We start from the raw sequence: 119434 nt of genomic DNA on the forward strand, positions 1-119434 counted from the left end.
TCACCTGCAGGCACCATCCCCCGCAGCTCCCATTGGCCGGGAATGAGGAACCGCAGCCAATGGGAACTTCGGGGGAGGTACCCACAGGCAAGGGCAGCACGTGGAGCCCTCTGTCCCCCCCAGGGGCCGCAGGGATGTGGTGCCGGCTGCTTCCAGGAGCGGCACGGGGCCAGGGAGCCTGCCTTAGCCTCGCTGTGCGTCGCTGCCGCCCTGGAGCCACTCAGGGTAAGCGGTGCTGGGCCAGAGCCTGCACCCACAACCCCTCCTGCACCCCACACCCCAACCTCCTGCCCTGAGCCCCCTACTGCACCCTGTGCCCCTCCTGCACCCCAACCCTGCACCCCCCCAGAACCCTGCACCTCTCCTGCACCCCAACCCCCTGCCCTGAGCCCCCTACTGCACCCCAACCCTGCACCCCCCCAGAACCCTGCACCTCTCCTGCACCCCAATTCCCTGCCCTGAGCCCCCTCCTGCACCCCGCACCCCTCCTGCTCCCTGCCCCCCTGCCCTGAGCCCCCTCCAGCACCCCGCACCTCTCCAGCACCCCAACCCCTTGCCCTGAGCCCCCTCCTGCACACCGCACCCCCTCCCACACCCCACACTCCTCCCGCACCCCAAAACCCCTGCCACACCCCTCTTGCACCTCAACCCCCTGTTCTGAGCCCCCTGATGCACCCCATACCCCTCCCTGCACCCCAACCCCCTGCCCCAGCCCTACATTCATGGCCCTGCATGCAATTTCCCCACCCAGATGTGGCCCTCGGGCCAAAAAGTTTGCCCACCCCTGCCCTAGCCTCTGTTTGCCAGAAGCTGGGAATGGGCGACAGGGGATGGATCACTTGATGATTACCTGTTCTGTGCATTCCCTCTGGGGCACCTGGCATTGGCCACTGTCAGAAGACAGGATACTGGGCTAGATGGACCTTTGGTCTGACCCAGAACGGCCGTTCTTATGAAAAGGTTCTTTTAACAAATGACCTGCAAACACTTATGTACGTAATTAACTTTATTATCATGAGTAGTTTTCTCACAAGTATAGAAATTTCCAGAGTCCCTTCATGCCTCAAATTTCTTTCCACTCCTTGTGAGGGATTTGACCAGCTTTCTTCCCATAAAATGAAGTGGAAGGCGAGGACTCATACTATAATTCTTAACAGTTCAACAAGATGCTATCTGCAATTGCAATCTGATAGGCATCCGGCCACACTTCCTCTTCCATTTGAATTCTAAGCATGTTTGGTGATTGTAAGCTTTTTGAATATTATTATTATTGGGTCTACACTATTCATCGGGACTAAGCATGTTAGTTTCCTGTTCTTCAAAATCACAATAGGATTCTGAAGACATTTCCTGTATCAGGAGTTCAGATATCTGCAGAGCTTTTCAAACTTCTCCTTTAATAGAGACTCTCTTCCCCAGGTGTGGCCTAACACTAATCATAGTGGAGTCTGAGTAACTCCCTTTGCTAACACTCCATGCTGCATCAATGCTATTGTAAATATTACAACAGATAAAATACTTTAAAGATTGTGAGGTGTTCAGTTAGTACTATACTGGTTAGGTTATAGAACCACCTAAGTTTGATGGACTATTCAGGAGACAGTCTGACAGTGAGGGACTGAGAGTCAGGACTCTTTGGTAAGTCACATAACCACACCTCTGTACTTTAGCTTACCCATCTATACAATGGTTCTAATAATATATATCCACCTCACAGTGGTGTTTGGCAGGCTTAATTAGTTAATGTTGGTAACCTTCTTTGAGAGCTTTGGATGGGCAATCGATTTATTATTAATTGTTGGGTCTGTGTTGGCTTTGCTTATTTTTTATTATTGAAAAATCCAGTGATGAATTAAAAATAATGATGAATGATCAGACTGTGGGAAGACCTTGAGCAGGTGGAAAGCCCTGACTGGTAAACGCTGATGGGGAAGGAGAAGTGCTCTGCACGTGTAGCAACATGCATTGTGATGGGACCAAAAAAAAAAAAAAATTGGCAGGCTGAATAGAAATCAAAACTAGACATTTTTGCTCCCAGCCTGAAGAAGTGATTCTGTGGCCACTGTCTGTATGTACAGTCGTTTCTCAACACACCTTGTTACTATTCATTAGGTTGGAAGGCACTGTCTTTTCACAGTGGACTCTTGCATGAATGCCTTGGAATTTCCTGTCAGACAGCGATACTCTTCGGTCCATCAGCGATGGCTGGCAGGCTCCGATGGGAGCTGCAACAGACAGGCACCATCAAAGATTTTACTGATGAGGGAGAGGTGGTGTCATCAGCTCCCAAGGGCACAGGGAGCCTGGGTATTGTTCTGCTCCAGGATGACAACCAGCTGGTCATTCAGAACTGAAGGGAGCTCAAGGACATTAATGTGGATGAGGACAATGGGCAGGAAAGTGACAGTCGTAAATGGGGCAGAGGGAGGGGGAAGCCTTCATGAAGCAGATATAACCAGTGCTCCTGCTTCTAAGACCCCAGATTTCATGAACCTACCACATTGTCCCAGCCTAGTTGGGAGTTGTACAAAAAGGCCTCCCCATATCTCCTTCCATCATGTCCCCTCCCCAACCACAGATCTTTACCCTCATGAATAGAGCTGGTCAGGCATTTTTCAGTGAGACACTTTTCCGCTGGAAAATTCTATTTGTCAAAATCAAAACTTGGTTTTCCAAAAATGTCTCAGTTTCAACGAAAATCTCGTCAGGAAGGTTTCTCGGGACCAGGTCAGAACTTCTGGTCAAACCGAGACAGAGACAGAATTGCCAATAGTCCAGTGATTGGGGTGTTCGCTTGAGATTTCAACATTGGTTTTCTTTCCACATAGGAACAAAAACGAAACCTTTTGATTTTTTTGGGTGGGGGAGGGGAAAGGGTGAGTAAGACCCCAGAATATCCCAGTGCTTGGGGCACTCACCTGGCATGTGAGAGACCCAGCTTCAAGCCCTTGTTCTGCCTGATTCAAAGTAGGGACTCAAAGCTGTATCTCCCAGGTGCCCTACTTATTCAGCTACAGAGTCAGGGTATGTCTACGCTGCAGTAAAACACCTGTGGCTGGCCCAGCTAAGCTGACTCAGACTGAGTCAATAAAACCAGTAAAACTGCAGTGCAGACATTTGGGCCCAGGCTTTGAGACCCCACAAAGGGGGGGGGGGTCCCGGAGCAATTGTATAGCCCCGTGAGCCCAAATCAGTTGACCCAGGTCAGTCCCAGGTGTTTTATTGCAGTGTAGACATACCCATAGTCTCTCTCTCTCTGGCATAGTGATTATTTAATTATTTGCACAAAGTGGAACAGCTCCAAGAGGAGAGGTTGACTCTATGGCCCGATGAGAAAGAGCCTTCCCGAATCATGGCTGAATCATCCTGAATCATCAAGTGAACATGCACAATAGTTAAAAAAAAAAAAAAAAAAAAGAGGAAATTGCATGCCTTTTCCTCCATATTAGGGCAATTGGGGTTTAGTTTTAATTATTACTATTAATACTTTTTAGACGACTGATAAATGCGCTGCAACTTATTTTGTAAAAGTGATTAAATCTTGACTGAAATGTGGGCCGCGACTGTCAGGTTTGGGATAAGGAAATCATTGGATGTTTACATTGCTAAGACAGCATTAAGGAGGTTCTATTACAGCAAGCATTGGCATTAAAAGCTACCTCATCTTATGGCCTTTACATTCCAACTCTCGGTTCCTTTGAAGCCTTCTACAGCTCCCTCCTTTTTAACAGGCCTGATCATTAAAACCAAGGCCTAAACATCAGGAGACCTGGGCCTGCGCTTGACTCTGCCCAAACTGCTGCATGAGCTTGGGTTAAGTTACTTAACTTTACTGTTCTGCAACTTCCCCATCTGCAAAATAGAGATAATAATACTTACCAACTCTCCCCAGGCACTTTAAGATCCTTGACTGAAAGATGCTTCATAAAAGCAAACCATTATTCATCGCTATTATTATTTATTAACAGGCACCTTGCTATAACTCACCAATAACTCACCAAAATATCCCTTGTAATTGGGAATTTGTCCGAGTGGCTTTTGCAGGTGTCTTAGATTTTTAATGTATGTTCTGCAAAATCCATATATACTTGTAAGGGATAGGACCAGAGGAACAGAAGCTAATGGGCAATTGTGTATGTACTCAGGAAGGATTTTTTAAAAAAACCCACATCCATCCACAACAGCATTCTCAGAACAATATTGTAAATAAGCACTGCCCTCTACTGTTTGTAGCATGTCTTAGGTTTCACCTTCAAGATTTTAATTAAAACACATTTAAAAAAAATAAGACAAAGTTACCATCTCAGATGGTTATGCTGACATTTTAATTTTAAAAACACACAATTGTTTTATAGTCTTGTTTGGAGAAGGGGATTTTGGTTAATTAGGGGCAGTGCATGATCCAACAGGTTTCTTCTTTAAGATGAGTGGTAGCACATTCTGCTTTCTCAAATGGAAAATGTGGCAGGGGAGATACAAGTTTTCAAATCTCTGTTCCATTCAAGACCCACCTTAAAATCATTCCATGACCACAGGACAAAGAAAGATAGAGGGAGTGTTCAAACTTCAGGGATGCTGTGGAAGCTAAAGATCATAGCTGAAGCAAACAATTCAAACCTCTTTGAGCAAGTCCTCCTCCCTTTATGGCTCCCATCATGTGTTTATTTTCCAATACATTTTGTTGAAAATGAGAAGAGGGCACAAAACAGATGAGGATGCTACAGAAAAGTGCAAAATATGAGCTGATACCAACAGATATTAAAAGAAAGAGAAACTCTTAATTTCAGAATCATGGCAATCCAAAGAAGGAGTAGCACTACAAAGTGAACTGCACATACACAATGTATGAAGCTACGCAGTTACACTGCCACCAAGGTTTGGCATTCCAAAATCTCTCACACTGACCCAGCAGGTAGCAGTCCAGAATCTCCTGACAAAATGGTTTTGAAATACAAGTTCTACCCCAATCGGTGAAGCATGTGAGCTACTCCCAGATATTAATGGGCCGGTCTCTTTGGCAGCGTGAAGTGGCCTTAAAATGAATGTAAATGTAATTTGCACCCACTTTAGGTCCCCAGAGCAGTCCACAGGGGACTTAGTGTGAATGATAATTATGTCCCAATGAATTTATCCTCACAACACCTCCTATGATGAAGGAAAATGTTATTATTCCCATTTTACAGAAGGAGGCACAGAGTAGTTATGGCCTGCGTCTTGCAAACCTTACCTAACTTTACATACACAAGTAGTCCCATCGAAGCAGGTGCTTTAGTGTTTGCAGGATCAGGGCCATAATCAAGCTGTAGGTACAGCTCCCAGCACAACATGGCCCAAGTCAGGCTGGGGACCCTGGGGTACTACCACAATATAAATATTTGCTGCTGCTAATCAATTTGTATAATGATTTGGGTAATTATTTGTGCTTTTCTGAATTTTTCAGTGGCTTTTTGAATTTTTATACAGAAATATATGGTACTGGGATCTAGAGCTGCAGCAGATCTGCTAGCCCTTAATGGGTCTCCAGGGTGCCACAGGGGCTAAGAGTGAATCTCCAAGAAATCCTCCAGCACACAAAGTTAAGCATCTCTCACTACATCCTTCTCCAAGACAATCTCTCAGCCTGCTGTTCAGCTACCACTTTTAGTGGGGGATTTCGGGAGGGAGGGGAAGGGAAGGAGGGATGACAACTGGGGGTATGTATAGGGAGTATCCCAAACAGCAATATAGGGGGTGAGGTCTGCTCTGGCTACCTGAACAGTTACTTACTGAAAGACTAGTAGGAGAGATGGTTGAATGTTCACATGGGCCCTTTCCCTCACAGGCAGAGTGAATGGAGATGAAAGGTAGACCAGCCAATCAGAGGAAAGCAGCAATAGGCACTTCCCCAGCAGGTGAAATCACTCAGGTCTTGCGAGGTGTACCACACCCTCCAGACGGGCAGCTACAATGAGCTAGAGAAAAGAGAAACAAAGCTAACCTGTCTCAGTCACAACACAAGACAATGGGCCCTGGAAGCTTTAAATAGGGTTGGGAAGACAAACTAGCTTTTCTAGGAGGGTCTTGGATGTTAGAAGTGCTCCATAGGATGTGGATTAGTAGCTGGTTAGTTATGGTTTTGTTTGGTCAATATTCTGCTGAGTAGAATTGGAGGGAAGCATTTGGATTCTGGCTAGATCCCCCTTTGAAATGGGAGTGCTAATGAATGGGTGTCTAGTGTTAGCTTTTAATGGCCCAGAGTTGAGTAAGTACTCTGAGGAAGATGATGCGGGGGGCTTAATCTAGGTTTCTGATGCCCCAGGAAAGTGTGCATGGGGTGGTGGAAATATTGGCTTTCCCTTCTGTGACTTGCCATCTCAGTCTGGTCTTGGGGAATTCAGCTGCTATGAAAGCTCCTGTCTAAAGGGGTCCCTGGCAGGATCAATAGATTATTTCAACATAAGCGAATAAATGGGGGCTTCCTTTGGGGGAGGGAAGGAGGAAGGGGTGAGTGGCTGTGATTTATGACTGGGGGGCATAAACTGGATGGTATCTCCTACTTGTCCTAGTTTAAAACCAACTCAACCCCACCTCCCCCAAGAAAACCACTCCAGCATACTAACTGCCTGGTGCTCCCCCCTCACTGACGAAGTCTAGCTCTGCTATTGAGTGTTGGATGAGGTAATCCTCCTCTTTCTCCCCGCACCCCTGCCCCAACTGGGGAAACGTGTTCCAATATATGGTTCAGTAAGTGACAATCCCTGGTGATGGCTCCCTGCAGAGAACAATGCCTGCTATAGTTTGATATTAACTCTGACTTTTGCTTTGGCAGAGCCCAGGACTGAAATAGTGCTGGAGTTGCAGAACTGCCCCAACAAGCAAGTAGCTCTGACGTGCTTCTGAGATCTGAGAGCCAAATCGGGTATGTAGGTTAAAGCAGCCTCCAAGTACCTTTACCTTCACTGCTCTGCAAATCCCCTAAGTCTCACTGACTCTAGCAATTTTATATGGCTTTCTTTTACACCAGTTCTTAAACAATTACTTCAGTGCATTAAGCACAAACACCCTTTCTTTTTAGCATGGGCATTGAGGGCCTTTCTCTCCTCCACTTAGGTTTGTCCAGCTATGGAAGGAAATTCCAGCTGTCCTGCTAATAATGTTTTTTTTTTTTTTTTTCTGCCTTGCTTTCTGTGGGGGAGAGGTGCGGGTGAGCAGGCTCCACTGAGCAGCTGGGGCTGTCTGTCAGTGAATGGTGAGTGCCCATGAAATACTGGACTCCTACTAATGGTGATTTCAGTCTGTCACTCGTGGGACATGTATCTCATAGGCAATGCCAGAGTATTCTTCTCCACACACACCCACCAATGTACTGCAACCCTCTTCTGGAGGGACTTTTACTAGGGTAGCTAGGACTCCATATCACCTCTGTCATTGGCCTCTCTGTGAACAAGGTACTAATAGTAAAGAATGGGCCTACAATGTGCTAGGTCAGGGGTTCTCAAACTGGGGGTTGGGACCTCTCAGGGGGTCACGAGGTTATTACATGGGGGCGTTGTGAGCTGTCAGCCTCCACCCCAAACCCTGCTTTGCCTCCAGCATTTATAATGGTGTTAAATATTTAAAAAGTGTTTTTAATTTATAAGGGGGGGGGGGTCGCACTCAGAGACTTGCTATGTGAACGGAGTCACCAGTACAAAAGTTTGAGAACCACTGTGTTAGGGGCTATACGATTCCCCTCAGGCTACCAAAAGCTCCCAAAGGGTAAAGGAAAGGGGTGCACCGTGCAGTAAAGTGGGCAAGGTGATAGTTGACCACATCTTGATAGTAAATGTCTTTAGAATGCTCTGACTCTTGTTAAATAATAGCTCCTGTGTGAGCGAGAGAAGATTTTAGGCCCAGAGCCTTTTTGCGTCTACTTTTGCTGGCAATACAGAAGTGGTGGTAGCCCTGCAGAGCTGCTTACAGATATCTGGGGAATATTACTTCAGTTTGAGCAGGGGGGGAGGCTTGGATAAGCAAGTAATATATTTTCTTTAATTTCAGACTTCCTTTGATCTAGGACTAGTGCAGGCAGCAAACCACTACCACCATTAACTGTGACATCGGGAAACCAATATAGTAAAGTAGGCCTCAACATTTTAGGCTACTTCTGTAGTGGTTCTGCTGCAGTGGTGGGGTGTCCTGTGACATGGGATGGATAGGAATGATCAGTCACAAGCTGCTGATTCAGCTTCAGGCCACAGACTGCCATACTAACAAATACTAAATGTATGCACATCATGGGAAGAGAAGCCTGCTAATGGAATAGGCGACCTGTGTAACTGGAGGCTTGTTTGGTTATAAAAGGGATAATATGAGGAAACATTTGCTTGGATCTTAGCTATTCTGTGTAGGCTTCTGGCTTGTTGAACACGTCTCTCTAGAAAAGCAAACCGAGGAATTTAAATCCCTTTTATACTTCTGTTAAAGGCTAGAAAGGTGACTGAGTATTCACTGCTCAGACCAGAGCCTGAAAGCTGGTGTGACTTTGTCCAGTACATTAAATAGGCCTTGCCTTGTTTTTGCTTTTCTTGCAAACCACTTCAGCTTCCCTGTGACTTGAGAGATTGGAAGAGAAAAACTGCTGGTCTCTTCCCTCCAGGCACTAGTGGGGACAGATGTAAAGGGGTAGGAAAAAACAGCAGCAGGGCATAGACACTCTGGATCTCTGGTTTGGCTGCAATTCAGGAACATGCTTGGCTTTGTTGAGACCACGAGCTTTCTAGAACATGTAGCAGGATAAGCTGTGGGGATGTGAATGCAGACTGGCAGTCTGAGTGCTGCCTGACATGGGGAATACAGCTGGCCACTGAGGGATTGTCTTGTATATATTTTTTTCTCTCTCTCAGTGCTGGGACATGGAGGACAGCTTTCCCCCAGAGGAGATCAGGTCTGGGCAAAGGCATTTTCGGCTGTCTAAGACCAGCATGCGGAGCGAGGAGAAGAGACTGAGGACTTTCCGGCAGTGGCCAGAGAGCTCACCTGTCTCTGCCACAGACCTGGCTAAGGCTGGCTTTTTCTTCCTGGGTCCTGGCGACCGAGTGCAGTGCTTCTGCTGTGGCGGTATCTTGAGGAGCTGGGAGGCTGAGGATCAACCCATGCGAGAGCACCAAAAATTTTTTCCTACCTGTAAGTTTATCTGTGGTGAAGATGTTGGCAACCAGCAGATGCTCCCCTTTCTGGAGATCTTGGACTATGTGGATGGGCAGATCCTCAGCCTTCTGCAGAGGATGGATGTGGAAGAGGCAGCCCTACCCAGTCAACCAGAATACCCGGAGATGGAAACCGAGGCGATGCGACTAGCCACTTTCCAGAGCTGGCCACCGTACACCGAGCTGTATCCTGAGCAACTGGCCAGAGCAGGGTTCTTCTATACAGGTAGGCATGGCAGGACTAGAGCTTTATTGGTAAATGTCGATATACATCAGTTTGTGCACGTGCAGTGAAATTGACAAAAAATAGTTCCATTGATAATAACAATTTACAGAGAGGCAAATAGTTGCTTGAGACTTATTAGAGTTTGATTTTTAAGGATATTTTATTCTGTATTTTGACATGTGAAGTTGACAACTTGCCTTTTAATAGTTATAAAGCTTTAACGTTTTTGAATCTCAACATCTACTGTTTAAATAATTCTGACATCCTTCCCCCCCGCCCTCCCCCAAGATATCCCTTTCAGTGAAAAATTAAATCAGCAGTTTTAAAGTTTTTGAGCTGAGCCCCTCCTTTGAGTTACAATTTTTGGTCCCCCCCCCCCCCCTTCAGGTTTACAGGGTGGGGGAAGGTTTTGGGGGTGGAGCCAGCGCTAGGTGTGGAGGCTGCCGGGAGCAGAAATCAGCATGGGGCCATGGTGCATGTTGACACTGATCCACGGGCTAGGTGGCCTGCTGAGGTGAGTCAGGGGGTGGAGGCGGTGCGCCCTCCCTGACCCCTGCCATGTGGGGCTAGTGTCACCCAGGGCCGGCTCCAGGGTTTTGGCCGCCCCAAGCAGCCAAAAAAAAAAGCTGCGATCGCGGTCTGCGACGGCAATTCGGCGGGAGGTCCTTCGCTCTGAGCGGGAGTGAGGGACTGTCCGCTGAATTGCCGCCGAATAGCTGGACGTGTCGCCCCTCTCCGGAGCGGCCACCCCAAGCACCTGCTTGCCGGGCTGGTGCCTGGAGCCGGCCCTGGTGTCACCGTTTGTCTCCCCCGCTCCTGAATGTTCCTCTGCCCTCCTGGGGGGGCACACCCCACAGTTTGAAAACCTCGAATTTTAATTTAAAAAAATAAAGCTTATTAGCTATCAAAATTCTATAAAAACACTTAATTCTGCCAAGGCTATATACAGGTACCTAGGGTAGGGAAAGCCTCCCTCTGTGTGCAACCGTAGAGCTGCATGATGTGTCCTGTTAGACAAGCTCTATTTAGGGTTTTTTTATACTGCACCCATAAGCTGTGATACATAAGCAGGGGGGGGGGGGTTGGTGCCAGCCATACCATGAAGCCCTCTCCAGTAGAGCCACAACTTGACTCTCCTCTTCTAGGTGTGAGGGGCCACAGAGTTCTCCTTAACTGGAACCTCCTGAACAGCAGAGACATGAGATTCAGACACAGCTTATCCCCTGCACAACATTCTCACAGCACTGGGAAAGAGTTAAGGCCTAGACTGCAAATGCCACCACCGTGGGGAACCTAGTTAGAGCACACCCCTTTCTTATGACCGTGCCCTGTGAGGTCAAACTCCATTGTTTGGTAACTTGGCATTGGGGCTTTCCAATTGCATTTACACTTATTTTTAATGTAGTAGTCTCAGTTGGGATTGGGAGTCTCCTCTTCTTGGTAATGTGGTACTGCATAGGAGCGCTGGGCATGGACCTATGACCCCATTGTGCTGTGTAAACACAGATCAAAGACCTCTCACTTCCCCACTGTTGGGTCAGGTTTGGCACAAACCTATAGTGGAAAGTCTCTGCTCTGAGGAGCTTATTTTAAGTTTAAGGCTAAGCGCAACAAGGGGTGTGACAGACAAATGAGGATAATGGTAACAGCAATGAGGAGACATAACTGTTGACTTGCTATGTGCCTCATTTGTACCACACTCTTTCGTATCTGAGCGCTTGGCTAAATGTGAGGTCTAACGTGAGTTATGACCTTCAGACAGTTCAAGTAGAAGCGAAGTAGAATGTGTTATGGAGGGGACAGCATGGAGTTTTTATATTTATTCCTTAAAAAGGAAGACTCATCTGTCTGTAGGTGTCCCCTCTTCAGAAGTTGTTTTGGGCTCCATGGATCCCAGCTAGTTTCATGCTCTTGGATAGAGAAGTCTCTTAGGCTCTGTCTAGCTCTCTAACTACCTGTAATTCTGAGTCATGAATGGAAATTTGAGTTTGGGGCTTTTCATCTGAGGAATCACTTTGAAAACTGCTCAATTTTTAACTCTAACGCTAAAATTTTAAATCTTCATTCTTTGAATGCTATTCCTGTCTTGGTCTGAAAACTCCTACTCATGGGGCGTCACCAGTGTAAGGACTCGGGTTTTTCTGGCTGAAGTGTGTGAGCTCCCCCCCCCCCCATCTGTTCATAACCTCCATGAACTATAGCCCCACACGCTTACAGAGACGGTGTCTAAAATTCCTTGATTTGTTCTGTGACAGTTTATCTAATCTCTCTACACATGCAAGCACTGCATTTGTACCTCCATGCCTTCCACAATCTGTATTTCACCTATAGTTCTATAGGGGTTGACCCAGTGAGCTGCTGTTCTGGTTTATCGCATTGATAGAATCCCTCTGTGGAACTAAAATTCTTAATGTAGCACTAGACACGTTGTTCCCTTCTATAGTCTAACTACGTGCACATATTTGTTTACTATATATTAAATACACATGAATACTAATGTAGCCTAAATGACTCTCATTGAGTTCCTTGAGAAGGCTTTGCAGTGTACTTCACAAGAAATGGTGTGAGGAGGTACCTCTTATTACTAGTCCTGAACTGAGCAACCAGATGTGAAATCTCCACGGTGTACTAGCTCATAGCTTTTCTGGAATTCTAGTTCTGTATGCTCTAGAGCCAAACACTACTGACAAAAGAACAACCCGCTCAGGAAAACAGAATAAACCAGAAGGCAGAGGTTGTAGTTGGAACCCTTTGTCAGATTTGCTTTGGAATTTATTTTCTACCTGCAGACCAGCTTTGAAAACATAATACTGAGAATGGGGATCCATCGGGAAACAATCCAACAACATGGCAAACCCAGAGGTCACTTAGACTGGGCAATTCCAGAGCATTGTCAGTCATCTGATCCACATAGTTCCCTTGTTTTAGAGCATTCAAGGACTTCTGAATGCCCAGTGTTTTGGAACAGCTGTATTGAAACTCCTTAAGGGGTCCAGCTTATGACTGGAAGGCCTATCCACTCCCAGAAATTCTCTTTTTAGTGGGACCCAAGTATAACTCGCTGAGTGGGAACGTGTAACTTTATATATTGCATTATTCAAAATCATGCCCTGTAGCAGGCATGCTGATATTGTTAAAGCAACTGAATCTCTTGCCCAGTTTCCTCCCTGGGCTGGGATCTTTATAACGAGGACTCCTATTACTACGGGGAGTGGTGTAAACCAATTTCATGGACCCCTAGTTGGCAGCCTTCATGGGGGAGCAGTTTGCTGGATGAAGAAACAGGAGGGGATAGCTGTTTGCAGTGGGAGTGGACATGAGCCCATAAAGGGGATGTACAGAGAATCCATGAAGTTTCCACCTGAAATGTTCATTGACCCAACACTGGAATCCCAATAATTGAGTGGTGCAACTTAGGCAAGCCAGCTAGAACTCAAAATTTGAACCAGTGCTCTAACTTGACTCCCTGTCTCTGAACAGGGGCAAGTGGCAGAAGTCGTGAGCCACAGTCCTGGGACAGTTGTGATGTGTGCTCAACAGTTTGGTCTGGTAGCCTGTTATGGTAACAATTAAACATACTGTACCTCCTCCCAGCTCTCCTGGTAGCAACATCAAATTGCCTGTGGGTTAGTGTAACTAGCTGCTCATGTACCTGACATCTGATCTTCTCTTAATGCTCCTTTCAGGTCAAGGTGACACTGTGAGGTGTTTTTACTGTGATGGCAGCTTGAGGAACTGGGAGCTTGGAGATGACCCCTGGAGGGAACATGCCAAATGGTTTCCAAGGTAATTCATGGTACACTAATGCTTGTTGGGGCTGAACTACACATTAGTCAGTTTTATACTGAATGGACCTTGCTCCACAGTCAGACCTCATGCCCCAGGTGAGATTTAACTGGATTATTAGTAAGTAGAGCCGTCTATCTCTGTTATCAGTTCAAATCCAACCAGCTCAATAGTGAACAAATAGTGCTGCTAGCTGATAAGCCTACGTGAAATGAATCTGGTGGCTTATGTCCAATTTGTATCATAAAAACTATATCCTGGAACAGCTTGTGGTCAAAGCAGGCATTTTAGTGAGGTCAGTCTCTTGGTAGTTCCTGAGAACTACCCCGGAAGCTCCCATCCTAATAAGCTGCATTGTTACTGTTACAATCTTTTCTCTCCCTCATTCAGGTGGTGATAATCATTGTACACGTCTATCATTGTAGCCCCTCCAGGCCATAACCAAGTGGAGAGCTGTTGGGTTAGGCATCGTACAAATCTACACGACATGCGTCTACAAGTCTAATGCTTTTCAATCGAAATCACACACTAGAACTCTGCCTGAGCTGTGGAGTTCAGACTCCAATGTCTATAGAGTTTATGGACAGTGATCTGTGGGTCAATCTCTATTACCACTGCTTCATGGTAACTTTAACCCTGCCCTTGTCTCTTACTGGCATCAGAGCAGCCCTTGTATTCCACTTGTATTGGCCTTCATGTGTAAATGGCAGGATGTCATACACCTAGTCCTGGTGTGGTGGCTCTTACAGGTGAGGCCACAAACCCATTTTCCACGTGATCCAGTCTGTCTGAAAGGTTCAATTGCAAAAGCCAATCTCACAGGCCTAAAATGAAGTCTGGCCTGTTCTGGGGAGATCAGGAGCCTCAAACCACCAGTCTTTCTGCTTGACCAGGAAGATTTTTTTACAGCAGGGGAGGGCCTGTCCACTGTGGCAAGAATGACATTTGTGCTTTGTACACCCTGTTTCATTAGGGAGCTTAGTACCACCCTCATGGGGCTTGTATTTCAGACAAGGTCTGCTGTCCTTCACTGGGTATTTGCCTTTTTCTCCGCAGGTGTGAGTTTTTGCTGCAGTCCAGGGGCAGAGACTTTGTTAGCAGTGTTCAGGACTCTGACTTCAACGCTCCAGTGAGTTTGAAATGGGTTTTTTGTGCAGTGGAGGGGGGAAAGGTTTGAGGAGACACTTCCCTCCTGTGACTGTTTTGTGTCTTGTGATGTTTTCAGGGAGGCTCCTGGCAACGGGCTGAACAAGATCCCCCTGTACCCCAAGGTTTGTGTGGAAATGCATATTGTCTTGCCTTTTCGATGAAAGTGCTGCAGATCTATTGCTCTGGCTTCCACATATTCTAGAGTTTGCAGGCGGAATCCCTTTCTGAGAGGCTTGCATTTTGATGTGAAATAGCTTCCAGAATTATTACTAAGAAACTTCCTCTGGGACCTGAAACCCAGGTGAGCTCTGCTGTTGAAAGTGTCTGCTAAAGCTGGATATTACTTTTCAGCCAACGCTTTTTTTGCCCAAAAATGCAGATTCAGGTTGGTGAAAACATTTAGCAAACTTTATGTTGAATTTACCAAATTGTCTTGGTTGGGGGGTGGGAAGCCCTCAACTTTTGAAAAAATCAGAACACTTCATTTTGAGGCTATTAAATTGAGTTTCAATTTTTTTTATTCAAACAACTTTCCCACTATTTAAACTGATTAAATTTTATTTCCTACAAAATGTTTCATCTCATCCCAAATTATTTTTTTTAACTTCTCAGAATGGCCAGTGAACTAAAATCAGTTAAGTCTAGTTTCTTGAGCGACCAATTTTGTGGACAAGACACATGGTTAACATTCAGAATCTTGGGTGCTCATCTCGATTTCTGTAGGCTCCTCCATTGCTAGTGATAATATTGCCTGTGTCCTCAGAACCCACAATGAAGGTATTTTAAAAGTAAATCTGCCAGTAGAAGAGCTTGCGAGTGGTTCTTGGGTGCCTTTTTGGGGTTAATATGGAGGAGAGTTTAAAGCCAGCTGTTTCTGGAAATGGTGGTTGGGGGTGCTAGATCTTCAACACACAGAGACCTTTGGAAGTTGGGGATACAAAAGCCACTGCATTCTAAGTTTGAGGAGTAAGGGAAGAAAGCTACCCTTTACAGGCTTGGGGAGTGGTGGCAGCCTTGTGGAAGCAGCATGTAAACATGAGACTAGGCTAGGAAAACAGTTTCTTCTTGGCGCCCATCTTGTCTTTCTGACAGAATTTTCCACTGCTTGCCTCAGTCCTATGAACTTTGCCATGGGTGCACTAAGCAGACAGGATTTTCTGCAGGTCTGTCTTTATAATACTCCGAATCTCTGCAGAGAGGAAAATGGTGGCAGGTGGTGGCTAAGGCCAACCCAGAAGCATTTCAAAAGCTCACACTTAGGAAGGAAAAGTGAACCAATTCAGGCTGTTCCAAAGCCTCTGCTGGGCTTGTCTGAGGTGTCTGCCAAGGGACTGCTAAGTGATATAGAATAAGATCTTTCCAGTTTCGCTATGAATCTTCAAATGTTCTACATCTCCGAGCTAGAAGGGGGATTGCCCTGCTCATGTGCACATAGTTTCACTAGTTCAATGAGAACTAGTGTGAGCAAATAGTAGTATAGCCACTGTCATTAGGGCAGCAGAGGCATGGATGAGACACGCTGAGTACAATCCCACCTGAAACAGGTGGGTGCACACTTAGCACCGCTCCGCTGTTCCTCTGTTGCTGCTGCCCAGGCTCCTGCAGCTGTATTATCACTTACATTTGCACTAGCTTTCATTGAGCTATGGCGAGTATACGTACACGGGAAGGGGAATTGCAGTCCTGGCTTGTTGTGTAGACTTAGCTTCCTCCTCAACCTATCGCGGGCTATGGAATGACCACCACTGTGGTTCTGAGAAGTAACTGTCTGTTTTGTTTTAAACAAATGTTGAGATCCTTGCAGAAGAAATTCCAGGAGCATGCTAATGCAGCACTGGTGATTTTATTCTGTCCTACCCTTTTGTGTGTGCGCTTTCCAAGGACTGAAGACTTGGCATGAAACTGGAGGTTTTTGGCTAGGATAGATATGGAACAAGTGCCTTGAACTGTGCTCTGAAGGGAGCTGACTGCTCTATTGTGGTTCCTAGATCTCTTAAGTGCAAAATAAAGTGAACTCTTCATGACTAGGACAACACCAATTACTGCACGTTCAGCCCCTTTTCTTGGTAGAAGTATTATGTGCATGCTTGCTACTGGATTTGCTGGTGACCTTCATCTCGGAGTAAAATACTCCTTCAAATGCACATGCATTGAAGTGTTACAGTAGGTAGGTCATGGGGAACATGCCCTTGTGTATTTAGGAAGGAGGAGGGTCCAGAACTACACCTCTTCTGGGGAAGTTAGAATCCTCAACATTCAATGCCCTCCAGGCAGGTAAATGGCATATACAGGTATCGCCAAACTTCAGAAAGTAACTTCTTACAGATTCAGAAAACATTTGGGACTAAAGTAACTCCTAAGTGATTGGAACAATTTCAATAATCTCTTCTAACCATGCACAAAATTAACGTGAACCACTCTTTGTAACAGTGTGTGTCAATTTTACTCCTGAAGGCATTCGGTGCCAAAACATTCAGATTTTTAAAATATTGCATGCAGAATTTTGAAAGTTTTATGTGTTAATAAATGCAGAGGCTCCAGCATGGCAGTGGGGCGCACAGACCACTGGCTGCATGAAGGTGGGAGATCACCCAGCAGCCCCCTGCCCCCATCCCTAGGACACAAACTCAGCGGTGAGGCTGCACCTGTCCCTGACAAAGCACACCACCTGGGCCTGCCCCAGAAACACCCGGGGCCCTGTCCTTCTGTGCCAGGTGCACCAGGTGTGGGGCAGGCAAGCTCAACCAGGCAGGATCCAAGTGTGGAGGGGCTCAGTGTGGGGGGGATCCAGGTATGGGGTAAGAGGGTTCTGTGTGGGACAGTCTGGGTGCAGGCAGCTCAGTGGGGGTTCTAGTTGAGGGGGGTATCTGGATGCGCAAAGGCTCATTAGGGAGGGGGGATTCCAGGTGCAGGGGTAATGGGACTCTGCAGGGGCTTCCAGGTGAAGGTTGTTGGGGCTCAGCAGAGGGGTGTCATTGGGGAGTGCTGGGGGAGTGGGGCTGGTGGGGTGGGGATCTGGGTGGAGCTAGTTGGAGGTCCAGTGTCATGGGAATTTGGATGTGGGGGCTCAGGGTGGTGCAGGGGGTTGGGCATCAGGGTGGGGGGTTTGAGTGCAGGGAGCTCAGTGGGGAGTGGTCTGGGTGCAGGGGTGGGGGTCCAGAGGCATGGGGTCTGGGTGCAGGGGTGGGGGTCCGGAGGCAGGGGTTGAGGTTTGGTGGGGTTTGGGAATGGAGGGTGAGGGGGTTCGGTATGTACCAGGTGAGGCTAGGTAGCAGTGTCTGGGTATGGGAGGATACACGGGGGTTGGATGGAGGAGCAATAGGGACCGGAAGCAGGGGAGGCTGCTGAGCTTCCTGCAGTTGGGGGAGGTTTCTGGGGGTGGGTCTGACACAGCCCCAACAACTCCTAGCAGGGAAGAGGAAATCCTATCTTCTCCTGCCTCCAGCCCCGCTGGGACTAGCAGCTGATCCTGGCTCAGGAACAGGGCTACTAGTTGAGATGTCCCCAGCTCTGTGCTGATTTACCTCTCTGCTGGCTGCTCCAGGTGCCTGAAACTATGTACCTGCACTGCTAGGGAGTGGTGTGTGACTGCTCTTGCAGCTTTCCTTTGCTTCCCTGTGAGAGAGTCCTTTTCCTGCAGGGAAGCAAAGAAATCTGTGGAGGACATAAATGCTTCACATGTTCAGTGGCAAAGAATTCCCCCCAGGAGCAGTCAATGGGTTTGAAGTCCAAGGGAATGCTTTAGGGTTCAAATTAGTTAACTGAGAACAAAAGGAGCTTGGGGACATAACTTCATTCACAATTGTCTGCATGTATTTTGGGATAGAATATAGCTGAGAAACTGAAGCCAACTGTTAAGTAGCTGCGGTCTGGTTTTCATACATCTTAATAGAAGGTTCCCTCACTGAGTTGAAGTGTTCAGCTATCGAATCTGCTTGTCCTATAAGGAGGGCCTTTGAAGAGCCTACACTTTGGGATGGGATCACTTACTTAGGTATTTTATTTTAGATTCTCATGGAAAGGCCTTTCTTGAATGGGATGGATTGGATCAGAGGGGAGAGATTTACAGTTGCATTTCCCTTCCCCCACCCCCGGCCTTTTAGTTCCGAGTCCTCTGTTTTGGGATGTGAAAACTGATTAAAAGGGGCAATTTTTTTTTAAACGCCAGTGAAACCAGAGCTCTTATTTAATGGCATGAGGAGTGCCAAAAGAATAACTGTCTGAAACCTAGGGACTGTCTTGCCAGAGCTGGTGCCGCTAGTGCAGTTTTCTCTCTCTGACACTGAACTATACCCGCTGCTTTAGAAAAAGCTGTAAGAACCTACTTGAACTGGGCAATCCAGGGAGGGGAGGACTGCTTTTTGTTCCTTACCACTGCCCGTTGGTGCATGTTGTGAAGCATGCAGGTTGATATCCCTTCTATGCTTTTTCTTTAAATTCTGTTTAATGGAACTTTGGGTGAAAGTTCTGCCTCTGAGCACCTCAGATGCTTAGGGTCAAATCCTGACCTCACTGAAGTTAACTGCAATTCTCCCATTGACTTCAGCAGGGCCAGGATTTCACCCTTTATTCCAGGGTCGTTTGAGTCCCTGCAGTCCTGGATGGGAGAAGGAATGAGGTATTTGATATACAGATTGTAGCATTCTAATGGCCATAGACCAATATTTGTTTTAAATCTGTTACTATGATGGAATATGGCATGACCTATGGGATTAGTTTACATTTCATAAATGGCCTCATGAAATGTGGAACTCCATCTTGCCTATCTAACGCTATCATACAAAATTGGCCGTTGGATAGTTACAATATTCTACACTGAGAAAGAGAACGCCGTTAGATTAGAGTCCCTGGCCATATCCTGCCAGGTATGGAGTTGGCTACTTTGTAGCCTGTTAAGCTCCCCCTCTTGTTTTTAAAGTGCTTTACAGATTCCCTGTGCTTTACAGATTCTGTGGGGAATCGGGAATTGTCATCTCCTCTGGATCAGTCTTCCATAGTGCAGAATGTCCTGCAGATGGGCTTTGACCACAGCTTGGTGATGAGCTTGGTCCAGAATAGACACCTGCTGACTGGCACCTGCTACTTATCTGTGTCCGAACTGGTCTTGGATCTGCTTCAGGTAGATGGGGAAGAGAGCAGCAGTGCGGAAGAAAGAGGTACGGCCGTTTAGCCTCTGAAACCTCACTGATCAATCTAATCGCATCCCACCTCCTCCTCTGATGGTCGCTGAAGTTTTAGCACTTCAGTGACGCGATCTCTTGGGTCTACACTGGCTCTTCCTAGACTAGAATGAAATGTAATAATGCTTCCTTAGTTCATAGCCCTGTGATACTGAGGAAAGTGGTTCAGTTGTAGAAGGTCTGCAGAGTGCCTAGTTATTGGAACATTTGTTACATTAGCGGTCTCCCAGCAACCTGGAGTCTCGCTGCTTTTCAATATTTCTCTATTACGTCTTGCTTTAAAAGCTGCGGTACTACATTAAGACTTAGGCGTATACCCAGTGCTAACATTGCAGCAAATCCAGAAATGGATTCCTTTTGTGCCTGCTATTTAAACTGGATGATTCAAGAGGGCCATTCCATCTCTGTCTGATTTGAGGCGCAGTTGGGGGGCGGGGTAGAAATGTGCTAATAACATGATTTATAGCTTAAACGGTGAGGACACAGGCAATTGTTAAAGGAAGATTTCTAGGGTTAGTACCCCCCACCCTATAACTGCAGTTCTACATAGGAAAGAACAAATGCTGCTCTACATCACTCCTTTCGATCTCTAACGTGCTACAACGCTGGCTGCAATCTTTCTGACCAAAAATAGCCTTTTTATAAAATACAAATCTTTCTGTTTAGAAAACCCCGCAAATCAGAATTTTGTGTGCACTTGTTTGGGGGGATGGGACTCATCGGAGTTGGATTAACTGATTTATGGTTCCTCAACAAGTCTTGGTGTTGCTATGAGAATCCGAGAACCCAGCTTTGCTGTTTGATTCCAGGCTGAGCGTGCAGGGTTAGCCGCCTCCTAAAGAGAACCACTTTCATTTAGCAACACAGCACACTTGAACGGACATCACTGAAATCCCAGCAAAGGACCCCACTGTGTGTGTGTGTGTGTGTGTGTGTGTGTGTGTGTGTTTTTCTTGTTTTTTTTTTTTAATATTATTTTTTTAAGCATGGGAGCATTAATGCCATCTCCATTCCTTCTGATTTCTATAGAGCGTACGGAGAGGGAGACAGGTTTGCCAGGACAGAGACAAGACGCACAGGCTGAGTGCTCAAAAGAATCAGGTGAGGTAATAAAATCTGCCTGGGCTGAACCAAAACCGTCTCTACAGCAGGAAATGCTAAGGCTCATTACCTCCCATGTAACAGTTAAATTGCAAAATAATTTCCTCTTATTATTCCGAATGTGGTAGCACCTCCAGGCCCCATTCAGGGAATAGGGTCTATTGTGTTAGGCAAGATTAATACACCCAAAAGAGTTACCATGGATTCCCCATACATCACAGATCACTAACTGTATCCTCTCTTCCCCACTGTTCAAATCTCAAACCCACCACCTGTGGACAAACTCTGAGGGGCCCAGGACTGGAATAGCAGGGGTTTGTCCTGGCCATTGTCATGGTCACAATCTTGAACAAAACGAGAAGGGAAAACTATGGCCCTAAATCCAGCTCTTGAACTATGGAACAGAAAGATCCTTTCAAAAAAAGTTCAGATAACACTGCTCTGTAACAAAACTTCGGTATGTCTCTTTCAGCAGAGCCCCCACTGAGTACGGAGGAGCAGCTGCGACGGTTGCAGGAGGAGAGGATGTGCAAAGTGTGCATGGACAAAGATGTGTCCATTGTCTTCGTTCCTTGTGGCCACTTGGTGGTGTGTGCGGAATGTGCCCCCAGCCTGAGACGATGCCCCATCTGCAGAGCGGTCATCAGGGGAAGTGTGAGGACTTTCATGTCCTGAACTATGGGGTGAGTAAGGGGAAACATGGGTGGGGGGGTACTGGGTGGGTTTTATAGAAACATTTTGTTCAAATGCCTTGTGTATAGTTCAGATGGATTGGAAGGGTCTTGCTTGTGCTTTGTAAAAGCAGTGTAGTTATTTTTCTAGCAGGGTAGATGGTCTGAATTTAGACATCTACTTTGTGCACCAGCTAACAACCACTTCCTTCAAGACTTGCCACTGAGCTGTAGCCCTCTGATTTTGCAGGAGAACCTGAGCTCCAAAAGGGGGTGGACGAGAGTGTCCGTCTCCTCTAAACTTGGAAGGCTTTTGTCTTTTTTGGAAGGGGAAATTCTCCTGCTTCATCACTGTTAACAAGGATGGGAATCCCTGCTTTGTGAAAAGAGCACTGAATTTCCTCAACAATCTGAGGCCTTGCATGTTTTCACTGAGTAGCTGTGTTTGGGGATTGGAAAGCTGGCTAGAAATGGTGTTCTGGCACAAATCCTATATTGAAGGAAAAGCTACAAAGAATCTAATCTTTGTTCAGACCTTGATTTGTCATATAACTTGTCTTAGAGATGTATCTAGCAGCAGTGATGTCATAAATAAGCTCAGGACTCCACTGAAGAAGCAACGTTCTATTCTGAACAGGTCATTAACTGCACGGAGGAAGGGAAAGGACTAGAGAAGTTAAATTGTGTAAATGAGGCGTTCCTCACAGAACTTGAATACTGTGAAAACTCCTTCTGTCTTTGCAGAATCTCCGGTCTCTGACTTCCACTGATGGCAGCCCCTTTTCCAACACAGAAGGTGCTCCACGAGGATATCTCACTAGAAATGATGTTCCTAGTCTATTACTAGCAGTCTGGGTTACTGAACAACCTCCCAGAAGTGTCCTGTTAGGAACCACCCCTTGGCTGGAAGATGACCATGGAAAAGTTCAGTCCTAAATTTTTCCATTTACAGGATGAGTGGTAACTTCTTTTAGTTTAAATCTGATGATTCTTGTCTGGAATTGTGATTTTATTTTTAAGAAATTGTTAGATCTTGGAGCAGATAAAGGAAAGTTTGCAGAGTAACTTATTCATGGGCTTGAAAAAATGATTTGCTAAGTCTGTAGATTTATACTTCACATTTTGGAATAAAAGCATCTTGTGTTACCTTTTTAGACTGGTCTCTCATGTAGTGTGGCCTATAAAATGCTTTAGTACAACATTCCATCGAGGTTGGGATCCGAGGGCTTGCCTACTGCATCAGATTGTAGGGTTACTTAGTCTGCTAGCCCATATCCTCCAGTACCAGATTGTTGTGGGGGAATGGAATGGTGTCCCTAGCTACCTTTCAGGGTAAACAGAGCTCTTCCCCTGTCTGGGGCATGAACCAGACTCCAACAAAACATCCCGCCTCTTCTAAGGTGTAAGCAGAACCCACACTCCTTTGTATCCCTTGAGTCAAGCCTTTGTCTTTCTTTTAAGCATATCAGCTGAGACTGAGGATTGACTGGGGAGAAGATGCAGTTGCTTACAGCCTTTGTCTGGTTCCATGCGCCTACACACCTAACAGGACTGGCTATATCTAGGTGACCCCAGTTAAGCTGGCTAGAGTCTTCCCAGAGCCCAGATGGAGGACATGCTCCATCACACCACCTCCTGCAGAGGCAGGGGAGATTATTCCACATAATATGCAGAGGCAAGAGGAATTGATATTTGAACTACTAAAATCTTTCCGTGGAAGCTAATCAGTGGAGATGGGTGGGGTGTTCATAGATTTCAGCACTACCATAGAATAGAAGTGAATTTTTGTACTTACAAGGCTGTTTGCATCCATTACAAACCCACAATGGCTCTAATATGCATTGCTAACTAATCTGGGGGTTGTGCCTCGTTTAAATAGTTGTATTAATCTGAAAAGGAATATTTTAAATCTCGAAACTGACTTAAAAGGCTGTTCAAGAGTAAGAACCAGGTTCAATTCAGAACTTGGCTCACTTTATTGTATTATTAGCAGGAGGATCACAGTATTGATGATGGATATAATTAAGGTAGAAACTGAGATCCTGAAAGAAATCTTGTAAAGTTAATCCAGTGTAGGCCATTTCTTTCAGCTGTGAAAGGCTGCCTAGGTTCACGCATTGTTCACACCAGTATATGTCCCTTTACAATGCCATGCAAGAGACTAGTGTGGATTTTAGTCTGTTAAATTATGCTTTTAGCCAGCAGAGGGTACCATTAACCTAACTATAACAGGAGCCAGAGGCTTGAAACCGTCAATTGCTCTTCATTCCTATAACACAACAGACGTGAATGAAATGTAGTTTCCCATGTTAGCAAGATAGAGTATTGCACGGGCATACAATGAATGGAATTAGTGCACCAGAAACTGGGAGTGATTTTTGTGCCCTTGCTAATGATAGAAATCAACGGAGGGAAAAGGAGGTTATAAGTGGTAAAATAAAGTCCCTAGTAGCTTGTCCTGATCTATTTCAGGAGCATCTGCCCCATTTAGCGCGCTCGGCACAACACCTCCCTTTGTTGTAGAACCTGATCTTGCACGGAGTGGGATGAGGAAGGTCCTCCAGGCCATCCTTAATTCCAGGGACACTATTGCCATGGACTTAAAAGGTGGCACCTACTCAGTCTAGTCTTTAAATTCCAATGGATAGCTAAGGTTCGGTCTATACTGCAGCTGAGAGGGAGCTTCCTGGCCCAGGTAGAGAGACTCACCCCACTAGGGCTCAAGCGCTAGTGTGAAAAATAGCCGTGTGGGCATTGCAGCTGTCGGATACTCAGCCTAGCCCCTCGATCTCCAACGTAGGGCATTGGGTGGGCTGAAGAGCCTGAGCTGTCGCCTGAGCCACAACATCCACATTGCTACATTGAGTGTTGCAACCCAAGTCTGTCCACCTAGCATGGGAAGTTGGCTCCCAGCTGCAGTGTAGACACACCCTAGGTGGGGATTAGCAGAGACTCGCTGTACTTCCTCTTAGCATTCATCCTCCTATTCACACCACACTGGCAGCATACTTGCTTTGTGGAAGGGGAAGAAGGTCCACCCTAACTCTACATATCTTCTTCCTTGGACGTTAACCAGGAACGTTCTAATTCAGTGAAACAGAAACAAGGAACTCTCCCTCATGCCAAATGTGGCTTCAGGCTTCATGTGTTTAAAAGACTCTTAAAACTCATGTTTCCTTTTTGTACAAAAAAGCAGCTTGTCTTGCTGAACTGATCTAAAATAGTGAGCAATATAATTGCACTCAGGTCATTATAGTGAGACAAGTTGATGGCTCAGGGGGTGATCACGGTAGTAGATGACTACATTGCGCCACAGCAGGATTTCTTCTCAGGCCTTGATCCTTACATGGTTAGGAGGGGCAACTGCTTTAAAAAAACAAACAAACAAAAAACCTTTTCCAGTAGGTGGTTATTGTATTTTTTTTAATTACTGAGGCCAACAATGCAATTTAATTACAGTGATGTGTATCCCCTCTATTTCCCCCCCCCCTCCCATCCCCTTAAAATTCTTCTCCACAAATTCCCACATGGCTCAGGCCAGTCCTGGAGTAAATTTGACTGCTTTGTGGGTCTGTACAAGAGGTCTCTAATGCATCAAGAATTTGGCCTTAGCCTCTGTCTACAGCAGGAGCAGCAGTGTAAGTTTAGTGCACACAGACAAAGTTGCTGTAAGCTACAGTGTGCACTGGTGTGGCTCACCCAGCCTTGAAATTGGGCTAAGTTGTACCAGGAGCAAATCATGGCTTTGCCTGTCTACAATTAGGACTTTTTCACCAACATAGCTGCCCTGGTGGCTGAAATCAGGCCACACTTCCCACGTGGACAAATCCTTAGGTTATAAGGGAGTGGAGAATTCTCAGTAAATGCTAATAGCCTCCTCCCTGTCCCCCAGAGGTAGAGAGGGATGAGATTGGGTTGGGGGGCTTTTTGTCCATTTAAAAAAAAGTAAACTACAAAACTGTTGAAGCCAGAACCACTGGGATTGGCAGGACTTTATTCTTTATAGATCCATGGTGGAAGGAAGAAGTTCCCAGCTGTTCAACTCTGATGCTCAAGAGATCCTGAAGGGTTCCTGTTGGACTTGCTCATCTCAGCCAAGCTTGTCCCCTCCATGGGTCAGCAAGGCCAGGCCATGGACTAACGGTTCATCAGGACACTTACAAACTGAAAACAAACCTAGAGGCCATTCATCAATGTACATTCATTGTGTAAAAAAACTGAAGTGGAATGGATTTCATTATCCTAGCGTTTCCTCTGCTACAGATCCAGACCAAGGATGGCTTCATTTCTTGCAGCGCCTTTGATTGCTGGGTGCAAAAGGTTTATCAAGCTTGTAGATCTTCCTCACTTACGCAGGCCTGGGGGGAGGGGAGGGGGAAATCTATCAACTCAGAAGGCAAAGGTGAAATTTTCTGCATAAAACAGTTTAAACAGTATTGAATCAGTAAGAGCAAAATACCTTTTGTCCTCCAGTAGTGCACCCTATATACATGTGTTCTGCAGGACAGTTGAATGCACACTGGATGGTCCATCTATGAAACTTGCAAGCTTTAAAAATCAACTATGTATCTCCACCACTAGGGGCCAGATTTTAAGAGAGATTTAGACACGTAGCGACACCTAATGGGATTTTCAAAAGCACTTCGGCACCTAACTCCTAGTGTGGGGCATTAGGCTCCTAAGCACTTTTAAAAATCCCACTCCCTGGCTATGTGCATCTTTAGGTGCCTAAATACTTTTGAAAATCTGGCCCTAGGACTTGGCATGCTCTGCTAGCAAAGCTGGAGGAACATGAAAACTCTAGTATTACTCTTTCTGGAGCTAGGCTCTTACAAGCTCACCTGACAATTTAATGTCGTGAAATGCCCCACAGTTGTGAAATGTTAAGGTTACATTGGTACAGCAAGGGGGAAAAAAAACTGTGTGTGTGTGTGTGTGTGTATATATATATAATGTTAGAAAATGCAATAATTAAGCCAGATGAAACCTCTGCAATTCACTAAACTCACTGTAGAGGCAACAACCAGCACCTGTGGTACAATGACTTTTTAAAAAAATCAGTAGACAATTCCTAACTTGACTTTTTGAATGCTTCAGACCAGAGCTGAGGATGATTGCACTCCCCCTGGACCCCAGTATGGTAAAGGGCGCTAAGAGCTGCTCGCCTGATGTGTCCAGATCTACTTCCACAATGCACTTAAACTAAAGATAGGCCTGAACCAAAGTGGTGGATCCAAATACTCCTGGCAGCACTTATATATTTGGGGGTTTTTTAGAAGTTGGATCTGAGTTTGTACCTTGGGCCGATCTCTAATATAAAATGGCCTCTGAGGTTGTGATGACTGCCTTTTTTTATGTAGCTGTGATAAGGCAGAACTGCTCATGTGTCTATCAGGTACTAGGTGACCTAGTACAGTGCTGCCTTAACTCAGGGAGTACACCTGCATGTCATGGGTTCTATTCCCATTAGCCAGTCCTCAAATGCTGCACGTGGGTGTCAGTGTTCGTGTGGCCATGCTCAATATTCGAGAACTGTCTGAAGCACAGTGGGATTGGTTAGAAAGCATTAAGGAGAGTGGTGACCCAGAGATGGGTAGAGCACTCCTGTCCCTCTAGCTGTGAAAGGACAGGCTGCCTCACTCACAGGCAACCAGCTGCTGCCCAACTGCCATGCTTACATAGCAGGGACTGCTCCAGTGTTTGATATGAAGACAGTAACGTTTAGCAACAAAACAGCTGACAAATACAGAAACCTAATGTACTTTTTTTTTTTTATGCTGCAGTAACTGTCAGTAAAACTGGGCTAGATGCTCACACTTGAAACTCAAAAGCGGGTGGAAATGTGCAGTTGTAACAGAACCAGACCAGGTTTGTAGATAGGTTCTCCAGCACTTGTGAACCTCTTGTGGAAACCCAGGGCCAGTTCCAGGCCCCTGTGGGAGCAGTTTCTAGCATCAAAATGATGTGAAATAAGTTGGAGACAGTTTTGATGGAAAATGAGGTGCTCAAGCACAGTTCCACTTCGAGATCTTTTCACAAACTCAAAAGATAAGGATGGTCTCTCTCGAACAAACAAAAATGGACTGGCTCTGACACAACAGGCTTGAAGTGATGGCAATGGGTCATGATGGGTCTAAAGCTCCACGTGACTGAGAGGGCAGCATTGCTACTTGAGTTCTTAATGGTATTCAGTGTGCATTAGCATTAGTCATAGACGCTTGTTCAACATCATCACAAGAGCACTCTGCATGCTCCACAGGGCAAGAATTGTTTCAGGTTACAGACCTTGTTGAGTAGTAGTTTTAAGTACTGTAAAATGGCCCTGAGCTGACACCCAGTGTGGAGCAGCCTCTCCACACAAGCCCCAAAGAAGACAGTGTCGCAAAGAGACTTGGCCTGAATTTCAGCATAGCTAATGAAGGATAAAACTGTTGGGCCTTCTGTCCCTCATTCATGAAAACTTATTAGGCTGGGAATGCTCTCTGACTCAGCCTGGGGAGAGGGTTGCTTTTAGTTTTCAATAACTCCTTTGTTATCCTGCTCTTTAATATTTTGACCCAGATGCTCATGCACTGAACATCCTCCAGTCCTAACTTACTTTGTATCCACATTCCTTAAAATATTGGTATTAAAGTTAACCATTAGTGCAGTCCTTTGATGGGCAAGTAGCAATTAGATTGATTAAGGGCAACTAACTTTCACGGTAAACCTTCACAATTTTTTCCCCACACTCCGTTGCATTCAAAAGCAGTTTAATACAAAACACCCCCCAAAATAATCCTTACGGCCAGTACGGATTGAAAGAGAAATAATTGTAACCTGCATGTATTTATAAAGACTTGTTGCTGTGTATGTGCGGCAAAGGGGTGCTAACTAAACATATTTAAATATTGCAATTGTAAGCAACAATGCAGCATGCCAGTGGGGTTTTTAAGCAGAGAACTAACAAATAGCTAGTGGTTGTTTGTAAGAGTGTTCTCTGTTAATTGGAAGCCTACAATCACAATTCAAAGCAGCTCAATCTATTTATTTTATCCAAGAGAAGGTTAAAAGAGGACTTAATCAAGGTCTGTGGGTATCTACCTGGGGAAGAGATTGTATAGTAGGTAGCTCTTTAACATAGCGAAGACATAATGAAATCCAATGATTGGAAGTTGAAGCTAGACCAATTCAGACTAGAAATGAGGGACACATTTTTAACAAAGAGGGCAATTAATCATTGGAGCAAGTTACCTAGGGTCATGATGGATTCTCCATCGTTTGAAGTTTTTAAATCAAGGCTTGGGGTCCTTTTCTAAAAGACACGCTACAGCTTAAAAAAACACTACGGGCTTGATGCAGAATTCAGTGGGTGAGGTTCTCTGGCCTGTGTTGTGTAAGATGATCTAATGGTCCCTTCTGGCCTTAAGAGTCTGAGAATTCATTAGCATATTCAAGGAGGTGGGGAAGAGAGAGGAGACAACAGAAAACAGGCTCCGGGAAAGGGAGCATTGGGAGGATAGAATGGTATGTGAGCCCATCGGGAAAAGGACAGGTACATTACAGAACTATTCTAAAGATATGGCTCTCCCAGGAAAAGAACCCAATAACGAGGCCTGGGATCCTATTGCTCCCAGATTACAGGATGCTCTGGCATCAATATATAGAAATTGTTCCTTCTTTGTGTCCAGCTCCTTCTGCTCCTCCTCCTGCTAGGTGTGTGTGTAAGAGCCCAGACTGGTAGTAAGAAAAAGTCATTACGATCTGGTGGCTATTGTGAAATATATGGGTGCTGTCTATCCAGTGCTTGGTAGCTAACTGCACACCCCAAATTAAACAGTACAGTACCACCGGGTACAGTCTCAGCCGGAGGATCATGGATTGGAAATTGAATGAAGACTGTGTGGTTTTGTAAGGAAACTTACACTGACACTCTCCATGCTGCTCCAGCTTGTGAAAGAAGCAGACACTGATAAGTGAACACATAACATACAACTATTTTTAAGAGAAAAGCAACCTAATCTCTCTTTTTTTTTTTTTTGCAAAAGTGCAGTTTTTCTCCACTGCACCAGGTCAGTAAATCAAGGAGCTGCCCAGGAACCCTGCAGCTTCCACAGACGCAGGAAAATCCCATCCCACAATGACAAAGTGAGAGGGAAAAATCGATATTTAATCTCCAGCCCCGTCCCTCCTAATAAGGCCACTAAGCCCCTCAGTTAGGAGAAACTGAACTTCTTTTCAAAACTCACCTGTTCGCCTGCAGTGACATAGTGCGTTTGAGTGTGCCTGTGCATATGCATTTTGGGAGTATTTGCCCAGATCTATTTTAAGGTCAATTTCCTCCTTTCAGCCCCACCTCTCCCCGACCTTTTGCTTTTTGGGAGAATTCTGCTATCGCAGCAGACTTAAAATCATCCTCCCTTAAGAGATTCTGCACACCGAGGTGCTCTCCTGAAGAGTCCATGCCGAGAGTAACAGAAATTCAATGTCTATAGCTGCTAAGCACAGATAATACTAGCCTTTAAATGTAAGTATCTAATTAAGAAGCAGCTCTCAAGTGGACCACACAATAGCTCTTGTGCAATGAATAACAAAATGGGGATTAGCAGAGGGCAGGAGTTAGAATTCAGTGACGGATCTATCAGGGCCGGCTCTAGGCACCAGCGTTCCAAGCATGTGCTTGGGGTGGCACTTTTCAAGGGGCGGCATTTTGGCCCTTTCGGGGCGGCACTCCGGGTTTTTTTGTTTTTGTTTTTTTCGCTTCGGCAGCAGCACTCCAACTTTTTTTTGTTTGTTTAGGGCGGCAAAAAACCTGGAGCCGGCCCTGGGATCTATAGTAGGAGGGGGACAGTTGTGAAGTGACTGCCTTTCACCTGAGCTCTACTACAACGACTGTCTGTATAAGCCACTGTTTCCATGGGAAACAGAATTCCAGCAAAATGAACTCAAAGCCAAACCTGTATGATCCTGCATGTAAACCATAAAACACCCAAACATGGGGGAAATGCCCACTTTCCACTGCACAGGGTGGCTGAGAAGTGGAGAATCTATACAGGGAGACCATGCCAGCCTCTGCATGTCATGGAGCCAAGTCTTCAGGTGGTCACTCCATGGGAGAGCAGAGGGCTTGTGGGAGGGGCACTGGCAAAGGCCTCGACTGGAACTGCACAGATGTAATGGACTAAAACTCTGTGTTACGATTGGCTGGGAGCAGAGCTGCGATGTAGTTTTAATAGCTGGGAAAGGGAGGGGAGTATTCTCTGCCACCCTTCCCCAGCATGCACACAGTTACCTTGCACAAGGCTCTCTTACCGCTTCTTAGCACCAGGGACTAGAATTTACTCCATCGTGAGAGGCCGTAACGATGCCCTGTTTGAAACCAAGGATGGCCGCACTAGCATTCACAGCTTGAGCCCAACCACACCCTGAGGTTGAAAGGAATTGACTTCACCCCTCCCAGTGATCTGCCCCTGTCAAGTGTCAAACCCTGACAAGGGAACACCTGCTAGAGAAATCCGCCGATTAGAGAGTCAACGGAGCAACCTTGAGCCACTGAGCTGAGAGGCACCACATGCTTCTTAGCACGGTAGCCAATACTTACAGGTACGTCTGCTTGCACAAAAGGTTGGTGGGTTTTTCATTGACATGGTAGAGAGGAAATGGATCAAATCCACCAATGAAATCAACTGAAAGAAATCAAAACCCAAATAATAATAAATAAATAAATAAATGAAACATGGCAGGGATGGCGACAGGAAAGCTGGTGCATGGCATGACTTAACAGAAAACGGTGCAAAGAACAGAAAGATGATTACCAACAGCCCTTCGTTTGGCACTTATCTATGTACAGGGGACCTAATACAGACTGGCTATAAAGACCACTCAACCTAGACCTCTTGGGAAAGGAAACTGTTCCGTGTGTGAACTCCAGCTACTGCAGAATTTTCAAACATGGGGGTGGGGAACACCTGAGTCACCCCTCCCCACTTCAAATCATCATCACTTTGTGTCACAGCGCATCAGCCATAAGTGGACAAAGCAGACAGTGGCCTTTCAGAAATGTGCTAACAGAAAGACTCTGAGCGATGATAAGGGAGTGGATGTCTGCATGAAAGCAGGTAGCAAGCAATATCTCTGAAGGTTGTCTCCCCACGGGCGATTTGTTTGCTTGTAAGAAAACAAGACAGTGACAGCAGCAACTGGTTTATTATAAACCACCCTAGTGCCCACGAACTTGATGGTTTTCAGATTTCTTCAATTTGATTTCTTTTAAATCCATAAAAATATTTAAAATGCTTCCTTTTCCCAATGCTCAAATAATGACAATGGAACTGGTCAAAGGACTTTTTACGACACAATTTCCCCGCTGCCCATTATCAGAGTTTTCCAGATGGCCTGACTGGGAAAATTTCTCAGGGTTCTTCTAAAATTAATCATATTTTTAGACTCTGTGGCTCCAACAATATATTTAAAGATTAAGGTTGGGATTTTCAAAGGAAAATATGGGAGTTAAATTTCAGTGGGGCTTGGTTATCTAACTCTCTTGGGCTCCTTTGACAATTCTACCTAGAACATTTTGTAGATGTTCAACTTGAGGAAGATTCTCATAGAGAATGCCAGACTGGATCAGACATGCTCCACCCAGTCCAAGTATCTGATCTTCTACAGCGACTATAATACCAAGTAGTATAGGAAGTTATGGAATAGTCTCTCCATAGGGAAAGTTTCTTCTTAAATCCCATCAGTTAGAATGTGGTTTACGCCCTGAAATAAGAAAGTTTATATCCCTTCCAAACATTTTTTTTAAAAATATAACTCTGGATATTCTCATTAACCATATAACCATTCCATTTTTCTTTCCTGAAGGTGGCACTGTTCTTTTAAGCTTCAGTTACATATTTTTAAGGTTGTTGGTAATTTTATTAAATATTTTGTCAACACACAACCTAAAATAGAAAGAGAAGCATGAAAAACATTACAAAAATGTTTAAAAATATTTAGAAATTGAATTCCTCAGCAGCCACCCAAATCTTTTTTCTGACAGACAGCAGGACACTGCTGTTGTGACATTGGAATGACTAGAACATAGGTAACATTTTCAAAAACACATAAGCGACATAGGACCCTAATCCCAATGACTTTCAATGATACGTAGGTTCCTAGGGCCAGATTTTAAAGGAATTCAGATGCCTAACTCTCACTGATTTCAAAATACCTTTAAAAAACTGGCCTCTACCTGCCTAAGTCACTTTTGAAAAATAAGATGGAGGCACTCAAGTCAGTTAGGTGCTTTTCAAAATGTTCCCTGATAACTTCAAAAATAAAAATTGGCCAAGATTTTCAAAAGTGATTTTCTAAAGTTTTGGTTGCCTCTGTTTTTGTGTATCCAACACCAGAGATATTAAAGAGGCCTGTCTTTCTGAAAATGCCTATCACCTGCTCCCTGAATATAAGTTTTCTCAAGTTTGGCATCTAACAACTGAGGCACCCAAAATCCTAATCATTTTATAAAATCCTGATCATAATTCACTGGTGATACCATCCATAGATTGCACATCTAAAACACTCTTGCCCACAATCCAGGGTTAGTGGATCCCATTGTTGTTTTTTCTCATGAAAATCACGTTAGCACTGGTCTCCTGATTAATGTCTCAGCACTCATAATTACTTCAGGCTGCACATCAAAGGAACATTTAAAAGAAACCACAAATGGAAGAGAAAATTAAAACGCAGTTCAAATTTGTTCAGGTCACTGGAAGGATCTACTGCTGTGACTGTGAAATATTGATGGTGTGTCATTGTTAATTATTCAAGCTGGCATTTCAACTCTGAGCCTGAGAAACTGGGAGGGAGCAGAATTTTAAAAATTCTGAAATTAACAGCAGTATGTTTCTAAATAATTCATTCTACTTGTAATGGCTTCTGGTGATGAAACCATTGTATTTAAACCACGTTTTTAAAAATAGTATTTAAAGTAACATTGAATCTAAAGCCCTTTGGGTAAAACATACAGATGACATTCTTAGTGAGAGAGGGGAAAAGATGATGGAGCAAACCTTGTTTTTTCATTAGTTGTAATACAGGCCTTTGTTAAACAGCTAGCTAGCTCTAAGCAAGTAATCAGTAAAGCCACTGTGGTCGATGCAGCCACAGAGAGAAATAGAGAGGACAAGCCAGACTAGTAGTATATCTCATTAAACCCATTTGAAATAAACTTTCTCACTTACCTTCTAACATCTAATTCAAACCCATTATTTTTCAGCAAACATCCTCGGCAGATAAAGCTTCTCACATTAATGTGAAGGGCTAGAAGCCTCAAAGAAGTAACACTGGTATATAAAGCCTTTGGGTCAGATCCTCAGTTGAAGTAAATTGGTGTAAGTCCATTGATTTGAACAGAACTATGCTGACTCACACCAGCTGAGTCTCTAACCCAAAGAAACACACTTCTAAAGAGCAACAGAGGGTCCTGTGGCATCTGAAGAAGTGAGGTTCTTACCCACGAAAGCTTATGCTCCCAATACTTCTGTTAGTCTTAAAGGTGCCACAGGACCCTCTATTGCTTTTTACAGATTCAGACTAACCGGGCTACCCCTCTGATACTTGACTTCTAAAGAGAACATCCTATATTGCTATTTAGAATCAATGGACCCAATCTTTGTGCGCCTAAAATCATGTGGTTCAATGGGAGTTTTGGAAATGCAGGAAAAGGCTACATGTAGGTGGGTGAATCCAGCTGACCTGATAATCAAAGTGGCTTTCCTTTGGCTCTCTGCTTTCCTTTGGCACTGTAAAATTGAACCCTAAGTACCTAAGAGAATTGCAGATCAAGCATAAGGAGAATTAGTTCGTTCATCTTCTCTACAGTCCAGGTACAGGACCATCTCTGTTTTGCAAGTTAAATGCTCAGTTCAGTTATTTGGCAATATTCTTGCCCTCTATTTTATCCTGAGCTTATATCATGAAGTGCCTTCCTGCTCAGTTGAACATACTGGACCTGATTCTCCATTCACTTACAACCAAGTTTACACTGTTGATACTCCACTGATCTCAATGGCATTATTCCTAACCAACACCAGTGTAAAAGGAGAATCAGCTCCCCAGTTTCTGTCTCTAATACCCAGACACAATCAGTGGACAAAGCCAAACCTTTGTGCTAAAATAATCAGAGAAGACGATATGGGAGTTCAAGACAGAGGAGAGGATCTCACGGTAAATTTGTCCTTGTCAAGCAGATGTTGCAGTGATGCCATTTATGTGGTGAGATGGAAAGATTGATAAGAAAATGTCACCTCACTTCCCCTGACCTTCCTCCCCCTTCATTCACTGGCTGAAGGCCTATAGCACTAGCTCACGAGACAACATCCTTGAGAGAGAGAGAGAGAGAGAGAGAGAGAGAGAGAAAAAGAGAGAGAGTGCTTTTTTTACAAAAACGGTTGCCCAGGAATCTGTTGATGAATACTTACAGCTGTCTTCTTCTTCTGTAAAAACACTGACAACGTAACAGGCATAGACAAAGCCCACCAGCTGGAAAACAGAGAGAAGAAATCATTCAGCACTTTTACAGCCAGACTTCAGCAGCCACCACTGGAATGGTGAAACCAAGTAAAATTTGCAGTAAGGTATGCAGTGCAGGAGTCAGACTGTGGTGGCATATTTCTCCCTAAATTCTTTCCAAAAAAATCACAAGCATCACTCACAATCCCAGAGCAGCAGGATACTTCTGCTAACATAATCAGTACTGAAATTACAGTTTAAATGGCAACATTGAATCTGTGTTATCACTGAGCTTCAGAGTTAACACCTGACTGAGATGAGTCATTCACACCTTATGTTCACCCCACCCTGAGAGCTATTGTTTCAAGTTCTCTGTTTGCAGACAGCACTGCTTAGGTCACATTTAGGTTTTCTTCCCCATAAGGACTGGAAATATTTCTTTTTGATGCCGATGCCAGAGAAGTACTGGTACAATCAGGGCCGGCTCTGGCTTTTTTGCCACCCCAGGCAAAAAAAACCTCCCGCTGCCGCCCCCCCCCCGGCGGGGAGCGTGGCAGGGAGCGTGGCAGGGAGCGCGGCAGGGGAGGGCACTGAGCCTGGCCGCGGCCCCGCTCTCCCTGGCGGCCGGAGTGCCGGGGGGAGGGCAGCGAGCCCGGCTGGGGCCCCGCTCTCCCCGACCGGCTGGAGCGCTGGGAGGAGAGCCCAGCCAGGGTCCCGCTCTCCCCGGGTGAGCGCTGCCCCCTCCAGGTGCCACCCCAAGCACATGCTTGGAGGGTTGGTGCCTGGAGCCGGCCCTGGGTACAATGTGCCAGACAGTATCCACTTCATACAACCCCTTCTACAATAGCAGTCAAATAGACACATGGAAGAATATGGATTTCACTATTGAGCAGGATGCAAGGGGAGGAGAACTCATTGGCTAAATCATCCTATAGATATGGTCAAGCCTTTAGGGGGTAAGTTACGAGATAACTACTTGGTATTATCCATCAAGAGAATGGGACCAAGTTCGGTTTTGCTTTCATTGAAGATCAGGGTTGGAAGGGACCTCAGAAGGTCATCTAGTCCAACCCCCTGCTCAAAGCAGGACCAATCCCCAGACAGATTTTTTGCCCCAGATCCCTAAATGGCCCCCTCAAGGATTGAACTCATAACCCTGGGTTTAGCAGGCCAATGCTCAAACCACTGGGCTATCCCTCCCCCCTTTGTAGGTAGAGGAGATGGACAATTACTTTTGAAATGAACCATAAATGTGGGAATACTTTGGCTGTTTTCAGTGTCACTACATTACTCTCTTAGACTTGGAAATGGAGAAATGATCGGAAGGAACAGTGAGGAAACTTAGGGCAAGATGCAGAGTCAGACTCCATGTCCATACAAGGGAGTAAGAAGAAACCCCACACTTCTTAAAGCCCTGCTGGGGCTCCCAGACCTTGGGTCCAGGTGCATAGCAGAATCTGGGGTTGTTTACTCCCTCCCAGAAGCAGGTTGGGTGGGAAATGGGCAGGATCTTGACTCCACCTCCTCTACTCACTGGCCAGAGGAGCTGAACCAGTGGGTGGTGCTTCATAATTCATGGGGTAGTATAGGCCAGCTTTAAATTACTATCTCCTGTGAGGAAGCAGGGAAGGAAGAATGACTCAGTGGGGTGTCTCTGGAGTCACGATGCCTCCTGAAGCTGCTCCTGACTTGGTGCTGTTTACACATTGCTCATTGCCCAGAGTCAGGCCTAAAGTAAGAAAACAGACTTGACATTTCAAAACTAAAGTGGACCATCACCTCAGAACCTCAAAACAATTTTAAAAAACCCACACAGAGGCTCACCACTTTGGGGACAGTTCATAGACGCTCTAAAATGTGCCAGACCCTGTTGTCCTCATGTTCAGCAGCAAGGAAATACCCAGCTTGAGTATGCAAGGAAGAATCTGGCCCTAACAGAATGATCCTGGTTCAGCAGATTTGTATTTTGCTCTGTTTTCTGTTGATCAAATATCTCCTCCGCGCCGAGTATTGGGTCCTTACATAACACTCCAGTTAGCAAGATCTTGGTTGACACTAACCACAGTATTAAAGTTATTGTGAGCCACAATGATTTGTTTTCCACCGCGAACTCAATGCTCTTTAACAAGAGTTAGAATGTGGCAAACAATGGCTCACTCCAAGGGGAGACAGAATGATGCATGGAAGGACTCAGAAAGTGGAGTCCATTCATTTTTAATATGACAGAAAAATACATCACACCAGAAAACAAAGGCAGAATAATGAGATTTCTATTGAGGGATTATAAGACTTGCTTGTGGGCTGCAGCTCTCTGAAGACAAGAAACACCTTAGCTGGAGGAAACTAAGTAATTATTTTTACAGCCCCACCAAACCTTCTATTTCTTTTAAACTTCCTATTCAAAGTTAAAAGCAACAACAGAACCATCAGTTTGCTCTCTTGAGCCTTGTTTCATTCCATGGAGGTACAGTCCAGCACTGCCGTGATGGAGAGACCACTTTCATCACTCACTTATTTTCTTGCTGCATCGTTTCCAAGAGAGGGCTACTTTACCCCTTAGTCTCCATTAACTACAGTTTACTTAACTCAGAAAAGAAGCCAACCAGTTACACTGGCAATCATAAAACCACACGACATACAAAACTAATTATGCCCGGGGAGCTTTCAGAGAGTTACCTGTTTAAGTGGCGCCACTGCTCTCTACAGGCATATGAGAGAAGAAGAATGAATAAGAGTTTTCTTCTAATTGCTTTTCTTTGTTTGTATTATGTTAACAGGGAAAAAAGACGTATCTTTTTTTGGTTTTGGGGTGTTTGCTTTGTTTTGCTTGTTTAAATTTACGTTTGTTGAAGGAGAGAAATGTATCTGGAACTGACCATGGTGCTGAACAAAGGCAGCAAGCCATACTCTTTTATTAAATTAGGCAATATACATGGCTATTAAATAAGGGACAAATAAAAGCTATTTGTGCGACTACGCTCCAAATGGCTTATGAGCATTTCTCCATGCAAGACTCTCCCATTGGTCCCTCTAGTGTGTCACTGGTCCATGCTTTTCAATTTGGGGTGACTGCAGTCAGAGTGCTGGCACCATCTTATGGATAGGATCTGTTGATCAATCCCTAGAATGGAGAATTCAGGTGTGATTAAGGTGCAGATCCTCCTTTGTTACTTCTCCTCAAAGGTCCAAAGGTCCTTTGCCTCTTCTCGGGCTGAACTTCAGTGAATTATCCAGGAGCTAAGATTCTAAAGTGTCTAAGCAAAGCAAACAGTTATAAGTAAATTAAGAGATCATCAAATTAAAGATAAATACTTTGAAGAAACCTATTTAGATTCATTGAAATAGCTCCTTTTACAAAAAATATGCTCTTATCTTTAGCATGCTATGTCTGTTAATTTCTCATGTCTTCCCTCTTTCATTCCAGCATCTCTGACCTCCAGTCCTAGGCACTAGTGACCTACAATCTGTTGTCCACGGAGGAGCTAAAGAGAACTGGAATTATAGGAAGTAGGGCCAGTTAATGTCAGGATGACAAAATGTCCCACTGTTTTCTGGTTTGCACCAACATCCATTGTTCGCTTGATCCATGAGACTTAAAGTTGAACATCACAATACAATTGGGCAAGGACAGGTATTTAAAATTTAATCACCGTTACAAAGATAAGCATCTTCGATGCAAATTTTTATAACTTCCTGTGTCTTTGAAATGATGGTAATAACCTAGAGACTTCTATTTATTAATTTCTTAGTATGTTAGAGGTGAGTTTTGGCTTTTGGTTACAGCAGCGAGCCAGGACCCCTGGGTTTTATTCCTAGATGTGACATTGACTCACTGTGTGGCTGTGGACAATCACAGTTGGTGTAAGTTTATCAATCTGTAGAATGTAGATAATAAGTAAGTCACATATGTCACATGATTACCTGGAGTCAAATTAAAACCATCTATTTCACATGAGTGATGTGAGACTTGACTAATAGATGTATGATGCTCTTTGAAATCCCATAATAAGAGGTAATTATGAGGCATTATTATTTAGGACCTGATTTTTCAAAGCACAAAAAGTCTAGGACTGCATGCACAAGTGTGTGAGCATTTCTAATCTGCACATGCTATTACCATCTCTGTGGATATGTCTACACATGGAGCTAGGGGTACAATTCGTAGCTCGCACAGACATGTTCATGCTAGCTGGTATTGAGCTACTGTGCTAAAAATATGGTGTAGCCACAAGTGCACGGGCAGTGGCAAGCAGCAGCATGGGCTAGCTATGCTGAGTACATACCCATGGGGTTCAGGCACATTTGTACCTGGGGTCGCTAGCCCATATCATCGCTTGCTGTGTACCATGGCTACACGACTATTTTTAGTGTGTTAGCTCAGTGAGAGCTAGCATGAGTATATCTACGTGAACTGGGAATCCCACCCCCACTTCATATTGTATGCCTGTGTGTGCAAATTTGACTTTTGATAGAGGTCTCTCTGGCTGTTTGCACACACAGAACTCTGATGTGTGTGCATTCATGTAATTCCAGGTTCAGATTCAGAGTACAAATACACACACACACACACAAACCCCCATACAGGGCCCGACCTTAGTGGGCTTTGAAAATCCTGCCTTTAGTATTTTATAGGGATCAGTATAAAATAATAATGATAAAGCCAACTCATTGGACATTCACTAAAACATCCAGGAATGGGTATTGCATATCTACTGCTTATCCTGATTCACAGGAGATTCCAGCTAGGCCTTCTTGTATCCTCATACGTTGTCATCATAGAATCATAGGACTGGAAGGGACCTTGAGAGGTCATCTAGTCCAGTCTCCTGCACTCATGGCAGGACTAAGTATTATCTAGACCATCCCTGACAGGTGTTTGTCCAACCTGCTCTTAAAAATCTCCAATGATGGAGATTCCACAACTTCCCTAGGCAATTTATTCCAGTGCTTAACCACCTTGACAGGAAGTTTTTCCTACTGTTCAGCCTAAACCTCCCATGCTGCAATTTAAGCCCATTGCTTCTTGTCCTATCCTCAGAGGTTAAGAAGAACAAATTTTCTCCTGTCTCCTTGTAACCACCTTTTATGTTCTTGAAAACAGTTATCATGTCCCCCCTCAGTCTTCTCTTGTCATGGTCTTGTCCAACTGTGAATTTTGGATTAACAGTCATGCCAAACTTGGTTCCCAATGGTGTGTACTCCATATAATACACAGATAAACCTGATCTCAAGTTGTTACTTCTGTCATCTGTGTCAGAGAGGTCCAGGGCAGCATTAAGAATGAGAATGAATTATCTCACACCATAAAGGTAGAATTCACATAAATGCTTATATCAGTCATGCCACTAGGGTCAACCTGTTAAACCTCCTAAAAACTTGTTCCACAATTAAGAGGTATTGAGCTAGCAATAAAGGCTGCTAGGAAGTTTTCTTTGCAAAGAAATTTACCTCCCCCCTCCCACTAAAACACCCCTTCTCCACATAGCAGGAAAAAACAAACACACAAACAAATAAAACAGTGGACAAAATGAACTTTACCAGATCTCGTAATCCCAAATCCTTGGAAGCCTGAGTCGTCTTTCTATTTCTGTTTTCCCCTCGACATTGTTTCAACATAGCCTGCTTTATGTTTCAAATTTACTCTGTTTTGACCTTATAACCCATGACTTTGTGGCATGGATTTCATCAATTATAAATTACTGTTTATTCAATGACTTATTTCCGTTTTCTCTAAAAAGGTTACATTAGCCTCCCTGCTTAGCCGGAAGGGGGAAGTTTCTGGAGTGGAGGGAGGAGGGACATACAATATAAATGTGTACTGCATTTTCATGTTGCCTGAACTAAGCTATAATTAAACCTATCACTTCAGGGATAAAGTGAACCCCTGGGATCTACACTATGTCTTGCCTCATGCATGAATTATGAATGAAATAAAGCCAATAGAGATGAAATAAAAATTCCCATCACCAAGTCTGCTTTCAGCGAGAGTCTGCTTGACTGTGGGCTGAGTTAACTCCAAAAGGCTCAAAGCTTTTAAAGTGGATTCATTGCTAATTGTTTCTTCACCGAACTTGAGAATTAGGGGATGGGTTTATTCCATTTCATGTGTAATGAATATAAATCCTTTGAAAGAATTAAAATCGTAGTGTGACAAACAGCCCTGTTTTTAATAATGTGCTTAACTGGACTGCCAGGGGTTCATGTTCTTTTAAGATACCCAGGCTTTTGGCTGTTAGGAGGAACATCACTGGAATTCTGGGATTTCCAAATTAGGAGAAAGACGTGTGTGTGGCACTCTGAACAAAGCCTCAAAGATACCAGAGTTCACCTCATGGCTCTTTACAATGTTGGGTGGAATAAGTAGGATGGGAGGGAATTCAGCGGGCAAGCCACTGCATCAGGAGACCCACCATGGATAGCAGTTGTTCATTTACATCACAGAAGCCTCAGGAGAGAAGTCAAAGATCATGGCTGTATTTCACTCCTGTGTAGGATGCTAGCTCAAGGCTCACCTGCCACTTAGACTGGGCTGACGTGAGACCTATCGCAAGCCCTACAGTCACATTAGATGGTGACAGAGAAAGAGATGCAAGATTATACTCTCCCATTAGACACTGTTCCTTGCCCTTCAGGGTACACTCCTCAATCTGAAAACCAAGGAAAGCAGTGGATTAAACACCACTGAAGCCACCTCAAGACAAACAGGGGAGAAAGAAAGAAGGCCCACTGGATAGTAACAATAATGGAAAGGGACACTTTTGTGAGAACACATTCCATAGAGCAGCTTTGCACACAAAGCCCCACCACACATTTTTGATGTTAGAGAAATTCAAGGAGAATGGTGAATAGGCACCAGGACAAAAGGACGGGGGAAGGGTTTGTATGTTTCTTTGGTGCAGAATAGAAAAACTATTCAGTTGCTGTTAAACATGTAAAGGCTCTAACAAAAACATCCCCCAGCTACAACTGGAACAGATCTGATTTGCTGAAATTTAATTTTTGCCTCAGCAGGGAGGGGAGGGAGAGGCAGGAAGAGAATTTACACCATTTTGATCTATTAGCTTCTTTTATAGCATCATCCATCAAGGTGTTTGCCTACATGAGAAAATGTTCCAAGGTTGATGTATACAGGGAAATATCAAGAGCAGACTCAGGACAAAGGGAGGAAGAATATGAAAATAATCAAGAATCAATGGTGATTTTAGTGGCACATGAGAGACTGTGGCCTTTAATGGGGTTAGGTTAGACTCCCCACCAGTTGTGACACCTTTTGGGGTAAGTTAATTATTTATGCTAAAATTTAGTACCTCACTTGTTTCCAAATAGATTAAGCAATTGAGTTCCAGGAGATCTTGGATTTATTAATTATTAGCATAGCACCTACAAGTCCTAGTCATTGACCAGGACCCCACTGTGCTAGGCATCGTACACAAAGAGGTCTAGAGAGGATGCAATCACAGAATCTCATTCTCCACTTGCACCAGTTTTACAATGGCGTAACTGAAATGGAGCAATTCCTGATTTATACCAATGTAAGCGAGAAGAGCATCAGGCCCAAGGTCTCTGGAGGATGGTTCCTCTCACAATGCTCATTCAACAGTGCGGCCAGTAGAAGCAGCAGCAGCTGGGCATGTATCCCTCCTCCCCCACCTGATTGGCAGCTGCAGAAGTGTAAGAGAGGAGCAAGGCAAACGATTCATTATGGCCTCAGGAATGACAGAGTGATAGAAAGCTTACAGGCGCCACACTTCAAACTGGAACCAGTTGTGGCAGAAGAGCCCCATTTTCACCACCTATAAAACCAAAAGGAAGCGAACAGAAAAAGCATTGCAGATGGCCAAGAAGCAATGGATTGAAAGTAGTTTTCTCCATAAAATTCATAGGGGGTGATCTCCCTTTATTAACTTCCTCCCAGCACATGCTGTGTCACAGCCCCATTTACCTTTATTAATACAACATCACAGATGTGCATCTTTGACTGATAAATAAAAGACAATGGGTCAAATATTGCTCTTAATTTCTCTGGTATAATCGGGATTCACACTAGTGTAACTGAGAGCAGAACCTAGAACCCTGTTCCTTCCCCAGAATGGTTACAATGTGAGCATGTTGGGAATTTTCCTTCTGAATTATTTTGGATGAAAAATGCAGTTTCAGCAAAATCAATTTTTTTTTTTTGCAAAAATTAAGATTTTGCTAAATTTTTTCAAATGTCCTCCAGGAAAATCAAAACAAAATATTTTGTTTCAGGTCAGTTCCAAATACTTGGGTTTGCTGACACTGTCACACAACTTTTAGTTTTGAGTCAGTTCAACATTAAACTGCATTTTCCTATGGTAGTGCCTTGTCTCACAGGAATTGTAGTTTAGATGCCTGATGCCCCCATTCTCTCTAATGGGCCAGGCTCTCTAACTGGCCGGGCTACATGTTCTATGATGCTACAGAATCTCCCCTTTGACCAAGCAGTGTGGTGCATCATGGGAGTCACATGGCCGCAAATGTATCATAAGAGATATAGTCCAGCCATGGTAAAATAGTTTAATGTTGAAATGACTTGAAATGAAACATTTTGAGTCAGTTCAGCAAAGCGAAATGAAATGGTTCAGTTTGGGAATATTGAAATTTTTAATTTTGATCAAAAAAGCATGAACAAAACATTTTGCCCTTTACAAACCAAAGTTTTTCATTCTGTGAAAAATTTCAGTCTTTCAACTTTTTGTCCTAATTTGGAATGAAAACAAATGTTAGAACATCCAAATTCCCCAGGGGACAGAAATTCGCATTTTCACTCAACTCTAAATACAACCTAGGGGAAGACAAGATGTTAACATACCATGGATACGAACACAATAAAAGGAGAGGCTACAATGAGATCACATGGTTGCTTAGGCTGGTGATGCACACGGTCTTAAGAGATACAAAGGATTGTTTTGGTTTTAGATACTATTATTTGGAGGTTTGTAAGCCTCACGGTTGATGTGTATTAATTGAGGAGAAACTTGAAAGAGGAGAAGGTGGAAGCATGACAGGTGGGCTGAAACAGAAAGTGTTCCTGTCCATCCTAGTCAGCTGGGGAGCTTTTTAGGGCTAGCTTCAGAGGAGAAAGAGAGAAGCTGCAATTCAGCTAGAAAGCTCTGAAGACAGAAGTACGACTTCTGTTGCTTTGTGCTTTTAAACAATTCTGGTCTTTGGCATTAATGCTTTAAGTTGCATGAAGGGAACATGTCCAGAGAGCAAGAGCACTTTGGAGGTGCTTTTTGGTTGCACAAGAACCCTATAAAAATAAAATCCCAGAGTTTTTTTTGCAAAAAAAAAAAAAAAAAGGGTCAGGGATGTAAAATGACACTAAGCTATTGCTCATAGTCCTCCAAGAATGCTCTTGTGCTTTAGCTTCTGCTGCTGTTTCCCCAGATAACCTCAGCACCAGCTTCCTCCAAGGCATGCAAGTATCCAATTAAGCCTTTGATTAGGAACACATGTCATAGCCAGGTGGGTTCAATCAGCCAGTCAAACAGCCTGGGAAACAACAGGCTGCGGAACAGAAGAAATGATGCATCTCGGTTGTCCCACACATCAGCTTCTTTTATGATGAAAGTCTGTTATCACAGACCAATGGATGGAGGAGGATGCGGAGCTGGGACCCCAAACCTAATCCTGTGGCGGTGAGAAGACACGCTTATTTTATACACAGCGTGCAGTTTGCTTTGAGTGAGGCCAGTGTAGCCGAAACACAAGTAGGGGATCATTAAGGTAGGCTTGGCAATAGACCAAGGCCTAAACAAGGCTGTCACCAGTCTTGGGCTGCTGATGGGGGCCTCCTACTGTACAAGCACTGAAAAATCCACAGGCCATCCCCATCTGCCTAAGTACGGGTCTTTGTGATACCAATTGAGTTAAATAGCCCACCTGTGTTTGAAGGGGATGGGGCTCTTGGCTCCCATTCCCCTAGTCTCTTTTATATATGCTCAGATTCTGTATTCCCCAAAGGGGTTGAGGGTAGTGGCACCAACTGCCTGATGGCTCTCTTTGGGGCTTGCCAAACCTATTCGACCTGGCCAGCGTACCAGGCTTATTATCTCCTTGTAGGGATGGGGAGGAGAGGAGAGGGGGATGGTAAATGACCCTCCTGATTGTGGCTCCCCTGAAGGCTTCCAGGAGACTACCTTGGGAGCAGGACAGTCACCCTCTGTTCTCTTCCAAAGCTGCCCAGCAACTGCTAGCACAGGGATCGGCAACCTCTGGCACGCGGCTCATCAAGGTAAGCCCCCTGGCGGGCCGGGCCAGTTTGTTTACCTGCTGCGTCAGCAGGTTCGGCCAATCGCGGCTCCCACTGGCTGCCGTTCGCCGCTCCGGGCCAATGGGGGCGGCGGGAAGCGGTGCGGGCCGAGGGATGTGCTGGCCACGGCTTCTTGCAGCCCCCATTGGGCCAGAGCGGCAAACCGCGGCCAGTGGGAGCCGCGATCGGTTGAACCTGCCGACGCAGCAGGTAAACAAACTGGCCCGGCCCGCCAGGATGCTTACCCTGGCGAGCCGCGTGCCAGAGGTTGCCGACCCTTGTGCTAGGACCTTCCTGCTTTTCAGCCCTTATTCCACCCTGATACGATTGATAGGGCTGGAGGGATGGGGCCAGGGTTGCCAACAGCTGCTCTTTAACTCCTCCTTCGTGGGTGTGGGGTTGATACACCCTCTCACAGAAGCCTAGCAGTTAAGAGTTTGCTAGCATAAGACTTAGCACAAGTAAGTGACGTAGGGTTATAACCTTTGGCAATAAGAGCTTTTTCATAAACAATTGCAAGGAACAAAATAATGCAGGCTTAATGGAATTTTAGGGTTTTTTTGAGTAACATGTACCCTTGCAGCTATCCACACTGACACACTGGAAATACTGATCAAAATACTGATGCAAATAGCTATATCAACATTCAGAAACCCAGTTATGGTTACCTGGATAGCCACATATTGAGAGAGGACTGAGACCTAATTAAATATAGTAATAGATATGGTGATGTGTAAACAAAGGGTATAAAAACTGATGCATGGATGCTGACCAGTGGTTCATCAGAATGATGTAGTAAGCAACAGCCACCACTGTCATTACCACTTAGGGTGACATGCACTTACTGATCAATTCGGTCTTTGTTTTCATCAGTCCATAATGTTCTGAATACGTCACCTTTGTGGACTGCTCTCTTCTTTATATCCATTTATTTGCTCAGTATTTTTCACTTGTGGATGAGCATGGTTCTTGATTAAAATTTTTAGGTCTCCCTGTGTATCTAACCAATCTCAAAATTCAACTTGAATAAAATTTTCTTAAGTAGCCATTTGAGTGATGAACCTGTTATTTGTAAAAGTAGTAACTCAGATTTATCATTGACTACAAGGAGCAAGAGAAAAGGCAAGGGAGGGTAGAATGCCTAATGAAGCTGGAAAACTAGAGCAGGTCCCACATCACCCCCCTTTGCAAAGTTCTGCCCTGTGGGCATGAACTATTCAAAGCTACATTCAAACCCTCCCTTTCATTCTTGCTTGTGACAAGAGCAGCAGAACAGAGAGTCTCTGCCAAGACCCCATCTCTTTTCTCCATGAGACAAAAGTACTGTAGGTTTCATTTCTAGCTTGAGAGTCAGTTGATCATGTTTGCCCTCTCACAAACATGGGATGGGGGACGTAGAAGGGAAGAGGGGAAGACATTAATTTCTCGATCATTCTTGAGTTTCTGGAAAGCTCTTGCTGGCTGGAGAAAAAGGGATTGTGATCAGATCTCCAAAGCGACAACCCACAGCATTTGATTTCCTGACCTTTTTTGCTCTCAGGATGCAATTATTATCAGTGAAAATGTAACACACGCCATCAGCAAAACATGTCTTGACTTGCTTTCCACTGTAACATCTGCTGTCAACCTTTGCTTTGCCATTTTCTTGGGAACCTTCCAAGCTGTCATTTTGAATGAAAGCAGCAGACAGGCAGGCAGAAAATTCTCCCTGTTGGGGAGACATTTCCAACCTCCATCCCACGCCATGGACCTTTGGAAAAAGCCCATCCCTCCCCACTCCCAGAGCTGCCATATGGACAGACCAAAAGTAGGCCAGGTATTTAAAACAGAAAATGAACCTCCAACATCTGCCTGGCAAGTTGGGGAGTTGTACGGTGGACATTTGCTAAATTGGAAAACAAAGCAACTTTTTTTTTTGCAGATGACTAGGACAAATATTATTTCTGCTGCATTTTTATGGGGTTCGTATGGGCCGGCGGCACACTGACAGTAAATGAACTAACCTGCATATGCTAGTATAAAGTCACTGCTTAAGATGTATGTTTCCATTAAGCATCTCTCTCCACTATGTCCCTTCACAATGTCCTTTGTTCGGGTATATTTCAGTGGGTTGGTTGGGATTAGAGGTATAGCCCCACTTTTCTGTCACATAACCCAGTATTCATGCTGTCATGATAGTATCTATGCCCTTTTCACTTTCGAGACGTGGCGTCAAATCCTGACTGAATGACATTTGAAAAGGAGTCTGATGAATTCTTAAATTAGGCCCTAACCGATATTTGTGCAGATCAAGAAACAATCACATCTCATCACAACTGACAGTCTTTGGCCTGGATGCTGACCTCGTTCACTCCGGATAAAGTTGGAAGCAACTCCATTAACATCATGGAGTTTGCCCAATAGAATTTGCCACAAGTGAGATCAGAATCAGGTCTTTAGTGTCTGTTTTCTTCCAACAGAGGCCCAGGATTGGAAGAGCTGGGTGACATAGTCAGGAACATAGCGCATTAGCAGAGCTATACAGGAACGCTTCTATGGCACTCACTTACCCTGGGTGAAATTCATCCCGAGTAAAGATGGGGTTCATGCAGAGCAGCTACACAGGGGATTTGACCTTTTTATCCTGTGAACAAGGCTCGGGGCAGTTCCACAGCTGCTATTACAGCCCACTGGTTTGCATGGAACATTTTTTTTCCATAATAAGGTCAAATTTAATGAGGGGGGGGGGATGTTTTCTGGGACGAATCAACCTTCCCTCAGGGGGAGTACACAGCAATGTTACTGTGCCTCAGTGCTCCTGAGGAATAATTATCTCCTGAGGATTGGACACGTGGTCACGTCTTATTTGTTAATGAATATGAATTTCATATCACGGATATGATATTTCTAAAGCTGCTGAACAAACCTCACAAACACAGGAGAGGAGGCTTTGGGTCCCCCACCCCACCGCTGTGAGGTACTGAGCATTCAGTTCTCATAGATGCCTGACAGACAAGGAGGGAACAAGGTCAGAGCCTTTGCTGCATCTCCCCGTTCTTCAGTTCTTAGGGAGACATGATCAATAATACAAATATATATATATTTACTTTCTGTCTGCAGCACTGAGGCCTGCAAAGCATTCTGGGAGGGACAGCAGCCTGTAATAAAATCTGCCTGAAAATGAGATAAAGAGAATAGCAAAACTATGGGCCAAGTTCAAAGAGTTTGGTTCTCAGAGACTAAACAGGGAAAGGACTAGCAGTAGTCGGCTATTTTCAGGCAGTGCCTGACCGAAATAATGAAAAGCCCTTTAAGGTTTCCTTTCTGCTCTCTCTTCAAGGGAAAGCTGTCTAGTGTCCAGTAAGATTATATGAGAACGTCGGGGTCCCCAGGAGATACAGGCCTGGGGCTTTAACATTCCACCTTTACTACAGGAAAGGTATGTCCCTTTTACAGAAACTCACCATGTACGTCAGGAAATCCCTAGCAGGAGCTGTAGGGACTTCTGCACACAAAGGTGCTTGAGCTTGTATCCCAGTTTCGGGGCTCAGGATGCACAAAAGTAGGATAGGAATCCTCTAAGGTTTACGGAATGGGGGGAAACAACTTATAAATATTTGCCCCAAACCCATTAATTTCTTGCCCAACCTCACTCAATTTCCTCTCTCCATCTGGCAAGCTGAGAACACTCACTCTGAACTCATGCTCCCTTACGCATTTGCAAATCACTACATGAACTTACGGTGCTCTGTAAAAAAAAGTTAAGTAGTATCAGTATACCTAGCTCAGAGGCAGGGGCTGTAACCCTGCCTGCTGTGTTTTGTTGTGGCAATCTATCTTGGGGCCTCAGGCCTAAGTTATCAAGATCCTATAAAACCAGAGCCAATCCTAAGCATAACATAGGTCCTGCCTATGTTGACTGAGCCCTTCTCCTTAAGTCTGCCCCTGGGAGGACTTTGACGTTTCTTAAGTCAGCCAGAGGGAATGCTGTTAAGTGAGGTATGACACTTCTGCTCTCTCAAGAGTTCAACGTTCAGCCTCCAGAGCACACCTATCATTGGTTGGCCTGGGAAGCAATGAACTAAGAAACACAGCTTTGGTTTTCTTTATGGCAGTGCTGGGAACTACCAGGAGAACACTGGTCAGTAAAACATCCATGAGTAACATTCAGACTAACAGTCCTTCATAAAAAGGGCATATTCCCTTGAAATATGCACTGTGTTCCAGCACGTATGGGGTTACATTTCTCACATCCTCCTTTCTCGTGCATACAAGCCAATGTCAGGTGCAGCCAAACCTCTCATTTGAAGCACCCCAATGGGTTAAAAGCACAGTTCCCAGCTCTAGTAGAACGTGTATGTATTTAAAGCCGCTAGACTAACAAAGCAAAGCAGATTAAAAAGATGTGATTCAACTACAAAATGCATGAGCACCAGTGGAAATAAACAGGACAATGGACCTTTTGTTTCAATTAATTTCACATGCAAATGAGAAACAATTAATTAATGGGGAACATTAAGGACAACACATTACTGCAGTATATTTAAAAAATGCCAGTGAAAGACTCCAATGAGGCAATGTTTGATGGAAACTTAATACAAATCACTGGTGTCAGCAGGAATAAAACATGCCGCTTTCGGGATCTATCAAAAGTTGTTTTGTTTTCTGAAGGAGGATTTTATCTTCATGATCTCCCCTCCCCAAATCCTTTCTATCAGTTCACACTCACACATAACCTTCAAATATCACACAGCGACTATCAGAAATACAAAAAGCTAGGTCTCTTTCCTTACTGAAATGTGTTTCCCTTCCCCAGTCATTGATTTGTTATTGTAGAGGTACATGTGGCTTGTTATGGTAAGTGCTAGGCTGCTGGTGTCGATTTCTATTTAAAAAAAAATGGCTTGTAGATATTTAAGAAAGAACACAGAGTTAAAAAAACAACCACTCCCTTTATGCTACCCATTCACATTCTACTTGGATGGTTTTACTTTGTTGGAGACCAGACCCACTAGGAAGTACTCACCGCTACCAGAATCTGGACCGAGCTGTGCATGACCTCAATGTACCGATACTCTAGAGCACAGCCAATCACAGAGATGTAAGAATGGCTGTCCAATCCCTTTATGCCAGCCATGGAAGCCTCCTTCCTTACGCAGCCAGGGCCATTTTCACTCCACCATGACTGATGCTGGGAGATATTAAAGGTCAAAAGTTCACTGTCCTGGGGAGAAAAAAAAGATGCAAAAAAATCTTCATTTACAGAGGAATTAACTCACTAGTCCCATTTAGGGGGAAGAGTTGCAAAAATGCTTAGTGTTGCCTTAAAAATTGCCCATTAAAAAAAAAATTGACCACTAAAGTCAATGGGAGCCTTCCTAGGCTAGCGCTGACAGCTTCTGAAAAACCCACCCTCAGTTTTGAGCCTAAGAGGCTCAAAAGGTGTTTAGAAGCATTTTTCAAACAAGCTGATAAATCAGTAGGAACTGGACTAAGGCCTGCCAATGGGACACAGTGCTGCAACATTGTGTCAATCAGTCCCACCTTAACATGGTGATGTCTGGATGCAGTCATGAGCATGAGGTAGCTTCAATACACCATATTGCAAGGCCACAACAGAAAGACACTTTATAGGCACCCAGACTAGTTTGGGGACCCAAGAGCATGTGGCTAGTGGTGCCTGGAGGAGAAAAGAGCTGTCAAGAAATTTGGAATATCTGCAAATATCAGGATAGAGGCAACACCCTAGATCAGGGGTAGGCAACCTATGGCACGTGTGCCAAAGGCGGCATGCGAGCTGATTTTCAGTGGCACTCACACTGCCCGGGTCCTGGCCACCGGTCCAGGGGGCCTCTGCATTTTAATTTAATTTTAAATGAAGCTTCTTAAACATTTTAAAAACCTTATTTACTTTACATACAACAATAGTTTACAGGTTTCAGAGTAGCAGCCGTGTTAGTCTGTATCCGCAAAAAGAACAGGAGTACTTGTGGCACCTTAGAGACTAACAAATTTATTAGAGCATAAGCTTTCATGGACTACAGCCCACTTCTTCGGATGCATAACAATAGTTTAGTTATATATTATAGACTTATAGAAAGAGACCTTCTAAAAACTGGCACGCGAAACCTTAATGTATTACTGGCATGCGAAACCTTAAATCAGAGTGAATAAATGAAGACTCGGCCCACCACTTCTGAAAGGTTGCCAACCCCTGCCCTAGATTCACAAGTTATCTTAGATTCATACAAATATAATATGTCAAAACATGATGGGTTCTTGGAGTAGGTTATAAACTTTCAGAGCAAGGAGATTTTTTTTCATATTTGATATATCACTCTGTTTATTCTAATCTCTCTAATCATACTTTGTTATTGACTATTACAGATGTGGTTGCCTTAGGAACAAAACACATTCTCAACACAGAGCTAGTGCATCTTCATTGCACCTGGACCAGAACGAGCGCTCTTAAAGTTCCATCCACATTAGGAAATCGATCCATTGTTGAAAATTGTCAGCAACAAGTCCCAAGAACACTTTCTGGAATGCTGCTGGAAATGGTTCATCTTGTCTGCAGTGGTTTACATGAATACCAAATTATGATGACTTTGTCTGCTGCTACACAGGACCAGCGCTTCCATTTAGGGCCGGCGTTTCCATTTAGGTGACCTTGGCGGTTGCCTAGGGCGCCAGGATTTGGGGGGGCGGCATTTTGCCGCCCTCTGCGGCAATTCGGCGGCGGGGGGTCCTTCCACGCTCCAGGTCTTCAGTGGCAATTCTGCGGCGGGTCCTTCACTCACTCTGGGACCCGCCGCCGAAGTGCCCCGAAGACCAGGAGCGTGGAAGGACCCCCCCACCGCAGAATTGCCGACGATGACCGGGAGCGCGGAAGGACCCGCCTAGGGCACCAAAAACCCTGGCGCCGCTCCTGTGCATACAACATCTTTACTTTGCTAAGAACTATGACAGTAGTCAGAGACAGCAGCCATTTTGTTCCCAGAGCTGCTGCAGTTTGTCATGGACACACAAGGACACACTCACATACTACTCTCTTATGGAGACAGATTCCAGGTTTGTTCTTTCTTGCTGCTTTCCTTTAAACTACGATATGTTGGAGGTAAATGGTTGCTCAGGGAGATTAAGGAGGCTATAAAAATAAAAAAAAAAACCTCAATAATAATGGGGGATTTCAACCATCCCCATATTGACTGGGTACATGTCACCTCAGGATGGGATGCAGAGATAAAGTTTCCTGACACCTTAAATGACTGCTTCTTGGAGCAGCTAGTCCTGGGACCCACAAGAGGAGAGGCAATTCTTGATTTAGTCCTAAGTGGAGCACAGGATCTGGTCCAAGAGGTGAATATAGCTGGACCGCTTGGTAATAGTGACCATAATAAAATTAAATTTAACATCCCTGTGGTGAGGAAAACACCACAGCGGCTCAACACTAGCATTTAATTTCAGAAAGGGGGACTACACAAAAATGAGGAGGTTAGTGAAACAGAAATTAAAAGGTACAGCACCAAAAGAGAAATCCCTACAAGCTCCATGGAAACTTTTTAAAGACACCATAATAGAGGCTCAACTTAAATGCATACCCCAAATTAAAAAAATAATAAGAGAACAAAAAAGGTTCCACCGTGGCTAAACAAAGTAAAAGAAGCAGTGAGAGACAGAAAGGCATCCTTTAAAACGTGGAAGTTATATCCTAGTGAGGAAAATAGAAAGGAACATAACCTCTGGTAAATGAAGTCTAAAAATATAATTAGGAAGGCCAAAAAAATTTGAAGGACAGCTAGCAAAAGACTCAAAAAGTAATAGCAAAAACTGTTCTAAAGTACATCAGAAGCAGGAAGCCTGCGAAACAATCAGTGGGGCGACTGGACGATCGAGATGCTAAAGGAGCACTCAAGGATGATAAGGCCATTGCGGAGAAACTAAATCAGTGTTTCTCAAACTGGGGCCACCGCTTGTGTAGGGAAAGCCCCTGGTGCTCCAGGCCAATGGGGGCTGCGGGAAGGCGGCGGCCAGCAAATCCCTTGTCCCGCGTCGCTTCCCGCAGCCCCCTTTGGCCTGGAGTGGCGAACCGCGGCCAGTGGGAGCCGGGATCGGCTGAACCTGCAGACCCAGCAGGTAAACAAACCGGCCCGGCCCGCCAGGGGCTTTCCCTACACAAGCGGCGGCCCCAGTTTGAGAACCACTGCACTAAATGAATTCTTTGCATCAGTCTTCACGCTTCGGATGTGAGGGAGATTCCCAAACCTGAGCCATTCTTTTTAGGTGACAAATCTGAGGAACTGTCCCAGATTGAGGTGTCATCAAAGGAGGTTTTGGAACAAATTGATAAACTAAACAGTAATAAGTCACCAGGACCAGATGGTATCACCCACGAGTTCTGAAGGAACTCAAATGTGAAATTGCAGAACTACTAACTGTAGTTTGTAACCTATCATTTGAATCAGCTTCTGTACCAAAAGACTGGAGGATAGCCAATGTGATGCCAATTTTTAAAAAGGCCTCTGGAGTTGATCCCGGCAATTACAGGCTGGTAAGTCTGACTTCAGTACTGGGACAACTGGTTGAAATTATAGTAAAGAACAAAATTGTCAGACACATAGTGAAACATAATTTGTTGGTGGGAAGAGTCAACGTGGTTTTTGTAAAGGGAAATGCCTTACCAATCTACTAGAATTCTTTGAGGGGGTCAAGAAGGATATGGACAAGGGGGAACAGTGGATACAGTGTACTTAGATTTTCAGAAAGCCTTTGACAAGGTCCCTCACCAAAGGCTCTTAAGCAAAATAAGCTTTCATGGGATAAGAGGGAAGGTCCTCCCATGGATTGGTAAGTGGTTAAAAGATAGGAAACAAAGGATAGGAATAAATTGTCAGTTTTCAGAGTGGAAAGACGTAAATAGTGGTGTCCCTCAGGGGTCTGTACTGGGCCCAGTCCTATTCAACATATTCATATATAATCTGGGAAAAGGGGTAAACAGTGAGGTGGCAAAATTTGCAAATGATACAAAACTACTCAAGATAGTTAAATCCCAGGCAGACTGCGAAGAGCTAAAAAAGGATCTCTCAAAACTATGTGACTGGGCAACAAAATGGCAGATGAAATTCAATGTTGATAAATGCAAAGTAATGCACATTGGAATACATAATCCCAATTATGCATATAAATGCATATAAATGATGGGGTCTAAATTAGCTGTTACCACTCAAGAAAGAGATCTTGAAGTCAGTGTGGATATTTCTCTGAAAATATCCACTCAATTTGCAGCGGAGATCAAAAAAGCAAACAGAATGTTGGGAATCATTAAGAAAGGGATAGATAATAAGACAGAAAATATCATATTGCCCCTATATAAATCCATGGTACGCCCACATCTTGAATACTGCGTGCAGATGTGCTTGCCCCATCTCAAAAAAGATATACTAGAATTGGAAAAGTTTCAGAAGAGGGCAACAAAAGTGATTAGGGGTATGGAACGGCTTCCATATGAGGAGAGATTAATAAAACTGGGACTTTTCTGCTTGGAAAAGAGATGACTAAGGGGGGATATGATTGAGGTCTATAAAATCATGGCTGGTGTGGAGAAAATAAATAAGGAAGTGTTATTTGCTCCTTATATAACACAAGAACTAGGGATCACCAAATGAAATTAATAAGCAGCAGGTTTAAAACAGACAAAAGCAAGTATTTTTTCACACAATGCACAGTCCACCTGTGGAACTCCTTACCAGAGGATTTTGTGAAGATCAAGACTACAACAGAGTTCAAAAAAGAACTAGATAAGTTCATGGAGGATAGGTCCATCAATGGCTATTAGCCAGGATGGGCAAGGGTAGTGTCGCTAGCCTCTATTTGCCAGAAGCTGGGAATGGGCGACAGAGGATTGGTCACTTGGTGATTACCTGTTCTGTTCATTCCCTCTGGGGCACCTGGCATTGGCCACTGTCGGAAGACAGGATACTGGGCTAGATGGATCTTTGGTCTGACCCAGCATGGCCATTCTTTTGTTCTTTGTGTGTGAAAAAAATAGATCATCCACACTAACAATTAAACTATTTCCAAGGTTGGTTCAAGGGAAAAGTTCCTGACAATGGTTTACGCCAAGAGGTCATTTGCCATAGAAGCCACAGAAGGAGAATAAATATGGAGCACTGAGTCTACTCACAGAATCAGTACATATCCACCTGACAAGATTAGAATTAGGATCTACAGCTGGAGTAATAATGAAAAACATTTTTGAACTAACACTTTAATTTCCTCTTTGCCTCTAACTGTAAATGTATCTAATAAATTCCCCTCCCATCTCCATCTCAGTAGTCAGATTTATTGCATTTCTGGTTCTTCTATTGACCTTAGTCACTATCAACCTCTTGGGTCAAATTACTCTGACAAACTGACCTACTATCAACCTCTTGGGTCAAATTACTCTGACGAACTGACCTCCACTGTGATCGATAGCTTCGTAATTAACACTCGCCCAAGAACTCCACATCATCTCTGCCTCACAAGCTACCTTTCACTTTGCTTCCCACAGCTTTGTTGGTTCAGTGCACTAAAGCATGCAGTGCTGGGTGTCACACGGTGAAACACCGCATGGGTAGTCCAAGGGTTTGACAGGCAATGAGGAGGTAGCACTTCCAACAATAACAAATCCCCCTTCCTTTGGGAAAAATGATACCTGAGTAACTTGGAATCACAGCTGCAACCCCTGGGATGTTGCTTTGGGACTTCTAGCTTAAATTTCCCTGCAACTGATGAAAGACAAATTTAGCATTGTGGGGAGAGCAGGGGATGAAAAGATAATAGTAGCCATACTTAGCGGGGAAGTGCTAAGTGCCGACCCCAACAGACCTTGCATGTCACTTTGATGTAGACTCAACAATGCCGTTTGGCTCTAGCAGCAGATAGGAGAGGGGTGGAAGGATTTATATGCGCCTGTCCTAGAATCTAAAGACCTCTTCACTATAGGAATAAACACAGAATTTACAATGCAAGTCCAACAATAACTACAGGGCTTCTTGTACTTTCCTCTAATGCATCTGGTGCTGGCTGCTCTCATTTAAGATACTGGACTGGATGGGCCATTGTTCCTAGACCGAGACAGGGGATGGGGTGGGGGAAATAGCAAAAATCAGAGTCTGGATCCAGGCACATCCCAAGTAGCAAACTGGGCTTGCAAGTGGAGCTGATCTGAACTCAGCTAATTCTTAACCAAGACAGATTTTGAGAGGCTACCTGACATAGACTTTAATTTTCCTAAGCTGAAGCTCATGTATAGCAATAATTCCTACTTCCAAAGTCCCAAGAAGCCAAGCACCCTAGTGTGAATCCTATGTAGACTAGCCTGCAAGCCCACGACAAGCTAGCACTCAGTAACAAGTTTTGGAGCAGTTATGAAGTGTTCTGGGAAGCACATCTTGGGAAACATGAACAATGAAGTTAGAAAAATACAGCTGCCAAATTCCTGATGTGAGCACAGCAAAAGATGGGATGTGCTTTGCAGGGGACGGAGGAGGGTGCGAAGCTGTGGTGTGCTACCCATGCCGAAGCAGCCCCAATATTAAAGGAAAGACAACAGAGAAAACTCCATTAACAGTGTAGAGCTTACCCAGAATCCTCTGCATTTTGGAAGGGGGGGGAATAATCAGATTGCCAGCTATGGGGTAACAAAGCTAATGTAAGGTGCTGGGTGCCACAGGTTCTGTGCTGAGGGACACCTGGGGAGAAGCTTCTAGTGACCAATTTCCCTCCCCTGCAGCCTCTGGAAGCTGCCGGACTTTGGCGGGAAAGTCACTGGCCTGCTCTCTCCAACGCGAGTGTTGCTCCCTCACAGACTGTACACATACGTTCTCCCCCTCCTTAGAGTCATGCAGTTTTTCCTCAAGTTTGCTGCTCCCCTGCACTCGCCTCCTATCTTATACAGTCCCCGGGACACGTGATTATGCCCCATACAAGTTCCCCCTTCAGTGAGAGCCAGCCAGCCAGCCCGCCCAAGCCGCTGCTGTACAGTACAGTACTTCCCCTCAACCCTCTCTTCCCCGACCCCATGAGCCAGTGAGCAGCTCCACCAGCTGGAAAAGGCAAAACCACGCTCCAGACAAGGACTCAGCTCCAGCTCTGCTCAGGTCTTCCCTTTATTACCACAGATACAAAGCAATTCAAACAGCCTCACTGCCCCACAGGGTCTTGTCTCCAGGGCATCACTCTCCCTCCATTCCCCAGCTGAGTCTGCCCCCAGCTGGCACCTGCTCCTTGCAGGGGTCTCCATCAGCCTTTTGCCTGACTGATGTGAAGAGCCCCTTCCAGCTCCGTCCCCGGATTCCACGGAGGGTAGACTGCCTCTACAGAGAGCGGGCAAGAGGAAAAACAAGGGGACAGCTTTCCTTCCCTTTGGAAATCCTCACAGAGTCAGCTCTTGCTTCCCTCTGCTGCAGAAGATGGACTTTTAGTCACCAGACATCAGCATGCCTCATTGTGAGCTGAGCCTCGCTAAGCTGCAGAACAGATGTCAGATATGGCAAGGAATTAGGCAGGTAGAAGAATGCTAATTACAAAGTCAAAGTGCTCAGTGCTATGGCATACACATAGCCTCAGCTGCATGCACAAGCAGAGTTGATGCTAGCAGAAAGCAGAAACGACAGTGCCAAAGTTGAGCGGTTCCTAGAGAGACACCCCTCCCCCCCCCAGTTTTTAAGAGTTGCTTGGAAAAACGTGGGCACATTTGCACGTTCAAGTGGAGCAGGCAGTCACACACACACACAAATGATCAGTCTAACCGACCATTACGCTTGCACATACTGGGCTTGAGAGTGGCCTTGTGTAAGCAGATGCGAGTGACTTTTTGCACACATCATTCTGAAAAGGTGATGAGGCATTTTGCCAACAGTGTTTTGGGGTAAGGGACAGGAATGGAGGTGTTGCTTTCTCAGCGCACTGAGATCAATGCCATTTTTTACTATTGCCCCTGGCAGTCACTCTTTGGGGGACACTTGCTGTGACCAAGCATCGTAAAAGGGCATTCAAGGCAAACCTTTGATTGACCTCTGTTTGCTAAGCTTTAGTTGGGAGGCCAGGGGAAGTATCTCTGGACTCCTACTGCAGTCTGCTAACATTTTGTTTTCCTTATTGCAACAAAAAAACAAAGGGGCAGTTAATTAGGGTTATATGAAAATCACAGAAGCAGCTCATTAAAAACAGGGCAAAAGAATCAGGAATCAGGAAATGATTTCAGAAACAGAGACAAAAATATTCCGTGAAGCATTTGCAATGTTCCTTAAAATGCACAAGAAAAGGTAACTAGAAGTGTGAGATGCGTTGGGAAATACTTATCAGTTCCCAGTTATTTCAGTGAGGAACAGAGATCGGTATATCTCTACACTCCCTCCATTTCTTGACAGGTGACTATTTAAAGGGTTACTGCTACCTCCTTAGCCTTCAATCTGAAAAGAAATATGAGAGAAGCGGTGAAACAAGCTCCCTCTCAAGAGCACGCTGAAGGCCAGCCAAGCTCACATTTCAATTTAAACTGTCGCCGGATCTTGTTGATGCCTATTTGCAATTCTCCAGCACTGTGGTGGTGCTGTGGGGAGGAAAAACCCCTAAAATCTAGTACAGGATGAGAGTTTTTCCTGTTACATCTCCTACACCTTTATATTAGAGGCAATTCCCCACCCCTAGCACCCACAGAATCAGCTTAAAAAAGGCTGGTGCTATGAGGCTTAAAGATCATCAGAGACGGCTGTGTTTCTTCGTTCACCACCTGCCTTCTGAAGCCCGCTCCCCCTTTCATTCATTTTCAGGCAAGGCAGCAGTAAATGGCTCTCAAAACAAGTTCAGCCCAGCCACGCAAGCCCTCAGAGCTTGATGGCAGAATAATTTTGCCTCTTTTAAGTTGGAAAAATTTATTATCAAAAAGGGAAACAATAATTCTTATCTCGTAGCAGTGCATGCTAAGTGCCTGCATTTCACTGAGGCAGCAAGGGAATTACTTTTATCATTGCTTAGACTCACATTGTCTGTTCACAATGCTGTAGTACTTAAAGGCCAAGTAATGGATTTCTATTCTCTGAATTCAGGAAGAGGAGTGGGGGAGTAATTATTATCAACAGTGCGTTTCCTCTCACCTCCATCTGATAACATTGGCTCAGGTACCAGAGCTATCCCAGAAAAGCTCTACCTATTTTCTTCTTGAATGCAAATAACTCCCATGATGGCTAACAAAAATTATGCTCCTATAAGTGATCAGAACAGTGTTGGTAGAGAGTTAAGGCCGAGCATCAGGCCTGGGTGGGAAAATTTAAAAATCACCATTCCATGATGAACAGTTTCCAGATGAAAAGAATGAACAGAGGCAGGTTTAAAGGTGACGCCCAGACACAAACTGTCTCTCAAAAATGTTTCAGTGTCCTGAGCATATGATGAATAATCAATGTGGCAGCTGAATAGACAGAGACATGTACATTTTAGCAGCCTGATTTTAATTATTAATTTAGATTGGCATTTCCCACTAACCTAAACAGTGTGTTTGTGTAAATGGGCTGTGTCTTCATGCTTCGCAAGTGGATCTAGAGAAGTTTATTGTGATAGTTGGATCTGTATCCAAGATGCCACGGTGATGCAAGTATTATAAATCGCTAGCTAGATGGATGCATAGACAGAAAGAAGAGGGAGAATGTGACAAGGCAGGAGGAAGAGAAGCAGCAGTCTGGAAGTGGAATCGCAGGAGTTGCACCAATTGCAGTGATATAGAGCAGCTGTACAAAGCGCTCAGAGAAGCAGTATGTCACCATGATACTGCGAGCGTGCTCCGAACAGTGAGCAGAGACAGTCAGGGGTCTGCACCAAACCTGCTAGGAAGCACATCAGCGTCACATTGCTGAAGATGAAAAGCAACATTTCAGTTCCAGGTCTTCCATGTTTCTTGTCTGACCAAATCATGGTCATAAAAAAACTGGCACAGCTAGACCTGCTTTCAAAAGATCATTGCAAGGGAGCAGGAAATGTTTTATTAGACCTTTGTCTGCCAATCCATGTGTCTGCTGTCCACCTAATGAAGTTCTGGCAGACAATATTTCATTCCTTTTACTCTATGAAGGAAAGATATCGAAATATGAAAAATGACAAGGTGTAAAAAAATCATCACAATTGTCAGACTGATTTTCTTGTTCAAGGAATAAGGAACCAATGTAAAGTACTCAGAAGATGAGAGAATTTTCCTTTTGGACAAAAATAACTCAGCTTGATATGGTGTCAGATGAGTCTAGGAAAAAGGGAAACGAAGAGGGTTCAGTTTAACTCCAGATATTTGGAGTCTAGATATTTGGAACTGCCTGTATGCTTTTGCACACATGGTTACTGCCATCATGCACCCATTCACTAATCACATGCCCAAATGACTTGTTAAATGCATGTTTATTGCAACTGCACATGCACATTAGGTAAAAATATGCATGGATAATTACCAACAATTATGCCTATAGTTTTGGAAATCTGGGCCTAAATTTCTCAGGAATATTAGCAGCACTTTGGCTACAATTTATAGCCACCACTCTTTTCTTTCTTTAATGTTTTGAACATTTGTACATAAAGTATCAGAGAGAGAGCCTCAAAAAGCTTGGAGGTTGCATTTGGGCTAACACCTGACATTTCAGATGCTTCTCATTTTTTTGGGTGGCTTGCAAAATTGAACTGGAGACATTGCGAGGCTGGCTGTTCTGATGATATTTTAGCATTTTCTTGGTCAACACCAGGATGTAGTGGCTACTCTACGAAAGGGGAGTAAAAGACAAAATGAGAAGAAGAGATAGAGTCTTGCTTTGAGTTGAGGAGACACCTAGACACCTAGATCTGGGTGTCAAAACACTTACCAGAGACTGTGGTTTCGTCTACTTGGCAAGTTAGGGGTGTGATTTTCAGCTCCCACAGACATACTCACACTAGCTCTCATTTGAGCTAGCACACTAAAAATAGTAGCATGCAGTGGTAGCATAGGCAGCAGTGGCATGGGATAGGTGCACTGAGAACAAACATGACTGAACCCCCTGGGTACATACTCAGGGTGGCTAGCCTGTGCCATCCCTTCTACTGCTTGTACTAGCAAGGCTACACTTCTATTTTTAGTGCACAAGCTCAGATGAGAGCGAGTACACGTGTGTCTGTGCAAGAGAATCACACCCCCAGCTCATAGTGTAGATGTAGCCTGAGAGGAAGACGACCTTCCCCCATAATTCACAAGAAACAAGCCTGCGCCTAAAAACCTATTGGTGTTCTACAAATAATGCACAACAGCTGTGTAATTTCTCTTCTCTGTTTCCCTGACCCTCTCAATCACCATCCTCTCTCCCTGCACCTTCCCGAAATCAGAGCTATTCACCAGACCACAAAGAATATACAGCAATGACATGTAGCAGTTTCCTCGTTGCTCATATTTTCACCTCACCAGGCATATATTACACTTGTTAAAGCAGAAACAATCAGGGTTCTTTTCCCCCTGGTCTCCCCACCGGAGTCTTCACCTGTCTGAACTGGACAGGGCTGTCATTACCAGCTGCCATTTTAACAAACTCCATTCTTTCTAGCTCACTGCCCTTGCTGCATTTTGTCATTATAAATTAACCAGCTGCTGACACAGCTATATCAGCCAGGCATCTGACACTACATCATTGCCAGAAATGAAAAGGAGAAGCACTGGGGTGGTCAGAAATGCTACATGGCTTCCTCACCCTGCCCCATCTAACTTATAGGGGTGCACATGGAAAGATGGGTGAACAGTCAATACAACACACAGACCTAGGGACAGGAATCCCCCTCAGGTACACACATGCAGGGATACCTGCCCCACTGTGGCATCACCATACAATGCTCCTCAGCAAATGGCGGATACTGCAACGCTCTTGCCATCTTCCAGAGGTGGTTCATCCAGTGAGCTCACGGGGCTGGGTACTGTCCTGAAGTTCTTATGGGGACTGAGCTGAAGCCCATTTAAGTCAATAGGAGTTTTTCCACAGACTTCAGTGAGCTTTGGGTCAGGCCTCTGGAGGTGCAGGAGGACCTGGTGGTTCTCACATAGACCAGGATAGAAACCTGTCCACATGCAGAGTTGCATCAGTTTAGATGTGACTTTGAACCGACTTAGTCAAACTGATGCAAAAAAGGCTTTGTGGACATTTTGATTTCAGTTTAAACTAGGTTTGTTTCAGTTTAACGTAGGTCGATTAACCTTGTCTACATACAAACATGTATCAGTTTAATTAGATCAGTGTAAAGTCCTGTATGGACATGCTGATTTCAGTTTTAGAGTGGTTTCTTTGGGTTTAACTTAAATCTGTTCACAATCAATTCACAATAAGCTTAAAAGCAAAACAAAACAAAAAACCCCTAACAACTCAAAGAGATAGAATAGCATCCACACAGGGATTTGCACTAGTTCAACTAAATAGTTTCATATTCACATATCGTTAAAGTTTTTCTGTGCAGTTAAGCCCTTTGGAACAGGTTTCAGCTATACTGAAATAAGGGAGTCCACACAGGGGTTTGCACCAGTTTAAACTTTGGGTTTGTCTACAATGGAACTGCAAGATGTAATTTCCAGCTTGAGCAGACATACGTGTACCAGCTCTGATCAAACTAGAGTGCTAAAAACAGAAGTGTAGCTACGGCAGCACAAGCTGTGGGAGGGGCTAGCTACCCCAACAACAATCCCATTTGAGACCCAAGGTATGTACTTGAGTGGCTAGACCCTTGCACTGCTGCAGCTACATGTCTATTTTTAGTGTGCTAGCCCAATCAGAGCTAGTGTGGGTATGTCTACTTGAGCTGGAAATTACACCTCCAGGTCCAGTGTAGACATACCCTAAACCAGTGCAAAATGTGTGCGTAGACAACTGCTAGGTGCACTTATCCATCTTGTTCACACAGAATAGTAGAATCCCCATTTAGTGAGGTCTTTGGAGAGAAAGAGATTCTGGGACAATGCATCTTTAAAGTTTCCTCCTTTAAACCACGAAGCACACCCAAAATTCTACCTTAAATCCCGGAATTCATTTCCACAAGCATCCCGCTGACAAGATCTCTCGTTTGTTTGTTTATAGACATAGTTTGCCACTCTTAGGATGCAAGGAGTTTCTCATAATTAAAAAAAAAAGAGCAAAATGGCATTTTTTCAAACAAAAACAATATGTGAAAAATCAAAGCTCAGCTCTAAATTATTGTGCTCTTTCATGAAACCAGCAACATTATTTATTTTTGCCAGTTGCCACCCCCTCAATGGTGTGAACTCTGTTACAGCTCCAAGGAAGAATCCACTAGGAGACAAAATAGAAGTGTTATACAGTGCAGCTCAAATCTATAAACTCTTATTCACACAAACAGTCTCCCACTCATCTGAGTAGTTCCATTGACTAAATAAAGATTGGCAGCAGTAGAAACATAATCATATAAAGTTGTGAGCTTTGCTAAAGAGTCCCATGACACAAAGGTAGTGGGTTAAAGCTCATTGGTAGGTGGCAGAATGGCATTTGTATTATCCTGTTTGAATTGCAGAATCTTTTTCCAAGCCGTAAAACTCAGATAATGTAAAACAGGTCAAGGGTAGCAAACATACATCAGAGATGGGCTGCTAGAAAACAGGAGTGTCAGTCAGTGAACCATCAAAGGGACAGTTTGATCTGAGTTTTACTGTTTCCAGAAAGGTGCTTTCAGACTGTTACTAACCAAAACTAGATTCTTTTATCTAACTGATTGCAGCCAGTGTTGAAGTTACACTTTGGACCAATGATAATCACTGGTCCAGGCGAGAGCTCTCTTCAATGAGTTTCTGTGGCTACTTCAGAAAACAGAGATTAGTTGGGGAATTAGGAAATTAAAGTTTCTCCTATCTGCACCGGGCTTTTTGTGACCACTCACTGAGTTAACATAAACCCGATAAAACATAGAGCAGTTCCAGTTAATGTCTGTAATTTAGACATATGACCTGAGAATTCAGGTCAAATGTAAAGTGTTCTAAAGTGAACCAAGCTCCTCTAACCACTTTGAGCTAATTAAACTACAGCAATATTCATTAGCAATTCACGGCTTACAGCCTGGGCTTAGGTTAGGAATTGGCTCCAATTGCTAGTATTTCTGACTCCGTCCTCATGCAGCAGACCATAATATTTAGCACCTTTCATCTTCAAAGAACTTTGCAAATATTCACTAATTTAATCCCCACAACATCCCTGCAGTAGGCACGTATTACTAGCTCTATTTGTAGATGGAGAACCTGAGCCAGGGAAGTGCCTAGCCTATGATAAGCAGTCACCTATGTTGCCACATTTATGGAGATGCCACAATGCATCTACCTGGCTTCCTTCAGCTTTACTCTTCATATAGGACACAGAGAAGGTGTTTTACTGAACTCTCCAGAGAGGTGTAATTGGAAACATGGTGTCCCTGTTCCTAAACTGTCTGAGGGCCATTAGCAGGGCTAAGGGTAGAATAAAAAGAGAGAAAACCCCTTGAGTGAGTTATTGCAAGAAGTCTGGTTTAACCCAGCTGAACACTAACTGGGCTAAAGTCCCTAAATGCATTCCTTCCCTAGAGCAAACTCAAAAATGCAAACGGTACAAGGCAGTGATAATGATTCCCCAGAACTCCCTGCTTTGCAGTCTGATCAGCACAAACCCTTCTTTCTCTCCCCTCAGAGCAATGCACCCTTCTTCTAAAGTGTTATTAACCCTCAATAGCCTGGGCTGCAAGCTAATTAGCTCAGTCTCCCAGAGTTGCCTTTGAACTCTGGCTAGGAATTAACCCCCTCTCATGCAATGGTCCCCCCCTGCACCTTGCCACAAGAGCTCTTTCCCACTTTCAGTTTGAAATATTATTTGATTCCATTGTGTCCAGGGACTGATGGGGGGAAAAATCAAGCCACCATTGACACTTCTGCTAGGGGACGCCAAGAAATTCACCCTTGTTTTTATTATTATTTATTATGTACCTTTTTACAAAATTCTTGCAACATGTTTCTCTCCCCCAGAGAGCCCCTAAGCATCGGACTGCATTAATCAATGCAAGAAGGCAGCACTCTTCCCCTTTTTCCTCTTTAATTTTAATCATCAAGAGGGCAGGCAGCATTTTTCTCCTGGCAAGTCCCCTCCCCCACACATTGTTCCCCAGCAGGTTCCCTTCCATTTCCTGTTCTCCAATCAGCCAGGCTCACCTTCCTACTCACCTTTGAAAGTCCTCCCACCTCCAAGTAAAAGCAGATGATGAAGATGTTCCAGGTGACCCAAATGGCAGTCCAGATGGCATACTAGAAAGGAAAGGGCAGGGGGGAGAGAATTAATGAACATCGGGGTGCCCTGGGAAGCTGGCATGCTTTGCATGTGATACAGCTGGAGACAGTCAAATGTCCCAAATCAGTCTCAGACTTGCTTTCTGCTCTTCTGGCATTTGACTACATTTCAATGAAGCTATAGCTCTCAGGTGGTTATGGAGCTCTGATCTGGCTCCCAAAAGCAGGGTTCATGGGCAGTAGGCTGCATCTGTCCTACTCTGCAGCATGGCCTGTTAATGCAACATCCCCCCACCATTCCCCGGTGAAAGTTCCCTCCGCTGGGATCACTCTATGTATTTCATTGGTGTCAGTGGAGCTGTGCTGATAAACCCCAGCTGAGGATCTGGCCCTGAGTTTTCAGCTGGCTAAGCTAGGTTTGTCAGACCCAATAACATTTTAACATCAGGCCCCGGCTGGCTCTAGCTCCCCTCGCAGGGCAGGGGTGTTCAGAACTCACATAGTGAGTGGCGGGAGGGGCTAAGGTGCCTCACGCTGCTCTTACAGCAGCCTGCCAAGGGGAGATGACAGACTTTGGACGGAGTCACATTCATCTGTCCTCAGCTCGAAGATAGTGGCTGCTGTTCAGGGGCTCACAGGGCAGAGTAAGGCCAAAAGTTAGGAGGAATGGGAGGCTCCAACTGAGCTCCAGGTGACTTCTCAATTTCAAAACACCACCAGACAAATAACCTTGGCATTTTTTAGAACAAAGGGCAAGTGCAAAATGGGCCCCATTTCTAATTCCTGTGACCTGCTCCTCTGAAGAGTGCAGTTGTTATGTCACTCACCTCCATAAACATGCTTAGAAATACATAAATGAAAGAAACAAACTCTGCCAGCCAACCAGCCAGCAGCCTGTGGGTCCCTTCCCTTGGGCACCAGATCAGCAATTAGAGTCTTGGAGGAAATGGTGCAGCAGAACCTAGCATCCCAGGGGAAGAAGAACAGCTGGTCTCAGGTGTGTGAAGTAGAAACTGAGGCGAACTCAATGAACCCACACTATCTGTCTTACTGACCTGTGGCTGGAAAGCCCTGCCCTGCTGGATTCCTACTTACCCTGACTCAAGAAACATCCTTCAGCTAAGCTTTCTATGCAGCTGGTAACTCTTCATATGAAGTGTGACCAGAATGCATTTTTCGTGTTCCGAGAAGTTTGTTAGTTGATTGGGTTTACTTTGAATGAAGTCTGAAAGCTGTCAACACGTAGGGAAACTGAATAAGGACAATGTCTGTAGAAAAATCCCAAATTCCTCAGAAAAATACTATTCAGACTCCTTTAAATTAACTTCCCCTGGCATTTTCTATTCCAATACTTAATTGTCTTCCACCCACGTCAACAGGTACATTTCACGCACATCAAGAGTGTATGCTTGTGCTAGAGGGCCCAAGTATGAGGCTAGGAGGTTGTCAGACAGCCTGAGAGTCACAACCTGATCTCCATCTTGTCAGCTTCCACAGAGAGAGGGGACTGCAAACTGTCTCCTGCCAAAAAACCTGCCAGCTGGCAGAAGTTTATTACTGAAGTCCCTGTCCCTGTCATTGAGGATTTTATCTGTCCAATAACTGACAGTGATAAAGCGGAGCTGAAGGGGAACATGAATCATATAGAGTTTAGGTCAATTACAAGGCAGTAGATCCTGTAAAGAGAGATGCTTGCTGGCATCAGAATGTGATTCTAAGTATCTAAAAAATATTTCTGAATGTTGGTTTTCAAAAAAACACGTTCCAGTCAAAAATGGTTTCTAACCAACAATGAGCAGAGCCAGTAAATGAACATTCCATTCCAGGAGGCTTCTGAAAAGATCCAGTGGTCACTGACCATGAAATCTGACTTGAGCATCTACTTATCAAGAAAGGATGATTTCATAGACTTTTAAGGCCAGAAGGCAGCATCGTGATCATCTAGTCAAACCTGCACATTGCAGGCCACACAGCCTCGCCCATCCACTCATGTAATAGATCCATAACCTCTGGCTTGTTATGAAGTCCTCAATGATCTTGTGATTAAGACACAAGATTGAGACTCAGGAGACCTGGGATCATCTCCAGTTATAGACAGTCAGTACCCAGCTCTGTATCTGGGTCAGCACCCAGTTCTGCTGCAGACTCCCTGTGTGAGCTTGGACAAGTCACTTCATCGCTCTGTGCCTCAGTTTTCCCATCTGTAAAATGGAGAAAAATAACACTTCCTTTCTCCAGCCCTTTGTCTGCCTTGTCTATTTAGATGGTTAATTCTCAGTGGAAGAGACTCTCTCTTACTATGTGTCTGTATACCACTCAACATGATGCGACTCCAGTCTCAGTGGTGGCCTGTAGCTGCTACTGTAATACAAATAATAAATATGATTTAATCTCTTCCAAAAGTGCTGAGTAAATATAGCAAAGAGTAGAATAAATGGTGTGCTCTTTACAGCAGCACAGGCAGGTACAGATTAAACAAACACCTGTCAGGGATGGGCTAGATAATACTTAGTCCTGTCATGAGTGCTGGGGACTGGACTAGATGACCTCTCGAGGTTCCTTTGAGTCATACGATTCTATGATTCTGTGTGGATAAAAATCTCTAATGGTTGAATATCTGTGCATGAATGGATTGGTTCCAGCCTTAACCCAGTGCCCACTAGACCTGATCACAGGCTTGGCTGGGTAATTGTAGCACAGAAGAAAGTGAATGCTACTTACCACCACTATGTAGCGTGGCCTATACTGAATAGTACCGAAGAGGCCAAGGATAACGATGATGATGTGGAGGAAATTGGCTAGAATAGGAGCCCATTGATAGCCCAGGAAATCGAACACTTGTCTCTCTAATGCAGCAAGCTGGAAGAAAAGGAGCAAAAGATGAATTACAAATTCACGGCTTGTTGCAAGGCTTTTAATGTTCAATCTCAGATTCACTTCATCACCCCAGCTGCCTCTGGTGTTTTCCATTTATTGGTTCACCTGGGTACCTCCACTGGGATAGCATGGGGAAGGAAGGAATTCCCTCCCCATCAGAAGCACTGCCCTCCCCCCACATATTTAGCTCTTTTCAATGCTAATATATTAGTTTAAGGTAAAATCCATAAATTGTTAATGCTTTACTTCCAGATTTTCAGAACAGTCAATGCAAAAATATGTGCATTTTGGGCACATGTGTTTACCAGCACTGTGCACGTAACAGCAGTCAATGTATCCAGCTAGACTTGTAGCTGGCCATCTGTGCATCAAATTGCTACATAGAGCAGGCAGCTATATGTGCAAATCAGACATGCAATTGCACAAAAACAAACAGACAACCTCCTCCCCTGAAGTCTTTTCATTGATATGTTCACAGCTCAAGCAAGGTGGGGGTGAATGGGCTAGTGCCTCCCCCCATCCCTTTAACTCCACACCTCTGGCACATACACTCTTCTACATAGAATATCAGGGTTAGAAGGGACCTCAGGAGGTCATCTAGTCCAACCCCCTCCTCAAAGCAGGACCCATCCCCAGACAGATTTTTACCCCAGTTCCCTAAATGGCCCCCTCAAGGATTGAACTCACAATGCTGGGTTTAGCAGGCCAATGCTCAAACCACTGAGCTATCCCTCCCCCCTTGCGCCAGCCCAAACATGCTATGTCCAATACCGTGACTGGTACCAAATCCTTAGACAGTGGGATCAGCTATAGCAAAACAAAGGTGCTTAACAGCATTCAGAGTACAATTGGTATTTATTTTTTACCCACAAACCAGTTGCCAAAATTTACCAGCAATGCCCAAGATTAAGTGTATAATATCCAGTATTTACTCCCGCACTTGCAGGTGGTAGCCTTGAGCATCCAAAGGGCCTTTGCCATCCCCAGCTATTCGGATATATTATACTAGCTTTTAGTGGATGCTCTTAGTCTACTCCTCGTAGTCACATCTGAAGTGCATCTTTTCCTGGGGGTACTCTGCACGCAGCTGGGCACCGGGCAGTGGAACTTTTGCAATGGCTTAACGTATTGGGGGGATGCTCATTGTATCCCCGTGAGCTATGCATGCCCCAGTGAAGCAGCACGAAGAGGTGTGCCACGCTTATCCAATGACCACGGTTCCGCCTCCTCCCTGGGTGACACAGTGGGGAAATCATTCATATGCCTCCCCGGGGCTCAGAATGTACAGGAAATGGAACTACACCCAAAGGAACGACAGGTAGATACAGGCACACAGTTCTCTTTGCTGAAACCACTCGCTCGGAAGACAGCGGGGAAAGTTCAGAAGTATCTATGTTTCAAAGGGGTAAATAAACAGTGTTGCTGCTTACAGGAGGAGATCAAAAAGCCTGGCTGCTAAGCTGTTTTCCCTCAATGACAGCTCTCTGCATTGGAGAAGGGGTGCCTGAGAAGCAGGGGGTGGGGAGAGCTGCCTCAAAGTCAGGCTGTATTCTACAAAACAAATTAATCTCCCCTTTGAAGTAACGCGCGCTGTCATATTTTGATCCTTTTTAACTAACTGGAAGGTGCTGTGAAACGTGGCAATGCTGTGCCTTTGAAATGGGAACAGGGAGAATACGCCACATTTCACAGTAGTTCAATTTGGTATCCTCCCATGAGTGCAAAAGATTTTCTATATCTCATCAGAACCAGCAGTCAGAGGTTAAATGCTTAATCTTTTTAGTAGGGAATTAATGTTCATACTATAATGACATTTAGAATTCCTGAACCCTGATTGGCTGGTAACAGGTCACTTGACTTTGACCACTTCATCCAATCAGGCATTTAATTGGCTTTGTGTGTGACATTAACCCTGGAATATGTACCATATAGAGCCAGCACCACAGTATATCAATTAGCCGTTAGACAAGGGGACACAATGGGGTGTGTGTTGTAAAGAGATAACAACCTGCCTTAGGTGCATTAGGATGAAATATTCAGCTTTGCCTCTTGCCTTCAGCCACTGTAAGAAATGGACAGATATAGATTCTACCCAACAGTGCATTATTGCCACTAAGAATTGTTCTTATTCGTCACAAAAAAAAATCATACTTTGCCTGTCCAAAAAAGTGTTCCTTTTTTTACAACAGAACATTTGCCAGCGTGGTCGTTGGAGGGGATAGCTAGCACCAGCCGTCGATCACCATCTCCTTCCAGCAGGGACCTCTGTTGGGTTGTTTAATTCACAGGAATCTGGCAAAATGGGTCTCATGCCATCTCTGTTAGAGGGAATGATCCCAACAGTCTTAGGGACTGATTCATGATTGCTCTGTAGCTACAAAGCTGCCACGCAGGCCTGCAGGGACTATCCCCTGGTGTAAGATGCAGAGACAGAATGGAAGACTAGCACAGAGGGTTGGTAATGGGGGGGAGGGTGTCTTAGGCATTGGCAATTGTGTGCTGTTGTCATGCCCCATGAAGGCTGAACTAGCCCCCACCAGCCTCTTAATAGCAGAGACTCCTCTTCTCGGTTCCTGTGCTGGCTCTTGCAGGTGTGAATTCCCCATTTGTCTCCCAGGGTCAATTCATGCAGTCTGTGCTCCAGACAAAATTCCCAGATGATTCTGTAGTCCTTATTCAGGCTGGATTTTGCCCTGTTATTTGAGGAGCTATGTTCCTCTTCATACTTCCCTTTCTTCTACCTGCTACCTCCTTTGTCCCGCTAGCTGCTTCTGTCCCTGCTTCTTCCACTGTGAACTACACTGCTCTGAAGATCTTTGGGAATTTTCAGTCCATTTCACCCCATTTCTCTTTTTTTTAAAACTTCTCTTCTCTTTTGCCCATCCCCATCCTGGACCATTAGGTGCCTTTGCCATTTTCTTTAGGCCCTGTATTTTTAAACAATGTTTTGTGACCTTCAGGGCCGGCTCCAGGCACCAGCCGACCAAGCACGTGCTTGGGGTGGCACCTTGGGGCAGGGCGGCGCTCGATTTTTAAAATTATTTATTTATTTATTATTCGGCGGCGCGGCGCTCGGAGGGGGGTGGGGGCTTCGGATGGCGTGGTGCTAGGGAGGCGGGGCTTCGTGCGGCGCGGCGCTCAGAGGGGAGGTGGGGGCTTCGGGCGGTGTGGTGCTGGGGATGCGGGGTCTTGGGGGGGCAGGAGCTGGCGCGGTGCAGCGCTCGGAGGGGGGGCAGGGGCTTCGGGCGGCGTGGCACTTGGAGGGGATGGGGCTTCAGGTGGCACGGCGCTGGGGGGGCGGGGATTTCGGCGGCGCTCACGGGGGCGGTACGGCAGGACGGCTCTCTTCCTTTTTGCCTGGGGCATCAAAAAAGTTACAGCCAGCCCTGGTGACCTTATGAATGGACATAGCAGATTGCTACAGCCTGCCTATAGCATGACTGATTAGAGCAGGAGAAAGGGAGCCAGAAGACTTGGGTTCTGTTCCAAACTGCTGCTAATGCAATGGGTGAACTCAGCTAGTCATTCATCTTCATGGCTTTGTTTCCCCACCTGTAAAATAAAGACACTACAGGGCACTTTAAGATCCTCAGATGAAAGATGTTATGTGGAGGAGGGATAGCTCAGTGGTTTGAGCATTGGCCTGTTAAACCCAGGGTTGTGAGCTGAATCCTTGAGGGGGCCACTTAGGGATCTGGGGCAAAATCAGTACTTGGTCCTGCTAGTGAAGGCAGGGGGCTGGACTCGATGACCTTTCAAGGTCCCTTCCAGTTCTAGGAGATGGGATGTGCAGTAAATACAAAGATTTACTGGGGTTGTTAATGTTGCCCAAGCAATGAGTGCTAAAGCCACAATCCAGGTTTCAGAAATGAATCCCCAAGTGGCATCAAGGCTCTCTCTTAGTTATCACTGGTCCTTGGGTGGAATTAACAAAACATTTGCTAAAGCAGAATAGATAAACAACCGTGTAATTCATTAGGCTACAATTCCGCGTGAAGGACATAACTGTTAAACTCTGCCAAGGCTAGGAGGTAAACTGGGTAACTCTTGCATGGTTTCAAGTATCAGGAGGTAGCCGTGTTAGTCTGTATCTACAAAAACAACAAGGAGTCTGGTGGCAGTTTCTCCTTTGGCATGTATGGATTTGGTCACCCTGATGAGCTCAGAAGTCTTCCCATTCCCTAGGTGCACTGGTGTTAGGGTGACCAGATATTCTGATTTTATAGGGACAGTCCCGTATTTGGGGCTTTTTCTTATATAGGCTCCTATTATCCCCCTCCTCCCCCCCCCCGCCGTCCCAATTTTTCACATTTGCTGTCTGGTCACCCTAACTGGTGTGGATAAGGAGGGAGTAGGGGGGAGCCAATGAATGAGTTAGAGGTCACCTGTAATCCTTTTATGCCACATCATTTTTATCCCACTATCCAGGCCACGTTAGCAACTAGATTTGTTCTTGCTAATGTATTATGTTTTTAAGCCCCCTAATCTTATTCGCTTCAGATCTGTGTCTTTTATTGCTTTTCTGGAGTCACTTGGAAAAAAATAATAACCATTTGGATGATGATGAACTGACTGTGTGAGAGAAACAGACCTGTGACTTGGCTATGCCTACACCATATATCACATACATCCACACCTCTGGGTTCTAATAGCAATAAAGCTGCTTTGACACTTTCCAAGTTCAGCTTTAATAATTAAAGAGAAATTTTTGTTTAAAATTTAATAGCAAAATAGAGAGTGCAAGCATGAAACAGAGGAGCAGCTGGGAGGAAGTAACCCTGTATGCAGCCTACAAGGATCTGTCTCCTTGGGAAGAATATTTGAAGGTTGTAGGTTTGAGTCCCACCAGAGATGGAATCAAAGGTACACTTTTTTTATGAATCACTATGGAGGTGGAAAGATTTCTCCAACAAGCCAAGCAAATTGGTCTCTCGCTACAGTTTCCCAATGTGTTAATGGATCCAGGCTTTACAGCAGGCTGATGGGTTTTAAAGAGGCAAGAAATATGAAAATGGTATGTCCGGTTCTTATTTACATGAAGTCCTCTTTAAACCACTCTGCCAGTAACCTACTAGAGATGGGCTCTAGTTTAAAAAAGTCTGGATCCAAACCTTCTCAAAGTTCAGGGCTGTTTGGCTCTGGGAGTTTTTTTCAGTCTGACTCTGTAACAGACCCTTAAGCAAAGTGACTAGAGCTGCCCAGAAAATGGTTTGTTTTTCCATGGAAACAAACTTGTTATTGAAAAACAAAACAAAACATCATTTTCATCTGAAAAATGAAAGTTTTTGAGGTGTGTGTGTGTGTGTGTGTGAGGGGGGAAATTGAGACAAAAAGTCAACATTTTCCATAGAAAGCAGACACTTTTTGCAAACAAACAAACAAAACCACTCCTCTTTCTGTCCAAAATCCCAATTTTCTGTTGAAAAACAGTTTTGATGGAAAATTTTCTACTAGCCCTAACAGTGACACAGCTTTAAAATCTTTTCTCTCCTACTCCTCCATGCTTCCATCTCCTTGGACACCCAAAGCACTGATGGCCACAAGGCACTGCTGAGAATTTGCAAGGCTCCTTTAGATGAATATACATGGAGGCCTTGGATTCTGAGGACATGTGTGCCTACAGTTTAGAAATAGCCCAATTCTGTGACCTAATTTTATTTGCTCTCCCTTTGACCTAACTCAGGACAGAGATCCAGCCAAAGCCAGAGTTTTTCAGATGTGTCTTTGTTTGATAAACTCCATCACGCAAGTTATTAAAAGTCTCAGCCCACTTTAAAGTGGCAAGAACTTCCATAGTTATAAACCTTCAGCAAGAGTTTGAAATTGCAGTTCTTACTCAGGCAAGATTCCCATTGACCTCAGTGGGTGTTTTTGGCGTACAAGGGCTGCAAGGTCAAGCTCGGTGCACATTCACAATGTTGCCAACTCTTACAATATTTTGTGTTTTTCTTAAACCCCCAGTTCCTGGAGTCCAAGAGACTCTCAGCTGTCCTTAAAAAGTAAAAAGTTCTTAACCCTCTTGGTTGCAGAAACAAGCTTGAAATTGTGAGTCTTAAAGGCTCATACATTAGAAGGAAATTAGAAAACCTCAAATTTATTTTAAAAATCTCCTGATTTTTAAGCCAATCTCAGGTTTTTTGGAGCCTGCCTCATGATTTGGGTTTGATGATACTGATTATCCATTAGCCAGCCAACATGATGCCTAGCCGCCTTGCAATTTTGCCTTCTCATCTTTGAAAATGGTGAAAATATCTAGGCCTCAATAACTCATGCTAAGCCTGGGTAGGGGGAAAAAACCCTTATGGCTGAGCAGAAAATTACCTTCTATTTGTCTCAGGGTGAACTGCAGTGTGGACAAGGTGAATTCTGTGGGTAATGAGGTTATTCATTTAAACAATAAACCTCTTCTCTACTACAGTGAATTTGTCTCCACGCAGCAAAAAAGGAAATTCTTTAATTAAGTTTATTAGGGGGAAAAAATTGGTCCCACCCACCACTTCAAACTGTCAGGGCCCGATCCTGCCGGGTGCTGAGTGCTCTCAGCTCCTCCTGAAGTCAGCGTCATAGCCGAATATGCAATTGTGTTCATGAAATCTCATTTTTCTTCCATAAGTGTTGTCAAGGAAACCCTCTTTGGGGCCTCGTGATCCACAGCTCCCTCCCTAGCATCCTGTGCTGAGCCACAGAGGTCAAGAGACTAATTGAACAGGAGGGTTCTGTTTGTCGCCTTGTCTCTGAGATATGTTTGGTCAGCACTACCATTTAATAAAATAAACACCATTCTCTATTAAGTTTGGTCTGTTTGCTCCCAAGGAGCTGTTTGTATTCCCCAGGTTCATTACATCCAGAAGCACACAGATATTAAAGTGGCCGGAAGGGTGTTCAAATCAGATGCCATCTTTTGAGTCTTCTAATTATTAATGCTGTAGAAATAAACCTGGGTCATTCTGGGGGCTTGTAAGGACAACTAGCTCCAACTAAGCAATCATCCATTAAACAACTCCATGTACATATTTGACACCTTCATTCCCTTTAGTGTGGTATATGTGTGCTAAGATCTCCTACCCAGAGGATCATTCTTTCAGTTGACAGCAATGCTGTCACTAGTCCTTTGGCCTCATTTCCCATGTACTGTGTCACTGGGCCCTTTCAGAAAAATCCTGGATGTAAGGCTATGTTGACTTGCACTATATTATTCAGTTATCAGCTGTCTGTGTCCATCATTGACTTCCTGGCAGGGTATGTTCCTTGGTAAACATAGGAGACAAAACTGGGACTCAAGCTGTGTGGAAGCCTAAACTTTCCTCAATAAATTTCTCCTGCTTGAGAGGGTCTGATTCTGCATATCATGATACTGAATTTACTCCATGGGAATACACTTGCTACACAAACACTGATGAACAGATAGTACAGCTAAAGAGGGAGGGGTTTGATAGCTATTACAAATTTTAGGATGAATTTAGTCTTCGAGAAAGTATGAGTCTAACGGGATTAGCTAGAGGTAGGCAGGTACTACATACATTTCTCTCATACAGATATATTAATGTACCTCAGCCCGGGTTTGCAAGACCCCGTTATATCAGTGCTTAATCTCTATGAAACAGAGACTAACGTTAATAAACAGATGGTTTTGTCATGCAGACAAAAACCCACTATGATCTTATCGGATGCAGAGCTTGCCAAGCCAATTTGCGGCACCCTCCTCAGTGAAGTGCAGAGCCCTCAGACCACCAGCAAATCTGGCCAGAGGCAGTCGTCAGTGATGTGTGATATTGTCTGTCTTTGGCCACAGATGCATGTGGGATCCTCTTGTTGGCCCCAGGCTGGCTGCACATTGATCCTGGCCCATCTGAAATCAGGTCAGAAGAGCCCACAAGTGGCGTGGCAAATCAAAGCCGGGTACATACATAGTCGGGTCAGTTATGAGAGACTGGTTTCTGATGTCAACTGCAGACCATTCTTCACACCACGTTGACATTTCGAGTGTGTTCCATCTTTACAATGCCAGAGCAGACCAGGAACTCAACATCTTTCTCAATGGATATCTCCTGAAACACGAATCCCACCCAGTCTACCTCAGAATAACTCTAGTTCAGGGACCTTTGGCACGCGGCCCATCAGGGAAATCCGCTGGCGGGCCGGGACAGTTTATTTACCTGCAGCGTCTGCAGGTTCGGCCGATCGCAGCTCCCACTGGCCATGGTTCACCGTTCCAGGCCAATAGGGGCTGTGGGAAGCAGCGTGGGCCGAGGAATGTGCTGGCTGCAACTTCCTGCAGCCCCCATCGGCCTGGAACAGAGAACCGCAGCCAGTGGGATCTGCGATCGGCCGAACCTGCAGACGCTGCAGGTAAACAAACCGTCCTGGCCCGCCAGCAGATTTCCCTGACGGGCCGCGTGCCAAAGGCTGCTGATCCCTGCCCTAGATAGATCTTTCACATATCTGAACCACCTCAGGATAACTGCAGCTAAGGTGAGGATGCACAACAACCTTCAGAGCAAATTGGTGGGCACTTCATGGGGATCAAATGCTCAAACTCTCCGATCATCTGGTTTAGCCCTCTGTGACTCTACAGCAGAACGCTGTGCTCCGGTCTGGCTCTCTTCGTCTCTCATCAGGTTGGTTGCCACAGAACTACACTTACCCATGTGCATCATCACTGGGACAATTCAACACATACCAGTACTGTGGATTCCATTTGTTAAGCAGCATCACTCCTCCACCCTCTATGATAAGGCTGCCGAACTCATTTGATTTGTGACCTAAGCCAACATTGGAACCTCGGCCTCCAGAACGTAAACGCCAATTAATTTAATGTATTGTACCAGCTTTGGTCATCCTAGAAAAACCTTGTGACAGACAGAATGGCCATTGAAATGAATGGGATGTGATTGGATTTGTACCTGGCAGAAAAATAAGAGTTTTTTTATTCAGAAAGTGCCTGACGTTTACGTCCTGCAGGCACATGGCGAGATTTGCGATGCATGTCCTTTTTGGATAGCTGTCTGCATCCGGGGGGCATTGTCTAACACAGGAGGCCAGCAGTAGCACAAGTTTATTGAGGGTTGAGTTAAGGATGTGCTAGTTCCTTGCCAGACATTTGCACAGGGCAATTTGCTACTGTTTATGAGGCCATCTGAACATTATAAAGACCAGGAGGCAGAGCAGTGCTACAATATCAGCAGGAATTACATGTTCTAATTGAAAGATTTATTCCCACTAAACATGGCATTGCATCCCTGCACTAGGCTAGCCAACGTTGTTTGCAAGAGAAGGGATGAAAGAATATGAAAAATAATTCCAATCTCAGTCTTGATAACTAGGTAGGCAGGAATACCACAGAAAAGGATCAGAGAATTATAGTGCATCACAAAACGAACAGGAGCCAGCAATGGGATGCGGATGCAACAAAGGCTAATATCACGAGGGCGTAATATCAAGAGTTCTGTCTGTAAGATACAGGTGGTAATTGTTCCACTCGACTTGGCAGTGGTGAGGCCTCCGTTGGAGTACTGCCTCCAGTTTTGGGCACCACACTTTAGGAAAGATGTGGACAAACTGGAGAGAGTCCTGAGGAGAGCAACCAAAATGACACAAGATTTAGAAAACCTGACCTACGAGGAAAGGTTAAAAAAATGGGCGTGTTTAGTCTTGAGAAAAGAAGACTGATAGGGGGCCTTACAATAGTCTTCAAATATGTTTTGGGAACTGGAACTTCAAATATGTTCCTTTGGGAACGGGAACAGTTTGGGGCTAACTGTAATTCTTGGTAGTTTTGAAAATGATTGTGATAAGATTCTGATAACATTGAAGTAAGTGGATGTTTTGCCACAGACTTCACTAAAAGCAGGACTGGGCCCTTCAGCTAGATAGCTAGAGCTCCCTTCACACAGTGATGGCAGCGTGATACATGTTAACTGAGTGGAGTTTTCATTTGTACTATTTATTGGTGGATATGCGTCATGTGCACAAAGTCTTGCCCTCAAGTTCTTAGCTGAAAGCAAATGCAATGAACTAAAAGCTAATTCACATTGTGTGGGCTTCCCCAGCTACTATTCTCATGAAACAAGAAACAGTCTCATTACAGTTCTTGAAAAATTCACAAACTAAAAAAGAACGGTCAGGAAATTCAACTAACTGCAATTAAAGTCCACTCTGCTGATGGCATGGCAACCTTTTCAGCAAAAAGTTTTTGAAAAGTTCCACTTTGTCAGTGTAGAGGCTGTCTTATCCCCCATAGTACATACCAGGTTACCCTCCGAAGAAGCGAAAAGGCAGCTGCATGCTCATTGAGAGAGCTTTGTTTGCCTGCCAGCTGAGATCAACCTGGATTTGTAAATCCAAATACAGTAAAAATGCACTAAGCTCTTGTTAAATACACGCTCAGTTAGAATATTGCTTGGTCACCACCCTCACACCGTTCACTCTCAACCAAATTGCTAAGCATTATTTAAATAACTAAGCACTTAAATGCATTTCCTTGCAAGACACTGGCAGCCCAACCACTGTGCTGCTTATTTTAGTCAGGCTTATGGCGTCCTAGTTACATGTGCAACCGACTCGGAAACGTAGCTATGGATACTAAAGTGTAGACAAGCCCTTTGGGCGGGGACTATTTTTTCATGTTTGTACAGCACCTAGGACAGCAAGGTTCTAGTCCACCTCTGGGGCTCGTAGATACTACAACAATACAAATAATAATGCTAATAACATAGTTTGTCTGTGATGTACAATGACCCTAACTCTATTTGCCTGGGATAAACTTAGAACTGGGTTCATCAACTGGATAAACATCAGGAAGAGGCCAGAATTATAAGGTAAAGGGGCAGGTTCAGCCCTGGAGTAAGACCACAAACTTAATTTGCACCTGTTTGCTCCAGGGTTAAACTAATGTTCTTAAATACACCTCTACCCTGATATAACGCGACCTGATATAACACGAATTCGGATATAATGCAGTAAAGCAGCACTCGTTCGATATAACGCAGTTTCACCTATAACGCGGTAAGATTTTTTGGCTCCCAAGGACAGCGTTTTATCGGGGTAGAGGTGTATTTGAGTCTTCGGTTTCTTAAAGGAACAGCAGAATCTCCATAAGGAAACTGACTTGAATCTTGAAAGGACTGTCTCAATTCTTCCTTTGTCCCTTCCACACACAGCTCAAGAAAAATCCATCATTTGAGAGAGACAAAAAGGCAAAAATTTGAAATATACTTAGCAAACCTTCGGAACAAGCCCCATTTTGTGGGCAAAGTGATTCCCACTCTGTCTTTTTACATCATCCCCGAGAGTTTGAATCATGGCAATGTATCACCATAGTATCTTCTAAGTAGTTTCCTACCATACTGAGACACAATTTGTGATCACTGTAACGGTGCAGGACTCACCCCTGTGGCGCCTCCTGCTGGTCATCCAGGGAATTAGCGTTTCCAGCCTCCGGAGCGCCCTCTGCAGGCCAGTGTCCCGCTTGCCGCTGGGCCCAAGTCCCTCCTGGACCCCAGTGCCCCTTTCAGGCCAGGGTACTGCCCCCTGCCACACAGATCTGGGTCTCTCCTCCCCGGGGAACCCCCACCCTCTATCCCCACTTCACCTCAGTCTATGGCCACTGCCAGTCATCACCTAGCCCCCGTTCCCTGGGGCAGACTGTCAGTGGCATCAGGAACCTGTCACCTGACCCGCTACAGGCTACACGGGTTACTTTGCTTGGCTAGCAGTTTCACATTGCTTGAATATTCTTTATAAACAAGAAATGACAGAGGTGATAATCCCCTTATAACACTCCTTAATCATGCATTCTATTGGGAGATTGACACTCAGACTAATGCAGTCCTCTGTGCATGTCACAGGCTCTGGATAAACGTCAGGCCGAGGATACTGCGCACATCTATAAAACTAAACTTATTCCGAACTAATGTAACACACCCAAGTTCTAAATCCTAGAAAACCAGAAGTTATGTGTTTAGACCCTGGGCCTAATACAGTGATGAGCCAAACGCATTTTTCTCTAAACACATTACAAAATAAATGAACAGAACAACATGTTGATCTTGCTAACTCCTAAAGTCTCCCCTTCTACAGGCCCCATCTACCCTCCTTCTCCCCCCACACAACAGCGACTAACAATCCTCTGAGCTCCTATTAGCATCCTCCATCCAAGAACCTCAAAGCACCTTACGATGGATCAAATTCACTCACAGTAATGCAGGAAGGGGCAGTTTGCCAGCGTAGGTGGGATGAGATTGGCTCTCAGGGGAAAGTGTCGCCAATGTTGCCCTCCATCAGGAGTTCTATCAGCGTGAGGGCAGCATCTTTAAGTTATGCCCAGTCCTACCTAGGAGACCTGCCAGGAAAGCCTGCAGTAAGCATGAAGTGGATCAATGCAGATCTAGCCACCCCAGTCATAGCTGTCCCCCAGCTCCGGTCGACAGCACTCACTTTTAGGGCTGTGCTGTGTGACCGTGATTCTTTCTTCTCTCTTTTTCCAACCCCCACCATCCAGTTTTCAAAGCTTAGGGCTTAATCCTGCTCCCCGTGAAGTCGATGACCATCCCCACTACTGACTCCATGGGACCAGGATCATTCCCCTAAGTTTTAGGCAGAGCTCTAGCAGCTGATCCCTCTAATTAGGTCACAAATGGATCACTTGTAAAACACTTACACAGGCCAATTTCTCCCCCTGCCAAGCTAGCGTGACGTGTTGTGGGGGGAAGGGAAGATTAGACCCTGTGTGGACCTGTTGTTACAGACGAAACAAAGCTTCTAAACATTACCCATAAGGAAAGGGGAGAGCCGTGTTTTAGCTTCTCTTAAACAGCTGGGAGGGTTACCCTCACACTGACATTGCAGCTAAGTGGTAGTGTCGCTTTAATTTCCTTTTGCTCCTGCTGCAGCTCCAGATTGCTCAGATATTCGTCAACAGAAGGAGTTTAATGAAAATTATAATTAGAGCCCTGTGGTGCTCTAGCAGGTCGCCTTTACACTGGGGTGCCAATTTACATTACAAATCAGCCCGGTGTCATTGCAGAGTCCACGGTAACAGAAGGGAATTCATTAAAAGAAAGCTCAGGGTGGGAGAGAAATAGTGGATAAGGAAAATGATATTAGGATGATTATTAACAATAATCATAAAGAAAATTGGGATCTGCCACAGTCTCTATGCAGCTTTGCTCAGAGCATAAAAGCCCTTTTGTAATCATCCTGAGGTGGAGGAAGACAGAGCTGCAGTTTGGAATTTTCCGTGGGCAATTGCTGTACAAATGAACCCTTTTCAATCCAGCATCTGCTTCCCCAGGAAAACAAAAGGGCAAAGAAGAATTTATCTCCCCCACCGGGATACGGAAAGTGCACTCCGCACTTCTGCTTTCCCGCATTTAGTGTTGCACAGCTGGATGGTGGTTGGGGTGAGTGAGAGACTCTGCAAAATAAAATGCAAGCCAAAGAGACTAATTCACCAGGGTTTTACTGATTTCACCCTCCTTTTCTTACCCCCAGGCAGCAGCTAAGCACTGTGCTTCCACCCGATTGCGGTGTCATGATCAGTAACATCTTAAAACCAACAGAGACCCTAATTTAGCAGAGCACTTAAGCACGTGTGTAAGTCCCATTGAAGCCAATGCTTAAGTACGTTGCTGAGTCAGGGCCTAAGGGAGCAGTGGTGATCAGAACCTGTAAGGAATGGTGTGGTGTGAAGGCTGTCTTCTCAGGGTACGTCTTCACTGCAGAGAGAGCCCAGGTGATCAGCACCCAGGTCTGAACACCCAAGTTGACCTAGCCCAGGTGGGAGCATCCACAAGGCAAAGCCTGGCTTGAGTTACTGTGTCCTCACTGGTACTGCAACCACCAGTGTGTGTCACTAAGACTTCTGGGGACATACTCCCTGGTTCTTTGTGCTGCAGTAAGATGAGCCACTCAATGATCTGTCCCTAGTGAATTGTGAGAGAACTTGTTTGTCCTTCTGGGCACCCGGTGGAAATTGTGGGAAGGCACTGGAGGACTATCAGCACTCAAGTGGTTTAAGCTGTGACCTCACTGAAAAGCGGGCAGGTTACCAACCTGAATGAAAGGGGAGCCCATGCTCTACCCCACTGCCCCAGCTAGGCCAACTTGGGTGCAAGGATTTTGGATGGGAGCTGGGTTAGGTGCAACACCAGAGGAAGAGGATAACTGCAGTGTAGACAGACTCATAGTTTGAGCATGTCAAGCTGCTTCTTCTTCATAACAGCAGCTCCTGGACACACACACACACACACCAACTCTTGCAATTTTATCATGAGTCTTGTGATAGTTGTTGTTTTATTAAATCCCCAGCCTCTGGAACCAAACTCTCTCATCTTTCATTTTAAAAATTGAAAAGTAAATTTCTAGCCTTCACAGTTGCTGAGAAAAAGCTTGAAAACATGATCTGAGTGCACTACAAAACCTCAGACACCGGAAAGCAAACAAAAAGGAACCCAAAATATATTTTTAAAACGATCTCATTATATAGGGGGGCCTGATTCCTGATTTTGGAACACTTGGGATTGGCCATACTGCAAACATTTTACTGCGAACCAAAAGTGGAAGTGCTACGTGTAACACAACCCAAAGCTACAAAGGGTCTATTGCCTTCTTAATCTCTTGACAATCCAATCTTTTTTATCTCACACCTTAGAACAGGGGTCGGCAACGTTTGGCATGCGGCTCACCAGGGTAAGCACCCTGGCGGGCCGGGCCAGTTTATTTACCTGCTGATGCGGCAGGTTCGGCCGATCGTGGCCCCCACTGGCCGCGGTTCACCGTCCCGGGCCAATGGGGGTGGCGAGAAGCCGCGGCCAGCACATCCCTCGCCCGCGCCGCTTCTCGCCGCCCCCATTGGCCCAGGACGGCGAACCACGGCCAGTGGGGGCCGCGATCGGCCGAACCTGCCGCGTCAGCAGGTAAATAAACTGGCCCGGCCCGCCATGGTGCTTACCCTGGCGAGCCACGTGCCGAACGTTGCCGACCCCTGCCTTAGAACTTGATAATTGACCTCAATATACAATTTCAAGGTAAGACACCAAGAAGGATGGATTCTCTTTTATACCCCAGACCTGTCATCATTTGCAGGGAGTAGCAATAGCTTGTACCAGGGCATCCGCTACTATCAGTGCCAGTCTTTGAGTATGCCAGGCTGCTGAGTTGGGAGAACTGTCTGCCTGTTTTGAGGTTTTCTGTAATACCCATCACCTTAGTATCTGGGCTCAGCTCCCAGGAACAGCATCAAGGCACCAGGCAGAAGCAAGCTTAGTGCTGGCATGTCACTTCTAGCAAAAGGGCCCTACCTGCACTTCGTCATGGCTAATAAAGCAGATAAACAGCTCCCGCGGCTCGGAGGCATCTAAGGGTATGTCTACACTGGAATTAAAAACCCACAGCTGACCTGTGCCACCTGACTTAGGCTCACAGGGCTTGGGCTGTTTAATTGCATTGTAGATGTTCAGGCTTGGTCTGGAGCCCGGACTCTACGGGTATGTCTACACTACCCACTAGACGCAATAAATCGACCCCTGAGCGCTTTCCCGTCATCTCCTGTACTCCAGCAGCGTGAGAGGTGCAGGCGGAGTCGACAGGCAGGGCCGGCTCTACCATTTTTGCCGGCCCAAGCAAAAAAAATAAAAAAAAAAACGCTCGGACTGCCGCCGCCCGAACTGCCGAAGCGCAAAAAAAAAACCCAAAAAACTGCTCGGACTCTGCCGCCGCAAGAATGGATGGAATGCCGCCCCTTAGCATGTGCCGCCCCAGGCTCCGCTGGTGCCTGGAGCTGGACCTGTTGACAGGGGAGCGGCAACAGTCGACTCACTGAGATGAAGACACCACGATAAATCGATCTAAGTACGTCGACTTCAGCTACATTATTCACATAGCTGAAGTTGCGTAACTTAGATCAGGGCCGGTTTTGTGCCCTAGGCGAAACTTCCTCCTTGCGCCCGCCTCCCCCTGCCCTGAGGTGCCCCCCCGTGGCAGCTCCCCACCCCCCCTCTGCCCTGAGGTGCCCCCCCATGGCAGCTCCCCACCCCAGCTCACCTCTGCTCCGCCCCTACCCCGAGCCCTGAGGCAGCTCCCCACCCCCCCTCCGCCCTGAGGCACCCCTCCCCCATGGTAGCGCCCCCCCCACCCGGGGAGCCGTGCGGCAGCTCCCCACCCCAGCTCACCTCTGCTCCACCTCCTCTCTGAGCACGCCATCGCTGCTCCACTTCTCCCGCCTCCCAGGCTTGCGGCGCCAATCAGCTGTTTGGCGCCGCAAGCCTGGGAGGGAGAGAAGCAGAGCGGGGCAGCATGCTCAGGGGAGGAGGCGGAGCAGAGGTGAGCTGGGGCAGGGAGTTCCCCTGCATGCCCCCCCCACTTACTTGCTGCAGGCGGCCCTCCCTGCGCCCCCCTGCCCCAGCTCCCTCCACCTAAATGCCGACGCTGACCGGGACAGCCGAAGATCCGGCCGCTGCGGTCGCCACCAAAGAAAATGCCACCCCCCCCAAATGCTAGTGCCCTAGGCGACCGCCTAGGACGCCTAATAGGTTGCACCGGCCCTGACTTGGATCAATTTCCTCCCCACCCCAGTGTAGACCAGGCCTAGGATTCTGCAAGGTGGGAGTGTCCCAGAGCTCGGGCTGCAGCCATAGCCGAATGTCTACATGGCAACTAAACAGAGCCATGTAGACAGAGCCATGTAGACAGTGCCATGCCCGAGCCCCTTAGCCTGAGTCAGCTGGCACTGGCCAGCCACGGGTGTCTAATTGCAGTGTAGACAATTAGGAAACACAGACCTTCTCCGATCAAGGGAAGAGCGGCCTCAGTCTACAAGAAAGGCAATGAGGGGATTAGTACGGCCTGAAGACAGCTGGGGAAATGAGATGTGGGGAAACAAAATATGGACTAAACCAACCATATTGGCTTCTCCGATGTTTAGCGTTCTAGGACAGTTACTGCCGCGACCTGTGTTTATTCTAACTGAGGAAGAGTCTAGGCCAAAGGTTGGCAACCTTCCAGAAGTGGGGTGCCGAGTCTTCATTTATTAACTCTAATGTAAGGTTTTGCGTGCCAGTAATACATGTTAACCTTTTTAGAAGGTCTCTTTCTATAAGTCTATAATATAGAACTAAACTATTGTTGTATGTAAAGTAAATAAGGTTTTAAAAATGTTTAAGAAACTTCATTTAAAAGTAAATTAAAATGCAGAGCCCCCCAGACTGGTGTCCAGGACCAGGGCAGTGTGAGTGCCACTGAAAATCAGCTCGCGTGCTGCCTTCGGCACGCGTGCCATAGGCTGCCTACCCCTGGTCTAGGCCTTTCCCTTTCAGACTCTTTTCTACCCTAATATTTTGCAGTTCTCTTATAAAAAAATAGACAAAAAAACCCTGTCAGATTCTTAATTTCCCCTGGAAAACAATAACTTGCACTTCCCTGGCTGGGAATGAAGACTGTGACTATATGGGCAGAGGAGAAAAGAAAAAGCAAGACGAAAACTGATTTGAAGGTCACTTTGTTGGTGGTCCTGACCTCCAGTGTATCTCAGCAGATCTTTTCTTTTCTCCAACACCAGAACTTACTCTCCTAGCCAGTGTGCTGCCTCCTAGCTTCAGAAGTAACTGCTGGAGAGGAGATATGGGTTTGCTGTTAAGGCAGAGAGAAGATGTGGTCTCTGTTCTTGGCTCTGCCATATGCGTCCTGTCTTATCTAGGGCAAGTCCCCTAGGGTGTGTCCACACAGCAATCAGAGGTGTGACTGATGCATGTAGACATACCCGAGTTAGCCCATTTGGCATGGCTTCACTGCTGTTGGCACCTGAGCTAGCCTGATTAAAGCTAACTCGGGTATGTGTACATGTGCTGCAATCACACCTCCGACTGCAGAGCAGATGTGCCCTTAGAAGCAGATTTTCAAAAGTAGTTAGGTGCCTAAAGATGCAGATAGATGCCTAGTGGGATTTTAAAAAGTGCCCAGGCCCTAACACCCATTGAAATCAATGGGATTAAGGGCCTAACCTGCTTAAGCACTTTGGAAAATCCCATCTGCATCTTTAGACTGCCTAAATATCTTTGAAAATCTGCCCCATTGAGCGCAATTTTCAAAAATGACCTCTGATTTGGGATGCCTCAGTTTTCCAGTGCCCAATTTGGGACACTTTGTGCCGAATGTTCAGAGATGCTAAGCAGTTCCCATCGATTTTATTCAGAGTTGCTGGTTCTCAACATTTCTGAAAATCAGGTATGTCTAGTTGGGCAAGCACCATTTTACCTTCCCCCCTTTCTACCTCAGGTTCCCCACATGTAAAAAGGGGATAATGAACACCCAAGTGACTTAGGAGCACAAGACCCACTGGGAGTTGTACTCCTAAATCACTTAGGTGTGATTTTGTAAGGCACTTTATACTGATAAGGTGATTCTGAATTGAAGGATATAAGTGCAAAGTATTATTATGACAGCTTGTCAGAAAATGGGTGTGTGTGTGTGAATTTCTCAAAATTTTATTTTTGCCCCAAATTTCTGACTAGTATTAGTTATTAGGGCTATGGACAGAAAAAAGTTCCATTTCAAGCAGGAAGCTTCCATTTAAAGCAGATTGTCTACACTGCATGTTCCAGGATGTGAACATTTACACGCTATTTCAAGTTGATTCCATCTGCACCTGGAGATACAGGTCTAAAAATTCTATCCTCAGACATTTTGGCATCAGCTCCAATGAGAAGTATAGTCACATATCATGAATGCAGAATATAGACAGTGGCCAATCTATTCAGTTGGGGTCATTAGGTACTAATGTAGTATAAATGCTAAGTATATATTGCACCTTGGGATGTGGTGTCTGGCACGGCTAAAGTAACATCCTATTTAGTAATTAACAGTGAGAAATTTGCCTTTCCAAGTTTACTTAAATAAAATACAAACAAATTAATGCAAGATGCATATGAATCATTTTTTAAAAGGTCTGACTTTTTCTCCTGTAAAACGTGAGTGTGCACCTCTTTACCTATACAAAACATGTATTTGCATATGCAGATCAGGTCACTGTGTTTCTATCTCACTGGCTTAGTAACTGCCATTTCTGTGTCTGTGAATAAGTACACATTATGATTTTGTGTGCACAAATTTCAAAGTCCTGCTGAAAATGTGACCTTCAATCTAGAGCCTACAGTTAATATTGAGCGGTCACAATTTCATGTCATTTTACACTCACAGTGTCCCTTATGAATACAAAAAATTCAGGTGGCCAGTTTGTATCTGAACTGTCAGGCTCCTAAGTGAGCTGAAAACATTCTATATATTGCTAAGGGATGTGGAAGAGAAGATCCCCTCAGTAAGATTTGATGTATAAACCTGAACATTCCTGCTCTGGGAGCTCATTTATTCTGTACTGAGTTTCCAACTGTTTATTAAGCTTCCAGTTGTAGCCCTTTCATGTGAAGGGAAATATAAGATTAAGAACTGGAGAATGCAGAAATAATAACATTATTGGTCACCTGTTTTTGACAAGGTCCCACACCATAGGCTCCTAAACAAAGTAAGCTGTCATGGGATAAGAGGAAAGGTCCTCTCACGGATCAGTAACTGGTTAAAAGATAGGAAACATAGGGTAGGAATAAATTATCAATTTTCACAGTGGAGCGAGATAAATAACGGGGTCCCCCAAGGACCTGTACTGGGACCAGTTCTGTTCCACATATTCATAAATGATCTGGAAAAGAAGGTAAACAGTGAGGAGGCAAAGTTTGCAGATGATACGAAATTACTCAAGCTAGTTAAGTTCAAAACTGACTGTGAAGGGTTATAAAGGGATTTCACAAAACTGGGTGACTGGGCAACAAAATGACAGATGAACTTCAATGTTGATAATTTCAAAGTAAGGCACATTGGAAAACATAATCCCAACTATGCATACAAAATGATGGGGTCTAAATTAGCTGTTACCACTCAAAAAAGAGAACTTGGAGCCATCATGGATAGTTCTCTGAAAACCTCTGTACAACCTCCAGCAGCAATCAAAAAAACTAACAGAACATCAAGAACCATTAGGAAAAGAGTAGATAGTAAAATAGAATATATCGTAATGCCACTATATAAATCCATGATACACCCACACCTTAAATACTGCATGCAGTTCTGGTTGCCCCATCACAAAAAATTGGAAAAAGAATTAAAATATTAGAATTGGAAAAGTACAAAGAAGGGCAACAAAAATGATTTAGGAGTAAGGAACAGCTTCCATATGAGGAGAGATTTAAAAGACTGGGATTGTTCATCTTAGAAAAGGGACAACTAAGGAAGGATATGATAGACGTCTATAAAATCATGAATGGTATGGAGAAAGTTAATTAAAAAGTGCTATTTACCCATTCACATAACACAAGAACCAGGGTCACCCAATGAAATTAATAGACAGCAGACTTAAAACAAACATAAGGAATTACTTCTTCACACAACACATGGTTAACCTGCGGAACTCATTGCCAGTGGATGTTGTGAAGGCCAAAAGTATATCTGGGTTCAAAAAAGAATTAGATAAGTTCATGGCAGATAGGTCCATTAGTGGCTATTAACAAAGAAGGTCAGGGATGCAATCCTGTGTTCTGGGTGTCCCAAAACCTCCAACTGCCAGAAGTTGGGAGTGGATGACAGGGAATGGATCACTCAATAATTGACCTGTTCTATTCATTCTCTCTGAAGCATCTGATGCTGGCCACTGAAGGAGACAGGATACTAAGCTAGATGAACCATTCGTCTAACCCAGTACAGATATTTTTACATTCTGATGTTGCTAATCACCCTTGGGGTCTAACTCATATGATGTATTTGCCCGTGGATACTTAACAGAAATCCCAACATTCTAGGAACTCAGGGAAATGCTTTATCCCTATCTATTGATATTTAAAATCGATGGGGTAAAATCCTGGCCCCACTCAAGTCAATGGTAAAACTTCCATTGACTTTAATAGGGACAGGATTTAAGGAGATATTTGGGGAGAAAACAGAAGATCCAATGTTTAGATGCAATAAAGTGCATTCAACAAGGAAAAGTTTTAGAGGAGGTCAAGAAGGCAAACAAATATTCTGTTAAAAATGGCAACTGTCAGCATGTTCACAGAGAGAGCATTCCCAAGGTTTTCCAATAACTACACTCCAGTCCCAGTATGCCCACAAACAACTTCCCTTCTATAGAGTGGCTACAAAATTAATCAATCACTATTGATTTTCATTGCCTGATTGCACTGAGGTAAGAAAATCCAACGTAGTTGAATGATTGATTAATTACTTCAGTAATTACAGGTAACAAATCTAACTCTCCTTCCATTCCCTCTGGATCTCTATTTTTTGAACCAATATTTATAAAACTCAGGATTTTTAGGTTTTCAGATCTATTTGGGGCTCAAAGCCAGTTTTGTATCTCTAAGGAGCTGGAGAGAGAACAAAGCTGTACAACTGATTCTGAATTACTATCTCTGAGTTCTCACCAGCAATTCACTATTCAGGATTCCTAAATGTTTTGAAACACTCTTATAAGAGTTCTGTCCCAAGAAGCTTTCTGTAAGTTTGGAGGTCCTGACTGGTTCATTGGTTTTCCTCCTGATGAAGCATTCCAGTAGAACACGGGATGTTCTGTCTAGTGTTTGTTTTGTTTTAAATAAGTTAATAAAACCAAAAAATATAGATACTATTAACTGCAGAAATAAATTAAATATATAAATGTACCATAGTAAGTTTAGACATACAGCTAGGGTTGAAATTCAGCCTATATATTTTTATAGGATTTTACGTAATGTTTGTAAAGTATAACAGGCTATGGCTAATCCACAGAGGATAACAGCCTACTAACTGCTGTGAGCTACTAGATTTGTTACTTTATTAAGCAGTAAAGGCCTGCGCTTTGGGGCTGAAAGTCCAATGTTCAAAACCTGCATATGAGCCTTAGAACATAAGAACGGCCATACTGGGTCAAACCAATGGTCCATCCAGCCCAGTATCCTGTCTTCCGACAGTGGCCAATGACAGGTGCTTCAGAGGGAATGAACAGAACAGGTAATCATCAAGTGATCCATCCACTATCACCCATTCCCAGCTTCTGGCAAACAGAGGCTAGGGACACCATTCCTGCCCATCCTGGCTAATAGCCATTGATGGACCTATCCTCCATGAATTTATCTAGCTCCCTTTTGAACCCCATTATAGTATTGGCCTTCACAACACCCTCTGGCAAGGAGATAAGCTTCAACATAAAATAAGAGCAAGCAGCAAGTTCTTCATTCATGTTGGCTACACCTTCTTAGGATGCAGTTCCTGCCATGATGTGTTTGCAATGGAAAAGATCCATTCTGCTCCCATCCCTACAACTCAATTAACTAGGATAGAGGGGGATTTTTTTCACTCAGTGTTAAATAAGGGTGATGGGAGGGGGAGAATAAAAATGAAAAAAAAATCTTACTTATTATAGGTAAAAAATGTGCAACTCAGAGTTTCCATCGGATGTTGTCCAGCCTTCCAATTAGAGAAGCCGAGACACACAGTAGTGCCATTATATGTAACTATTTATACAGTGTTGCTCAAGCATTGTTTATCTTATGAGCATAATTTATCTCTTCTGCAGTGCTACCCAATTTGTTTTGATTTCCAGTGGCCCCTCTACAGTCTAGTCTAGTGTTTTATTGTATATATATTTTTTGGCCGCCAACCAAATGACTCTCCCGTTATGTTTCCATGAATGTCCCACAATAATTAGGCCCCTCCTGCTCTACAACTTTCACATCGTGTTTATATTCACTTTATGGGTGAGATGGTGTCCCCTCTGTTTCTCCTCCTCCCGCACCAACTGGCAGTTCCTCTATGGCTCATGTTTTATGCAAGAGCAGAACTGAATTTCTCTCTCTTTTTTAAAATGTAGTGGCTTGTGAAAAGGTCCCACCACATCAGCTCTGGAGACTTAAATTCTCTGTCCACAGAACATGCCCAGCATAAGCAATAGCAGAGCAAACCTAATGGTGAGCTGGGATAGGTCATCTGCAGGGATTGAACCCAGGACTTCTGGAGCTAAACACAGGAGCCAGCAAAAGCAGGACCAGATCTATTAGTTCAAAGGACTTAGCAGACTCATAAACCCTTTATAACTGGCCTACCCTCTAGAGGGGGACAAAAAGCCACATTTTCCATGGGTTACCATAGCTTCCTCCACAGAGCACTGCCAACATACCTCCTCCCTAGCCCATAAAGCTCACTTCTAGGGGTGAGAAGATCACTCAGTTTCCATAGTTATTCCAGCCTTGGCCTCTCTCTATTCCAAACTTGCCAACAAGCTTGCCCTAGTGGATGTGGGTTTCTAATGTGCAGACATCTGTCTTCTCAGAACTAGACTGAGGCCAACTACATCAACGTCTTACTCCAGAGAAGTTTAATCCAGTAACACTCTGAAGGGAGCTCCCGCTTTGAGCTGGTGCATGCATGTCACTCAGCTGCTTGTATTAGTGTGAAATTCCTTAATGGCAACAGGCCCTGCCCATCACCTTTTCTCATCTACCCCACCTAAATCCAATCAGGTCGTAATTTTTGGCCAGTCTTAATCTGGGTTATAGTTTAAGTGATGACCTGCTGTAGCATGGAAAGGATCCTTATCCCTTTATCAACCACATGAGCAGGATTTCCCCCCTTTTTATATAGGAAAATATAGTTAGCATTTGACCATCAAAAAATGAATTCCATCTGGTTTGGCTTATATATGTAGGGCATTGCCCTGACGCGTAGGTTGGGAGGCACATCTTACATGGCTGTGGTCACCCCTCATGAAAGAACCTAGCACAAATGAAACTGGGGGTTACTTCTTATGCCAGGAAAGCATTCTGTGGCTAAGCAATCCGCAGATAAATTCCCTCGCCCTCCCACCTGCTGCCACCAGAAGCCTCTTCAGAAATTCATTGTTTATGAAATGATTGACTCAAGTATCCATTCGATCCCAGTGCATAGGATTGCAGATCTTTTATTACACAGCTGTATATGTAGCAGGAGAATAGTCCACAGCAGGTGTAACAGGCACGGTCATCGAAGAAATAAAACAAAGCACCATTAGTCAGCTGGTGGGAGATGCAGTCTTTATAGTTTGAAGCAATGCAGAAGGCTTTATACCACCCTACCTATTCTCTGGCTGCCACACACCTCAGTTGTAAGCTATTTTGTTGGCGGCTCTGAAAGTCTGAGGGCTCATGTAACTTCCCCCATCTAATTTCCCACTTTGTGCCATTTAAAACTGACCCCGCAGTCTCTTGTTTTCGATCTGCAGCCCACAGGCTCATGCATTGCCCTGTGTTGTGAGCAATTAGCTGCCATGCATATTTGCAAGTCACATACAGACCCACTCCTGAATATCTTAAAAGGCCAGAGGCTTTGGTCTGTTTGGCTCACAGTACGTTTAAAAGAAAAAAAACTGACTGTCACCTTTCCTCAGACTCTGAGTGCGTGAGAAACCCATCGCTTTCAGCACAACGGCAGGATAGACAGTCTGTGAAAAAATATCTGCTAACAGAGCAGCAGCAATTACTGACCAAACTGTAGACTGGGGAGTTACTGCAGAAAAGAGGCCCATAGTTCTCCAGTGGCTCAATGCACAGCTGCAGGGAGGATGGGATAGTGATTGCCAGGGCAGTAGTGCTAAAGCATCCAACCCACTGAGTGCTAAGAAGACTGTGACCTCAGCACAGGTAGCACTGATTAGACTTTTATGCAGCAGAGCACCTGCTCCATCCAACAAACAGAATTTCTCTTGAAGGAGAGAAGCCCGATAAGAGTACACAGGGCAACAGGGTCATCATTACACCCAGGGCCAGCTCCAGGCACCACCCAAGGAAGCAGATGCTTGGGCGGCCAATACAAAGGGGCGGTACTCCGTCCGCTATTGGGGTGGCACGTCCGGGTCTTCGGCGGGAATTCGGCAGCAGGACCCTCAGTCCCTTTCTTCCTCTTTGAGCTGCTGCCGAAGTGCTGCCGAAGAGGAAGAGAGGGAGTGAAGGACTCGCCGCCGAACTGCCACCAAAGAATGGAGCGGCACGATCGGCTTTTTTTTTTTTTTTCCCCGCCGCTTGGGGCGGCAGAAAATCTGGAGCTGGCCCTGATTACATCCAATCCATTTGCTCTGGTGGAGGGAAGCAGCATGCAAACCCATTCTAGGTGAAAAGGGCTCCTTACACAAGCCTGCTCCAGTGACACAGGGGCAAAGACCTCATTTTCTCTCATTCAATTGGAATCATTTGTTGGCTGATTTCTGTGGTACTAGCTAGTGACTGATGGGGTTTGTGCCTCAACCATCCCCTCCAAACACGGAAGCAACACACACACATAGCAGCCAGCAGTCCGGGTCCGGCCAGGAAAGTCCCAAGTTTCTACACAAGGTCCTAGTGAACTGCTATCCCTGCCACTGTAGTGGGACATTAAGAGAGTGAGTGTTCTGTGCCTCTGCAGTCATTAGTGGTGAGCTAGTAGTGGGAGGGCAGCTGTGGAGAACTGCACCTTTAAGGGGCTCTGGCATTATACCTTGAAGGGTATGTCTACACAGCAAAGAAAAAACCCCGGCTCACCCGTGCCACCCAACTCGGGTTCGTGGGGCTCCAGCTGCAGGGCTGTTTCATTGCTGTATAGACTTCTGGACTTGGGCTGAACACCAAGCTCTGGGACCCTCCTACTTTGCAGGGTCCTAGAGCTCGGACTCCAGCCCATGCCTGGAAGTCTGTAGAGTAATGAAACAGCCCCGCAGCCCAAGCCCCATGAGCCCAAGTTGGCTGGCACAGGCCAGCCACGGTTGTTTGTTTGCTGTGTAGACAGACCAGAAGAGGTTCTGCTCTCCACAGCAGCTATTGCGGGATCCTGGGAGACCAGCCGGAGACCTAGTTGCAGGGTAGCAGCTCTTACTGATGGTCAGGATTCCTGCCAACAGCAGGACAGTAACTGCACTGAGTGAACCCTGAGCTTTGGTAGGGGGAGAGAGAAATAATGGGCAAGTGTGTGTGAGAGAAATGACTTCTCAGTGATGGAGAACACACTGTGAGACTGCAGACTGGGACACTCAGGGGTACACAGAGAGATGGAGGAAAAACATTAAACCTTCTCCATTCCCAGGAGAGAGACACAACGGAGTACAAGTCTGGAGATTCTCCTGATGGAGAATGTGCAGGAGATGCCCCCTGAAGAAAGGAGAAAAGGTCTATAGGTCCTCTCTCCTCCCTAAAAATCCCCAGGATATATATATATATAACCTCCACCTTCTCTGGCCACCCAAAGACCCAGCCTCCCTCCAGAATTGTCCCAGGAAGATTTCCTTTTACAAATTATTGTTAGCTACATGCCCCTATAAAGCCAGTACAAAGTTACTGTCTGATCTAGCCAGGGGTGTATTACTGCAGTATCTAGAGGCCCCAGTCATGAATCAGGGCTCCATTGTGTTAGGTGCTGTACAAATACAGCATAAATAGGTGGTCCCTACCCCAAAGTGCTTACAATTGTCTGTATTTGCACAGAACATGATCTGCTATCCCCTGCCATCAAACCTGCCACATGAAGCAGAAATCCAAGAGGCACAACATGCCCTGTTTGGGAGCTGCTGAAATTTAATATTTGCTCCTGGGTCAAATCCTGAAGGTTAATTACAAGAAAACAGAAAGTGCAGGTATGTGTGGCAAATTGTGTGTTAGCAGCATAACGGGAGGCCACCTAGAGTAAAGGGCAAATGGTTTTAGCCTTTGGAAGCTTGACAGAAGAGAAATGCAGAGAGAAAGTCAAATTCAGCCCTGGCATGAGTGGTCAGGACTCCCCTTGGCGCCAATAGGAACTGCACTGTTTTTTTGCCATGGATGAATTTCATTCAGGGTCTAGGGGGTAGAGATGTTCCCCAAATCATGAAACACCCAAGTGTATAATGATCATGTGTTCACTGTAATGTTAGATGAATAGCTACTGACCACAGTAGCTGAGGGTGAAGGGAAACGTGGGGGTTCACTTGGGTTCTGTCAGGGCAGCAGACTGAAGTAGAATGGAGGCCCACTGAAGAGGTGCTGAGTATCTGCAACTCAGTCATTGATGTCAACAGGACTGGCCTTTCAGAAGAAAGAAATCCTGCTATAAACCACCTAGGCACATTCAGTGAGTCAGAACGTATTGCTCCAGCACAGCTGGACAGCTCTGCCCACCCACCCCTGCCCGGCCATTCTAGTACCATCCAGTCCTAATGCAGAGGTAAATAAAATTACACCGATCTGCAGTCTAGGGAATAAGCCACCAGCTATTCAACACTCCGATCAGCTACTCATCCTTTCATGCTGCATGTTGGAGGAGAAGGGGGTGTTTTAATAAGTGGCTAGTTGGGGTCTTGGATCCTAATTGAGCAAACTGTATTATTTGTCAGCATCCGCTCATTCACTATACAGAGTAGCAAGCGAGTGTCTGAAAGGACATTCTGGGCAGGCAGATACTAATTGTCCTCACAGCAAGTCAGTGGAATGGGAAATACCTTAATTAATTTCACAGTGTCTGTTTTAAGCATCGTAATCTTGTTATCTGTGTCTCCGGTCCCCAATTTTCACTCTCCTCTGCATGCTTAAATGCAGATAATGTAAGTAAAATACATACAGTAAAACCTCAGTTATATGTATTCCCACTATCTGAACCTTCCTTTCTAGTGAACTGCCAGCATATCCCCCAGTCTGATTATCCAGACTCCCAGTTATCTGAACATATTTAGAGTGTCTAAGAAATTAGGATAATCAGATTTCTACAGTAATTTTATATGTACAAACTATAATTGGGTGTATTTTCTTTCCTGCTATCATGCCACAAAATGCAGTTTACTGTATGTACTTAGCAGACATATACTGCACATGTGCACCAATTCTTAACTTCACACATGGGACCAATTGCCTAAAGAGTTTATTTGGAACTATGGGCGAATCCCAAAAAGTTTGGAATTGGGTTTGGTTTGGATAACCATCCAAGAGTTCATATGCGCATTCTATCTACTGAGATGTGCTGAGTCTGCAAAGTTGGGCAAAGATCTGGAAGTACTTTTCCCAGTCCCTAATAGAAACACTGCAAGAATAGTTGCTCTGTTCTATGGATAAACAGAGGACTTTAGTCTCCAGGGCCACCACTAACGTTAATATTCAAACAAAAAATGTTGAGTCTTTTTTAAAATTTTACTTTGGCTTTTATGTATCATCTGTCGGATAGTAATGACTTTGTGATGTCATGTGCCTACAGAAGGCCAGATCAGAGCTGGTGCCCTTGAGGTAAAAGGCTCCGTACTCCATTGCCAATCCCATGTGCCAACCAGTTCCCTAGCCGGACAGCTAAATGATGTAAGGGTTATGCCTTACTGTGGAGAGCTTGGTTGGATGTGGGGTGACACCTTGGCCACAGCCCAGGACCAGTAAAATGGTTGCTGCTGAATTATCTTCTGGAAGCACTATCCCTCTGAGATGGTTCATCTATAAGCACAGCGTCAGCTGAACAGAGAAGAAGGTGATAGAGGACACTAAAGATGGGGACAGGGTATTTTATTACCCATGAGGAACTTATAAAATTGAGTGTAACCTTGCATAGGGTGCTGTCTCTGGTGTGTTCATCCTCAGGGATAAACAGTTTCACTGCAATTAGTAGCGTGTCATTGTCTGCCTGTAGCTTTGCCTGTAGTACTCAGAATCTAGTCTTGTCACCAAGAAGATGGACCAGTCTGGAGCTCGGTGAGAACCTAAGTACCATCTTATTTGGTTATGTCCTTACTTGCCATGCTTGGGCATCATTTCTGTGACGCCACAATAATTGTTTTGCCTGTTCTATTCGAAATGGCTTTCTCTCCCTGGCGAGGCCATAAATTGGGAACATATTGGGTTTGATTCCAGACTATTCACGCAAAACTTCGCCCCCCCCAGTCCCCCGGAAGCTCAGCAGGTAGCGCCGTCTCCATGTGAGGGCACTTGCCATGATCTTTCCCATTGGAGATGCAGCATTATCACCCAAGCAGGGGTCATATGAAACATTTGATAAGAGGAAATCTCCCTTGCTGTGTGTGCTTACTGTACATTCACTAACAGCTACATATTCATTTAAGTACCAAGATCCCTTTTTACCGAGTATGTTTTGCTCTTGATGGGAAGTTTAACCAAACTCTCCTCAGTAACGCTGAATCCTTACATCATTTATCTGTATGGCTGGGGTCTGGCTGGCACATGGGATTGGCCATGAAGTACAGAGCCTTTCACCTCAAGGGTACCAGCTCTGATCTTCTGCAAGTGAGTGACACCCCAAAGTCATTACTATCTGACAGAGGACCCGTAAAAGTCAAAGCAAAATGACTTTTCTCAGGAAGTGGGGTGAGAGAGGTGTCCATGTCACAGAGAAACAGTTAAAACTGACAGCACTGTTGGTGATCTTGGCTTATGTCAACTGGAATTGGACCCTTTCAATAGCCCCAAAGTACCAAATCACAGCCCTTTCCTTGACCCCCTGTGGCAGGGTGGTCACCCATTCCTGTCATAAAGGGCTTAAAACAGCCCAGGAGAGGGCTGTGGCTGGAGGCAAGCAGCCCAGGTTGATTGGGGAAGCAGCCTCAGCTGTGGCCACACCCCAATGAGGGCCCAGCTGGCCCTTATAAGAGGGCAGTGGGCTAGGAACACACAGACACACTCTCTCTCGCCTTTGGAGAGGGAGGGACCTGGCTGCTGGGGAGTGTACCAAGGTATCTGAGGTAGAGCAGGGCTGGGGGAAGGCTAGAGGAGCTGGGGGACTCTGGTCTGGAAACCCCCCAGGTTGCCGGCCTAGTCTAAGGCCAAATAGGTACTGGGATTGCAGAGGACAGCCCAAGGGTAAACAGAGGCAGCAGGTCTATACCCCCGTTGCCGGTGATGAGTGGCTTATATACTGCAGCCTGCCCCAGTGAATGGGGGCTAGATGGGGACTGGGCAGTAGCCATATTCTGAGGTGGGGATAGGGGGTGGGGGTTCCCCTGGAAGGGGGAGACCCAGAGACTGTGAGGTTACTGCCAGGGGGCAGCACCCCAGTGGAAAGGGGCACCAGGGTCTGGGAGGGACACAGGGGCCCAGCGGTAGCGAGACACTGGCCGACAGAGGGCGCTCTGGAGGCTGGAAACTAATTCCTTGAGAGACCAGCAGGAGGCGCTGCAGGGGTGAGTCCTGCATCGCTACACCCCCATGCACCAGAACCCCCTATTTGGAGTTTCTGGGGGAACAGGCAGTGTAAAGCAGGTCACCAGGGGATACCCTTATGCCAGGGGAATCCCCAGCAGCCTTTGGGAAATCTCTACATCTCCTTTGTTCTATTGGAGCAGCACAAAGGGGAGTAGACAGGGCTGAGGATCTGTCCCTAGGTGCACAATCATGCATGCAAGTCAGGTGCCTGTATGCACAAGTCCTGTTGCATGTCTCAGCGGATCACTCCCTGCAGAAGTTAGCCACAGAACTGTGCTCCCAGTGTTTCAGAAAATCTGGACCTGGGTGGAGCGTATATCCTCTCCTCACCAGCACAGAAAGTATGACGACTGTTCAGGTTTCAATTAGTTCCAACTATTTGGGAACAGAATGTATTCCTAGAGGGGGGAAAAATGAGGGAGAAAGCAAAAAACGTTATTAGTCAAGCTCCGGATCTGAGAACAGCTGGTGCATTTTCCTGCTGAGTCGGCCGGTCACTGAAAGGTGGCAAAGGAAGCTGGCACAACAGTGCCAATTGTTTGCCTTCTATGAGCAGGTGACAGAGGCAAGCTGGTGCATTGATTCTCACATTATATTTTCATTAAGCCCTGGCAGATGGCATTTGAGACCACAGTTTACATATCATAATTTCAGAAGAAAGGTGGCAGTGAAATTGATGCATAAATTACTCAACTCGGATTCACCCAAACAACATGCGGGAGAAGTGGAAGTGATAGACAAGAGGGATCATAAAAAGCTGCTGTCTTTATTTCTGCATTGAGTCCTCACCACATAATGAAAATCTGGGGCATCAGTTTCTCTGCTAAGCAACATACTTATGTCTAGCATCCTGACACCGAAGCAGCTGTACTGACGGCAAGCCACAGACACGAGGGAAATCGCAATTTTGCCCTTTTATAAATGAGGCCAAAAGTACTGCTTGGAAAACGCAGTTTGGGCCAGATTCTCAGCTTTTATAAATCAGCATAATTGAAGTCAGTGGGATTATGCTGATTTACATCCAGGTGAGGACACGATCCTTTGTTATTTGATTTCCCCCTTAAAGAGACAAATTAAAATATGTAAAACTCAGAGTGCAATTGACATCAAACTGCTGTTCTCTATCGGTTTACATAGACATTTAGGGTCACGTTCTGATCACAGCTGTCCCAGTGAAAATCCAGAGAAACAGTGCTGCCTACTCTTACGGCTTTATCATGGATTTCACAAAATCTGCTTTTTCTCCGAGAGCCCCAATTCGGGGAGTCATGTTATCCACAGAGAATCTCAGCCTTTTTTTGTTTCTGGTTTTTTGTTTTAGAGCAAGATTCTTGGTGGCAAAGAAAAGCTTGAAAATGTGAACACTAAATGCTCAAGAACCAGAAGGCCAAATAAATCTCAACCCCAAATTCATTATTTTTTAAATCTCATGATTTTTAAGCCAATTTCATGATTTTGGGGGGGCCTGAATAATTACTTTTGAATGCTTCAGACTAAAGATACTGCATAAATTGGTTTTGATTTCATTTTTTTTAGATTTAAATAATAAAAAAATGTCCAAAACCCATTCAATACTCCTACACAGATAACTGATTAACCAAAGCAATGAAACAGCTCATTTCTCCCTTTTTTTCTCCACTGCAGGAAAATATCCTCCTTCTTCTTGCAAAACCCCGTCAGATTAATGGTTTGCAGAGTGCCCAAAAGGTTAGCAATAGAGCTGCATGGAAAAGGGGGGAGGGTGTTTCTCATGGAAAATTTTGACAAACACCAAAACATTTTTTATTTTTGTCAAAAATTGTAGTGAAATTTTTAAACTTTTCATTAAAAAAAGATAACTGAAAACATTGCAGGTTTTGACAACCAATTTTGGACAAGCGCTGCTGAATACTGACAAACCTTTGGTGTGTTTTTTTGCCAGAAACGTTGCTTGGGTTCCACACAGAAAAAATCCAAAATTTTTGAGGAAAGCAGGGACTTTCTGTGTAGGTGACCATATTTCCTAAAGTAAAATCAGGACGTTCGGGGCTCACCCAAGCCACACACCACCACCACCCCGAACAGGGCTCGCCAGAGCCACCCCCACCCACGACTTGGCCTGAATGCCTGAGCCCTGTGCCGCCCACGGCTGGGACTGGGCTGAGCGCCCGAGCCCCTGCTGGGGCTGAGTGCCCCCCTGAGCCCCATGCCACTCATGGCTGGGGCTGAACCTTGTGCCACCTGGGGTTGGGGCTGACCCCAGAGCCTCACTGCCTGGCACCTTGCGTTACTGCCCCCCTCCAACGTTCCTCTGCACCCCCCTAGGGGGACACACCCAACGTTTTTTGTGAACTGGGCATTAGTTTGTTTGATCTTGGCAACTGATCTGTTGGCAAGAGCAAACAGGACAAATGCCAGTTTTTGTCAAAAAGTTGGAATGTCCGGGACAGGGCTTTAAAAAGGGACTGTCCCGGCCAAAACAGACCATATGATGACTCTATTTCTGTGGAGATTTTCATTTTGTCGATAACCAGTGTTCTATCAAAAAACATTTAGACAGAAAATTTTCAACCAGCACTAGTCGTCCTGTTCGGGCTGTTTTGGACCATGTGGCGAGCGGGAACAAGTCCCAGAGACTGAGGCCCCCTGCTGGTAATGCCCTGTCCCCATCTTCTCTTTTATAAGAAGGCGGAACGAATTTCATTGATCACAACTATGGTGGTACATCAGTGGGGAATAGGCATGTCCCATGTCATTTAGGATTTAATAGGTCATGAGCAACACTTTAGACTATCCCTACTGCAGTGGAATTACTCCAGATTTACCCCGGTGTAGCAGAAATGAGAATCAGGCCTTTTGCTCTCTAATTTATCCTTCCCAGATCTCCTGTTTGACAGTCCCCTGCAGCAGGTGCTTGGAAATGCTGCCTTTTACATACCAGTGAAAATGTACCTAGTCTCCTATGTAACACACACTGGAATAACCTCAGCTCTGCTCGTGGGATGTCACTGAGCTACCCTGGATGTTCCCTTGAGCTGACCGCCCCATTTCCAGTGCCATTCCATCTGAGCCAGCGCCCAGACACAGCAAAGAGCAAAGGGGCTGAACCCTGGGATAGCAACAGACCCTTGTCCGTTCTTATGGAAAATAAAAGAAAGTAAACCGCAAAGCAGAGTGCAGATCTGTAGAGATGAGCTACACCTCAAGCTGGTATGATACATTTCAGGGATGGAGGGGTGGGAAAGAGAATGAAGAATACCAGGGTCACTCCACTCCTCACAGAAACATTTCACAATTCCGGACCTACCTAATAATGTTCTCTCCAATGCAGCTAGAGAGGCTCCTCGTCTTTGTTATTTGGACTTATCTTTTCCTTACGATATAAGCAGAAATGGAAGCCTGATAATCGGCTGCCACCGGGGCCCGCTATTTTCCCCTCCAGGATCATCTTGTGCTGTTGTATTCACATTCACCTGCCCATGTAGCAGTTAATCAAGCCCAGGAATGATGAAGAACGCAGCATAGCGTATGGGGTAACCGGACAGAGCATGGGAAAGAGGTCACATGATAAAATGGAGCGGTGCAAGGCACAGCCTGTTTGCATCCTATGCACCACTGATTAGGCCTTGTCTTTTTATTTTCTCTCTCTCTTTTGGGAATGGGGGCAGGACAGTTTATAAATAAAATCCATCAGTAGGGCTGGATTAAGAGGCAAAATCTATAAAATCTGTGCCTTGGAGGCATAGCGGCCCATCAGAAGAAACAAATGAGAACAGAGCAGCAGGCTGTGGCCAGGCAAGGCTGTGACAGTTGCCAGCCAGATACATGAAGTGGGATGGATTTTATCAGCAGGGCCTCAGAGGTGGGAGGAAAAATGAGAGCCACTGGGGAAAAGTCAGCCTGGGGGCCCCCAAAGTTTTGGGTGGATCCAGGTCCCAAATAACCTTAATTGCTTTATATGCCAAAACTCAGGTGAGGTTCTCTTTATCTGTTACTTATAACTGACCCAGTTTTGCAGCCCTTACGCTGAGTATCAAACTACTCATGGGCATAATCCTGTTGAGTTCAATGAGATTGTTTGTTTGAGTACTTACTACTCAATGTGAGTAAGGGTTGCAGAAACAAGCCCAGTGCAAAGAAAGGCAAGCCCCGGTCTGTTGGCAGAGCTGTGTCATAAAGGCTCAAATGTACGGAGAGAAGGGAGAGATGAAAGGTAAAGCACAGAGGTGATATGAAAGGAAAACCTAAACAAGGGGCAGCTGAAAAGTGCAGGGAATATGGTGATAACGGAAATACCCATGAAGTTGCATCTCCAGTGATCTCATCCCAGTGGCAAAGTAAAATTTAAAGAAATCAGACAAGGCACCTAGAGTGAAAGCAGCCGGAGCGAGAAGTTGTTTTGAGTCTGAAAAGGATATTCTTGTGTTTGGCCAGGTTGGACTTTTTTACACTCAGTGCAGCAAGGCTAACCATACTATATACCAGGACTCGGCAACGTTCGGCATGCAGCTCGCCAGGATAAGCACCCTAGTGGGCCGAGCCAGTTTATTTACCTGCTGACGCGGAGGTTCGCCGTCCCGGGCCAATGGGGGCGGCGAGAAGTCGCGGCCAGCACATCCCTCGCCCGCGCCGCTTCCCGCCGCCCCCCGTTGGCCCGGAACGGCGAACCGCGGCGAGTGGGGGCCACGATCGGCCGAACCTGCCGCGTCAGCAGGTAAATAAACTGGCCCAGCCCGCCAGGGTGCTTACCCTGGCGAGCTCCGTGCCAAACGTTGCCGACCCCTGCTATATACCACCAGTGGATTTAATCACATAATATATATAGTCCCAAATGAAGTTCTTGGTTTAGTTATAAATCTGTCACAACGGGTTGGATTATGTGTAGGGCCCTACCAAATTCATGGCTCATTTTGGTCAATTTCATAGTCATAGGTTTTTAAAAATCGTCAATTTCATTATTTCAGCTATTTCAATCTGAAATTTCACAGTGTTGTAATTGTAGGAGTCCTGACCCGAAAAAGGAGCTGTGGGTGGGGGGTTGCAAGGTTATTGGGGGCAGGGGGGTTACGGTACTGCTACCCCTACTTCTGCACTGCTGCTGGTGGCGGTGCTGCCTTCGGAGCTGGGCAGCTGGAGAGCGGCGGCTGCTGGCCGGGCGCCCAGCTCTGAAGGCGGAGCCACTGCCAGCAGTAGCACAGAAGGGTGGCATGGTATGGCATTGCCACCCTTACATCTGTGCTGCTGCTGATGGGGCACTGCCTTCAGAACTGGGCGCCCGGTCAACAGCCGCCGCTCTCTAGCTGCCCAGCTCTGAAAGCAGTGCAGAGGTAAGGGTGGCAATACCGTGACCCCCCAAAATAATCTTGTGACCCCCCCCCGAAACTCCCTTTTGTGTCAGAACCCCCAAATTGAGAAACACTGGTCTCCCCCATGAAATCTGTATAGCATAGGGTAAAAGCACACAAAAGACCAGGCTTCATGGGGGGAGACCAGATTTCACGGTCCGTGATGCTTTTTTCATGGCCGTGAATTTGGTTGGGCCCTAATTATGTGGGATGAAATTCAGTTAGAAAAATAACAGTACACACAACCCCAGAATATAGTATAAACCCACATCATAACGTCATGTCCGTCAGCACAGCGGCAGAAGTCAGAGAAGAATTTCTGCTGTGAATTATTTGTGCTTCCAACCCATTTAAAATGTACAAGAAGATCACAAAAGAACCAGACCAAGCTTGTGCAAAAACACTTTAAGAAAAAGAGGTTGAAGGGTGGAGGGAATTGTTTTTATTTTGGACCTTCCTAGATTCCATTCATGGTCTGAAACCTTGGAATGGGTTGGTTTAGAGAACACAAAAGCATAGGATTCCTGGGAGTCACTGGCAAGCTACTCCAACAGTGGGAAGTATGAATCTGGATTGTCTGAGCAATGTGAACTCTGGATGCAAGCACCTTTGAAATACCAAATATTGCACAAGAAACACTGCACTTGTGCTGCTCTCCTGCTTTGCAGTGGAACGCCCTGTCCGAATCATTACTGACGAGAACGGCTTGGAGAACTGTGCTTTTCTCCACACAAAATTTTGACTTTTTGTCAAAAAACAAACCAACAAAAACTGGAACGTTTTCAGCCAAAACGTTTTTGGGATTATGACGAAAACTCAAAATTGTCCATGGAAAGCGGACACTTTCCATGATGACATTCATTTAGTCAAAACCTCAGTTTTCCACCAAAGACCGGTTTCAGTGGAAATTTTTACACCAAGCCTGTTATTGCCACAGCCTTAACTTTACTTTGTCTGGCATTCGCACTCAGGAAACAGCTTCTGTTTAATGTGTCTCTTATACTTATTGTATAATTTGTGGCAGTGCTTCAGGACCACAGATGGGGACCAGGGCCCCTCTGTGCTAGGAGCTGTACAAACATAACAAAAAGACAGCCCTTGCTTTGAAGCATTTACAATCTAAGTATAAGGTTAGAGTCAACAGGTGAAGGTGATAAAAAGCTGGGGGAGCACAAGGTAACAATGAGATGATTCTGATCACTATGATAAGCAATGGGCACACTGCTGATTTGGGCACCTGCTTTTGTTTTAACTACTCTGGGTTCAAATCTGCCAGTTAGGCACAGCACGGCATTGGCGACTGTGTGAAATCATCCCTTCCAGCCCTACATGCCTATGTATCTATGATACCATCTGGGGGAGCCTCAGGGAGCATACAGTACCTCTTCAGGGGATGTATCTAACTCTCTCAGCAGTGCTGTCTCTGCTCCATGGGCTGGTTGTGTGGGAGGGCAAAGGTGAGAATGTCCCTGCCTCCTCCTCCCACACAACTTTGGCATGCTGGGCACCCCCAGAGAATAGCGAGGGAGCAATCCCTCTACTTCCAAAAGTTCAGGGAATGTACTTCCACTTGGCTCTTAGCCAGGCTATGCAAAGTGCAGGGGAAGGCTCTTTATACCCTCTCTCCCAACCCCCACTCATGTAGAGGCCTAGCAGAGTCTAGTACTTGATTGCTATTCAGGGCAGACAGTGTGCTTGGGACTGTAGGACATCAGAGAGATAGTTCCTGCCCCAAGGAGCATATGAATTACAGCTGACAGGCTGGTGTGAACTTCCCCAAAGTTTTGGGCTGCTTGGTTCAGCTCAATATATAAAGAGGGGCCAAGAGCCAGCGGCAAAGTTGGGACCTGTATGTGAATCCAAATTTTGCCTGTGTTGGGGATTGAGAGTGGGTGGATCTAAAAATCAGCATCCAGGTCTGTTGCTACCTTTAATGTAGGAAATGGAGTGGGAAGTTTATAAATTTCATAAAGTTCAAATATTTTATATGTTCGTTCATTTTTTGGCCATATTCTGTTCTGATTTACACCCTGTGCAATCCCAAAGGCCAATGTACCTTTTTAAACATGTTCCAGTGTTTTAGTTTATCAACTTTCTGCTAGATCAAGCTGACACGGCCATGTTAGTCATTAGAGAAGGTTGCTAGAGAAGGATCTATACTGGTTTCAGATAGTTTCCAGAAATGATCACCCATTTCTGTAAGAGATTAAAAAGACATTGTCAGAAAAAGAGGTCGGGGGGTGGGGGGGAGAAGGAGAGAGACAGAGAGAAGAAATAAATACATGGATATAGTTATTTTGGGTTTGTTTCTGTGAGTAGAAATTCTGTGTGGGCTCCTCTCTCACTGTTAATGGGAAATGTTTGTCATTTTTTCCATCTAGAGCCTCTGAGAAGAAGGGGTTCTAAATGTATTTGTAAAATTGCCTCCAGGTTTATGCTTGGCATCTATACTCCCAAACCATGGACTGAATTTAAACAACAATTACTTGATTTGTTGGGACGGATTATGGGGAGGGAGGGAATTTTTCCATGCCTGGTCTGGTTGAAATAAATTCAGATGGCGCCGTCAGCACACACAATCACTTATTACTCGAAGAAATATACTATTGTGAACAATCTGCTTCCTGGCAGGGAGGAAGGACTGGATCACCAGTTATTAACATTTTTTCTGTCTGGAACCTAGCAACTGAACTGTCCATGTTTTTTTGCTGGGACCCACCAATCCCACAATGTTTTGGGGGTCCTGGTGGATGCCCCCTAGTATAGGTTGTGAAAATCCTGCACTAGAAATCTTTTCTATCATTAATTTCTATACTGCACATTTCTCTAACAAACTTCACATGGATGGAGTCCGGGTCCCATTCCCTCACTGGGAAAAGATACAACTTGTTCAGGTTTTGCTTAAGCTTTTCCTAATATTCTTATTTCAACAAAGATTCATGGGGGGGAGGGAGGCGGAGTCCATTCAGGTAACATTAGTTTCTGAGTTAAAGGGATGTAAAGACAATAAAATCAGTTGTGTCCATCCATCCTTAATTCACACTACTGGGCCCTTACAGTGTGAATGAAAAGGCCAGATTGCCAATCCTAGAACCAAACCCTCCTTTGACAGGCACAGTGATGGGGACCAAAGATACTGCCTTGTGGTTTTCTGCAGGCAGATCTGGGGCACCATGCTGTGGGAGTAACAAAGCTTTCTGTCCGGAGCAGAAATGTGTTACAGGGTAGGTGTATTAGTAGCTAGCCATCAACCTATTGAATATAGGTTCCCCCTTAGGAATGTGAGGGGCAGGCTGCATGTTAACTGAGCCCACTTCATACATTCTATGCATTATGGGCCTGATTTAGCAACACACGTAAGCCTGTGCTTAACATTAAGCTTGTGCTTAAGTTCCATTGAAGGCCACGCTGGATCATGACCAGTGGTGCTACCTTGCCCTGCTGCCTGAATAGGGGTGGCAGGGAAGAAGAGCACCAGAAGAGCCCTTTCATTCACTATGCTCACCAGTACAAAGCCACGAAGGAGCAAAACCTTAATTTGGAATGTTCAGGTGCACGACAGTTTAAGATTAGAGTTAGTCAAATTATTCATTACAAATGTAGCCTCTTTCTGACCAGCAAATCAGCTGGGATTCAATCCTGATTATCTCCAAACATATTCATTAGCTTGCTCTATATAGTTTAGACAAAGAGTTTGCAGCCCTTGCACTGCTGGTGATCTATTTGGCATTCATGTGGTGTAGGTGATCACCTAATTCACATGTTGTTACTTCTGCTATCCAGTTGGATGACAAACGTTTTTAATCAGGAGAACAACAAACAACAATGATTAATATACTCAGATATTTTATTTTTTCAGGCATACAATTGTGCTATAATTTGTGAACATTTCAGAATCTGTGAACACTTCCATGCACAACTGACAGTTATCCAACTACTTGCACATAAGGAGTAATAGGACCTCCACAAGCCATTGCAAATTGAACTCTTGCTTTTCTTGTATTTATTATTTATAAAAACTCCCAATAAAGTCAGTTATTGCACTAGAGTAATATATAGTAGAATGTGCAGTTTCCAAACAAAGTAGTATAAAAGCATACAATTAAGGTTTGAAGTACCAGGGGTGAAATTCTTACCCCACTGACGTCAACGGCAAAACTCTCATTGACTTCAGTAGAGCCAAGATTTCACTCCAGGATTTTTGTTGTGGGAAGCACAGTGTCTGGAAATACTAAGGGAAGAATATAGAGAGATCAAAATAGCAAGTGAAACAGAACAGAGACATGCGACGATCAAAGAAAGTTCACATCTTTATAATTTATTAATGATGATGGTCTGATCGCTTCTGGTTTTTGTATTAATTGATTCCATTACGTACAGTCTCTCATTCTATTGCAGCTCACTTAGCTATATTGCTGAATAAATGACGTGACAATTTACACACAAGGAGAGCTGGAAATGTAGCAGGAAAAGGTCTCACAGCTTCCCCCAGTAACTTACTGGGAGTTTAGCCAACAGCTTATGATCACATGCTCATCAGGACACAGTTTCAGGAATTCCCTCCCCATACTTTACATTTTTCATCTCTACCAGTTCACCAAGGCAAATGCCATGGGAAATCGCCAAGATAGAGGCATCCAAACTTGCTAAAGAATGGGCGAAGAAGCTGATTCTTTTCTTCACGGAGGAGGGTCCTAAGGAAAAAAAATGTCCGGGGTTCTTTGTTCCAGTATCCTGGATACCAGAAAACTCCCACGCTTGTCAAAAATAAGAGCAGCACCAGCAGTTTTTTTTAAAAGCAGGCCGATACACTGCTGGATTGAAGAGACAATTAGGTGTTCAAACACGAATTTATTCAAATGTTAACATGGTTACAGTCTCTTTCTTCTGTACAGTATGGGTGAAAAATTACGGGAAAGAACACACACACTAAAAGACTAAATACTCACTACTATCATTATCATCATGATGCATAAAACATGTCTAGTAATATGCTTCATGCAAACAACAGAACCTCATTCCTTATTTTATTTATCCACAAGTCAAATCTTACATCTCTTCGTTAGGCTAGTCACAATGAATAGCCTAAACTTTGCTCTCCACACCCAAATTTTAGACCAGTGGTTTATGTTTTAAAAACTAGCAGCTTCCCAGTTTCTGCTAAATGAGAGATTCTTTCTTCCACAGAACTGTCCCTTCGGGGAAAATAAATTACTGTTACAGTAAACAATTCCAAAACACAGTTTTAGCTAGAGTACTCAGTGGCACCAGTTTACTACTGAGTTTAAAATCAACTGGCTCCTTTCCTCAACAAGATCTAGAGATTATGCTCCAAAATAAAACAAATTTAGAAAAGACGCGCTTCACAATTAAATAAAGGAATGGCATTTCCTTTTTAAGGCAAGAGAAACCCTGCAGCCTATTAGCAATTGACAAGGGGAACCTCCAGATACAAGCTAGATGCACAATCATAAAACAACCAGACCTTTGTTTATCACAGTTCAGCACTGACATGTATGCAGATGTGATAGAAAGCCAGGATGTATGAAAACCAGTATTTCAGGCGTTAAAGGAGTTCGCTTCTGATTATATATACTTGTACAATTAATGAGGAGAATGTTTTAAATAAGTAGTTTTAAATACGCATGGACACATACAATCAGTGAAGAAGTGCATATTAAATTAATCCTTCATTGCAGCCTTATATATTAGTACCTTTGGCCTCTTTGATATCTTGATTATTTTAGGACTTTTGAACTTTTTGCGGTTGATGATCATTATGAGAATTCTCGACTTTTAACATCAGGTTTAATTTTTTTTTTTAAAGGAGGGTGACCTTACAAGTTCAAGACTTTTTAAAGGTGCCCCTTTAAATAAACAAATAAAACAATGAAGCCACCCCAGAAAAGAAAAGTAACTGGCAATTCAGGATTGCATCCGGACTCCCCCCACCCCTTTCAAAAGATCAATCAAAAGTTAAAAGGGACCCAATACTGTAATAAAATGAATAATTCTAAGAAACGATTATTACGAAAGCAGCAGCGTGGGATTTACATTTGCAATCTACCCACCAAAAGTCGGGGGCTCCCTAATTCTTAACAATGCACTTTGGGAGTGGAGTTAGATCCCGGGAATCTTTTGTTCTGAGCCTGCTGGCTGGGCCCCCCTCCCGGGTTCGTGCCGGATCGCTCAATCAAAACGAGTTGCTTGCTCCCCTTCTGTTTGAGAAGCAGGGTTGATCCGGGCGCAGACAGACACAACGATCTCCCCCCCTCCATCCACTCCCTTCGCCTGGGGATGTAGGGAATCGGGGCCAACTCGGGTCGATTCGGCTCCCGGATCAAGTTGGACTGGAGCGGTGTGTAAAAGTTTCCCTGGATCCGCCACCCTCCTGGGGGATAAGGGGGTGCGAAGGGGGTCCCCCACGGGGGTGGCTAGAACCCGGCTAATTGTCCCGGCGTGGGGAAGAGCCGCGAGGAAAGAAATTGTCCCGGCTACTCACCAGCTGTAAAGTGCAGAGGAAAATCAAGGTACAGCGCCCGGTGCAGCATCCCATCCTCCCCACGCCCAGCGGGTCCCTCCAGCCGCTTGAAGCCGAAAGCACCAGACCAAGAAGCGGGGCTGGTTCACTGGGACCTGCCCGCTACCATCTCCGGGTCCAACTGCCTTCAGCCGCATCCAGGGACCGTCTCTGCCAGCAGCCGGGCTGAGAGAGCAGCTGCCTCTCCCAGCCGTGAGGTCGTGGAGCAAGTGAAAGAGCCCCCTCCAGGGAACCGCTTGCTGGGGAGGAGGGGGAGGAGGGCGGGCGTGTGGGGCCACATCTTAAAAAGGCAATGCCTGATAGAGGCTCTGATCCAGCATCTTTGCAAGCAGTGTGAGAGCCTTGCCATTGACGTCAATGGAATTGGGGTCAGGCCCTGCCAGTCAACTTGGGTAGCTGCAAAAACCCACCCTAGACTTCTACTCCTGATGGGGCACCCAGCGCCCACGTAGAAGCAGAGGATCTGCAGACAGACCCACCGTTCTGCATGTACCACACATGCATGTGATCATATGTGAGCAGAGCTTTGTAAATAGTGCGGGGCAATGAATTTACTCAGCCAGCTTCACCTCCTTTTCTCTCGGCAAGTTCTCTAAGAAAAGGTGGCAGTTTTCTCAAATTTCAGAGTAGCAGCCGTGTTAGTCTGTATCCGCAAAAAGAAGAACAGGAGGACTTGTGGCACCTTAGAGACTAACAAATTTATTAGAGCATAAGCTTTCGTGGACTACAGCCCACTTCTTCGGATGCATATAGAATGGAACATGTATTGAGGAGATATATATACACACATACAGAGAGCATGAACAGGTGGGAGTTGTCTTACCAACTCTGAGAGGCCAATTAAGTAAGAGAAAAATTTTTTTCTCAAAGTTAGTCTTTATTTTGCTGTTTCTTCCAGTAAACTTGTTAACTAGAATGTTTGTGATAGAAAAAAAGGGGGTAACAGTCACAGCAAAAATCATTTTAAAATGTACATACATATTAATTGATTTATTTTAGTATTTGTAGTATTTTAGATTTGGGCATAAATCACATATGAAGCATTAATAAATAGAAGTTTGAAGTAGAAATGACTTAATGGGTCATATCTTAACTTGCACCAAGTTCTGCAATCAAAGCACATGCTTTGCTACATTTTGAGATATTCTAGATCTCTATAAACTTATCCAAATATCTTTACACATCACATATAATAATACCTAGCTCTTATATAGTGCTTTTCATCCATAGATCTCAAAATACTTTACAAAAGAGGTCAGTATCCTTATCCCCATTTTACAGATGGGGAAATGGAGGCATAGAGGGGTGACATGACTTGCCCAAGGTCATCCAGCAGGCCAATGGCCAAGCTACGAGTAGAACCAAGGTCTCCTGGGTTCCAGAATAGTGTACTAGGCCAGACAGCAAGTGGCAGAGCAAATCCCCAGAGATAGGTGCAACAGTTTATATTGGATATTGTAAAAGCCAACTGCAAGCACAGTCTCTGTAGAAGGGCCTCCAGAGAAGAGGGAGCCATTGCTCCATCCTCCACTCCACCATAGCCCAAGGAATGAGCCAGATACACCCTGTGTTAATCTATGGCATGCTTCATGCTGCAAAGCACCTACACAACAGGATAATAATATCACACAAATAAGAGATGGGAAAGACCCATTTGATCATAATGTGGTACCTCCACAGGTTCTGTTAAGCTAAATAGCCAAGTTTAGTGTACCACCCTGGACCTGCTCCTTCTCCCTCTGAAGTCAATAGGAGCTTTGCCATTACCTTCGCTGGGTGCAGAATGTGACTTTGGCACCTTGACTGATCAGTTGCATTTTTCCTTTAAATAAATGCAAAAGAGTACTTGTTGCAGTAGTGTCAGAATATGGTGATAGCTGGGGCATCATGATGCTGAAGAAACAAATGGCCCATTAAAGCATTCCTTGATTATACTGAAGAAAAATAGGATTATGCCCAAAGTGGTGAGAAAACCTCATATTAACTTAACTATTGTTATTCAAATCAGCAGCCATGAAAGAAAGAAAAAACAAACAAAGAAAAAAGTCCCTATAACACTTAAAACAAGAAGTTAGACCTCTAAATGGACATAAATCCCATTGGTTTCAAATAGTGAATTTTCTGACCTGTTCACTGAACATAATCTGACATGCACCGATTAATGCAATTCTAACACAATGAAACACATTTTATTCCAGCAGAAACTAATATGCCCACAGAAAACACCAAATTACCTCGCCTGGAAAGTTCTGGATTTAAGGAGATTTTGCTGTATTTATATTTGCAGGAAATGTTTGAAGGTTTGTTTTATTTTTTATGAATGCAGCGGGAACATTCGTTAGCACATGAATAAAGAAGTCTCACGCTGCACTTTTGGGTCAGGCACCCTGGCATCAGAATGTAAAAATGCTACTTCAAAAACAACAGGAACAGGTTGGTATTATGCTGGTTTGAGTTAAATTCTCTGCTATCAGCTGGGAACAGTGTGGAAAAGGTTGGACTGCAGCTGTGTCTGCAAGAACCTCGCCTCTGTAATTTATTTCAATTTCCTACTTTCTTTGTGTCAGCTCCTGTTTTTGAAAACTCCATGGGCGCAAATATTTTCAAACAAAATTATAACACAAAGGACCCATCCTGGAGAAATAGCAAAACATAGCGGGATTGAAATAATAAATAGCTTGCCACAGAAAGGATTCTTCTCCTACAGTTTTATCTTAATAAACTGAGACAGGACAGAAAGGCAACTGAGCGTCAATCAGGCCTTTTTGTGCATCAGAAAACCATACTGAATCTCCAGAGGCTATTAAGAAGGGTAAAAAGACAACACGAGGGTGAGTATTCCTTGAGGGGAGATAGTTACACTTCCAGACCCTAATCCTGCAAACCCTTCCTGACTCAGGTAGTCCTCACTCTCACATGATTAGTCCAATTACCTACTACCTGAGACTTCAGTTTAGGAAGACACATAACGTTAAGCATGGGAGTATCTCATTGATGTCTCTGGGACTATTCACATGCTGAAAGTCAGACACATGCTTGTGTCTTGCTGAATTGGGTTCTGAGTGAATAAGGGTATGTAGGATTGGGTCCGTGTGACTTATTTACCCTAAGGACCAGCTCCTGCTCCCACTGTAGTCGATAGCAAAGCCCTCGTTGAGTTCAAAGGGGCCAGATCAGGTCTTTAGAACGGCCCTTTAAAACCACCCAAGAATGAAGAATGTTTGAACTTCTCCGTGTCCAGGGTTTTCAGCTCCCAAAGATGACCCTCCTCCTGAACTCCTGCCTGGCAAAAAGTTCAGTGGGATTTCAGGAGGGATGTCAATAGGATTTTTTTTCCTGATTGAGGAGTTAAGGATGTGGCTTGAAGGATTCTTAATAGGAATATTGATTTCCTAAGGTCATGTGTCTTTTGAATTGTGAACTGGGTCATCCCTTTCCATAGTACAGCCTCTTCAGGAGCCTAAGGCAGAAGAAAATCAGATAGGGAGCCCCGCGTGGAGTTCCTCCCGATTGTTTGATCAGGAAATATGACTCTGAGCCCCTGGCTGTTGTCCTCCTCAGGCTTGCGTCTCTGGCCACAGCTGTCTCAGGGACTTCTCCATTCCCTGCACCCCTTAAAGGGGGGTCCCTGTGCAAAGAGAGTGGCACAGACCAAGTGAGAAAGCCCAGGCTGTACTTCCATCCAGGGGAGTTCCATGGGTTTGGAAAGGGGATGTATGTGACCCAAACCCAGCACAGAGATGCCCCTTTCTCCCACATCCCTGCACAGATCATGACCTTAGGGAGAGCCCTCTGCAGGGTCCTAGGAAAGGAGGGATGATCCTATAAAGGCAATTGAACTCTCTCCCCTTCCAAACAGTAGGGTTGAGATCCTCCTTTGGAGGGTCTGTCTATAAACCTAGGTTCTCCTATGCCCTCTCCCCCTTCACCATAGTAATCGAGCTCCTAGGATTCCCTCCACATACAGATCTTGGGGGCACTTATTCTTGCCAAATAAATGTACACATGTTTTTTGATAGAAAGTTGCTATCATTCCCCGGCTGACAGGACCTAACCTACACAAGGCCTAACCCTGCTAGAATCATTGTACAGAACCCATCCTAGATCAGGCCTTGTTACATCAGCACAGCTGGCTAGAAATATGTCATCATGGTTTCCCCAGGCAGGGCCCAACTCACTCCACGACAGCCTGAAAAGACCGCCTTTGCAACAAATAATAGAGAGAAGAAGGAGCTGCCTCTCCTGTAGTGTATTTACTCCTTCTGTTATCCTTACCCTTTGTTTTCTCCCCTGGTCAAGAGAGTTTTTAGTCATTATCATCCAGGATATTTCCAATCCACACCTATTTTTTGTTTTGATGTAATCTTCCCTTTTGATGTATTATCCCTGAGTGCTGTATCTATTGTTTTCTTGTACTTCCATTTTTCATGGCCTGATGTGTGCATGACTCTAGAAAGTGTGCTTGTTTGAGTTGATTTTCAGCAGTATTGCTAATCTCCTTTTTTCCCCTTTATTGCTTATCTCAGGAAGCTATATTTAGTGTGTCTGGAAATGATGCTATGCCCAGACTTTCCTGAAACTCTATAAATCTGACGCAGATGAGCCCAATTCAACAATCATGCCATGCCCAGATCTCTTATTGAAGCCAGTAGGAGGAATATTGCCTGCTCAAGGACTTCAGGACCAGATAGAAAGGTAAGAGATATCATGGGAATGTGTGTCCTGGAATCCATATTTGTTGCAAAGGTCAGGAGTTCTTTTACTTCTTCATTATTTAATTGTTTATGGTAATCTATGATTACCATTGGAGTGGCAATTAAGGAGCAATTGTAGAGGGTTGTTTCTGGATTGAATGCCATCAGAAGCCAAAAGAGACCCTGAGGCTAAGCCATCCATGGTGGGAACTCTGTTGGGAAAGTTTGCAGTGGCTCACATCTTACCACCTCCTCTTTGCCAGAGGGACCACAGGCAGCCCAAGTAGCCACAAAAATGGGCAGCACTGGACAGCCAGCGGTATGGCACATCCCCACTGTAGCCTCAGCAGATTGGGCTCTCCTGGCAGACCTTCCATTGGAACCAAAATCTGCTCTCCTCTCCTCTGCAGCCTAATGAATACATCTCAGAAAGGAGACACCGCAGTCAGAGCAGGGCTCAATGTTTCATGCTGTTTCTTTTCATATCTAATGACTAGACCCAGTTAAAACAACACAAATTACATTTGTGCTTTGACATCATCCCCTAACAACCCTGCGCAATCTGTGAAATTTGCCATAGCCAGTGCATGAAATCTGTCATTTTCCCTCTGATTCCCGGGAAGCCTTGGACATTGTGGGGATGCTGCCGATAGTGCTACTTTGCATTTCCATAGCCCCTTCCACCCACAAACTGCCGAATGCTTCCGTAATATTCATCTCCTGAGCCTCACAGCATCCCTGTGAGGAAGGAAAGTGTGAGTACCCTCATTTCACAAAGGAGGAAACTAGCCCAGAGAGATTTAGGGCTCACATTTTCCAACGTGGACTCAGATTTTGGATACCTGAATGTTTGGATGCCCAACTATATATACCAGAGGTCTGATGATCAGAGCTGCCGAACATCCACAGCTTTTGTTGACTTCAGCTGGAGCCATAGATGCACAGCGCCTCTGAAAATCATGCCCAAGGTCTGAAATCCCAGTTCCATTGACACTGATGGGCATTTTGCCATCAACCTCAGTGAGACTAAGATTTCACCCTCAGTATCTAAAGTTGGGCAGCCAATAGTGGCCACGTTTGAACACCCAGGCCCAAAGTCACACAGCGAGTCTGGACAGATCTGGGAATATAAACCAGATCTTAGTTCTGTGCTGTAGCCACAAGATTATCCTTCGCCATCCCTTTGATGAGCCTTCTTTCATACCATGAAACTGGAGTTTGCTAAGATTCCCTTTATCAGAATGATACCCACTAGCACAGCTACCACTGAGGTTCTCATTCCAAAGCTTTCCTCCCAGGGGTCTATATCTCAGTCAAACCGTTCCAATCCAGGCTATCACTTGGCATGCAAGGTCTCATCTCGGAAGCGGCCTTCTGGGGTTTTTGGAGATGTGGATTTTTGGCTGTGTCCTGGACTGACTGCCCAGGGTTCAGCCCAGCTGGAGCAACCACTGTTAGTCTCCATAACCCATTTAGGACCTGATTTTGCAAAATTGAATTACACTTTCTCTATTAGAGATGGTGCCACCCGATTGGTGTTAAGTGTATCACAATTGGGATTAAGATGGCACAGCCACTCCCCATGCCCGCCCTCTTCTGTGAGCAAAGGACGTTTTTCTAGTGATGTTATAGGCCCCCTTCCTGCAAAGAGCTTCATGTGGGTGCACAGGTCCATCCATGCAGAACTCCTTGCAGGATCACCAGTTTTCTCTTTTATAAATATAATTTCAATACCTTTTGGAAATAGATTCAGCTATTTATAAGTTACAGAAGGACTAAAGATACTAAAAACTGAAGCAGTGAAAATTTCCTCATTGCATACACTTTATTCTTTTTATTTTCGTAAGCTAACATGGCCCTTGTTTTGTTTTCTTCCCCCCATTTTTCATACTCTTTGGACCTGGTGCTGCAAAGTGCTTAGCGCCCTCAACTCTTGCTGAAGTCAGTGGGAGCTGAAGATGCACTAGGCAGGAAGCATTGAGTACTTTGCAAGATCATAACCTAACACTGGAAATCAATGAAAGGTGGTAGCCCAGCAGACTGGCATGGTGGGGCATGTGAGCTTGCTAACTATGGAAAAACAGCATTTCAGGTAATTGAGTGGAGAGAGAAGTTCAGCAGCATGTGGTCTGACTTTTTTATATAATGGATTTTCGCACACCTTTTGCATCAAACATATTGCTGTGACTACAGTGAAACCTAGGTAGGGAAATCATGGTTTTCACAGAGTTCCCCCTCACCTATGAGACAACAGAATCCTGCATTCTGCTTTAATTTCTCCCTATCCCCCTTCTCGCTCCCTATGCCCTTCCCAATCATCTTGCCGTACTCCCATATCTGAGCTCACTATAAGTGGGATATGCTGCCTAGCTCAGATCCTTGGCTATGCCTAGGGAGTGCACAATGCAACCCAAGAGGGGTGGTGAGGGATGGAGCACAAATGTGGCTTTAATCACCTTTGCACTCCCTCCTTCTTGAGCAGCTGTACATAGGTCCAGTTTCCTTAAATAAGTTAGAGCAACCGGAAGGCTTGCTTCAAATGCAAATGGCCACAGGGGCTGATACAGGTGCTAGGGATTGTCAGGATGCAAGGAAGTCCCTGCCACATTGTCTTTCCATTGGCTATGCCCCCTACAATATCAGCCATGTGGGCTCTTTGCCATTGTAGGATCCTCTTACATGTCAGCCAGGCATGCCTGTATTAGGTCCAGTGTTCATGGGCAGTGCAGTGCAAATCAGTTGTACCACAGGGGAGAATCTGGGCCGATATGTGTAAAGAAATATAGAATGAATGACAAGGCTTATGTCTCTATGATTCTCCTCCCCTCTTTTTCTGTGAAGAATTAAAAATAACCTGTGTGTGTGAGAGAGAGACAGAGACAGAGAGAGAGAGAGAGAGAGACAGAGAGTATAAAATGACTAATTTATGTCTCTTAGAAAAGCAGCCAATGCATAGCACTTTTGATAAGGTCACACTGCAATTCCATGAAGGATTTGAGCATTCAGGGTGACGGCACAGGTATGGATCTGCAGATTAAAGGCTCCATAAATCCACATTGACACTATCGATGTCAATGGCTCTCAAACAGCCCTTGCAGCCTGTTGTGTAAAAGATTGGTATGGGGTGTAAAAGTGATAATCATGCTGGTCCAGTAGACTAAGGATTAAAAACAAAACATGCAGAATACATCACAGAGCCATGACCTATAGAGTTTTATTGGATTAATTTAAAACTAAAAGTACTGAGCTTTCAAGAATCACCGGACATGGGACAGCAGAGCCAGGCAGAGAAGATGTGGAGTGACAAAGTGTAGGTTCAGCCCTAAAAACTAAACTCAGGAATAGAGAGATTCCTGAAGGGAAAGATGTCAAAAAAATTCAGGAAGAGGTAAGGACCGGATTGGACTGGACTACAGTCCATGAAGTTGTGCCATTGGTTTCCGGGGGATGAAGATTTCACTCTAATACTTAGCATTTCTCCAGCACATTTTATCTGAGGACCTAAAACCAATTAGTGAAGATTCACAATCCATCTCTGATACTCCCTATGACTCCATCACCACAGTATCTGAGCACCTCCCAATCGTTAGTGTATTTCTCCTCACAAAACCCTGGAAGGTAGGAAGCAGTAGTTTCCCTATTTTACAGATGAGGAATTGCGGTATGGAGAGACTAAGGCCCAGATCCTCAAAGGTTTTTAGGCTCCTAACTTCCATTGATTTTAATCAAAGTTAGGAGCCTAAATACCTTTGAGAATCGGGGCCTCAATGATTTACCAAGGTTGCCAAGGAAGACGGCAGTGGAACAGGGAATGGACCCCAGTTCTCCTGAGCCCTAGACTAGCATTCTAACCACTGGACTATCCTTCCTCTCCACTCCTCGCAAAACCCACAAGTGGCAGGTGAGTTAAGTATTAATTTACTGATGAGTAAGTGGAGGAATGGATAAGTTAGGTGATTTGCCAAGCTCCAGAGTAGATCGGGGCTATCTACTGCCCTCTATCTGCACCTCCAGCACCCAGAACTATCCAGGCATGAGATGAGTGGCAGCCTGAATTCAGAATTTCCTGGATTTTGTCAGTTTAAGTGACCACATTCATGTTAGTTTAATATTTATACCACAGATCATAATTCTATTTGAACAGTGGTATTAAAGACCTCCATTATCCAATTATTTACTTTCCTAATACATATCATTTATATCCTGGAGGCTGAGAACTTTATGTGACCCACTGGAACGCTTTTGGAGGTGCATCTTAAAACAGGGTTCTATCGACTCACAGATTTGCATTCCAACATTCCACTAAAAACACTACAGGTGCCTTCAAAGGCATGGCCTTGGGCGGGTATGAGGGAGTGCCAAGGGAGGGATTAATTCAGGCAGGAAAGCAAGCTGTCCCAGCTGACATCTGAACATCTCAGCTCATGCAATATGAGAAGCTGGCATGACTGCAGACACATTTCCAGCTGCAATTTCACTAGACAGTGTGACCAAGTGGTAATTCAGTGCAGCTGCCAAGTT

At 44.9% G+C, this 119434-nt stretch overlaps 2 protein-coding genes across 9 annotated transcripts; one reads left to right on the plus strand and one right to left on the minus strand.

The window, feature by feature from the left end:
• The first annotated feature begins 5771 nt into the window (after nucleotides 1-5771).
• On the plus strand, nucleotides 5772-22422 carry BIRC7 (baculoviral IAP repeat containing 7). 5 transcript variants are annotated; one of them, XM_065566144.1, is made up of 10 exons: nucleotides 5772-6102; nucleotides 6809-6898; nucleotides 8865-9393; nucleotides 13080-13179; nucleotides 14236-14308; nucleotides 14405-14450; nucleotides 19275-19484; nucleotides 20538-20609; nucleotides 21082-21292; nucleotides 22025-22416. In XM_065566144.1, the coding sequence occupies exons 3-9, from the start codon at nucleotides 8874-8876 to the stop codon at nucleotides 21282-21284; spliced, it is 1224 nt and encodes a 407-aa protein (XP_065422216.1). In that variant the 5' UTR covers nucleotides 5772-6102; nucleotides 6809-6898; nucleotides 8865-8873; the 3' UTR covers nucleotides 21285-21292; nucleotides 22025-22416. The 5 variants fall into 5 exon arrangements, with proteins under 5 accessions (XP_065422216.1, XP_065422218.1, XP_042714420.2 ...); XM_042858486.2 differs by having other exon boundaries at nucleotides 5773-6102; nucleotides 21085-21292; XM_065566145.1 differs by lacking the exon at nucleotides 5772-6102 and adding an exon at nucleotides 6108-6241.
• A 2260-nt stretch (nucleotides 22423-24682) lies between these two features.
• Nucleotides 24683-110735, minus strand: NKAIN4 (sodium/potassium transporting ATPase interacting 4). Of its 4 annotated transcripts, none has more exons than XM_005309550.5 (7): nucleotides 110181-110735; nucleotides 68020-68157; nucleotides 65236-65316; nucleotides 50038-50235; nucleotides 34726-34786; nucleotides 30861-30945; nucleotides 24683-25638 (listed from the first exon to the last, which is right to left on the minus strand). In XM_005309550.5, the coding sequence occupies exons 1-7, from the start codon at nucleotides 110232-110234 to the stop codon at nucleotides 25629-25631; spliced, it is 627 nt and encodes a 208-aa protein (XP_005309607.1). In that variant the 5' UTR covers nucleotides 110235-110735; the 3' UTR covers nucleotides 24683-25628. The 4 variants fall into 4 exon arrangements, with proteins under 4 accessions (XP_005309607.1, XP_023970686.1, XP_065422220.1 ...); XM_024114918.3 differs by having other exon boundaries at nucleotides 65224-65316; nucleotides 110181-110413; XM_065566148.1 differs by lacking the exon at nucleotides 30861-30945 and having other exon boundaries at nucleotides 110181-110446.
• Between the last annotated feature and the right edge of the window lie 8699 nt (nucleotides 110736-119434).

The sequence above is a fragment of the Chrysemys picta genome, chromosome 13, assembly GCF_011386835.1.
Source record: "Chrysemys picta bellii isolate R12L10 chromosome 13, ASM1138683v2, whole genome shotgun sequence".
Classification (NCBI taxonomy): domain Eukaryota; kingdom Metazoa; phylum Chordata; order Testudines; family Emydidae; genus Chrysemys; species Chrysemys picta.

Bases quoted from the DNA above. Each gene is read 5' to 3' on its own strand.
- BIRC7 (XM_065566144.1), top strand. From the start codon at position 8,874: ATGGAGGACAGCTTTCCCCCAGAGGAGATCAGGTCTGGGCAAAGGCAT. The intron at 9,394-13,079 runs GTAGGCATGGCA...TGCTCCTTTCAG, and splicing joins AGCAGGGTTCTTCTATACAG to GTCAAGGTGACACTGTGAGG. The intron at 20,610-21,081 runs GTGAGGTAATAA...TGTCTCTTTCAG, and splicing joins TGAGTGCTCAAAAGAATCAG to CAGAGCCCCCACTGAGTACG.
- NKAIN4 (XM_024114918.3), bottom strand. From the start codon at position 110,234: ATGGGATGCTGCACCGGGCGCTGTACCTTGATTTTCCTCTGCACTTTA. The intron at 34,787-50,037 runs GTGAGTACTTCC...TCTGTTTTCCAG, and splicing joins CGGTCCAGATTCTGGTAGCG to CTGGTGGGCTTTGTCTATGC. The intron at 30,946-34,725 runs GTAAGTATTCAT...GATTTCTTTCAG, and splicing joins TACAGAAGAAGAAGACAGCT to TTGATTTCATTGGTGGATTT.